General features: G+C 40.9%; 4 protein-coding genes across 6 annotated transcripts in view; 2 read left to right on the top strand and 2 right to left on the bottom strand.

The window, feature by feature from the left end:
- Positions 1-20554, bottom strand: part of LOC112557483 (solute carrier family 52, riboflavin transporter, member 3-B-like) — a 28015-nt gene extending 7461 nt beyond the window's left edge. Inside the window, exons 1-5 of one of the 3 annotated variants that reach the window (XM_025227373.1) lie at positions 20122-20554; positions 18536-18746; positions 17233-18138; positions 16730-16960; positions 16286-16495 (exon numbers count right to left, since the gene is read on the bottom strand). In XM_025227373.1, coding sequence (XP_025083158.1) covers positions 16301-16495; positions 16730-16960; positions 17233-18138; positions 18536-18688 — 1485 coding nt within the window. In that variant the 5' untranslated portion in view covers positions 18689-18746; positions 20122-20554 and the 3' untranslated portion in view covers positions 16286-16300. The other 2 variants (XM_025227375.1, XM_025227374.1) reach the window with 2 other exon arrangements.
- On the top strand, positions 7366-14204 carry LOC112557482 (solute carrier family 52, riboflavin transporter, member 3-B-like). The gene is made up of 6 exons (XM_025227372.1): positions 7366-7428; positions 8087-8504; positions 10345-10529; positions 10847-11737; positions 11931-12161; positions 12808-14204. Exons 3-6 carry the CDS (start codon positions 10359-10361, stop codon positions 13000-13002), a joined length of 1488 nt encoding a protein of 495 aa, XP_025083157.1. The 5' UTR covers positions 7366-7428; positions 8087-8504; positions 10345-10358; the 3' UTR covers positions 13003-14204.
- A 132-nt stretch (positions 20555-20686) lies between the features above and the next one.
- On the bottom strand, positions 20687-35175 carry LOC112556047 (ubiquitin carboxyl-terminal hydrolase 1-like). Its single transcript, XM_025224659.1, is given in 13 exon segments — positions 20687-23711; positions 23934-24038; positions 24470-24656; positions 25453-25520; positions 25522-25694; positions 26087-27739; positions 29744-29930; positions 30610-30713; positions 30924-30974; positions 32936-33075; positions 33877-33992; positions 34227-34417; positions 35043-35175. Coding segments are annotated over 12 exon segments (3423 nt in total). The 5' UTR covers positions 34367-34417; positions 35043-35175; the 3' UTR covers positions 20687-23212.
- Positions 35176-37668: 2493 nt separating this feature from the next.
- LOC112556043 (diacylglycerol kinase beta-like) lies at positions 37669-101442 on the top strand. Its single transcript, XM_025224658.1, has 29 exons — positions 37669-38107; positions 38207-38340; positions 66393-67024; positions 75594-75800; positions 76141-76217; positions 76580-76982; positions 80208-80366; positions 80880-81071; positions 81786-81835; positions 82275-82349; positions 82724-82843; positions 83219-83336; positions 84036-84124; positions 86613-86729; positions 87081-87179; positions 87302-87372; positions 87501-87612; positions 87962-88059; positions 88176-88250; positions 88435-88520; positions 88862-88951; positions 89191-89357; positions 89568-89632; positions 90086-90176; positions 90331-90541; positions 90871-90991; positions 91406-91466; positions 92152-92250; positions 92625-101442. The coding sequence occupies exons 4-28, from the start codon at positions 75737-75739 to the stop codon at positions 92239-92241; spliced, it is 2901 nt and encodes a 966-aa protein (XP_025080443.1). The 5' UTR covers positions 37669-38107; positions 38207-38340; positions 66393-67024; positions 75594-75736; the 3' UTR covers positions 92242-92250; positions 92625-101442.
- Positions 101443-101999: the final 557 nt, after the last annotated feature.

Genomic DNA, 101999 nt, shown 5'->3' with positions numbered 1-101999 from the left:
ACGTGTTATTACACACATGCACCTTCCAAATGACGAGTTATGTAACACAGCGTCACTTATATAACACAACCTAGAGACTTTAATGAGTTTTATCTGTGGAGGCAAAAACAAACTGACGTCAGAACTAAACGCACAACTTTCTTACAAACGATTGACGTCACTTGTGTTTATGCGGATGCTGACCGCTGCCATCTTCACTCTAACTCCTTCAGCTCCGAGGAGATGTCCCAAAGTGTTTCTTTACAAATTGATTGTACTCATGTAAACTGCACCTGGATTACCTTCAGTTCGTTTCTTACAGTCAGCGTGTCACTGACGTTCGATCTTGGAAAGCGGTCTGTGAAAAATGGTGAATGTAAGTTTCAAGTAAGATTTGTGTCATTACACGCGACTTCACGTTCTGATGATCAATAATTGACTGGGCTGACGTGAGTATACTGACACCTTTACAAGTGTTTTGTTAACGTAAACAAAACAGATAGAAAGTCTAGACACAATATCTACCAGTACAAGTATTAAAAAATTCATTGTTTATTTGTTTGTGAACTGATTTTTTTGATAATCTATTAAAAGCCTTATGGCAACCCTTTCAAATACAATATCATTTTATTATTATACATATTGTAAAAGCAGAGTAAATTTGAAATATGATGAGTATTTGATAATTACGTGTACAAAATGTGAAAGGAAGTATAATAGCTCCCATTTTTAAATTCGTTCACTGCTCTTCTACCGTCACCACACACCTACACTACTACCCTTTCAACTATTCTACCACCTACTTCTACTTACTACTAGCAAAGACTGTCTTATATTTTAATTATTCTACTTTTCTACTACTACTGTTAAGATGTCTAAAGTCAAAATAACACACAGCAACACAACAAAAACAAACCCGTTCTATCGAATTCCGTTCCATAAATTCGTTGTTCATAACTACCAGCACAGATATATATTAATTCTAAACTCTTGCTTCGTCAGATTTTCTTCCTAAATGATGATGATTCATATACCTCCTCTGACAGAAGAAGCACACAAATAAACTCAACAACCAACGCTGTTTACTCCTTGTCAAACCCAGCATCTGCATGTCTCATGCATTCAACTACGGTAAAAGCACCTGGAAGAAATCGTCCCTGTCGGGAATAAATATTAATATTACAAAAGACTGTGTTAATGTGCTGCTTCCGTCTTGACCTCGCGCAGACTTCCATCATCCACCCACAAACTGCCCAGCAACACGCCCATAGACCCGCTACCTGCTGGTTGCTCATCGCGGCCTGGGAACTGCTCATGCTCCTCATCCCGCCCCTCAACCTGCCCGTGATGTACACTTCTACGCCACGGACCAGCTGCAAAGCAGCCGCGCCAAGTACAATCTTCACCATGCTCCTGTCAGGTGCGTTGGTGTGTCACGTGACGCTCGTAACCTCTGTGGTTGACCCTTCTTCCAGCGTGAGCATGTCAAGGGAAGGAACCATGAAATGCGTAGTTATCCCTCTTGATTCGCTGCAGTCAAGTGTAAATTGCAGCATGCAGGAATTAGTCCCTATTATGTGTTTTAGTACCTACAATTTTATGACTACGTTGTGAGGTTTCACTATTTACTGCCTCCCCTATTTTACAGATGTGCTGTGCTGGCTTTTTGATCATCCCGCTAAGAATTGTGGGCTGAGGGACACCTCTCTGCCATACAAGACTTGTTTGCCATGGAATCGCAGTACCTGACGAACAGGTTCTGATCACAGTCAACCTTTACAGTAACCGTCGATGTCGATTGAATAGAAAGAAGTACATCAGCCGGGGCTCGGGTACGCGCGATGAGCAAAGGAATTCTAACGGACCAAGCTCCAGATGACGCACATACATAGACAGGTCTACTATCTATAAAGACAGACCTACAGACGACAGGAAGTAAAGACAGACTCTACGGACCCTGAAGACAGAGACTCTACAGACTACACGCCTAAAGAACGACTGTAGGACCTAACAGAGATCGTTTGACAAAGTAATGTTCGTTTAACTACAATGATAAGGGGCCTATCGTAAGGGTACTAGGTGCATATATCAGCTGTGTCCATGTAATCCATGACCACGATGACAAACATCCTACTTTCCATGGACACGCCATGATTACCCGTTCATACTCTTTCAAACAACACGTGACAAAGTGTATTCTACTCACAAGTAGTAAGATTTGGATGCGGACTAGATGATAAGTGCTTAACATTGCAGGTCAACTCCAAGTATGGAAAAGGAAAGGATTTTATTTGAAAGTTTTTTGTATATCTTTATTTTTCTATATTATTATATTTTTTGTTATTATTAATTTGTATTTTAATCTATGAAGGGAGTAAGTGGTGTGTTATAAGATCCGACCTCTGTTATGCCATCATGTTACAGGTACCGACAGGGCCAACCGAAACCAACGTTTTTCCTGTTCCTCATCTGGATAATCAGTCTTCCTCTGCCTGCCCGGGTACCGCTGCTGAGTGGGTAGTACGATACCGTGCGTGTGTGTGTTGGTCAGTCGATTTAGGAGAAACAGACAGGCGGGTAAACAGGAAAGTAAAGGTCACGGCAGTTATCTGCGGTACATTCGCCCTGATTTCATGTCCGTCCGTCCGTCTGTCTTCTGTCTGTCTGTCCAGTTGTTGTCTGTTCCTTTCATTTGTGTGTGTATGCTTGGTCTTACTGCCGTGTGTGTCCTTGTCATACAAACCAGGTGTCAAAGCACATACACATATATTTGTGAGATGGAAGACGAGTAGGATGGATGGACGGATGACAGATGGATAGATAGAGGAATATATCAGTAAAACGTGTCAACAAAAAAGAGTTAGTTTCAGTTCTAGAAGACCGTTAAGAGTCCCCCCCCCCCCAAAGACAACTCCACGCGCCACTTATGCCCTTTTACCAAAAGTGCTCACAGTGAAAAAAGCTACTTGAGTGACGACGTGTCACGTGCACCAAGGGAAGCGTGTGAAATACGGAGGGGAAAACTCTAAGAACTGCTGACTAAACTGCAGGTGAAGCGGAGTTCCATGACCCGGATGTTCCAGACCCTTAGTGTGTCGAGCTCCATCGGAACACTCCTCGGGTCTTCCACGAGTTCACTCGTCGATTATATCTGACCCATCTCCGCCATGCTTCTAGTCGCAGTGTAAGTTTCTCGTCAACTGTTATCAAAGCTTTTGTTTTGTTTGTGTTTGTTGTTTTTGTTGTTGTTTGTTTTGTTTGTTTTGTTTGTTTTTGGTTTTGTTTTGTTTTTGTTCGTTGTTGGTTGATTGTTGCTTTTATTTTTGCTTGTTGTTTTTTTAATTCATTACTCTGTCATGGACTTTTGAAACGAGGAGGATAGGATTTTTCGAGGGGTAAAGTCAGGGCGTATGAGACGGTGTCTCTCTAACGTCCTCTACGTCCTGTTGACTGATGTGCGTGGAACGCGTGTGCAGGCCAAGAATCCTGTTCGCGCCAGAAGCTGCGAGAAGTGGAGATTGCTGTCCTCAACAAGAGCACAGTCGTGCATCCGCATGATCCTGACACTGATCTCTGCACGGCTGCTGCACTTGCCCAAGCACATCCTCATCATCTACGGCTTCCTGCAGGATGACAGCGCGTAAGTATGTTTGCACCTGAGTTGTTGCTCTAGTGGCGGTGCCACGTGATGGTGCTCGTCAAACGGAGAGGCACAGGACTGTTACGAGGATTTTAGTCTTTATTCAGATTTCCTTCGGTACTGTAAAAGCTATCCACACTCACGGCCGTGGATTTATTTGGGTGCTCTAGGTGCAACATTGGGGTGTACAAGTTTTGTCGAGGAAGTTGTCGTCCTCAGCTAGTTTCGCCCAGCTCTCCACACTTCATTTTCACCACAAATCAACATTTCGCTATGGCAGTACGCGTTTGATGGGATCATTATCACACGAGTGGGGCTTCTAGTCAATGTTTAAATCAGTCTAGTAGTGTAGTCAGTATGTAAATGATCGCCACTTCACATTCAAAATTCAACAATCTCATTCAATCCATGATCCGTTCCTTCTCTCCATCGTTAAAACGTAGCCTCGTCTGTCTTGTAGAGAGCATTCTACATGGTCAACGAGACATTCAGCTCCTGTCTACGCTACCGGCGTCTCTAATGTTGTCGTCTACTTGATCTTCAACAGAACTTCCGCTCCAGTCTTCATCTCCTTCGTCAAGGTAAGTGGCTTCGTGTTGGTCCCAGGTAAGAACAGTCGTTGTCATGGTAAACTGATTTGTCTAGGTGATTGCTTATATGCCTGTCATTGCATTCTGATGGTGTTAATCTGTAACCGTGATGTTCAGCTGGTTCTTCTGGTTTTGAATACGTGCGCGTGCGCGGGGTTTGTTTCCAGAACAAACATCATTCGCTTTTCTCAAAGATGAATCAGCCGATCGCAGCGTCAATGATCCCCAGGGCGCCTCGTCCTTCGTCAAAGCATCGAAAGAAATATTCGTCAGGTCCCCCCGACGGCACAAGCTTTCGTTCTGTGGAGCAGGTACTCTTATCATTTTTAAATGTCGCTTTAAATGACAAAAAAGGTTTACAGCCGGCGTATATTGTTACTGGTTTGTCAAGTATCGAAAAATATTATTTTGATTCTTCCTAAAACACCAAGGTGGAAACTACGAAGGCTTCTAAGACTAAGATCAGGGTTATTTCACGAATTTCACGACAGAAGTAACGTTTGAAAAGCTTTCGGCCATTGTAATCCTTGTTTGAAACATTTTATTACATTGGTGTGTCTTGGCATCCCGTGCTCATAAGGGGTTAATCAAGTCAGACCTGGTTAAGGGTGAGGGTTGCGGTTAGACTTTAATCTTCCTGCCATTAAGTTTAGTACTTTTCTGTGCGAGAGACACGGTAAGAACTCACCTCCAAGCACCCTGTCGGCATCAGCTTTTCCCAAAGCCTTCCCCTCCACTAACGGGCCGGGACAATGGCTTCCCACCACCTAGAGATGGGAAGTCAGGAAATAATTATAATTGTTGTTGTGTTTGTTGTTGTTGTGTTTTTTGTTGTTGTTGTTGTTGTTGTTGTTGTTGTTGTTGTTGTTGTTGTTGTTGTTACAGACAGAGGGATCTTATCCTCCTTCGCAGCAGACGTTACAGACAGAGGGATCTTATCCTCCTTCGCAGCAGACGATTTATTAAGGCGTGTACCTGGACGATTCTTCGTGGTGTGAACTTGACTGAGGAGGATCGGCGAGCAACTGTTTAACTATGAAGAACCGGGCTCCCAGTCACGGTGCCGAGATAACTGCAGACTAGGTTGTTTAGTATGTACTATCAGTTGTTACACTAGGTTAAACGAGTTATCTATCATGTGCTAGCAAGTTGTCTACCGAGTCCCTCCACTGTTTGTGTGTTTTTAGCGTTTTCTGCCCAACGGGATGTGCGGGATGTAAAAGCTGACTTTTCGTGAAACAGAGTTTGAAAATGGTCTTCTGAAGTTAATAGTTGATGTTGGATATTATTTTTGTCTTTCGCTAACAATTGTCTTATGTGAAGAGACAAATAAATATTTTATTTTAAAAAAACTCAAACGTTCCTTTTCGTTGATGGCAAAAGTCGCATCTGAAGTTTAAGATTCGCTAATATTTACTTGTATACGATAATACTGCAACTGTCTTGCTCCAGTCTATTTGAGCTTGTGTGGCCCTACCAGCCGGGTAGGTTGGGGTCAGCTCGCTCTGCTCGGGTAGGTTGGGGTCAGCTCGCTCTGCATGGCCAGGTTGGGGTCAGCTCGCTCTGCTCGGGTAGTTTTCTCTCCGTTTGTCGTATCAGGCTGGAGGTTCAGTCGTTTCCCAGACTGCCTTTGTTGGTATCGAACTCGTGTCTGTGTGCTCTCTATAATAGAGTGCGCTATATCATTGCTCTCTATAATAAAAGAAGCAGTATTAGCAGCAGAAGTAGTGGCAGCAGTAGCAGTAGTAGCAGTGTAATGTGTGTGGGAGGGTGTGCCGCTTGTTTTTGTTTTTTTGTTTTTTTACGATAACGTCACTCAGAGACTCCACGAGCACAAACTGTAAATAATAATGCTAAGGTCAGGGTGAGATTTTATCTTCTGCTTGTGTGTTTTGTTCTTGAGTATTGCCCCCCTTGTTTGCCTCGGGAAACCTTACGGCTATGTGCTGTTCAGACAATAATTTATTGTCCTCACCAGACTTGTTAGAAGAGAGTAAATTATTCACGTGAAAACCTGCTCAGGTGAGTCATACTCAGTTTTGTTTCTTGAATCTTTGATTCTGTAAGTAATGACTGAAAATAAATTATTAATAAATAATTAAGCTAAATTACTATTAGATTTTAATGTTTGTACTTTGTGGCGTTTTTGAAGTCTAGCTTAATTTGTTTTCCTCGCCTTTTCTTTCCGTTTTTGTTTAAAAGAAAAATAAAACGAACAAAAAAATTACCAAGGCCGGGCCCCCTTCACAGCCACGGTACACTATCCTTCCCTGCCCATCCTTCTCGTCAGGTGTTGACGTGCACACCTTAAAAATGTGTTTAGCAAACACTTGTTGAAGATACCATTCGTCAGCAGCGTCACAAGGCATAAATCACATCAACATTGTGATCCTCTTCCTTGTGTGGCCAAGGGTACATGAAGGGTACATGTTTCATCAGGCGGCGTCTGTACTTTAGACTTCATACTCCTATCACTAGGCGTGGGAGGTATTTGTTTTTCTCCTGGTCGTCGTAGACAGTCCCATACCAGCTCGAACGCCTCCAGTCCACCGCTGACGGCCAATGGCTACCCGGATCAACAGGTCAAAGGTGACCGTGACGTGCGGTGACGCTCGTGGTCTGTTTACCTCGCGTCTTGCCTTCGCAGCTTTCACTCCCACATGTATGTAAACATAGCTTCCGGATGCGTTTGAGCATGCGCCAGTAGTGACATGTCATGTTTTGTATGTGACGTACATGTTTCTATGTGACGTCACACGTTGGTCGCATTAGTTCTGAACTGCCTGTGACACGCAACACAGTTGCATCGTGTCAATCAGGCTTTAGCGAGGTATGGAAGCTATGTAGGCTTGGTCCTTAAATAGGGAAACAACGCTTTGCTATTTATTGTACGAAGCCCTCACTGCCACGTTATGGGGCGAGTGTGCCTGGCAAGTGTTTTCAGCAAATCAACAACTATATTTACCTCAGATCACTTTTGCTGATGAAACTGTTCACAGCTTTTTGACAAAAATCTTCGCACGTTAAAGACTATTTTCTCTTCAGCTGTATGATAATTTATAACCAACCATACTTTATGTGTGTTGCTTACTAAAGAAGAAGGATTAGATCCGCTGTGACCCTTGTGACCTGTGTGTCAGGATGGCCCGCCAGAGGCTCGATCACCATAAAACAAACGAAATCGTCTTTCGGATGAACAGCACGTCGTCTGACTACTTCGTAAGCATTGACGGCTTTTCCCTTCCTTTTTGTTTTGTTCAACCAGTGATTATTTTGTTATAATACCGCGAACTTCTTTTAAGAATACTGCGAATAAGCAATTATTTAGTCGAGTTGTTGCTCCTAATTGAACCTCAATCTGTAACGAAATACCTATAGGTATACAATATGTTCATAAGCGTGAGCTGTGAACGAAGGTCTCCTGTGAACACTGATGTCTGTGTCTCGCGTGACCGTTTGCGGGGCGGTTTGGCGGGTGTAAATCTTCTGTCACAACAAGGGTCGTTGAGCGTCTTCTTCCCTCTACCCCTCCGACCCATTTCGTAAATAAAAAAAAACTTTGTTTTATTGGCAGAATAAAAAGAAGGGGAAAGTTAAAACAAATAAAAATGCCTGGCTGTCATGCTCACATAAAGTGCCTCAAGGTCATAACGAAGACCTGTATAGTTGTATACTTACTCCGTGTGCTGTGTCTGTATTGTTTTTCGTTGGTTATGTTTTGGTATGTCGTAACATGTGTTATAAATGCGTTGTCAAGTGAAATGCCAAGTTATAACATGAAGTGAGTCTGATGACATGAAGCGCTATCAATACCTGTCTGTTTAGACGATTGTTGACTTGTCCAACCCTCAACAATATTTCGACTTATTTGTTTCAGAGGCAAATCAACGAAGAGGGCTTCAGACAATTCAGAGAGTGTTCATAGCACCATCTTCTAAGGTGAAAGTGTATAGTCTGTAGACTGAGTTCACGTGGCCACCCGGACACAGCTACCCGCCCACCTACCCTACTTCTCAAACGTACGCACTCACCCTGAACCACGCTCCTCACTCATGCACGAACAGGTAAACGCTGCTCCACGCGTGACATCACCCAGACAAGTTCGTTTGCATGGCTGAAGGTCACTCTTTGACACGTTAAGTAACCAAAGGTCAATATAAAGGCCACAGTGGAAAAAATGAAAATCAGCGGTGACCCAGAAGCCTTGGTCCAAGGTTCATTCCACCCGAGACTAGCAAACGGGTGTAGGACAGCTGCTCATGTCCACCTCTCAACACCTTCCATTGCTTGACACAGTAAGTCTCAGTGTGTGTGTACGTTTACCGGGACTATTTCACAGGTGAAGAAATAGGTAACTATGTTCTTAGTGAATTTCTTATTGTTCTGAATTTAAAGTTCTTACGTTACCGAAAACATAATAACGTGTGAATTTAATAAGAACAGTAAAGCTTAATAATCTTCTCCGTGTAATTCTTAGACAAAAATTGTGACACTTAGTTATTTGCTCTGACTTTCAGTCTGAGCAAAGTCTGGTAGAGAGAATGGAAAGTAGAGTGACAATGACGATTCTTCATTAACGAGAGTGGTAGAGTAAGCAAGAAATGATCTTTTTTTTCATCAAGCCCTCTCCTTTGTGGGCAATAATAAGCTAAGTAGTTAACTAATTACTAAGAAAATAATTAATAATAAAACATAAGGGTGCAAGGTGAATGTGTACAGAAATAGTGGTTAGTACAGGTATTTACAAGGGTCCTGGGGTCAGAAAGTATGTCTTATGTTTTATGGTTTACCTCTGTTGGAGGAGGCTTCATTAAATTATCCTACATTGTGGTACACGTATTATAGTAGTTGTCCTCAAGATGGAGAGGGAGGCTATTCCACAGAGTATTTCAGACTTGATTTAAAAGGTCTATTGTAGGGCGTTATTTGATGAAAATAGCAAACAGACAGAGAGAGATGGGAGGGATTTTCAAGTGCGAAAGATGGTATTAAGGTGAAGCACAAGCTGTTTATCTGAGCTCGTGACACAACCAAACCTTTCTTTACTGCCTCGCTCTGTCGCTTCCCAGCTGAACTGTGCCAAGCTGTGCTCTAATTATTGCGGTGTCGTGACCTACAAAGGTCCAAAGATCTTATTTTTAGGGCTGACTCAAGGTGCTTACACACATGAAGCTGCTTACACATACTCATGAGCAGGCATAACCAAATGCCTCTTACAAATTCACTCACCATCATTCAGCTCACAACTACTTACTAGCCTAGCTCTCTCTCATGCACGTCCGCCCTCGCACGCACATAAAATGGAGAAAACTACCGACGGTCACATTCAGAAAAAGTATGTAGTGGCCGAGATACGAACCCATGACATGCGATTTCCGATTGTTGCTGTTGTGGTAACAAACACTTTAGCCATGAGCCACCGAACAAACCTTTTTTTTTTCCCTCTCTCTCTCCTAAGCCCAAGAGAAAGTAGGTCAGAAGATCCTAAAAATACATCGTTGTAAAGTTTAGGTAATATTTCTCGGCTGAATTCCATTCCCGACGATTGCTTTACCTGTATAAACGATCCACTAAAATGCTTAGTCACCTAAGTCTGTTACTTCATGTTTGGACAGTTAAATTGTCAGAAATCTTTGTCAACTATGTAAAGGTATTTTCAGTTCCAGAATAAACTTCTCTCGCTTTATCCATCGTTCCTCCTGGCTGCAGCAGGTAAATGGCATGAATCACACCTGTCAGTCACGCAGACCAACTCTTGTCGCGTTCGGGTTGATTTGGCAAGTGTGTCGGTTTGTCCTTTAAAGACCACGTGACAGGTAACTAAACTCTCGCACAGGCAGGTGAGGGAAGGGGAATGATTTCCAAGGGTTTTACTGGAGGAGAAGAATTACTGGCAATATGAACGCTTCTTTGCAGCTTGCAGAAAGTTTTAGCTAGTGGCAAGGGGTGAAGGGTAGGTAGACGGACAGAAATGCTAACAAAAAGTGTAGATCGACTTTAAGCATAGGTACCCGAGTACCTGGGTGGATGTTTGCGTGGCACCCAGGGTACCAGTGTAAATGAGTGACAAGCCGGACTGGCTCATTAGAAGAAATATTGTATTGCAGTTTTCTGTCCACTGTGCTCTGATTCCAGACACTTAAGCCGACATGTTGCAAAAAGTGTTGATGGACAGCAAGGTGCTGGTGCACCTGCTTGTATGCATCTTCGCCATCTCCTCCTGGGTGGACATCAATGGCATGTGGGTGGAGCTGCCCATCCTGGTCACCCACCTTCCTGAAAAATGGACTCTCCCATCTTACATCACTATTATTAGCCAGGTGAGTTGTCTATTTAGGTCGTCGTTACATAGGTCGTCGTTGTCGTCATCAACGTCATCAATCATCATCAATCGTCATCCTCCTCCTCGTTGTTATCATTATCATCGTCATCATCCCACTCCTTCCCCTTCTCCTCCTCCTCCTCATCATCATCCGCTTTTTCGTGCAGTTCTGCCTTTCGTAGACCACTAAATAGTTTTGAGTAGAAGCTTTTCAGTTCAACTACAAATGCCCCTGTGGGTCAGCTTTGGCCCCGTTAAAATTGACACTTCCATTGGTCAGGACAGCGTTAATCAATAAATCTTTCTTATCATCAGATTGCCAACATCGGACCTATCATTTTTGTGTTGATCTCCCTCTGCTTAAAGAGAACGCATGTCAAGAAACTTACCCTGGATAAAATCACTTCTTACATCATCATGATAGTCGGGGTGGCGTCCACCCTTCTGCTAGCTTTCTTCTGGGAGGAGACGATTTTCGTGGACGGTGCGGACAGAAGCTTCGCCCTACTGGCCCTGAGCTTCTTCCTCTCGTTCGTGGACTGCACCTCATCCGTGGCTTATGTTGCCTTCATGGCATCCCTCAAGCCGGTCTACCTGTCCAGCTTCTTCGTCGGCGAGGGTCTGAGCGGCCTGCTGCCCGCCCTCATGGCTCTGGGACAAGGGGCGGGGGAGATCAAGTGCGTCAACGCTAGCAGCACCAGCGAGAGGAACGTCAGCGGCAACGTCGTCAACGTGACGGACTACTACGTCTACCCTACGTACCTTCCACCCAGGTTCTCGGTGCAGCTCTTCTTCCTCCTTCTGTGTGGAATGATCTTTCTGTCCATGGTGGCCTTCTCCTTGCTCAACTTCTGGGGCTACTGCAAGGACCAGCTTGTGGCCGTATCCATGTACAACCTCGAGGACAGCGACAACCTCAGAGACAGCATCGATCTTGAGGACGAGGTCAAGGATGTGTCCTTTAGAAAAACGTCCTACTCTTATGAGATGACAGTCAGCTTGGAGGACGAGGTTGGTGTCAATAACAAGGACTTTCCGGCTTCTCAGGCAAGGGAAAAATTACCAAATCATGTCGAGAACAAAATTGTCAGTGACGACAGTGCAGAAGTTCAACACCAGAAGACCTCCAAGTTTGTCCTCTTCCTGCTGTTGCTTCAGATTGTGATCATCAACTTCCTCATCACAGCCTTCCTTCTTTCTATCCAGGTGAGTAAAAACGAAATAGTGTCAAAAGCTATCATTTTTTTTATCGTTCTTAACTTTTCATCATTTTTTTATCGTTCTTTACTTTTCATCATTTTTTTGCTTACTTTCTTTTGTCCTTTTATCAACCTCTCCATGATACTGTACAAAAACAAAAAAAAAAAATCTGCTTGTCTCCCGTTGACGTAACTTGCAGGTGTATTCCAGCCTGCCGTACGGGATAGACACGTACAATCTTGTTGTCACGTTGTCTAACATCGCCAACCCAGTTGCGTGCATCATCTCAGTCTTCCTGTCCATCACCTCGCCCTGGATCATCTCGCTCATGACGACTTGTGGCCTCGGATGCTCAGCATACATCATCGCCCTTGCTTGCCTGAGCCCCACACCCCCGCTAATAGGAACCAGTTCCGGGGGACCTGTTGCGGTAAATAAACAGATTTCTGAACAAGTGACGTTTTCTTACAATTTTCTTTGCATTTCATTTATGTCTCGTTTACTCTTACTTCAAAATTATTTTCGCTTACAAACCTGTTAGTTCAGACGCTGTTCTTGTTATTTGTGCTGTTATTCTCTCATTTTCTATATAAATGTTTCTTCGTTTGCAACCTTGGCCTCTGCTAATCTTTTTCTCTCTCTTGCAGAAGGCATCTACGGTGATACGTGTTACTACTGACACAACCCTTATTTTTTTTTCAGACAGCGGCCGGATGTGACATCAGTAAATCACTTGATTAGTCTACCCTGCCAGTCTCCCTTCGTTGATAACTTCTTTTCTTGCTCTTCGTCGTTACTGTTACCTCTGTGTCTTTCCTGCCTTCTGTACTTCATCCTCACCATTGCCCATCTTTTTGTTCCTTCGCATTAACCTAGCTTATATGTGAGTATATTTTACTGTATGAGCATGATTCTGCGCTGTATTAATTACCCATTGTTAGTAGTATTGACAGGTCTGGGTGATCCACGTGGCATTTTCATACGACAGATGGCTTGCTGTCTGTTCTGACATCTGTCACTACTTACAGATCCCTCTCTTACGGGTGGCGGTCTGACGTCACTGATTCATGTTTCAGGTGGCGGTGTGGGTAGGAGCCTCGTTCTTCCTCACCTACGCCAAGATCTCGGTGGCCGGCGTCATGCGCCAAGTAGGTCGTCACGCCCTGATAGTGTATGGCGCCCTCACACAGACCGGCGCACTCCTTGGCGCTGTGACCGGCTTTGTACTCGTGAACGAGGTCAAGGTCTTCAAGGATGCTTCCTGGTGCTGAGGGTGGAAACGACCTCACAGCAGGATTGACAATACTCAGGAAACCCACAGCTCGCATAGCTAATCTTCAAAGGATAGTTTTGCTTCTTGGCATTTTTAAGGATCTGACATGATTTTTTTTAACACCTATCCCTTCTAGGTAGTGTTTGTCCTCTGATCATCGATATTTTATTCTGTGTGACTGTCACAGTTACACTGTCAACACACGGCATGTCATTCTTTCATTCCACAAAACATCTGTTGACGTCAAGGATTGAAAACAATTGACTTCTTTCTTCAACACACAAACAACAACAAACAAATAAACACACTCGAAGATGCGACTGCTGGGAATACATCGCAGTGTTGACACAATACCTAAAACAAAGTGAGTATTAGTTCACCGATGAGTTCAATAAACTAACAAGAAGGTTGTTCTGGCCAAAATGTTTCCATTGTTTAACGACATGAGGCAGAGTTCAGTTCAGTGTCTGACTGCAAGTGTTTCTGGTGGATTACAAGTCCTGTGGATTGGCATGTTCGCTATCAGAAAAATCAAGCATAAAAATCAGACTCACAATCACAAATATGTATTATAAGCTCACTCTGTCACACACATCTATAAAAAACTGAATATTGTGTAAACGAAATAATTTGTATTTGTTGATTTCTCTCATTTCTGATTTGCTGGAACACCATTATGGGTGAACTGATTAACCACGTTTTGAATTTCCTTCTGGAAATACACAATAAAGATTTTGCAGTATAAAAACATTGTTAAGATTAATTCTACTTTAAAATAATGATCATGTATTGAAAGAAAAAGTGATAACATCAGCGCAAACACACAAAGCAAACGTGTACGCATGCGCGCACACACACAAGTAAATGTGTACACTCGCCAACTCTCTCTCTCTCTAGATATCTCGCCTCTTGAGCACACTCCACACGGGTTGGAAGCAAAACAAGGATCCAAGCTACTGATCTTTCATATCACTTTGGCGTTTAAACCCAGAGACGTTCCGGTTCGATTGCCGTGTGGTGCAAACTAATTTCCTTCAGTTGACCCAGCTGTGGAGGTGCCTGAGGTACCTCACTGTCCAAAGAAATACCATTCAGATCCATGTCCTCACAATGTCAGTCAAACTGTGGCTCTTACCACATGGGACATCACAGTGACACCGCACTTTTATACCAAACTTACAGTTATGAACTCATGCGTAAAACCGTCTCAATGGTAGTCTCATTTATATAAAAATATCACAGTATTTTATGTTAAAACATACTTTCTCAATACGTTGTTCAACCAGCTTCTGCTTTGCAAAGACTAGTACAACAATCTGTGAAAAATGTCCATTTTTCCGTCCTCTGTTGATTGTTTTTTTTTTATATTATTATTATTATCCTCTCTTGTTTCTTGTTTTCTGTCTCCCCCTATCTCTCAGATTTCTTTCTTTGAGTTTTTTTAGAAGTACTTTATAAGATTATTCTTGAACCAGGCCAGCCTGACATGTACTTTACAAGCCTATTGAAATGTGTACCACTCGGTCATAAACCAGCCACATAGTGTACAAGAGGTCATGTCAGTATAAAGATTGCCTCTCTCCCGATCATTGAAAAAGTTCTCGACTAACCATACAAGTGCCTTTTGAGACTTGGAGGTCAGGTCAAGATGACTAAAGTGGGAGTCAGACGATTTGACGACTAATCCTGCCGTGTGCCATTCAAACTTTTGTGGAAGTTGGATATAAACTCTCCAGACGCAAATTTTTTGTTACACGCACAATAATAATATTCAGAATCAAAAGTGTATGAAATCCTTGTTGCAAACAGCCAGAATAATTCTTGATCACCATACACATTTGATTTTGTCACGCCGTGTGACACTGGCATAAGTCGCATCGTGTAAGAGTGGTATAACAACGCAGTAAAGTCGGAAAAACAAAGAAAGGAAAAAAGAAAACCACAACTCATCGAAAAAACACCAGGGGTAGGGGAGGTATAGATAGTTGAAAACATCTATAGTCTCAAAACTCGGGGTCACGTGCCGCAGTTTTATTTTAACCTCTTTCGTGCTATTTTCTGCTCAAGGGAGCGAATGCAACGAGAAATAGGATAGGAAATGTTAAAGAATGTGTTGGAACGAATGAGTAGTGCAGTATTCATCTTAGGGAGCGTGAAAATCGAGCCTTATCACCTCGCCTAGTCGGGGTAAAGATTTTTTCCATGACCAGTTTATACGACGTGGTAGAACATGTAGAAAAGTCTGGGCAACCGCAGGCGAAACTCGAAGTTGAATAAATGTATGAGCTTTTTTGTAGCAGCATAAATCTGTATCAGGTGCATCATAATTCACCTAAATTCTGAGGGACAAGCAAGGAACGTCCATTACGTGATAGAAAGAAGGACACATATGATCACGTGACTGGACAACTATCCTTTGCGTGTCCTGCATGGCAATTTTGGAGAGTTTTACACCCCAAGCCGAGGGCAGACCACTTCCAGTTTTATGTAGACTGTCGACTCGACTAGAAACTCTATAATTATAAACATATATTTTACGGACTCCAAGTTGTTTATCTATGCTTTTCATGGCAGCCAAACATATTTTTCCCGCACTTCATTACGAAAAGGTGGATTGTAGTGACTCAGAGGACAGGAGTGCCAGGCAGGTTGTACATGTTACAAAAGTGTTAAGACACTGCGGCGAAACTACAGCTTGACCAAGTATAACAGGTTAATTTTTAAGTATATAATTTTGTATGGCCCGCGAAGGATGTTATAAATATCCAAATGGTCCTTGGAGAAGAATAGGTTCTCCACCCCTGGCGAAGATGTTTTTGATCGAATCGACTAATGTTGGAATTGGAAAATAATCAAATCGACAGGCCCCACGAGAGTGTTGTGCTACTGACTGTGTGTACGCCAGTGCGTTCAAGCGTCTTACACCTTAAACACTATTCACAATCAACAGACATTATTAATTATAAACAACTTTCAATAAGTGTTCTCTGGACCCTTACGATAGGACGGTCTTAGCCAGAACTTTGATGTCAATAGACTGAGGAGTGAGAATGACTGAACAAACCAGACTTGGTAATTTGATGTACTTCACTATCGGTGGGTAGTCTGGTGATGTAGAGTTAGCACCTGTCACTAAAACAATGAGGACTGGCTATCCTGGGTTCAGATCTCGCGGGCGCGCTCTTTTTTTCAATTATAGAAACCACACAAAAGTCGTTATAAATGCTTATAGCCTACTATCCAGCATGTCCACTCAATGTTATTGGGGTTTTTGGGGTTTGTTTTTTTTTTTTCGTTTAGCACCACGAAGCGTCGTTAAAGACTTTGACTTGGTTGACAAGAACAAACCCGGTCAGGGCGCCGAGGAGAGACCCAACCTGAGTCGCACTTCCATACCATATAAGGGCACGACGGCCCACGTGACGCATGACTCCAGCCACTGAGATCTTTGCGTACGTCAGGAAAAAGGAGACTGCAATCCAAAGCAAAACCTGGAATACAAACAAACGGTCAAAGATTTATCTTTCGGAGATGTGCCCTATAGCCTATAATTTAAGTAAATAAAAATGTGGGTGCGATGTAAAAATAAGCCATCCGTCAAACTAGCAGTGCACTTAAATAAAAAATAAATAAATAAAAAAATGTCCATTGTAGACTAAAGATTTATCTCAGCAACATAGTTCCATCTATTTCTCAAACTAAGGAATTTGAAATGAGAGACTGACTATGACAGGACCGCCGGCAGTGCTGGCTACAAGAGGTGGCGCAGGACTCAGGGAGGCGCAGAGGACGACATAGACAGTGCACACCAGGCCCAGCCCCGTCAGCACTGAGATGCCCACACAGGAGGTGACTGGGAGGAAGATGGCCACTGCACATGCTAGTGGGTTAGCGATGTTGGTTAACGTGACCACCAGGTTGTAGATTGAGATTCCGTACGGAAGACTAGAGTAGACCTGCAAGGCAGTTAGCCTGACATTAGCACGATGTTAGTCAATGTTAACTGTAAGGGTAAATTCTGAATGATATATATTGCGCCTTAGCGACCATGATGACGACTCGAAGAGAAAACACTGCATGGCCAAGAGCCCTGAAATGAATTATTCTGGAAATGGATTGGAAATGTTGTAATTAATTATAATTAAGTAAACCCGCTTAACTGAAACTAGTTTTGTACTTGGACTAGCCCCCAAATGTCGCCTGAAATACAATAACCGAGCAAACAAACCTGTATAGAGAGAAGAAAGCTAGTGATGAAGAAGTTGATGACGACAACCTGAACCAGCAGCAAGCTTATCTCCCTTGTCGGCGCTTTCGTCTTGTCGCCAAACAGAGGAGTGCATTCGTCGATTCCATCCTTCACCGACACTGGGGGTGGATAACTGTATCCTGACGACAGCTGCAACAAGGCATCGTCATTTTTTGGACCGTCGGAGCCGCATTTCAACGACGGTGTGGAACTCAGCAAAGGACTTTGAACTGTGTCAGTTGTGTCACCTGACTCGAAGTCGTTTGCTGATTGGTCTGACGGACATATAACTTGGTTGTAGTCTTCAAAAGAGCGTGAGTTCGTGAACTGGTCCTTGCAGTAGCCCCAGAAGTTGAGCAAGGAGAATGCCACCATGGACAGAAAGATCATTCCACACAGAAGAAGGAAGAAGAGCTGCACCGAGAACCTGGGTGGCAGGTACGTAGGGTAGACGTAGTAGTCCGTCACGTTGACGACGTTGCCGCTGACGTTCCTCTCGCTGGTGCTGCTAGCGTTGACGCACTTGATCTCCCCCACCCCTTGTCCCAGAGCCATGAGGGCGGGCAGCAGGCCGCTCAGACCCTCCCCGACGAAGAAGCTGGACAGGTAGACCGGCTGGAGGGATGCCATGAAGGCAACATAAGCCACGGATGAGGTGCAGTCCATCAGAGAGAGAAAAAAACTCAGAGTCAGCAAGGCCAGGCTGCGCTCAGCGCCTGCCACGTGCTGCGTACTCCGCCAGAAGAACGACAGCAGAAGCGTTGATGTCAGTCCCACCAGCATGATGATGTAGGATGTGATCTTGTCCAAAGTCGGCCTTTTTACTGGTCTGCCGCTGATTCGGTAGGTTATCGCCAGGAAGACAAGCGGTCCGATGTTGGCTACCTGCGGGACATGAATAGGACAAAACAAAATCCACATACACACCGACACCCACGCAGACATCCAATAAAACAAGTCAACAAGTATTTCACTAAGGTGCTTTGATTAGGACAAGTGTAGGGACAGGCAAGCATCCCATAACCAAATCCACTAGTTCCTTAAAGTCTGTAACAGCTGGAATAGCATTTAAAGTTAACTATACGTGGAAGACAAAATGGCTACCCAATCATAAGTTATAATTAATTAACCATTCAGTATCAGCATATTGGTTACTTCAGTGACTTAACCATTTTATCCCGGCATTAGTTATGCCAGTTCATTAAATCAATGCAATATCATTATGTCTTCCACTGTTCTTGTTGTCAATGTTGCTGACTCAGAAATAAAAGATAACACACACCTGACCCAGAACAGTAATGTAGGATGGCAGAGTCCACTGTTCGGGAAGGTGTGAGACCAGAATGGGCAGCTCCACCCACATGCCGTTGATGTCCACCCATGAGGACACGGCAAAGACACAAACCAGAACGTGCACCAAAAGCTTGCTCTCCATCTGGATGCGGCTGCTGATGTTCGGCGGAAGTTGCAGTTCCCGTGCCGCTCGCAGCGTTCTTAAAAGATAAACATCACACAACGTACAACATTATACATATAATAATATATTATAAGAAAATACTTCGTTTAAACTGAATGTGGAAACGAGGCTACGCCTGACAGGCTGTGCTGCTTTGTTCTCCTGCGATTTTTCTATTTTCTTGTACTACGTCTTTGCTTATTCGTATCCATAGATTTCTTTTAGTTACAAGTTGTTTTTGTTTCTCTTAAATTTACATTTGTTACTGTATTTAACGCTTGTAATTACCTTGCTTTCTGTTTCTGTGGATTTTACTGTAACGGTTCCGCCATTACTTTAGACCTCATTCTTACTGTTCCTTTTTTTTTTTTTTGAAAACTCCTTGCTTGCTGGCTGCCCTGTATGCCTTCTTCACAAACTCAAGAAAGTACAGAACTCTGCTGCATGTCTACTGCTTACAGCCAGGAAATGGGACCACGCCGCCATCCTTCGTTGTGTACACTGGCTTCCCATCCGTTCTGGCATCCAGTATAAAATGTCAGTGCTGTGTTTTAATTTCTTTGCTGGCACCTGCCCTGATTATTTCTCTGAACTGCTTTTCCCTTAGCAGTGTGAGTATGCGCTTTACAAATTTTTTTTTATTATTGTGTACTGTTGTCATGAATGCTACTTTATACGTCGTTGATGGAGACGAGTTTTCGTCGCTCTCTCTCTCCCAACACCTCTCTTGTCACTGAGATTCTAGAATTTTCTCATTTTAAGGAGATAAATGACGAACAAAGTCGAAAACTTTGAGGGAAGGGTGGGTGGGAGAGTGAGAGAACAATAGATTCTCTATTCCACAAACGTCTCCTCGGGTTCATAGAGTGTGACCTTTGACCTCTTTCATCTAGGGCTGCAGATATGGATCGGAGGTGTGCCTGACTCTTGTGTTGCTCCATCTCCGACTCACAGGAACACCTTGCGGCGCACTTTAGTAGAAACTGTAACAGCCTCGTATTTGCTGATTTCTGATGTTTGTATCTACTTGAAGTTAGACGTTGTATTAGCCTAGGGTGGCCGCTGAAAGTAAGACCATGGCTACCGCCAACATCTCTTGTTGATCAACGGCTGCCAACTGTGACGTCAGCGCTAACCCCATTCCCCATCACTGACCTACACATACTATACATAGCTCCATTCAACAGCGAGTGTGGATCCTTCTTCCTTTTTCACTGTTGTTTACAGTTGCTGTAGTTTGTGTGAGACAAGCGATGAGTTAATGTACTTCCTCATAGCTTCTATAATCGTCAAACTCAAGCACGAGCCGATATAGTCGCCCATCGCTCTCGTCGCGGAAGGAAGCAAAAACCACTCGCGCGTGACTATCACATGCACACATTTCAAACCGGTTTCAGTTCTCTGGAACTCACCTGGCACCTGGCTTGTCCCGTTACGGCGCAGTTGTCATGACGTCGACACCAAACATGGCTGCCCACCTCTCTAGGCTGCGAAGTCAGACTGCGTGTCGCCAGCTACTGCAGCTGCTTTTTTCGTGATCAGCTGTCAGCATTCCCTTGCATCAGACCCGTCCTTACACTCCCGTAACGCAATGCGATGTACTGTACGCCGACATCCTGCCGAGTCACGCACTAAGCTGGGGCCTACGTGACCTTTCACCCACGTCCCGTGCTTGACCTAGTTCGCTCGCGGCCGCAATGAGGGCGGACAGCCCGCACAGCTGTGTCGCCTGGGATACCTCACGATTCCTAACTTCCTATTTGTTTAGTTTGACAACGGTTGTAGTTCGCTGTTGTTAAGAATACAGTGCAGTAGGTCATCCGTCTGTGTACAGTTAATGTATGTCAGGAGCAGCATAGCGATGGAGCAATAGATGGTGCGATAATCACAAATTAAAAACAGTTTCAATATTAATTAAATCCAGCATTTAGGATTAACACTCTCACACACATACACAAACGAGAGTAATACATTCTATTGATATAAACACCTGTAATTTACTGTTTTATAAACACCTTTTAAAATCTAACCATAATGACACAAAGTGCCAAGATATGGCAGTTATGTGAGGAATTCATGTGTTCTCAATCAAACTTTTATTAAAATAAACTACTGAATATGTGCAAACCGTAGAAAAGACATTCTGAAAACAGATTTTGGCCATGCTTTTGATGGTCGGACATTTATCCATCAAATATATTTTGTTAGAAATATTCCACAGCAAAATTAAGTTTCTATGCTGAAAGATCAGGTATCTAATAGCAGTCAAAAACCTCCAACAGGTACATAATCTGCTAGCAGTGCTGGTTCCTATATTCAGATAACGATATGCTACACAATACTTGTTTATTCGTAAAACAAATAATAACTGATGTTTCTTAGGTGAAGGAGAGATCATTGTGTTAGAACTGGCATCCGGCCAATGCTACAAGCCTCAGATGAGTATCCTAGGTTGAGATAGCCTTACATAAGGAACAATGGGACTAAAATTTAAAAACTTGTGCAAGCTGTTTGATAAAGCAAAGAATGTGGGACAGAACAAGAAGTATAACAGGCTAGGATAATGAACTTGTCACAGCTGTTGTTACTGCTAACCTGTACCTTCTATAACTGGACTGAGATCCGTACTCTTCACATCAAATTATGCAGTCATAAATAAAAGGAAGGAGAATGGGTCACAGGCCAAAATATCCATGTACTCTGAAAATATCGTACAAATATGTGTGCTGTTATGTCCAGTAAAGTATGGCTATGTTTTTCTAATGTCATGTTTTATGGTACTGTAATGTTAGATGAAAATCTTAGTATCATGTGAAGTAGTTGCTCATGGCAGTGTGGAAGGTGAATACACCTGTTACCAGTTATATGGAGATAAAAATCATACCAGTTACAGAGAACATTTTAACTTCAAGCTTGCAAAAAAGTGGACAGGCTGCCCAACGAAACCTTTTAACAAGTGCACAAACGTAAAACCTTAACTCAAGAGATTTTTTTTTACTCCCATGTTTTTCTTGTGATTGACCCCTCACTTTTCAGATGTACCTGTTTTGGATGGGCAAAAAAGCAATGTTTAGTTCTGTAATGTTTGTTGATCCTCATGAAATAAAATTTGGTAAAAAAAAAATCTAAGAAAAATTTCAATCTACAGTAAGAAAACACATTAAAAACACATGCAGAAACATATGCACATCTGTCTGCAAAATCAACCCAGGATGGAAAGGATTGGTATCTGTGGATTCTGTTGTGGCCTGAAACACGTGTTAATGATGGTAACACCAGTTTATACATGATTTTTGTCAATAGCCTCTTGGGGAGCCAGTGCCTAAGAACGTGACACAGGGTTCATGCATCTAATGCCTTTTTGTATCCATTCGATGAGTAGGAGGAGGAAAGTTTATTTTTGTTGCCAACGACAAAAGTCACCTCGACCTTATTTGCTTCCGCAAAGTTCTAGATCTGCTGAAACACAAGGCAAATGAATGCAAGAACAGCAGGAATATTTTATAGCCACCATGCAATTGGCTAACACTTCTGCTGGTATATTCATTTGTGTTGGTTCTTGGAGCAAGTTGTATTCATGTGTATTCCACTGATGTAGCATTGGGAAATCCACAGGCTTGTAGATTTATCCACCAGTGTTCCTAATTAAAAAAGTGCACAAGATTAGCCACTGCTGCATCTCATCTAGTACACTCCCCCTATCCCTAATATCAGTGTCAGCCTGACAGGCAAGCTGGCGATCAGAGTCAAGCCAGTGCCAGTTAAAGGAGTGATGATGATGATATAAGATAGACCACCAAAACAACCAAAACAACTCTCATTCCCCAAAAACAAAGTTTTCATACAGATCCCTACAATAATGTACAGCAGACTACGATATATGAGCCTACATTCATTACTCGCATGTATTTTGTCTGACAGCATAAAATATGATCAACATGATAACCAGAGTTCAAAACCTTCTAAAACTTTTTTATGGGATAGAATAACAAATCTGAGCCATATTTTTTAAAATTATAAGCCAAGATGTGAAGGATACATTTTATTTTTTATCTAAACAGCAATTAAAAGAATATCAAAAGGCTGCAATCAGTAAGTCTGTCACACTGTTGGAGTCAACCAGTCAAAATACTTCGTACTGAATGCTTCCAACTGATGTATCTGCCCCATAGGCACACATCAACTAAACTTTACAAAACAATTCCTGAGATTTCGACAACAGTTCGCTTCCCTCTGACTTGCTTTCACTTTCTCTCTATGTGTGGATCCAGTTCTGAAGAAGTCTGTTTGACACCCACAAGGTATCCATTTGAATAACCATTTCTATCACTCTGTGTGTCAGCCTCCCTGTGGCTCACTTCTTACTCTTCTTCAGTTAAGCAGTCCTTTTTTTTCCACCTGTGTAAACGTTCCATTTGTTCATCTTACTCATTTTCTTTTCTACTCTGTCCAAATATCTATATCATTTATTTTTACTTTTCTCCATTTTTGTTCATTTCTCACTTACTTTCCCTTCCTTTTTGTACATTCATTCCTACTTGACTCACTTCCCTTCCATGTATCTAAACGGTGATAAAAAAGGACATACGGAGTACCACGCAAAGAACTTTCTTTATCCATCAATCTCCCATTGAACTCCTTTTCTGACAGAATATGGATGGTTTCATCATCACACTCCAGCCAATGGTACTCCAGTGAACCACTGGACTCTGCATCATTTGCCAATAAATCTTGTGCATTTCCCTTGTCACATGGTGTGGCTGTCTGCTTCTCTCCCTTGAAGGAAGAATCCCAGGAGTCAGAAGGATCCCCCATTCCACATGTGACTTCATGCTCATCAACTGACCTGTTGTTCGTGGCAGGACTGGTGTTAAGATAATTTGTAAGTGTGTCGTAAGCCAGTGGTGATCCATCCTCATTTGGACGGGCCTTGATATAAGACAGGTAGTGGCCAGAAGTAATAGTAGAACCAGCGTGCATTATGATGGCATACAGGGTGTACCTATGCAGAAAAAAAACGTTCCAGAAATAACTGAATTATATATTTCAGTATTCTTGCAAAACTACTTGGTGATTTATTAAAGTATTAAAATTTCTAACATGATGAAAAGATACATCGCAATAAATCAACAAACAAAACACCTTACATCACATGACAAACTTAATTCATACACCATGTTAGCCTCTACACAGTATTGATCAACATGGAACCCTTGAGTTCTACCTGTGATCCGGCCTTGAACAAAACTTGGGGCACTTGTAGTTCAAACAAGAGAGTTGAAGTGGCACTGTTACATGGTCATTTATCTTTGATAAGCATCCAAACATTCTGAAAACAAAGGTGTCACAGGTCACATACCAAAGTTGACTATTTGTGTTTTTTAAGTCCTACTCTGCTAATTTACCAAGTCAAACTTTCTCTCAATGCAAAACACGTTCTTCCTTGTACTTCAAAACTGGATCTTCACAACCAATAAACCCTCTTTTTAGAACACTCTACCATTAGGTGTGACCCTTTGTGAAGCAAAGAATATGGCACATTTCTTTATCTTTTTACTCCCCCATCCTTTCTAAAAGCAATCCCAGTGTCCTATATCATACGGTCTAACAGTTACCTTGTTTGGAACAACAATTACTTCTCTACATTTGTCTCTTTTCATATCAAAACTGAGGATACATCACGATGAATTGCCTGTAAAAGAAAAGCAGCACTTTTTTATGACTTGCATTTAATGATTGTGTTATAGTGGCCTGTCTCACCCTGTTGATGCACTGAAACGCTTCAGATGAACTGTCAGAATATTTGGTAGAGCTTCATAGTGGAGCGAGCGTTCAGCCTCCACATAATGTAGACAGTGGTCACAAAAGTACTTGTTGTCATCTCGAAGGTGTTCAACATCTGTGAATGCATGCATCAGGCTAAGCAGAGAGGAATCTCTTTCTTCATCTAAAAATAAAACACCACAGGGAGAAAAATGTGATAACATATAAGAAGAATTACAACAATTATTTAAAATTGAAAACAAACAAGAGGCTGTGCACCTGTTAAAGTGAAAACTGTTGGAAAGGGTTAATTTTTGTTTACTTTTGGTCGACACTCATAAAATTAGTCAGACACTTGAAGGCCACATGCTGTTTGGATGTGGCTGTCACCAGCTGGCCATGTATAGCCGGACATGTCCCTGAAGAAAGCTAGCTGGGTGAAAGTCAGAGTGCCTAATGTGGCTCAAAATCTCTTTGACACAACAGTAAGAGGCTGATAAGGTACAAAGGTGCCAAGAACAGTTCGCACAGGTCTTAGGAGGGAGAGGTGCATGAATAGATAAGGTCAATGAGTCACGAAATAAAAGGAAAAGAGAACACAGCAGTCAAAAGAGACATAGAACAAGACTGAACAATAAGCAGGAGAAATGTAACAGTACCTGGTTAGTCCACTCAGTAAAGGCATTCTGTGTGTGTGCGTGCGCATGAGTATGTGGAAGAACAAAAGTTTTGCAAGCCATCACCTTTTGTCTCCACACTACTCTTTTACATATACAAATATTGAAATCTTCAATAAATCACTGTTTATATCATTGCTGACTACCGGTAGTTCTTTCTTAGAACTACTACAATACAGCCTTGATAATATTTAAAAAAAAAAAAAAAACAGACACATCTTGAACTCACATCAGAGGAGGTTAAAATTGAAGAACCTTTAAATTACATCACAGGAACCCAAACAATGTTAGGCAACATTTTACCTGATTCTGAATCTGTATCAGTGCTGCACTCCCTTTTCAGTGGCACACTAACATCCTGGAAGGACCTTACGTTCTGTGCATCTCTCACACTCCAGGCACTTGGTACGCATCATCATGGTCCCTTGGAAAAGCTTCTCTATGATGTTGAAGCGCTGAGCTCTTTGGCGAGCTAGGTAGGTGGCAGCGAACTGAGCGTTGACCGATTTGTCTGGACTGTTGCACACCATGTCACATTTCTCAACCTTGATTAACAGCCAAAAAAGTGCGACTTGATGCTTTATCAAAAAATGTTCATTTTTCTGTCTTTATATCCTTATCAAAAGCAATATCTAGAAGTGAAAAAACAAAATAGCAAATAATCTTGCGTTTATAAGAAAAAGTCAAGAACTCCAGAGGAAGTTCGTTTCCAGATTAAAAGAAATAAAAAATAGAAAAAAAGTTTTTTCATTACTTAATTATGAAAAAGTTGTCTAGAAAATAATGTCCATATTGTAAATGTTCATTTGCCATTTGTCATTCCAGACCACAATTTCAGAATGTCAAACTTAAGTTCAATTTAACTTCAAAATAATTTTTTCCACAATAAATCACTTTCTTTCCTTTACTTCTTTGAAAGAGAGAAAGATTTATTTACCTTGATGCACACTGATTTTAGTGGGACTGACTTGAAAGACCCCATGGTTCCTAAGCTTACATCGTCGTCTTCATTATCACTGTCTACACTGTTGGAGGTCACGTTGTTTGCTTCATTTTTGACAAAGGTCATTCGTCGACAGGCAGGCGAAGGTGCCTGAAGCACTTTCAATGCTGCAGATGCAGAAATAGAAGGGCTGTTGCACACATGGTCACATTTCTCCAGCTTTATCATAAGTTTGCCAGGCTGCAGCAATGCTGCACTCTTCGCTTTACAGACATCTTGGCTGACATTGCTAGCAACTGGTGAACTCAGCTTACTCTTGTCCCAGGTGAAAGATTCTGCTGCAGGTTTTCCTAAGCAACTCTTTGGTGTGTCTGAAATGGTGTTCCTTGATAATGAAAGCAAAACACTGTTCATGTGGCTAGGTGATCCAGAGCCACACTTGGAGTTGGTATGCAAAACTTGCTGTTTAGCTGGTGTCTGCTTGTCGTCTACTGATTTGGTAGTTCTCTCTGCACACTCTGCAGTCGATGTGCTTTCTTGAATGTTCTCTTTTGCCATCAGCTGTATAGGACAAGCAGTTTTATTAGGTCCTTGTGCAACATCTTCATTCCCAGATTCTAGAGAATTTGTCTTAGGGGATAATCCTTCCTTGTCTAAGATTGATGTGCCAGCACCTTCTGTCTCATCTTCACTGTCACAAGTTCCCCCTTGCAATCCCCCTTTGGCAGCATACCTTGAAATCATATTTGAACAGCTACCATTATGTTTCCGTGGAGATGTTCTTAGGTTGCCAGCATCTGTTTTGAAGTCTATGTCTATTTTATTCTCATTAAACGGCATACTTCCTGCAAAGCTTCTGCGTGCAACACCACCTCTCATACCAAGTCGCTTTTTTTCAAACATCGACAAAATAGTTGGCTGAATTTTTTTTTCACAAGCCACCGCAATGTTTTTCTTACATTTTTCTGAGGAGGATTCATTGTCCACAGCTGGTTCGCAGTTCTGTGTTCTAGGTTTCTGGCAAACTTTTGAGGAATCACAGCTGTTAAACTGACATTTAGCATGCATATTAGTCACCGACAGTCGAGGAGACGAACGGGTCTTGCTGGGACTTTGATTGGACACAGCTGCCTTACAATCCTTGTCTATGCATTCCACCTTCTTCCCCATAGCAGGATACCCTGATGAAGTCACAGTGTCGCAGGAATCCACCTCATCCTCATCTAACCCTTCTTTAACACAGAGACCTTTCCCCACTTTCCGACGCTTTGGTTGTGGACAGTTACAAGGTGACTTGGCATTCTCTTTTATTCTCTCTGGGTTACAAGACCCATTACCAATGAGCTGGTCAACAGGTTGCTTTGATGATTGTGTATCTGCTTCGACTCCATTGTTCCATCTCATGCTCGTTTCCCTCTCAAAACTTTCATCTATAGAGTCACAATTTGCATCTCTCTCCTTCAATGCCAACTCCTGACCTGTATTACTTGCAAAGTTCACCTCACTGCGTGATGTCCCTTTTGAGTCTATCAAACTGTCTTCTTGCTTGACTATTGCTTCCTGATGACCTGTTCCACCGACTTTTTCCCCTTTCAAGAAACTTTTCCATGATTGAATTCTGCACCTTACACAGAAACAGAATCTTCTTTATTACGTCTGGAAACATTCGCTATTTTGTACATATATTTCTAAAATAATTGTTATAAGAACTTTGCATGCTAAATCTTCAATTTTTTTCTCAGACAGTGACATTTCCTGATAATTAGTAGCCATTAGTGGTCACAATATAAAAGTGTCTGCAAAATGCTTTCCAAGGGGGCCTACACAATTTTGAAGTTATTAAAATATATAATTTTTATCACAACAGTATTTCTTTTTTTTACCTAAATCTGGCAATACTATTTTTAAAAACAAATTTTCATATTATCAAAGGTAGCATCAAAGCTCTGTGGTTAAACCAAAATATGACAGCTGGAAAACATCTAACAAGTTCTAAACTTAATTTCATCCTAAACTAAAAAATGTTCAGAATGAGATAAAAGCTTATTTTTTTAAAACTGTTATTCACATTGTGAATGATTTATTAAAAGTTTTTTAGATATACATCAAAAGCAGGGCTTTAATCCACAATGCCAGCAGATGACTAGATGATGAGTTCAACACAAGAACTGTGCTACAATGGCTACTTTAATTTAAGAACAGAGTGTACAAATGTGACACTTAATGCCAACTGGGATATCCTGCTATGTGGCATTGTGGTAACTTTAAATATGCTTCCCTCTTTTCCATATTCTAGGGGCACCGATTCTTAACCGATTAAACGCTTACCCCTAGGGATAAGGCAAGGGTTATGCAGGGTACACCACAATTTAAATAATTATTGTTTCAATATGAAAATAGGTACTTTTATGCACAAACTTACTCACAAGGGCTACTGGCAGACATACTTTCCCCCTTTATGGATGCAGACGTGAAAAAGGTTGAGAATCGCTGTTCTAGGGTAGCCTACACTAGTAATGACAAGGGGATGACAAGTCTGTGCCAGCAGCAAGGAATTATAAGCCTGTTCCATAGATGGCACAGAAATTTTCCCCAGACTGAAGACTTTCAGAGAATGCATGCCACCAAAGCATATGCGCATATAAAATAGGCACATCACTTTTTCCGTGCACATAGCACCATCTACTGTTAGTCTTTATTCATTCATAGTTTCACAATACCATAATAACACATTTAATGTTCATTTAACACCTTTGCTAGCACTATTATTACTTTGATTCCTTGATACGTTTCCACTGGTCTCCCTTTCCGGTGATGATCACAGCAGACTTTTGAGGGAATTTGTCCTTAGGAGTGTGAATATGTGTTTTACAAATTTTGCAATTATAATTATTTTTTCTATTCTGAATCTATTGTTGTATAAGAAGTGTATGCAAATTGTTTCTGTATCATGGCAGTCTCTGTGCTGATTCTACCAGTTTAGGATTTTGTTGGTTATGCTTATTTCTTGGCAGCATACATTAATTGTTCTTTTTTCTTCACAGTCTGTGTTGAGTGTCCTACTGCTGGCTGGGGTTAAGTTTGGTTCTTGGCTGGCTGAAACTTCATCCAATCACTTAGCATTCCGCTTGAACATTCTGTCAACAAGTGTCCTACTTGTCTTGAGCTAAATATATCTCTTAAAGTGTGCTATTAAGTTCACTGTGCACAGATGACATAGCTGAATATTTTTTTCACCTGAGTGCTGAAAATAAGATGGTCAGAAATGTCATTTGTGAGCACTGAATCGGAAAAGATTTTTAATCTTTTGTGATTTCTAATTCCACTACAAATATTTAATGATGATCCCCAGTTCTTAGAAATAATGAGGGGAAAAAAATACTTGTTGCATACGCACAATCAATCTTTGCTACCAACATCAATAATAATTCTTACAAAGCCAAGTGTCAAATTTTCTTTTTGTAATATTCTCTTCAAGAAATCCTTTCCACTCCAATTTATTGGCAGCATGATCAATTTTCAAAGCTGCAGAAAGGTTTCCATAATTGTCTTAGTGCACTTTTAGTGCTGACTCAGCAAAAAGCACCAATTCTCCTCTCCTTACCTCCATCATCTCCTACACATTTATGCAAATTTCCAAAAAAGCATTACCTGTCTGACACGTTGCTCTTTCTCAGCTGAAACTGCAGACATTTTGAGCAGTGATGGATCCACAGCCAGTATGGCTGTGTAAGCATCATGAAGTTCTTTCTCGGCATTTTCCAGGTAGCATAGAAGACAGCGAAGCAGTTCTTGAGCATCATGCTGCATGTTTCCCTCAAACATGGGGTTGAAATACCTAAGCAATGAAAAGTGCAGAAAAGAAATGATTCCCCTTATCTTTTATCTGCATGTGTTATGCTTTTTGACTTCTTACACCAAAAGCATAAAGGTTAATATTTAATGTAAGTTGATAAAGAGAAACAGCTCACCATAATGTCTTAGAGCAGACCAGCACATCAATGGTGGAAAATAACTTTACTATTTCCCGAATAAAGAAGTGAGCATGATTTACTATTATCAGCACATTATAAATGCCGTTTCACATTTCAAATATTGCTTTTTCATCAAGATCCTAAATAAATTAAAAATTTATTTTTGGCCTTCAGTTAATAATAAAATTAGCTTCTGTATTATTGACTGATCACAAAAAATAAATATCAATAAAGTATTATTGCCCATTATCCATTTCAAAAAACAGTTAAAACCTTGTTTTATGCATGAGACTATGATACCAACATCTAACGATGTGTAATGGCAGAATATCCATTTCCATAAGTCTGGTTTGTTACATGTTGAATGCAATGAGAGCTATGATCTAGGCTTTTAAGCTTTCAGATTCCTGTCATCAAAACATTTGTGTCTTGAGACTACCTTAGTAAATTCTTGAGATAATTTTGATTTCTCTTACTTAATTTATGCATGCTTCTATGCAATGATGACATGAACATCCAACAATTATAATGGGATGAATATACCTGATGTCATCTAGAATCTTATTTGGCTTCACAGACATGCTTGTCACGTCTGGACTGGCTAACTGGTGGAACATTTGTTCCTTTTTCTCCATCATTTTGTATGTCTGAAAACAAAAATAATCCACAAGCAGCCAGGTGAATGAAATGAATAGTTTAAGCATGTAATGTCAGAGTTTAATTATCCTTCTCCAGTTTCTAATAATTCTAATATATACTTCGTCTATTACATTTATTGCATATTATCATGTGAGAGTGTAGCAAATTTCTACTATTCTTTATGCAGGACTCATATTTTAAGAAAACATGAGACTGACCTTGTAGATGCTCTTTACCAGTTCCCATGACAACATAACCTCTGGTTTCACCTGATACGACAATAGCAAAATCATATTATGGTCCAATCTAACCTTTATTATATGCGTCAAAAAAAGTTTTGCATATTCCTATAATGTGAAACCCAACATTCCACTTCTAACATCATCTAATAAATACAAAATCCTATGAGTAGGAATTTTTATCTTACTTTGATCTTATGTTCCAAACATCTAATATATCACATAAAAGTTAATATAATAATATAATTAATAATCAATAAATCTTAAGGTTAGACAAATACAGTTTACTTCAAGTCAGAGAAAATGCAATTATGCAGTTTCCCTCCAAATATGACGTAAATCCATTTAGAAATAAAAAAGTGTGTTAGCGTTACTAAGACATGTCCCTTAAAGGGATTCTAAAGGCAAAATAAAACTGCTTAGAATCGCATAAAGAGTAGGATAAATTTGAATCTCATCTATTTATATGAGTGTTCATGTAGAAAACGTTGAAGGTTTTTAGTAGAATGTTGTGTTTAATAACAGAAATGACACGGGACTTTTTTTTAGCTTCCATGAAGTCTCGTTCTCCATCACGTGACCCTATGACGTGTGGTTTCCATAGTGAGAACCATGCCTCAACAATGTGCTGCACCCGATTGCCATGAAAAGATGGGAAAAGATTCAAAATTTTCTTTTCATCACCTTCCGAAACATAGCCTTCCAAGCCTTACACACAGAGGTTGTCATACGAATAAAAAGACATCAAATCTTCGCAATGACCACAGACACTTCCTGTCAGAGACTGACGTCACAAGGAGACTGATGTCACAAGGAGACTCCTCTGCTTGATCATCTCGGGAAGCTATCGTGGTTACTGGGCGGAAGGACACAAGGGTCAATTTCACTGGATTTTTTCAATTTTTATAAACATCGGCAACCGAAATAGTGCTAATAAGTGGTAATTAAGTGAGAAACGAATCCTTTATTTCTCCTGTATTGTTCTTGTGCCCTGTTATTGTAACTAAATATATTTTTGAAACCTTTGACCGTCGCCACAGCCTTATCACAAGCCTTGAGTATCCCTTTAATGGGCTTAGCAGAGGACTGTTTTAACACCATCCCAACTTTGTTTCCTAAAGCCATCAAAAGTTAAGCATAGCCAGTCTAAATAAAAATAAAAAAAACACGTATTAAATTTGTGTAACAAGAAAATTTGTATGTACTATTTTAATCATAACATTCTCTAGAATGCTTATGACATAATCTGCCAAACATGACATTCCATGCAAATCTGACACATTTTTGTATCCTCATTTTTTTTTAATGAACTGTCTAAAAAAAATGTTATATAATGATAACATGGTATTTTGTAATGAGCATCAGCTGGTAGGAAACAATTGAACAGGAAAAGAACTGAGTACATCATTTAATTATATATGTTCTTTCATCCTCTCTGATTTTGACTAATTTTCATTATTTCTGGTAACTCACTTTAAAACTCTATAACTCAGAAGCTATCACAGATATTTGCATCTACATATATATCACTATTCTCAGTACTCTTTTAGAAAAACCCTAAACAGTTTGAACTTAAGTCCATTTGAAATTTTAGCTGTCGCCACAAACTCTAAAGGACAATTTAGGTCGATTTATGGTGTTTTGTTGATATATGCATTATCAAATTAAAAAGAATTTATTTTAACATTATTAGGCAATCTCATATTCTCGGTCTCACAAAGGACTACAACTGCAAAAGTGGGAAAATGAGATGTACAGTTCAGGAATTTCTTCAATAAGAAGAGATTAAACTTAAAAGCGACTCAAAAGGCTACGATAGATGACATAATGATGTTCCTATAGAACAAGAAAATGTTACAGTGCATAGTAACAATATCCAGCTATGTATATCTCTAAAGAGCCCATTACAGAACAAGTGTTGCAAACAATCCCAAGATTGTTAATAAATTTGTAAAGAATAAAACTACTATGCATGCCAAATATCCACTAACCTCTGAACCATTTTTGGAAGATGCTGCGACTCTAACTTTTTCTAGGTATACTATATGTCGGTACAGTTCCCCCAGGCCTTCCAGGAAACAAGGAGTGTATCGCAAAACTTCTAGTACACTGTTGAGAAAGCAGGTGTTTCCTGTATGATCAGAAATAAAAATCTATTTAAAAATGCGGCATAATAGTTATTTTTATTCAATTAAAAGACTAAGTTAAGAAGATAAGTGGTGCTAGCTCATGATTGGAATCCCACACGCACACATATGCACACACAAGTGAAGTCTGACCATTGTCCTTTTCTCTGTCATTTGTTCATCAACTGCCTAGCATGGTAGTAATATTTAGTGCTTACATATGCTGCCCTATGCTCCTCAAGGAGTAACAAGGAATAAACTAAACTAACATATGCTGTTGTTTTGCCATTACCAAGCTGAATTATAAAATGTGGTTAACTGAGCTTCACTCACTTCCATGTAGGAGTATAAGTATGTGCTATACAAATTTTATGGTATTATTATTTTAAATCTCCTGAACAAGACATTTTTAATAACTGTTAATAACCATTCCCACACTGTTCTGTGCATGTATTGTACCTTTACAGTAAATAAAAGAATAAACACATAATATATACTGTACTGTAGAGTAATACAGTACTTGTAATAGAACAATAAACCAACAAAATCTCTGTCTATGCCACACATAATGTAAAAAGATTGTATAGTAATGCATTTTTATACACTTTGGGCTTTTCTGATCTAAAAATTCATAAAATATATATATTTTCCACTGATTGAATTTTGACAAAAAATCCTCGAAGAAGCGTATATCCGCGAAGCATTTTTCCCATTAATTTCTCATAAAAACCCGCAAAATAGTGAAGCCGCAAAAAGGTGGCGAAGGATTACTGTATTTTGACAACAAGCTCATCACAAAATCTCACCCAGATTTTCTAGGGAAGCAACTGGGGGTACACCATAGCTGTCACAAGGAAGGTCACTTTGAGACAAATCCAAAACAGGAGGAGGGCAGTCTTCAGCTGTGGGCTCAGTTTTTGGCCTGTTAAAGGCAAAAAATTAAAAAATGCATGCATGTAAACATGTGTTTGTAGAAAATCAGCATACACCTGCTTTTTTATCTTCCTCTCATTCTTTATCTCTCACACACGTGTGTGCACACACACACACACAAAGGATGGTCGAATGCATAGGTGGATAGTATGTGTGTTAAATACAAAAATAGAAAGTTAAGAACTCTCAAGACCAATATTATATATATTCAAAATAAATTCACCGAACAATAGGTCCCTGTGGTGCAGCACCTGCTGCTTCCAAAGAAGGTGGCTCTTCCAGTGGTGCACTTTCTCCTTTTCGAGAAGACTTTAGAGACAGCTTGGAGCGCTTACGTGGAGGGTCTTCATCCGCAACAACCATTGTTTACTCTTTTTGGGGGTGAAATAGGATGGATTTAAGTTTTTTCAGCAACTGAAACAGATTTTAGACACCCACCTCTTTAAAAAAAAATTAAATGGTAGCATGTGGTGTGATTGATAACTGCATTAACAGCAGAAATAAAGTTGGCATGAAATCAAACGCTTTTTGTATACATATAATACTTCTAGTCCAACTCTTTGGTCTCGAATTCTCATTTCTAAAGAAATGCATGTCGTATTAGTAAGAGAACATTTCCTTTCACACGAAAATAACGAACATGCTTATACTGGTTTCAAATCATTTCATGTGGAATCTGATTTTTTTCTTAGTTACTTAGTAATTACTTCTTATGATCAAGGTAAGTGACTGAAAATCAGTTTACAATAAGCACAAAAATTTTAGCCCTAAATTTGGCCACAAGATCAATATCTAATGAAATCAATAAAAAGTCTTCACTTAAGCAGTTTTTGCCTCTTAATTTTGGTCTTTTGATTTGAATTCATCTAATGAACAGGCTCATGACAGTAAGACAGTAAGATGAAGAAAACTACAGATCATACATCCCGCCTCGCAACCCAGCAGCCTGATTTCTCCCAATGTTCATTTCCGTCTACACTGATTACTCAAGCTCCTTAAGCTCGCTGTCTTCCACGCTTGATCCAAGCAAACAACTCACATCCGAGAATTTTTTGGTTTCTTTCACAAAACGACGCCTGTTGATTTACCGGAACGTTGATTTTGTCTCTTGGATTTCTCCAGTCAACATTTTCTGCGAAAGAAACATATTTAGCGTCGCTAGTCGAGTTAGTTTCGTATTCTGTTGACACAGACACAGACATAAGTCAAATATTTTTACGAAACAGTATTATATATATATTTTGGGGGGTAGAAATGCCTTCTTAAGTGCAAAACTGCAAGACTTTGGCCTAGTCGGAAAAATAGCATTGTCCAATTTTGTTTAGCTCAGGCATGTGAAACACGCGGCCCGCGGGCCACATGCGGCCCTTAGCAAGCACACCTGCGGCCCGCCCAAGGACAGCGAATTCTGTTATATAGGTATTTTCAACCTTACTGGAAAGATGAAAAATTTCAGGAAGTTTTCCACAAGGATTATGACAGTGTTCGGTTCTAGCTATGCGTGAACAGATATATTTTCCTTCATGAAATCATCAAACACTTCTCAGGGAACAAGACTGATCATGGACGTGTAATACAAGTTGGTGGACTGATCAACATATCTTATCTCTGACGAAAGTCGGAACAGCACTTACAGACGTTTCAGCCAGACATACCAAAAAATTGTCATTAAAACGAGGTGTTAAACCTGAGGACAAAACACAATTAGTTGTAAATACAGGCAGTCCTCGACTTACGACGTTGTTCCGTTCCTACGTAGCGTCGTAAACCTGATTTCACTGTAAGTCGGAACATACGTACATACTGTACGTAAATAACATACTGTAAGCACTTAGCCTATCCTAACATCTCTCCTAACAGTAATTATAAAAAACACATATAAAATACGTTTAATAATGAAATGAAACAAGAAGTTCGCGTTGCGACGTTTACGACGCAAAACCAACTAAGTCGAAACAAGGCTTTATACAGTAAATGGTAGATGTAACCACCAAACATCGTAACTCGGGGCTGACATAACCCGAGGACTGCATGTAAATGTTCATTTTGAACTGTGGTAATTTAATTTGTACAAAGTATATTTATTGCTGTTGCAGACAAGTCTATGTTACCATTTAAAATTCCTTTTTATTTTTATTTCTACTTCATTACTTTGTACTCACGAATGCGGCTAGCCGCTATGCCATTTATATCCGCAATATATATATATATGTTTCTAAGCTTAAGTAATGAAAATATTCTATAATAATTTTTATTAAATGACTTCAGTTAGTTGTTGGGCGTGGTTTAGCTTAGACAAGTGATCTTTAACTCTAGAAGTGCTTTACAAGAAATAAATGTAATTTGTACCAAGTGAGAATAGAAATCCAGCAATAACGCTTTTGATGTAGCCCAGTTTACAAATGATTCAGCCCACAGGAAAAAAAAAAAAAAAAGAAGAAGAAGAAATGTTTTAACGAATGACATTCGCAAGATTATATCTTCGACATCACTGATGAAAGAAACATGTTAATTTTTCGATCTTTTAACTCTTTATTTCGTCTCTGGCTTCAATACCACTTACAGAATACAGACATGATATCGTACTCGTCCGTGATATAAATCAGTGTCATTTAATTAGAAGGCATATTTAATAAGAAACGATTGACCGTGTGCGTCGTAAGACAGGATAACAATCAGAAAGAAGAATATAAAGGGTAAAAAACGAATAAATTAAACAGTGACATAACTTGGATGAAGTGAAATTAAACAAATGGTGACCAATTTCGGGTAGGAGGACAAAAAGATACAGCAAAATTTGAAGCAGAAAGGGAACAAATAATTAAGTGCATTATATAGACAATTATAAATAATGTTAATTGTAAATCCCAATAGCACAGCCAGCAGGTAAGCTCATTGTACTGTACACGTTGCAATATTGACCCACAAGACATCATATGCAGGATCAATGATATAATACAAACACTGCGAAGTTCTCTAGTTGCGATTACAGCAGATTGAACGGCGTGGAATTGTTTCAGAAAATCTTCGTAAAATTAAAAGGGAACGTACCTAAACACACGAGAATAATTTGACAGGTTTAAAAAAATGGTCCGGGAGTTGTTTTAGAACACTCTATTCTTCACCATTGTGGAGTTATCCATTACCGACAGCTGCGTGAAATAGGGGAAGTACACCACGTCGTACGGCTATCGAACTACAAATTTGTATTATATACACATCCATATGATCAAACAGACTCGCCTCTATGCCTCAGACGGCAACTTTTTTTTTTTTAACCACGTACTCGCCTTTGCAGCGCGATTTTCTGTGTGAACCGCTGGATAAGCGACATAAATCGAAAGCTGTTGCATGAAGGGACAGCAATCTCCGATAATATAGCGCAGTCACCATTGAGTGACCTCCCCTGCATCAATTTGCAATTAAATTGCACATGGCACTGACAGTCGCTGTAAGTGTATCAGTAAATGTTGGAGAGAATATTCAAGACCAGTTTGTAAACACTAAACTGTAGATGTATACACAAAGATGTGATGCTTCAACTTACCAGTGATTACACGTCAATCTGACTGTCCCATCAGCTCTTTAAAAAAAAAACAGACAACAAACCCACTAAAGCTGGCTGAAAACACACATCTCTCTTCTATCATTTTTCTCATAACAATTTGTTTCTCGGCCTACACAATAAAAATCACTTTTTTTTTTTTTTTTTGGCGTGTGTTTATTGTGAGAGCTCTCACAGCCGATGTGTGTTGCAGGACATAAAAGTTGGAAGTCATCACTGACGATCGAGCGTGATAAGGCAAACAAGCACTAACACTCACTCACGTTGGGATGAACTTACTCGCGATAAGATGTGATGGTGTAATGGTCAAAATGTTACGATTCTGCACAATATTGGTCGTGGTGACGTCGGCTGAGCCTAAACTCAAGTTCCCCGGAGGCATGCACGAGAAACGGACTATAGAAATCGATTCAGCCGACAGTGCGTGGGCGTCTAGAGCTCTCATATCTTGGAGAAAAGGAAGTTGAAATGAGAAGAAACGAGCTCCGCTATTCGCGAACTCGCAGTGGGACTAGACGATGAGCGAACCAGGAAAATAGGTGAGAGCCGCATAACTATGTCATTTATGTCACTATTCGTAGTCCTGTGAGTTGCGGTTGTGCTTACTCGTGTGTCTGTGACATTCCATATGTGGATAGGCTGGATACTTGCACTGACTGCAGATCGGCAGCGTTTTGGCTGTCATTGGCGGTGCAGAATCTGAGAGTGTAGTCTGCAGAGCCCTCTGGTACTCTATGTTCGCTTCTTCTGATAGCTATGCGTACGTCTGACTGTAAGTAGGTATTTTTGCCTTTGTTTTTTATCCTCAGACTATTATTTTTCTAACGCTGTTAAAGGTATACAATGTTCACATTTCTCTAGCTTTTATGTGTCGGCATTTTTCTGCTGGTATATTTTTTACGTGGTGTTATTTACTGTGTCAGCTTGGTTAGCAACTCGTTGTTAATAATAACATAAATCGTCGCTGGTAGTGATCGAGAGGGAGAACGATATTTGTATCTGTATGCAATATACCACAACCAGCAATCATTTTGATTATGAAAGCTCAGTTATTTATCACTCTTACTTTTGTTTCTTTGCATGGTAACATGGAATACATTTAAAAAAAAAAAAACTTGTGGGTATTACCCTAGCAGAGGGTTCTTACCCCTGTTTATTTCTGATCTTCCTGTTTCTCTCCTTCCCCGCCACCCATTTACCACCGCTGCACCATATCTGTTATCTTTTTATTTTACCCTGGCTATGTTGTAAACATTGATCAATGTCATATTTGTCGCATTTAGCTACAAGCAGGCCGACATATATTGCCAGTAAGAGAACAAAAAGCTAAATTCCTTCTCTATAACACTCAAGTGTAAGTATTAATATGGATATCAAAATTATAAATGTGGAAAGAGAAATATGATGATTACTGTATGTGATATAAAAGTGGAACAGGATGAGGGAAGTGAAAAATATATATGCTTTAGACAAATTTCATTAAGGGAAGTTTTTTTATACATTATTATGGTAGTTTATGTAATTTGAGAATCCAGTTTGAAAGATTCAGTCAGATTGACTGAAATTACTTTTATGATCAATAGTCAAAGGACAACACTAAGCAACTAAAAGTATTTATTATATAAAGCCAAGAAGAGAAGGGTTCAACCAGTATTGAGTGCAGTTGATCTGAAAAGACTTTCTCAGACTTGGCTTGAGCTCCAATCAGCATGCCTAATTATTATTATAACTGCTACCATATTTTGTTCTGCTAACATCTTCTCTTTATTTTTGCCAGTTTTAAGTTCTGTTATTTTAGTTGCATTATCATAAACATTTCCCGTCTTTCTTTTCTTTCATTCACTGTTTTTGCATCTCTTCCAGCTGCTGCTTATGCAATCTGAGACATTATATTTATGTCACATGGTACACACCTGATACCTAAATTTAGAATAGATTTTAACAGGCTGTGCCTTGTTTCATAACCTCTTTCAGGACTTGTGCTCATATCTTACTGGGATAATGTTCTATAAGGAATACCAGAAAATTATCATGCATGTTTTGATTTTATTATTTAAAACTATTAGATAAATAGAATTCTTTGCAGGGGTTAACAAAAAAGAAAACACTGGTTTAATCTTTTATCTTTCAGTTATATGTTTTGTGCTGATACTTAAGTCTAAATCCTTTCTTTAAAAGCTAAGGTTATTGCCTACAAATCAGCTAACAGTCCATGCTTTATTCCTTGTCATTGGAAACTTTATAATTCACAATATTTACACAGCAGTAGATGATCTTGAACTCTAATATTTTTCAGCGACTTTATCACACAGTTGAAATTTTATCTGCTGCATCTGATTAGTGTTTATTTTTAGTATGTACCCAACTTTCTTTTAATCTCTCATTCATTCACGCACTCTCTCGCGCACACATACACTCTTATGCATAATGCAAAATTTATGTTACATAACATTACAGCTTCTGTTAACATCAGTGAACATCATGAAAATTATGTGACAGTCACTAGCAGTCACAATGTCTAACAAGCAATCATACACAATATTCTTGGTATTTGTGTGTGTGTGCCCCCATGCCCTACTTGTATGTTTAAACACCAAGGCCTGTATCTTTAGTACATTACTGTAAAATAGTGTTGGGTTGTGTTTAAGAAACAACTAGACTTTTGTTAATTGCCACAATGAACAGAGATAAGTATGTTCCTTAGATAAGAAGAAGTGGTTTGAGTGTAAGAAAAGAATGATGAAACTTGTTAGAGGGGAAAATATGTCATTGTTCATAAAATCTTGAGTTAGATGTGAGGTACATTATTATTATTATTATTATTATTATTATTATTATTATTATTATTATTATTATTATTATTATTATTATTATTCCATTCTGTGAACGGTTGATAAACAAGTCCAAGCATTGCTTTTACTTGATGGAAAACTATGCTGGGATTCAATTAAAAGCGCATCTGGCTTTATATACTGTATAGTCAACATATTATTATTGATGGTGGATGGGCTGCTGCTAATGATGATGATGATGATAAACTTCTTCCCTTTTTTTTCTAGTGGGGAGAGAGGAAAAAGGGATCCAGCAGCTAAAGCTATGAACTTATTATTACAGTAAAGTTAAAACAGCTAGGCATATGAAGAGGGGAAGGGTTTGGGGGAAAAGAGCCCACCTACAAGGTGTCGATAAAGCAAATATATATATATTTCTTGAATGTCTGCCTCACAAAAATACGAGGAAATAGTTGAGGGTAAAAAGTGTCAAAACTGTATTTTTTGGTACTTGCAAGGAACTTTTTATGTCACAAAACTAACAGAAGCACAATGTCAACTGGTACCAGATTTGACAGAAAAAAATGGAAGGTTATTAGATACAGTGGAAAGTAGCAGAGTAAAGGATGCACTTTTTGTGTATGCTTTCATGTATTAATTTCGTGGACAATGCATTTCAGCAGAATTAACAAAGGAAAGCAGCTTCCACCCTACTCAAATAAGAATTTCCCTAACCCAACCACACAAAGGAGAAAAAGCCAGATAGTGAAAGCAACTAATTATAGTAATTATTGGGATTTACTTGTATGTCAAGCAGTGGCTACTCAAGTTTTCTGATTATTCTGCATCCGTTCTTTTGCTTGTGAAGGAAGGATGCAGCATAGATGAAGGCGTTTTACTCTTAGCTGCTGCATAGCATGTTCACTTACTGGATGCTCTTGCATAAAAAAGAAAACTGCAAGATGTTTTACGCTATGCGCCGTTTCAAACCAGCGAGACATAAACACTCTGCAGCAAGCAGACTAGCTTTGGACCCCATCTTTCATGGCCAAAGCATGAGTGCCTTCATTGCCCGAGTGAAGAACGACAGATCGTGTAAGAATCGACATAGAGAATAAACGTATGTCCTGTGACTAACACACGCCTTCGTGCATGTTAGTAGGCTCACGTTCACATGAACACGATCTGACTTTTAAAAAAAAAATCTGTATCCGTATGAGAATACATGTCCTCAAATCTTAATTTAGTTCTGTGCAGCTTAAATGAGATCTCGTGTCATCCTTTGTAGTACTCATCGTTTATCCCTCTTTAACACCATAACGAAAACCCTTTTATTTCTAGGTAGGAAAATGCTATGAGTTCATATCCTTTATCCTTTCGCTCGTTTGTTGTTTGATTGGCGATAGTGCTTCCACCTAGCTGTGATTTTGCACTATAAATGGGAAAAGTTGATAAAGGGTGGGGTGAATGTCGGAGTACTGGGAGGAAAAATCTCTTAGTAAACAGATCACCTCCACTTTCACTTCCAGCAAAAACCTTTGTCCGCAGTTTAGAGGCGCCACCGTCGAGAAGAGATATTCCAAGATGCTCGAGCAGTTAAGATATTGTAATCATTTCCCCTACATGCCCAAGCCCACTGCTTTAATTATAATAATGATTATAAGCTTAACTCGAAGCATCCGGCTTGAACAAGCGCGGCTAGATGTCGCTCGGCTCCACGTGGCAAAGTCGTACGTCAAAGTAACGTCGTCCGGTGGACCACGTTCATTGACTGCTGACAGTCTTGCCAGATGCACTGTGTTTGCCAGATTATGCTCTGAACAGCGGAGACGTTTGCTAGGTGCACTTACGTCAACTTAGTAATGGTTGACAATTATCTGGGACTCCTTACGTCCGCTGCATTACGTTCAGGAGCCTGCCTGGTGTACTGTGTCTACTTGATTACTCTTAGAATCGGTTGCAAAGGCTGTTGGGTGATCTATATCCGCTAAATTACTCTTAGTAATGGTTGTAATGTGTGTCGGACGTTGCAGAGGTCTGACGGACTGGAGATGAATTTCGACACTTCTGTTGTATAGTTAGCTTAGGTCGCAGATGTACCGTACACACATTTCTCAATAAGTATCATCTTTAGACCAGTTTGTCGTAGTGGGTCATCATGGAAACTTTTGGAAACCACTCGCAAAAAGCCAAGAAAACATTGTGCCGTTGACCTGGGGATGTGGGGTTTGAACCCTCAGTCTATGTGCCTCCTCTAATGCTACTCAGATTAAGTTTCGTTTCTTGCATCCCAGTTGTTATTTGTTCTTTTTCTCTACCACAGTAATATGTTTTATGTAATAACCATACACTGTGACAATGTTTACAGGCTCCATAATACAATTAGTCAAAGTTGGTCTATGTGATCTCCTTTCTCCATCCCCACCTCCCTACATACACGAGCGCACATGCACGCAGAGAGAGAACGCACCAGGCATCATCACAAAGCTCGACAAAAAGTCACATGCTAAGTGTTTGTACTTGAATTACTGTAAGGTTTCCATGCCTTCAAGCGGCTTGCCTTCGAACTGATCACTTCCGCGATTCGGATGACATCGTATTAACGCCCACGACAGTGCAAAGGTCAAGAAAGTTGTTCAGGCTGTTTAAAGTATTTTCTGAAATTCGTTGCAGATCACTGGTTAAGCCTGATCTTCGAGAAATCTCTACCTGTACAGGGCACCAGTAGAGGCAATGCACTACCACCCCTCCCATACAACACCCCATACACCACTCACGTCAGGTTTTTAAAAAAAAAACTTATTTATGTTTGACACGTCCTTGTTTGTCACCCACCGCTTGTTGAACGAGGACACCCGCCTAAGGATACGCTAGAACGTCGGGTAGAAGTCACGTGTGAAAGAGGGAGTAGTTTCTGCAGTAGCCTTGGCCGAGTGAGGGGGGTGTTCGTGTAAGTCACGATTTTTCCTTACTAATGTAAAACGAGAGAGAAGATGTTGCTCACTTTTTTAACCTCGCTGGTGAGAAAAGAAGAGATGGGATAGACGACTACCTGTATTCATTACCTTAGAAACATAACGTGCGGTTGTCCGAGGGGTAAGCGCGAGTTCAAGAGATTTTCTGGTTCAGTAATGTAGGGTTTGGTCTGTCTTCATCATAAACTTATCTGTTAGTCCTTTCTCTAGATGTCTCGATAGATAAATATATGAACCGCTTGTAGCTTTCTGTATCTCTTTCCTATCTCAAAGATCATCATAACCATTACCTCCGCCGATGATGCCGAGGAAACGTCTGTAGAAATTTTCCAGGGGGACAAGGAATTGTGAGGGAAACGAGAGAAGTAATTTTTGCCAGGCGGACACCAGTTTGACCGAAAACATCTTGATGAACGTGCAGCTCAGTTGGTGGATTATTTCAAGGATTATGATTAATTCTCTAAAGACTTGGGATGCACGGTGACGTCCTTGGTACAGATTTCCGCCAATGGACGCCGACTTCTCCCAACTTCCCTATCTCGAGAGCAGCACGAGCTGTGCGGATTCTCAAGTGGTGCTGGGGCAGGCCGCGAGTTTCGGGACGACTGGCAAACAGGAAAAGGGTGGGCGAGGCTGAGACGTCATCGTCTACCCAGGGATCAGGGTGCATTCTGTGCGAGAAGTGGTCGCCCATGTCTGGTAGAGGGCGCGACATGGTCATCTCCCAGCCCTACCTTATCATCAGCATTCCAACTCAAAATACCTATTTCCCGTAGCATTTGGCTCTTTGTCTGGCAACATTAATCGCGACATTTCTTTTATATCAACCATTACCGCTGTCTGCAGTCTTCAGTCCAGTGACAAATAACACGACATTCATGTTGTGAGATACTTTATATGAATATTGAATTCAATGAATTCTTCCAAAAAAAAGAAACGAGATTACTTATATCGATGAAGAGTTCACACGTTTGACATATCGTCAGACACGCTACTGTGAAGAGGACGGAGGGTCCCCCTCTCCCAACCTGAGCCTGTTAGAGGTGGTGCGGTTCGGTTTCCTGCGACAGTCTTTGGCATTTTTATCTTGTGGATTCGCGGACGGAACACTGCAGGGGCGGAGACTAAGGGACTTCAAATGACAAATGTTCTGCTTACGGAACTTTAGTAGTACTTCGTGACATCAGCATTAGCCAGAAATATTTTTTTTCATTTTGCAAAGTCACTGTCCCTGTTGAGAAAGAGTGGGTAGGAGTGGTCTTGTTAGTTGGTTCCTCTTTAATGTTTTTTTTTTTTTTTTTTTTTGGATTTTATTTTTTGCCTAGCACGATTATTTGTTCTTTTATAGCTCATATGTTATTTATTTGTTTTCCTGTTCCTCGTATGCTATCCGTGTTTTGTTCTTGTCCTTAAGCGCTTAGAATATGCTCCTTAGTAGTGTGAGTATGCGCTTTACAAATTTTATTATTTATTATACCTGCGTGTATTTGTGTGTTGATTCCTAAGTCTTTGACAACAGGCATAGCTAGTTTTTTGTATTTGTTGTTGTTTTTTGCGGTCACCGGAGAGTTTTAGCTCAGTGGTCACTGACAAAAAAGCAGTTTCGTCGTGAGCATCACTGGGCAGTTGAACCTGGCTGATGAGAGAGTCTTCGTGAGGTGGATGCTGTTCGCAGCTTCTCAAATCTTGCTTGCGATACGGGCCGCATGCTTCCTGTTTGTTTGAGATAAGCTTGTCATATGTCCATCAGCTTAAGGATAATTGCTGACGAGGGCCATGAGTCGGAGCTATTCCTGACGTCAGAGTAGTTTCTAGGCCAGCCTGCTGCTGTTGCTGGTGCGAGAGATGTATTTATACCACTGCTACAACAGTCCAGGAATAGACGAGGGCTTTTGAGGTTGTTCCGTGACGAGTCTCATGTGGTGTGTCATTGGCATTAGTACCAGGTGAGTGAACGCACGCACGCGCGCACACACATGCACACGAATAATCTTTCAAGATACGGGATTATTTTATCCTCTGTCCTAAGGAAAAGCTTGAGTTGATGAACTCATTGTACGAATGCTTGCAGTGCTGTTTGATTTCTTTTTAAGATTTGAGAGAAGTTTCATTCCTTGTCCCTAAATATTAAAGAGAAGATCAGGGAAGGCAGTGATATCCACCACAGCCTTCTGTTACTCATCGTTTGTGCGGTGTGTGTCTGAACTGAATTATGACATAAACGAGGGTTGTTGTTTTTTTCTAGGGGGAGAGATCCGTCTGGATGTATAATACTATATATAAACATTGATATCTCGAAGAATATAATCTTAATTTTAATCATAAAAATTAGTTTCGCAAGGATCGTTTTGATGCATTTTAAATTTATGTTTGTTGGAGTAATTACGGAATTATGTGCCTGTCGCAACGCGGTTTCGTGTCCACTTAGAGCTGTCAAGAAGGTTGTTTTCCACAGATAGTAAAGACTATCAGGTACATGTGATTTGTCTTTGCATGTTTTACATTGATTTGGGCGTTGTACTCCTGTCACACCACGCATTTTTGTACTTTGTGTGCATGTTCTGCGTATTTTATTGCATGTATTTGCATGTTCGTGCGGTTCCTACTTTGGGATGCGGTCACTTTTTTTTTTCTTACCTTTTGGTGGGGGGTATAGCAACAGCTGGTTTCTGTGGTCAGCTGGCTTATCGTTTCACAGTGGAGGCAGTAACAGGTCTGGCCATCTGTTCCCCATGTTTGAAGGGAAACTGCTTCCATCAGATGATGATCTTACACAAATGTGTCCGGGTGGTATTAGTATGAAGATTAATAAAAACGGTTTTTGTGTACAGCGATTACTGCTGCCAGCATCTTTCAGGTTTGGAGAGGGGAGAGCTGTGTTGACGCCATGCTTCCGAGTGCCTCCATGCCGTGACGTCAGAGAACACTTGGTCGACTGTCGGGCGCTGACGTCACGAGAGCCCCGAATGAGCGGAAAAACTAGGCTAAGGTCTCGGAGCAAGTCATTCATGGATGGCGCTAGCAGCAAACAGTGGAGGTGCGTGAATGTTGAGTAAACACGATGTAAAAAGTGGAGCGCTAATGTAAATCGTACGGCGAGTTTACTGTTACGTGCAAACAGATAACGTCACCTATTTGCTGGACGATAAACGCACCGGCGCGCGCGCAAACTTTCAGCTGTGGTGATGACGAACTTTCAAGAAGGGAGGTTAGAGGGAGGAGGAGAGGAAGGTGTGTGTTGTGGGGAGGGAGGAGGAGGAGGAAGAGAACAATGGCCAGACCATGCAGCACACGTGATCAAGCTGTTATTACTGTTGTAAGAAGATGGAAGCTGCTGTCAATAGCGGCAGCAGATGTACATCATTGTGGCGTTGGCGTCTGGTTGTAGAGGCAGTAGTTGTCTTGACTGACAGTCCTCGCTCCCCGCCAGACCCCAGGTCATTAGGATTGGAAGTGCAAATGCAGTTTGGCATCGGTGTCAGCAAGGAGAACTCCTTCGCAAGAGGTGGTGAACTTGTAAGGCACAGTGTGGACGAGCATGCCGAGACAAATGACAAATCTTTATTTACGAGGGTAACAGAATTAGCAAAGTTATGCTTTTTCACACATAGCCCTCGATCTAAGTAAGGGAAATAAACACTACTTCACTATAAAACAAATGCATTAAAGAGAGAAAATTAGAATATGTATAAAGATCAGGGCTGTCTAATCTGACGGGAATTTTTGACTAGGGAATAAGTAACAGAGGGTTATGTACATTTTTTTATTGTTAGTAACGGGTCTTTACGTTGAATGGAATGTCTCTACAAGCAATCAAAGGTTTTGAAATAGATGTCTTAGAAGTCATGCATTGAATTAGTATAGACTGGATTCTATTACAGGTGTAAAGGCAAGGTGTTCCATTTCAGGTTCGTCTTGAATAAGTCGATTCTTGGTGTAGGAGTATTGAATTTGAGGCAACCTTTTAATAGTTTGGTAGAAAATTAAGTAGAAAGCCTAGGGTACATTAGCCTCAATATCATGAGCATGATCTTGTTATACTGCTTATTAGTGGAAGGACCCCCTGGTGACGAGAAATAATCAGTATGTAGTTTTGGTTTAAGTAGCACCGTTTGATTCTCTTCTTTGAGCACTCACAAGAGGCCTCATAAAAGGACCTCATGCAGAGTCCCACAGAGTGGGGTATAATCACTGGTCAACTGAATATAGGCTGTGTAGAACAATAGAGTGGAGAACAGTGGGGTTCACGACCACGGGAAGTAGGATTATGGGTAGTATGAAAAGCCGTGCAGGAAATAGGCGACTCTTTTTTTCTCATTACTTTTTTTTTATTAGTAGCTTTTGATGTCTTCAAAGAACAAAGGGAGAGTGAATCAAGACAGCTCGTCCACGAGCCTCGCCTACACCTTACGATAGACACCAGCCGGGTACGTGTTCCTGGTCTAGGAAACAGGGTTGGTGGGGTAGAGCACGCCACATTGTCATGGGTTGAGGTCTCGTGTGTTGTTGTCACAATGCTCCTTCACATTACTGTTTTAATCGCTCATAAAACTTAAAAATGTAAGGAAAAAAACCCAGTGTGGTCTCTTTAATGGCCAGCGTTGCCTTTGTTCGTTTTAAAATAGACCGGGAAATAATGCTTTGGACGTGAGTTGGAGAATGAATAGACGAAGGAGGATGTGTGTGATAATGTAGGAAAGAAAAGACGTGTTCTTACTCCCCCCTCCACACACACACACAATAAACAAAAAATTCACCTCTATATTTAGATGGAAGCACTTGCCCTCAAAACATTATTAACAGCGAGATGGGGCATGATCATGGTTGTCTCCAGTTGCTTCCCATCATAAGACATTTCTGTGTGTAGATGTAGAGCACTTCAGGTCAGAGCTAACCCTGAGGTAACCTTACTTTTGCTTCGTATCAACAGCCCCTGGAGGCTGCAAGGCCGGCCGCATGGCTCCAGTGACGTGCGATCATGTCTGCAGTGACGTGCGATCATGACTGCAGTGACGTGCGATCATGTCCGCTGCTGGAGCGTGTACAGACGAAACGTTGACACCGTCAGCAGTTGTTTGGAGCGCGACGACAAGAAGCAGATTGCCCCGCCACCCTACCACCCACGCTTACTTTCTCATACCCTTCAAATCGATGGCAACCGTCAAGTCGGACCTTTAGCATAAGTAGCCAAACACCATTAAAGGTGGTACGTGACGTCACTAGTCTTGCCCAAGATCAACAGTCATTACAAGAAGCGATTGTGATAGTAACGGACCTGCTGCCGAACAAGAGTGAAAGGGAGCGTTTCACTTTTTTTGTTTATTTGAAATGCAAATGCTCTTTACAATCAACGCGATCCCCGCTCGTCGATCTAACAACAACGGCGAGTCTGTCGTTGGTGCGTCACTGACACGAGTGGGACCAACGGCGTGGTAAAGAAAAACAAGCTGTAGGACAGCTGGCGAAGTTGACAGTAATGAATACGGTTAAGTGGGTTCATATGGCGAGCAAAGCAAGTCTACCCGGTGCCCTCGACTAGCGAGCGAGCGCGGGATGACGGCTTGGAACGTAGACTCGCTCTGTGCTGGCGGTGACGTTGTCGTTGTCCAGTCCAGGAAGTTCCACGCGTGCTCGCCTACGTCAGACCAGCCTTGACGTCACTGGCCTCGGTCTGGGCTGAATGTGGAAGCAGCACATCCTTATTGATCCGGTCCCGCTAATCGAGCACTTAGACGGCGGCGGTGCCAGCGTCTGTCCGAGCGACAGCCGGAGCAGCAGGGCCGCCGTCGTCACCGCCACCGCGCCGCCTGCCGCGGAAGGCGGCGGCAGCTGTATATTCCCACCTCCTCTTTTTCCCCACCCGTTCATCTCCCTACCCCCCACACCCCGCTGACAGCAGCCGTCGGACACCCATTCGTTTGTCGCTAGCTTCTCATCCAAACCTCGCCGCCGCTGCTGCGACAGCGCAGATTGTTGTAGCTGGCCTCGCTTGGCAGTGCAGGCGACGACGTCAGTGGGGCACGGATAAAGAAACTCCCACCCCATCCACCTCCTACCCCTCCCTTAGCTCGTCGTGTCCTTGGAGGCGCGTCCGCCGAGCTGTTTGCGATTCTTCTGGTGTGTGTAAGAGAGAATGGGGTATGGGGTAGTAGGGGTTGTTTGTTCCTCCTCGATCCTCCCTGACATTGTGTGTCCTGCTCCTCTCTACGTCCGGAGCATGGATTACATAAGTTATATTTGTCGTGCTGCGCTGCGAACCGTCATCACACAGCCCACTCTCCGCCATATGGCGAAGCACGCTTTAAACACCGCCGTGCGCACATCTTGATGTGTGTGTGTGCGCGTGCTGCTGCTGCTGATGATGTATGGCAGTCGCCGCATCGCCCGAGGTTTCTCGTGCGGCGCTCGGTACCGTCACGCGCGAGAACGGGCAGTGGAAGGTAGGTGGTGACGTAAGCTCCTACAGTCTGTGACGTAGCTCGCTTGCTTGGCTCGCGCGTCAGCAGTGTAGGTGTCCCCTTCTATTCCCCCTCCTCAGGCACGTCAGGAGGTAGCGTGCCCGTCAGTAAGCCCTGTGACCTCCAAACAGAATCCCACCTCGTCAAACAAGGAAGCGAGATGTGAGGGGGGAGATGGGATGGAGAGGGGGAGCCGAGAGCTACGCGAGACGTAGTTAGCGGTTATACCTATTCCCACGCACGAATGCGCACGCGCTTGTACAGTCAGTCGTCAGCACGGAATCCTCCTTGTACCGGGAAGAGCAGACGAGTCGATGTCATGGCTTGCAGGGTATCGCACACAACATGGCGACGTGCTCGGAAACATGTCGGATCGGGCAGTTTACAACGGCTTTTTTTTTTAAATCACTGTTTTATCCTTTTTATATTTCACTGATCGTTTCCAATTTCGCTGAAAAGGTATGTCTTCGTTATACCCTCAGCCTTACTCTCCACCTCTTATCCCCCATGGCAGCCTACCTCCCCCTCTTGTTCCGGTCCGAAGATCGTCATTTGTCTACTCTAACCCCCTTTCCGACCTCCAAATCTCATTAGAGAACCAGGATCAACAAACATTTGCCAGTCAAAAAGTTCAAAATGGAGGTGGTTCGATATAAACTAGCGGCACATAGTTTGAAAATACTTGTGAAGAACACCGGCACACAAATCTTTATTTCTTGATTGAATAGTGAGAGCGAACATATGGCACAACGAGCACGCGCGCTTGCAAGCTGTGGCACATACAAATGTTTGAAATGAATTCGCATGCCTGACAAGTCACCTGGGGTCGTGTTTCCTTCGAGATGGCAGTGTCCTCCAGTGCCTTGGTAGGTCATCGTGCATGGCCTCACCTAATAATGTTATCTATATAATGTTACCTTTGCCGGTGTGGTGTTATTAGTCCAGCTCTGGGGGAGATGTTTGGACCTGCTTGCACCAGGAACCTTCTGTCACTCGAGTGGTTGCCGCGATCGCCTTCCTCTGATCAGACCCTCGTCTCTCATCGACGCAGGGTCAGGAACTCTGTTATCAGTGTCCTTCTGCCATCCGAATCTGAAACTACCCTGCGCCCTCTGGGGCTTACCCCACCTCACTTTTTTTTTTTTTTTTTTTTTTTGCGAGAACAGAGAATACCCTTCGTGGGTATGTGATGGGTGGCAGCGGAAGTGGAACGTGCGCGCGTGCATTATTCTGTGTCTGCATAAATCTCATCACCTACTGCGCGCCGGGGATGCGCTGGTTAATAAGAGATGAGTGGTGGCGCGCCGCTTGGCTGGCTCTGGCAGGAGACATGGACTCTATGGATCGTGATGAACCCGTCCCACTGCCGGCTACTGAACATTAACTTTCGATCTGTCTGTAGACGATGGGGGCAGCTGCGCACCGAAGCACCTGCTGGCTCTACTACTAGTCTGCAAGGAATAGCCTGTCTTCTTTTTTCTGTCCCAGGTTTTGCCCCCGTCGCCAGGTACCCAGATGCCGAGGGATTTGGCAACTGCTTATACGTGGCTGCTATCTTTAGTTCGGATTACCTACGGAGGATTGATCGACCTGAGTGCAACAATATTCTTCGTACATATCATATACCGGCTGTGAGGAGCTGTTTTCGTCCGTTTACTCTTGATTACTCCCCTCTCCTCCCCGTCCCTCATCCGTCCGCTCACTCTTCCATCGAGCCCCTATCATCCGTGGATGGTGAGTATGGCAACCACATTAGCTCCCGTCTGCCCGACTGCACATGGCGGTCCTCCTAGAGAGAGGAGTATTGATGCCCGACCGAAGCTTCGAGATGAGGTTGTGAGGTTCTGAAGGATCTGTGTGAGGTCAACAAGCTATCTCACACACTCGCCCTTCTCGTGCGACCTTCCCTTCTCCTCTCTTCTCCCCCATCCCACAGCTCTCCACCCTCAACCCCTCTTTTGCTCATTTTCTGCTTTTATCCAGCTTAACAAATTCGTGACGTGTTTTGCTTATCGATTTCGCCGTGTTTATTGAAGCCATTTAGAGCTTGGTTGGTAGGTAAAAGGATATCTGACAACTGATTACATTTGTGCAAACTGCTTGTGCAACGGGGGAGAGGGGAGCACGCCGGGTGCCGCCATTTTAGTCCGGAGGTTTACACAGTGCGGCGACGGTGTTATAAACAGGGGGGTTTGTTGATTTTTTTTTTTCGTTCCGGATAAAATACCTGGCAACATTTGCAGATGTGTGGATGAAGATAACCGCGTGACTTCAGGGGGCAGTAATATCATCTCCCCATGTTGTTTTAGGTTTACAGGCTGTACATGCAGAATCACAAATCTGAGTAGGTGTCGGTGCCTTGGATGTGCAGACCTTTTAGGAGTTCTCAGACACCGGCAGTAACATTCAGACCCTAAATTGTGTGGAGGCTGTATACTGTATTTTGTGAAGGCTTAAAAAGTGAGATAAGTCTTTTGGCAAGTGATAGGGGAATACTTCTAGTTGGCAAATTGCTAAGATTGGTCAGAGGTAGAGAAAGAGATGGAGACGAAAAAAAAAAAATCCAAAATTTTACTGACATGCTGTTCAGTCATTTTCTTAGTTTTTCATGATCCATGCATGTTGAGTCCGTCATAAGAAATGTTTTTGTTTTGTTTTTTTTTCATTGAAGGTGTGCACAGGAGAAGTGTACAGAAAGCAGGTGGCAGAACAGATCTCGCCAGGAAAGCTGGGAACGATTTGTGGCTCTCGTTACAATAATACACGGGCTTACAATAATACAGGGGCTCACAAGACATCTTCTTTCCCTGAAAACACGGGAGAGAGGGAGATTCAAAGGCCCTCGGTGCGTCATTTAAGAAGACGTGGAAGAGCGAACGCAAAGAGAATAATTATAAGAAACATCCTCTGTAAACAAAATCCTTCCGTGAAAGTCGGTATTGCGACTGAGTGAATAAGCAGGAGTGTGAACTTTGAACCTGCTGCTGCCAGAGACGTCTGCGTGATGTTCTGCGTCACTCCCACAATCCCCTTCGCGTGCTCCTTTCCTTTCATCTACCTGCAGCAGGTAGAAGATGCAATCATATGTTAGTTGTATGTGTCATAACCTCGCGCCTTGGACCTCAGTGCGCGTGCGTCTTAGAACTCATTCCGTTATAATGGTTGGTGTTTATCTGAAATAGTTATAAATAGTTGAGATGTTCTAATTTTAGATAAAAATATAATTAAGTTTCAAACGCAGTTGATATTCTCATTTTTAGAGAAAATTCTTTAGAAGAACTTTTCTATTCAAGTTTTGTGTTCATGTTACACAGTTTAGCCATTATTTATCCCTTTTTGTTCCGTCATGCGCGTGAGTTTGCCTAACAGGAACCAGAACAAACAATGTTGTTTATCTTGTTTAAAAAATAAACGATATTGTTTGTCTCGTTGGAAGAATAAGCAGTATAGTTTGACTACTTATGCAGGTTTTGTTTTGTCCTAACTCTTGCTTATTATTGAACTGCCAGTCACCTTTGTGTGGCCGAGGTCTCGGATCGTGTGTTTCGGCTGTAGTTATACAATATCTTTGTTCAGTCGCCCAAAACAACAAAAGCATTTAGAGAAAGAAGAGTTGAAGAAATCAATACCTACATGCTGATATCGAGGCTGACATTTCCCCGCTTCTCTGCACATTTTTATGGAGCGGATTGTTTTTCTTTTCTTTTTTCTTCCTTTTTTTTATCAAGTCCTCGGATTCTATTTTAGGTTGTTCGCTGGAATACAAAAAGTTGTGACTTTTCCCACAGTTCTAATACGAACTCGTAAAGAGCTTTTTACAGTGGGGTTGACGGCTGCTCCAAGCATCGCCTTAGTTGTTCAGCTCTGTCTTTATTTGTTGGGAGACATTGTGATGTGAGTTGGTTTGTAGGTAAAGCACCGGACCATTAAATCTTAAAGTTTGATGAACTATTCTGTGGTGGTCCAGACCAGTTAGTTAATTTAGCAGAGGACCATGTGACTGCATAACGAAAGAAGTGAGAGGGCATAATAATCATTGTTTATTTGGCACGTGTGAGTACACCTGTAAATAAACTGTCGCCCTTTTCCATCTAAACCTATTAGGGATGAGTACTGTCCTATGTTGTCACCAGTTCCCTGTCTTACCATCATAAGAGCTCATAGTTTGAATGAAGCATATGGGGTTTTTTTGTTTGTTTGTTTTGGGAGTGTTTGTTTGCTTTTGTTGTTGGTTTGGTCTGTTAATTTGTGTTTTTTGTTTGTGTTTCTCCCTTCTTTCCCCCCTCCCTCATACACACTTTTTGTCGTCAGCCACAGAAAGTGGTCTTATACCACAAAGAAAAAAGGAGAAAGAAGAAAGGACCATAGTAGGTGTAGTCGGGAGCCTCGCCGAAAAGTATCTAAAGGTTCGATAACAGGAAGAAAACGGAAGAAATAAAGCCACGTGCATCAATGGAAAAGAAAGTTCTGTTTTATTTTTGGATGGTTCGGAGCCGTTTCAAGCGCGTGCATCAAAGAAAGGCATGCTTTGGGCTTAATCGGGGCTGTGGAGACGATGTGTTGAACTCACCAGAGCAGCCATTGTACATACAGCCAGTGTGCTGGGGGACACGTGCCGCCAGTCATAGACCCTGGTGTGGGAGGATACTCTGGGTACAAGCACCTCTCAGAGACCGAAAGAAAGAAGCTCGGTTGAAGAGGGGAAGAGGTTGGGTCTCCAAATTGTTGTGGGAAGCAAGATCATCAGTGGCAAGTGTTTCCCACCCACTTGAGGTTGTCAAGAACAGGTGGATTCATATACGGGGTAAGAGGATGAGCATATAGTGTACAGCAAGCTAAAACTCCAGCCTTCATACCTCAGATGGTTCGCAAGTGTGTTCAAATGACATTAGCCAGATGGGTGGTTAGACGAGGCTGATTTGTCAGATTAGATGAGAGGAATAGCTAATCAAAATTGGTTGGTCAGATTAGAGTAGCAAAATAAGAATGGTCTTAAACAAGCAAATGTGATTGAAGGTTTGAGCAAGTCTGGCAGAACTGTATGTAAAGATCGCAGGATGATAGTAGTATTGGGACAAACATTCACGACACTGGAACTTGGGTCAACTTGTTTACCATTACATCATCGGGAGATGGACTAACCCTTTACTAATCTCGCCCATGAATTATTAACAGATTTTTGGGCCGTTAAAGCACAACTTAGTGATTAAATGTTTTATTCCTGCACATGGACTGCCTCAGTCTTAAGTATAGTAAATTGTAAAATATATGTTTTCTTCCCAGTCCTACTTTTTCCTCCGTCAACCGCCGGAACTTTCCGACCTCTCTAAAATAAGTGAAAGAACTAGGTTGGAGAGTATTCGTGCCTATCATTGATACTTGATTGAAAGTCGGACATTTTCTTATTGCATTCATATATATTTCATATTGCATTCCATTCTTACTCCAGTCAAGCGTGACCGTATGTTGAGCGACAACTCTCGCGTGTATTACTCACTGCCAGTGAGGGTCACATTGTCCCAGGTGTGAATGCAAGAATGGATGCGAGGAAGTGCGAGATAATTTTCAAAAAAAGAAAGACAGATAACTCTGTGCATGCCTCCTCCTCCCACCGCCTCCAACTTTCTCCTCCTTCCCACGTCAGCCACGGGAACTGTGCGACCTCATGAAAATACCTGCGGGCTTCCAGCGCCCTCGCCGTCCTACCTCTGGTAATAGCCGCTGCTGAGATCATGGATTATCTTTGGAAAGACAGTGTTCTTGTTTGTTTGTTTTTGTTTTGTTTTGTTTTTGTAGATCATGGCGCGCATTTTGTGAAGGCGGTGCATCAATAATGCACGCGCAAAGTAGGTACACGTGTTTAACTCTCGGCCTGCCCGTGTCTAGAGGACCGAGCGGAATTAAAAGTTGCAGAAACAAAGGGTTGCGAGAGAGCCGTGAGGGTGGAGGGAGGTTGGCTGGGGGTAGGGTGGAGGGAGGACAGTGACGTCAGAATACCATCCAGATGGGGTAAATCTTTGCCATCAATGCCGGGTGGTACTTTCAGGCCGTTCTCCCGGCTCTTTGATCTCGCCGCCGATAATGTTTCCAGCTTTTGAACAATTTTTCTCTCCATTCTGCAGCGATGTTCAATTTGTTTATTTCCCCATTCACCAGTCTGGCTGCGCACGTGTGTGTGTGTGTGAGAGAGACGGAAAGAAAAGACAGAAAAAGTTTAAGAAAACGACCTAGATAATCTTAGGTAACGGCCTATTAAGGTGGTGGGAAAACAGTTGCTGTCGCTCATTATCACACCAGTACTGTCACAACGACCATCATTATCTGAAGCTGGGATTTTTTTTTTTTTTTTTTTTGTAACGGTTATTATTGCGCGGCTGTCGTCAGGAATCATCGACTAAAGACCTAAGAAGCGTGTGTCGCACGGAAATGTCAGTCATCGTCAGGTTACGAGAAGGGGGTATAAGGAAAAGGAAAGAAAAACGGAAGAAAGAAAGAAGAGGATACAAAGAGACTGGTTTGCGGTCTAGCTGCTGATGTCAACTGTTGTCAGTTCATTTCTCATTGTGTTGTTGTTCCATCTTAATGCTGTTATAATCTCTTATCTCACGCTCCACGCTTCCTTCTGTTTGTTTTTGCGCCATTACCCAGTACATTCCATCTTGGCTAAGTAAAAACAACAACAACAAAGCGCATTGTACATGCACCTGCCCCTGTTGCTCTCGTGACCTCTTGGGTTTAAAACTTTTCACTGCGCGAGACACGAGATGAAGAGGGTTAAACAAATATAACCTTTTTGTCAAGTGGGGGTTGCTGGGATTCTTCAGTTCGTACCATCTTCATACCATCCTTGTTGGAGTAAGAGTTCGCGGTGATGGTGTAGTGGCAACGTGGTTGTGAGGAAGTAACCCGGATGAACATACACACTTCCAGTTCGCTCGGAAACAAGATTCGAAAGTGAGGAATTGAGGGGAAGGGGACAGAAAATTGAATGTCGGAGTAGAAGTAGGAGATACAAATAGAAAAGTCGACATTAACTGGGTCAGTGTGCAACAACGGTCATCTTTGAGGTCACCCTGTAGCTGACATCCAGCTTTTTCTGCTCCAAACCCTGTTTTTAAATTGTTAAAACCGACAAGGTGGCAGATTCCAGTAGACAGATGGAGTCACAGCAGCAGTCGTCGAATTCGCCCCTGACCTTCATCTGTGAAATCTGTGAAGTCACGGCGGAGGGTATTGATTCCACACTAGTGGCGGGGTGGGCTTTGAAAGATAGTGCTGGGTGGGTGGATTGCTACCCTTCCCCCTCCCCATCATCCGTCACCCCACATTCAACCGACTTGTCCCCTTTAAGTGGTACAGCGTCAGCAGGGTGTCGACCTACATCTCCTCATGTTAATGCCGCCAGCAATTTGACTTATTATAGCCGCGAAATTATTTAGTGACGGTTAATGGCGGAGGGCGTTCCGCACATTATGGGCTATAATTGGTTCTCTCTGTTTCATAACCTTTCCGCAGAGTCCCGTTGCCTGCCCGGCTCACTGCCATATATTTCAGGCTCGTCTACACCGCCATTTCTCGGATTGCGTGTGTTTGGATGATCGGATGGTATTCGGGGTGAGTGAACGTGTGCCCCCCTGTCCCAGTATACACCCATCTCTGCCTGTCCCGATGGAAGGTGGAGGATCTTACGGTGGTCATATGCTACAGAGCAGATGTCTCGTGTGGCTCGTGAGCAACAAATCGTCTTCCTGTCCACCCTACAGATGGATATCCTCATTTATCAGAGGTTAAAAGATGGGAGAGGGGTTAGATCTGACGTCCATATGGAACGAGACTTGCACGATGAGACATCAGTCCCTTAGCCTTGATTGGCCGTCCGGGTAGCTGACCCATCACCACCAACTGTCGTCCACTTCTTCACTTCTTCGCCTATCTCTGGTTTGAAAGTTGGCTGCCTATCTTCCTGTCTGCTTTTACTTCCCTGTGCAGGATCATCTTTGCCTGTCCTGAAAATCTCAAGATGTGCCCATACCACTTTACTTTCCGTTTTTTCACTGTGGATAGGAGGTTGTCATAGAGGTCAGCATCATTTCAGTCTGTACCCCTTCACTAGTGATATAATCCTTTTGGTAGACTTCAAAGATCTTTCCGTACATCTCGTCGCCGTGGACTGTATTCTCTCTTGCAAGGGTGTTGGCATTGTCTAGCATGGATCGGGAAATAAATTCACTTCTCGAACGTGATCGTTCACTCCCCTTTGACCTCTCGTATTTCGAAAGGGAATGAGCTTAATTCTAATTTCTGTCTTTAGGGTGTTCTGCACCTTGTCACGATGCACCAGTTGCACTGAGAACAGAAGGGAGAGAACACGTCCCAGACACAAAGCCCACGTAGCCACTGTGGCTGACATGCGCAGGACAGAGAAGCTTATTCAGGCACGTCCGGTGCTTCGTGACCCCCGACAGCACGTGCCGTGCGTGCGCCCCACCCCTCTGCACTGTGCTCACGCCCGGGGTCAGCGAGTGCAGCCCTGCCTGCGGCCCCGTCTGACGTCAGGACAGGGTTACCAGGACGATGCCCAGGAAAACGTCTGGCACTGTGGTGCACAGGAGGTCACAACGATGACTAGAGCTACCCTGAACTCTGCCGGACCTACCCCGATTCGTTTACCACCACCCTGTTTCTCTCCTCTCTTCTCGTCAAAGAACTTTAAAGGCAAATTCGACACCAGACATGAATAAAGCTCAAGCATGCAAACTGACACTGACAGAGGTGCTACTTTTAATTTTTAAATAGTGATTGAACTTCAGGAATTATTTTGTGTCGTGGAATAACATAAAATTATAACCTTTGACGTCATCGAGTATCAAAGCCGTTGCGATATCCTCGAGCTCATACTAAGCAGGTGTTGCCATAGCAACAAGTCGACTTTTATGACGAGACAGGAAATGAAGTGTTGACTTTTTTTCAGAACGCAGATGAGAAGTGCTTTTTCCCAACGCTTCTCGGGAACGGATTCGAGTTCTTTGATCATTGCTTGAGAATTAATGTCTAATAGGAGCTAAACCCAGGCGTGATGAGATAATATTTGCACTCGATGTAACCTTTAAAGCTCTCAGCAAGATGATGGCAAAGTCAAATCTGAAGAAAAAAAAAAAGTTCGCCAAGGTTTATGTGAGGCGATTGTAAGATAATCACACGGAACTGAGGATTATGGGAAGCAAGGACATGGCCACAGGAAGGCCGTACTTCCATTACCGAGCAGGACAAAAAGCCGGAAGTGACGTTCTCAGAGCGGTGAAGATCTTAACGGTCTCAAGAAAATGAGAAGGCAGCGAGCGAGCGCGAGGAAGGAAGACGCAGGTGGCATCGTTGTGTGGGAAAGGTATCACATCGCAATTTGTCCTTCCGTCCCCTACTCCCCCCCTCCCTTCTCACTCCACGCAGGTGACGTATGTGTCGCCTGTAAGTGTCTAATCTCCCCTCGACGCCCGAGGGCTATGTGTGCACACCTCAAGATGTCAGCAAATGTGCTGCTGCTGCTTCTGCGCACCTTGCAACACTCAGGTGTCGGCGATGGCGGTCGCCGTGACGTAGCCGTAGTTGCTGGCACGGCGTAAAACACAGCAATCAAAACCCTCGGTGATTACGGAGCTGCTCGGTTTTCCTCACGCAATTAGTTCTTGGTGTGAACTGTTGTCCTCTGGGCGCTACGTGCAGAGATTCCTGTCAGCATCAGATGCATGCGTGGAAACAACAAATGATGATGATTAGGAGGAGAAAGAAGACTAAAAGGGAGAGAAAAAAAAAATGAACACTTTGCATGTTTCGATACAGCTGAGCATTGACCGTCAAGATCTGTTTTCCGCGATGCATCATCAAAGACTGAATAGAAATAAATGTCGGTATACGTTATTAAAAATGTATAATCATGTGTTTGTCCAACTATATGTATGCGTGTACAGACAGGTGGGTGTTTGTGAATTTTAAAAGCGTATATATGTATAGGGTGTTTGTGTAAATACAGTTGCACTGCGTGTCTGCGCCTGTGTGTAGAAAGAGGTAAGGTGGTTTATATACACAGTTATCATAGTTCCAACATATTTCAATATTGCGTGTGATTTGAGTTCAGTCATGGCCAAATGTTTGTACACCGTTCCCACCCACCTACGCAATACACACTTCCATTTTTTTAAGCTTGACCTTAAGAGCTGAAGTTCACGCGGATTAGAGAGAGTAACGTCGGGTTACGTGCGGCGTAGAGTAACGTAGAGACTCGGGTTACGAACCTCACACCTTCGCACGGTGGTGGCTAACGATCCAGCCGTGTGTTACACACTAGTTGCCGACTTCGTCAAGTGAGCCAGGCTGTGGCCAGTTTCCCGCCCTCGCTGCACTGTGCCCGCCTGCAGTCTCCACTAGCATCGCGGCAGTCGGAGGGGTGCCGTCACGAAGGGAGGCGAGGCGGATGTCGACGTGGTTGTCTGGTGCAGTCCGAGCCAGCTGGTTAGCTCCACGTCACGCACGCCGCCGACAGACAGCCAGGCAGGCGCCAGTGCAGCGCCAGAAAACGGACAGCATGGGGCCAGCTGCATGCGGGGTCGCTAGGCGCTAAGGCTTCTGCCGATCCCTCGACTGGCGAACGTGAATCTCTTAACCATCCTGTTAGCGAAACTCTGTGACGTGCAGAAGATACGTCACATGGTTCCTCAGCTCCTATATTTCTTGGGCTACGCTTTTTGTGCTTGATAGCAGCCATAGTGAAGGGCTGAAGGAGCTGGAGGCTACAGAGCCTAAGAGGCGGAGGCAGGGCTGGTGGAATTGATGTTCGTCTCTTACGAAAGGTACGCGAGGCAAAAGTATGGCTGCAAATGTGACATGGTGCTGGCAGAGCGGGGTGGTGTTGATAATTAAGGATAAGTGATACTTGAGAAGAGTGCAGGTCTCTCTTTACTCTCTCCGTGTGTGAGAGAGGTGGAGAGAAGAAGTAGGAGGAAACAAAATGAGTTATTGAAGCACCACTGTTTTTTGATGCAAAAAGCCGAACTTGCTCGGCTTTGAGACGAACCAACGCTGAACCCGTCCATCCTTCCATTGGTCTGTCAGTTTGTGTGTCAAAACGATCCCTTTGGTCGAGTTTTTGGATTTCAGCTTTGAAGAATTAAGTTGGAAACGAGAACTTTCTCGAGCGAAGCTTGAGCCCATGTTTGTTCACCCTCACTCTTCTCGTTTTCCACCCGGTGGTTACCGCTCCAATTTCAGTTTTGTTCTCGTTCATTACCTGCGACCTTCCAAACCTTTACCCACCCGCGCGACAGCCCAAAACGATCGGAAGACTTCACTGCTGTAACCGCCTACCCGCTACGATGACGTCATGACACGTGACGTCCCTCGCTCGGCGTTCGCACCTCTCCCCTCCTCCCTCTCCCCTCCCTCCCTCTCTGGGCGGAGTTGCACCTCAGGCAATCGTTAGCTGCAGTCTGATCCTCGGGTCGGACGCAGGCTAAACGATGAGACAGCAAATACCATCATCAGTGGTTCCAGCCCGAGCCAACACCGAGCATCCAAGGTTCGCCGATCCTCCAATCCTGTCCGTGGTTCAGGTTCGCCGATCCTCTAATCAAGCCAGCATTTGGCAGGCGGTTCTATTTTTACGGCAAATGAGTTGGCACGCACGAACGAGTCGATGGCTTTGCGTTGAAGAAAAATACAACTGGGTCTGTTTTCTTTTTATTAGTGTTTCCTAATTATTTTCTTCCTTGAAATTAAAAAGAGGTGCCTGAGCATGAAAACTCCGGAGAGGAAATAGAGGATGTGTTTGAAGACAAGCCGCTGCGTGGCGCGGTCTGATGACAAGTCGTTATACCATGGCGCCAGGGACTATTTCTCACGCCGCCAGTGCACGTGTTTGTCTGTAAAACATCCACAGTGTTTTTGAAATTGTTTTGCGGACGAACTGGAAACGTATAACAATTTTGATATATGTGACGTGCACTCCCGTGACGTTTTTTTTGTTGTTGTTTTTTGTTTTGTTTTGTTTTTGGTTTTTTGTTTGTTTGTTTGGGATTTTTTTGTTTGTTTGTTTGTTGTTGTTTTTTGTTTGTTTTTTTTTTATTTTTTTGGGGGGTTATGTTCTCTCTCTTCTGTGTGTCTGAAAGTAGATTTTTTAAATATTTTCTTGATTTCTTGTTCTCTCTCTAAAAATGTATGTCGAGCTACCTGTGCTTTACCCTGGATTTCTTTGTTACACCTCTATCCACCCCTTTCTTGGTGTTTAAAGTTATCTGGCACGTCACTAAACCAAACCTTACAAGTATTTCAGTGTTATTAAACTATAATGGCATCCAAGAGCGCAACATTTCTTAAAAGGAGAACAAAGAAGGGAGCGGAAACATAGAACAGAATATTCCAGACAAACGATTTCAGTGTATACCAAAACTCCAGCCAGCTTTCCTCTCGTTGTAATCACACAATGGTAGACAACCAGCATGCACTGCGCGTTCTGACATTCTCACGAGCGTGGAGCTATGATATGGCTATGCAAAGATAGTGGTGTTTGATAGTGGAGGAGAGGGGTTGAGGGGGGCGAGGCGGGTATTTGTGGCCACCCTGCTGCGGTGCCGGAGCGCCAGGTATTTCAGGCTCCAGCCATCGACGTGGGCTATTTTGGCCGCTGTCGCTTATAGCGTCAATAATGTTAATGAGCAGGGATGCTGTGCACGGAGCTATCCTGACAAATTCCTTGTACAACAGGTCGATCGCCCGGTGCTGACAGTTATGCATAGCATCAGGCACGGCCATCTTTTTACAAACCCGCACGCATGCGCCAGCCGAGTTTTTTTCTCCTCCGACCTTTCCCCCTCCCCTGGCTAAAATAGAGAGACAATAGCTATTCTTGGTGTTCGAGGGTGGTATAAAAAGTAAAACGTGGGGTTTTTTTTCACTTCGCCTTACGGAAGAGGAAGAAGTTGCTATACTTATATAACAATAAGGTGTGACAGAGAGAGAGAAGGAGAAATATGTCCAAAAGCGGTCGTTATTACAGGATCTGACGTCTTGCGTTTCTTTATTTGTTGTCCTTCATGTTCTGCTGTATCTTACGTAGTATACTTCTTACCTAGTTCTTTTTTTTTTCCTGTCAGTCTGCTGTTTTTATACTTTTTTTCTGTTCTTTATTTGCTGTTTTTTTTTGTTTTGTTTGGGTTTTTTTTTTTTTTTTTTTGTTTTTGTTTTTTTTTTTTTGTGAGCTGTGGCAGTTTTTGGCGCAGTGACTACCACAGCGAGACCACGACGGTGACAATCGGGTGTCGTGGGTTCTGATGTGACAGTTATGGTGTGTGTGTGTCGGGGAGAGGGGACTTTGTATGTTGCTTACAGTGATGACATACCGAACTCTTTAAGTAATTTATGTTTGATAAATATATATTATTAATAAATAATATCAACATCACCATCGTCAGTAGTAGTAGTAATTATAGTGTAAGGGCTAATTATAAGTAATATTGGTTTTTTTCTAAACTTAGCATCTTGATATTGTCAGGTCTGTGATTAAATGGCAAATAAGTCATGTGACTAAGACAGGCTTTGTGTATACATTGTCTACAGCCCTTTATACGCATACAATAAAAATAGTTACTGTTCACACATCGCTGAAAACTCCGGCGTGAAAGGACTCGTCAAAGAAAACGCAATTTTGTCATTTGTATTTCAAACTGGAAACGATTAGTTGTTGGTGTTTTACACCGCCTCAGCAGCTAAGGCAATAGGCTATAGGATTTTTTCAGCGCTTGGAAAGCTTTCTCGCCCGGAGAGATTTCATTTTAGCCAACGAGAGGATCTGAACCTCCAGCTCACGCACGGTCTTCACTGTCCTGGAGACCATTGCTATATCAAGTCCCCAAAGTGGAAAACAAATTATTGCAGTGACATTTCACACTACGCTTCCCGTCTATTTAAAGTGAGGTGAAATAGTGGATCAGTTATACGGGAATGCTTCAGTGTTCAGAGGTTAGGAATTCATTTCAACTGGATGATAAAGGATTCCATTGCTTATAATGGTCGTAAAGTGCAGTGAATTGTAAGTGGTTTACTGTGTCTGTGACACGGCATGTGGAAGACAAAACCCAGTCTTCTCTTTCTGCCGCTTTATACCTTTCGTTTTTACAAAGGAATTTTCTTGTTGCATGTTAGTCCTAGCCTCGAACCGGGAACCTTCCCCCAAGCGCTCAGTGAGGTAGAGCGAGAACTTGAACTAGATGTCATTATCAGCTAAACTCACCCAAGTTGATATAAGTAATTAGAATGTACCCTCTCATCAGAGGGAACACCTGTTCTGAGTTTGTAGAAGGACAGAGTGTCATCTGTATGACCGTTAGGTCTCACAATGTGCTGGAAGCTCGTATTGTTCCCACACACACACCTAACTCCAACTTCCCGCCTTGGTTGTCAAGGTACAATGTATTTTTATTCCTTTCACCCTCCAGGGATGTAGAGAATATCAATACATGTCATGAAAAAGGAGAACTCCCAACAAAACCTACTCACGACATCCATACACATGGTCAGACAACTCACGTCCGCCTAATGCTAATACTCGCCAGGCTTATCATCTGTCTCTTTTTTTTTGTTTTCTCGCTCTCACCACCAATACAGTGAAGGTTGGCTGTCCTAGGTTCAGCTCTTGTCTCGGGCTAGCTGTTCTTTTTCTGCATGTGGCATCTGGGCTGTTTCCTTGTTACGGAGGCAAAGAGTCAGACATTCGTATTTTAACTCAACATCTCTAACAAACTCCCGACCGAAAGAAGTCGCTATTTTTAACATTCCGGCTGTTAATGAAATAATTAGGAGGACCCTGGATGACCATCCTTGATGGTGTCGGAGATGATGTAATGGTAAAAAGTCTGAGATGGGTCGCAGTGGACATAACCTCATTACTGAATGCCGTTCTATAAATAGAAGTCTACAAAAAAAAATATAATTTCTACCACATTCCCTCTACGCACGTGGCACATAAAAATCCCCTTTATCTTCTGCTTTATCATTTGTCAGCAATTTAATGCAAAGTCATTATCGCTCATTAGAGATGGTTACAGGACGACAGTTGGCACGTAGGCGCTGCCTGAGTGTTGAGGAGGAGGATGGTTCATCGGTTAAAAACATGTCCTGTTACGAGCTCCCGCCCCCTGCTGCCTCCCTTTCATGTGAGGCGTAGGAAATAGGACTAAAAGACAGAAACGGCCTAAAACGACAGAAACGGCCATCCGTGCTGACGTCAAATGACACCCAAAAATAAACATTTGTTCCCGGGGGGCTCCGGAGCTTGCTGCACGCGGCAAAGGCTGCGACTGTTGTGCCGTGCTCACGTGACGTCCTCAGAGACTGCGCATGTCTGTTTGACTGTTCCGGTTCTGAGTAAGCGAGCGGAGCAAGTAATTGTAATTATTTATTTGTGTTATACACCAGTCTTACATAACCCCTGTTGTGAAAAGTAGTCATACTTGGGGACATTTTGGTGTTTGTAGATTCTGACGATGAATGGTGAGAATGGGTTCTTGTCCTCTCATGGTTATTGCAAACTCCAACCTACACACTTTAGGGAAGACAGAAAGACGGTTTTTTTGTTTATTTTTTCGGCCATTGGCCATGATGGCTTTCGACAGAGTTTGGCGCGAAGGGCAGTAAAGTTTATCTTTCTAATCTCTCTCCCTCTCTGTCACACACACACACAAAACCATCAATAGTTATTATAATAATCATCATGTCTATCATATCTTCTAATATCAAAGCGAAGTTTGTGTCACTTCCTTTCTCTTCCATTCTTTTTCGTCTCATTCGTTCATTTCCAACAGTAGTTCTTATCATTGTACTCATATTATAATGTCCACAATCATAGTCAAGTCTCTTCCATCTGTTTCTCTTTCTCTGTGTCTCACACTTAGTCTCTAAGTTTGTATTTTCTCTTTGTTTTTTTATTATCATCCTTTGTCAACAAGATCTTTGCCACCATCAGCTTGATGTGTGTATTTATATAAGTAGCTGACTTTTGTTTAGCAGTAACGGACGTAAGCAGGCAAACATAAACAGCCCTTCCTATTTAGAAAACAAATTCTTGGAACTTACATGCATTGAAATATCTCAACATGCCATATACTTCTTCGGCTAAGGACAGGGAAGAAAAGGAGTCGGAGTGAGAGAAAATCAAATATACGATTCTTACAATTCTTTTAGAGACACATTCTAACTTTTTATATATTTTGTATCCAATTTTCTCGTTCCCGCATTCGTGCAAGAAAATGAACAAAAAAAAGGAGAGAGGGAGAGAGAATGTGAAAGTCTGATCACTTTTCTGTCTTTTGTTCCTCTCTGCTCCCTGTTCTGTCCGACTCTTGGGTGGAGCATACACTCTCGTTACCCCGTCATGTCCACATCCTTAATACTGCAGTCGTCTTTGTCATCGTCATCATTCATCGTTGGCTTTAACTAATAACATCCCCCCCCCCTCTCACACACATGAAATAAAAAAAGAAAGGAAAGAAAGTGAAGGAAGGGAGTAGCCGTGTAGATGCCAGGCAGTGTTTGATCCTGCTCGTGTTTGAACAGCCTCTTGTTATTCTCATCCAGAGACGGGCCGCACTGGCATTTTCCGATGCGACGCCATGGCAGAGGCCACACCCAGAGGACGCGGATTGGCAAGGCGGTTATCAGGCCCTCATCGATGTTTGCCGACTAGAGGCGCAGCCAGGGCCAGCCAGCCGGTAGGTGCCGCGGTGGCTTAGTCGGCACGACAGCCCAAAGTGTCCCCGTGCGGACGTCAGCAACTAGCAGCAGCTTCTGTCAAGCGTGTGGTGGTGGTAGTGGTGGTGGTGGTGGTGTTACTGCTGCTGCCGTCACACCCGTTGCGGCGACAGCGTGGGTGTGCAGGGGCGGGAGGGAGGAGGAGGAGAACTGCTGTGGCGACGACGACGACGACGAGGAGGACGACGACAGCTGTAGTGAAGGCGGTGGATGCTGGCGACCTCCGGTGCAGGGCATGATGGCCCGGTGCAGACTGTGACGAGACTTTTGCGCGGCCACCGCGTCAGGACCTACAGCGACGACGGCGGTGACGCCACCAGGCCCAGCCCGCGCGCTCCCTGCCTGTGTCGCGTGGACATTGCTGACGTCACTGGTGTCGCCAAGTGGAAGGCGGTGAAGGGCGAGCCTTTCGTTTTCTCGTCGACTTTTGGGACCTCGCCAGACAGTCACGCCCATTGGTGAGCAGGATTTCTCTCTTTTTGTAATTGTATTTAAAACATGGGCTGCTTAATTTACTGAGATGTGTGCCCTGCCCTCCTCCACCATTTTGCAGGAAACAGAGCCGTGTTTGTTGTGTTATATTCAGTGTGTGGTCTCCGTTTCCTGCTATTATTATTATTAGTCAAGGGTTATAAAGTTTAAAGTTGGCGTTCAAAGTTTTAGCCACTGAAGAGTTTACTGACTTATGAAAGGAAGTTGACTTTCAGCTCGTTGAACCTGAAGTATTTACACGGAATTGTATGTAGGCATTATTATTAAACATTGCCATGATGACAGAACATCGGAGGCAGCTTTGTACACGTTTTACACGTATGAATCGACATTAAGGCAAGTTTTTTACAGAAATTATTTTTTTTTTTTTAACGAATCCTTTTCCAAAGTTTTTTACATACTGTTACGTACGTGTGTACCTGTGTGTGTGCGGCGCGCGCTTACGAAGAACGAGTGCGTGGATCTGGATGGTTGGTTGGAAAAGAAAGACGTAATGAACTGTGAACTAGTTGACTGGTTGATTGCACTGTGTGAAAAGAAAATTGGTTCGTGCCTTTTGGCTCATTAATCTGAGATCACTGCCTCGCGGCTTGCTCGGAGCTGTGACTGCAAAACTCTTCCTACTCCTCCAGTAGAGTTTACGGTTCGGACACATTAAAATTAAAAACAAAAACGGCTTGGAAAACCTTTTCTTTTTTTCGAAAACACCGGTTTGCAAAACCAGTTTGCCATATGTCAACTGAATTTGGAGACCGTCGTAAGCGCAAACGTTCAAATAGGATGTTTTGATGGGGAAAACCGCTCGAGAATAGCCTCCATTTTTAATTACAATGTCGGAGATAATGTTGACATATTATTTATGTAATATAGTTTTTAAATAATGAAACAAAAGACAGAAGATGATGGATCAGACCGACGGCAGAACAAAGAATTGAGCGTTCAGAAGAATACATTTTGGAAACCTTATGTTTACTTTTTTAAACACTTCTACCCCTCCCCCACATTGTAGATGCTCTGGTTTTATTTTTCTTGCTGTAACTGGCGCTCGTAGGAGTGTGTATTAAGTTGTGTAATATAATGTTTGCCGCACACCATGTTTGTACACGGCTTTCGGCCATTGTCTCGGACACCCAAGTACCGAAAAATATTAGTAACATCATTTCAAATTTTGCGATTTTAAGTAAATATCACTGTTGTGAACTAAACAAGTATTCAGAAGAGAAAATAGGAGAAATTGATGCAGCTCTGATCCTAATTAAGCTATAGAAATGGTTTTGGTATCAATGTATTCAGATTGTTTAGCTTTTTTTTAATTAGAAAATTTATTCGTTTTGTTCGTTTAGCAACAGCATACTGCTACGTACTTTTCCGTTTTTACTTCGTCTTGTTTCGCCGCATATTTTGCTAGTTAGTTATTTTGTTAATAGGTATGTGGTAGAAAACACTCTACATCTTCTGATACCAGTATGAATCTAGTGTGTACTGAGTGTCCATAATAAATTTCTGTCCAAACAACCACATTCTATTTTGGCGCATTTTTACAAACAGGCTTGAGGGGGCCAGCTCGCCGCATTTTCTGCTAGTGTTTGTTATACTGTTGGTTCCTATTGTACCCTCCTGTACTTTTAAATTTTAAATATACTTATAACCTTAGTGATATGGGCAGGAGTGAGATTTTCTTTTTCTCTTGAGTCTGCACTACCTGTCTATGATGTGTTTCACAGATACTACCTGAGATTAGGCAAACATTTTATACCAATGTACTATAATTTTTAAACAATATTTTGATTTTTTTAAGTCCTCGATGACATTAATGCGTGGTGAAGCAAGTAGTTTTTGCTGAAATGAAGACCTGATTGTATCAGGAGAGCTAAGGAGGGACGGTACGAGAGAATTAAACTCAAAATCTCACATAACGTTTTAGACACGATGAACCACTCAACGTTCACTACCCCTATAACCAGTAAGACTATGGAACTCGTTACCTATTCGCCAAAGACGAAACTAAGCCCCTTAAACATGTGCTTTGTCATCGCAAGAGCTCGGCGACTCAATCAAGTGTGGGCGTCCACACCAGTTCCTAATTTATAATTGACATTTCAGAGAACTGTGTCACTATGACAAATGTACATTTGAACTTCATTTGCTCTTTGCGGTGGTCGGGGTGGGGGACTGCGGAAATGATTAAGATTGGTGTCAGCATTTTATCGACAAGATGCAGGCAGCCACAACCCAAACCTACAACTTGTTTCCTTCACTGTGTCCTCATCTTCGCAAGAAATGTTCGCAGAGTCAAGTATTGAAATCGTGGTTGTTAATTAATGTTAATTAATGCGCGTGCCTTTGCCTGACTTCATGTTGGCCAAAAGTGTAGAAACTCTACGCCGATGTAGTCTCCCATGTGTGGCAAGCAATTCACCAACAACCAATTTTAAACATTTTCTGTTATATATGTGTTCACCTCTTTCCGTGAAAAAAACTTATTTATTCAGGCGGCAACAGAAAAAACTACTCTCAAACACTCAGCCACTTTTCTGCAGATGGCCCTGAATGACAAATTTTAATTTTTGACATTTTATTTTACTCATTCACCTCGTGAGGGGTATGGAGAAATGTCACTCACACAAAACTTGAATACACGTGCAGAGGTAGAAGATAAATAAAAGTAAATACAAGAAACTTTCGCAAAGCTGACTCAAGTCCCGACACCACACCTTCGCTGTGTGTACAGAGCAGTTCCATAATATTATCAAAACCAAGGGGTAGGGCAGCCAGCCCCGGGTCTCTCAGTACACCAGCATAAAAAGCCACTTCGTTACTGCCAAAATAGTTACCTTTGTCTTGTTCACCGCGGTGAACATTGAAGCAAAGAAATATATATATTCCTACCCACGGTTTTCTTCCTTCCCACTTTGTACACATGCAAATGTACACAGAAGCAAGGTCGTCTTTTGTTCCTTGCTTGAGACAGAGTAAAGGGGCGCGATCACGAATTTGTATTACTGGACTGCTGGCAGACGATTTTCTAGTTAACGAGTAAAACGAGGCAGGTGTGTACAAAGCTTCCGGTTGACTCACACTCATTGTTAAGGCTCGCCGAGACTAACAGAGAGAACTTCGTGAGAGGCTAACCGTTGGTTTCGGCAGACAGACAGCAGTCCACCTATACACGTCCGTGGTGCGACAGATTCCTGTTGACAACGCAGCAAGAATCGGCAAACCAATCTCATGTAGACAGAAACACTCCCATCTGAATGTACATATAATGTTTCAGTGAAATCAGAGTAGTTGAGCCCCTAGCCGTTTGCTGCTCTGCCCCTCGCCCAATGAATACACTGCGATTGTACAGGTGTTCTGTCTTCCGGTCACTCTTGGAGCTTTCTTGGCACACTGGCAGGACGTGGGTACGAAGATAAATCTGTGTTTCGTGAGGTCGTGGAGTTTATTTTCAGTAACTCAGAATGCGACAAAACAGCAGAAGGTGCTAGGAGAGAACCCTTGGCTATACCCACCACTCTGGAGCATCCTTGACGGAAAGGCCATCAGTGAGACTGATCACGTGGCCTGTGATGGAGGTGGGGACGTGGTGATGAGTGTGACAGAGGGTGTTGGAATTCGCTGCTCTGTGTGTGTATGTGTGTGTATGTGTGTGTGTGCATCTCAAGGCCGATCCGCATCGTGCCACCAAACACTTCCTCCTTGTCCGCGTCCACGCCCCCGCGGAAAACGGCCATCACCACTTCCCCTGCCGCCACCGGTGTCGGCGCTACGACCTATTCTTAGCGACAGTTAGGGCGTCGTTGTTGTGTAGCTGATCTGTAGGTGGAACATTGTTGATGATGATGTCAGAGCAGGCAGCAATGATGTTGTCTGGGGGCGAGGGTTTCTACTCATCGCTGTCTAAAATGTTCTTTTCCCCCAATTTGTCCGTTTCTTTCATCGTTTCCTCTAAGACGATTCTGGTCATTGCAGCCGTCATTTCCTACTGAGGAATGCTGAATAATAAAAAGGTGAGATTGGCTTTTCGCAATTGCTCGCATGATATTGATGACGATGGTGTAAACTTTTTGTAATCAAAGTTTGATGTCGGTGTCACTGCCAACGAAGGTTGATGACAAGAAGTCCGCCAGTCCCCGCTGTAAGCAGGACGTCCGGAGATGGCGCATGAAGCGAGCGTGCTTGAGAAATCCTCTCAACAGTCTTGTGATTTTGCCGAGTGCTAATCTTATTAATAAATCAGAAGGGGTCCATGTCTGTCGTTTCCACTCAGCCCTCTTGCTAATCCACACCGTGCGTCAGATCCTCGCTAGAATAATCGTTCTCTGTGTGCCGTGCTGAGTTTAGATGTTTATTTTATTCGTTCTAAGATGTTGCTGGTGGTTCCAGCTACAGGAGGGGTGGAACTATACTCCACCTCCTTCCTCCCCACTCATTTGCTCCGCATTCAGTACACGGGGTGTCACTATAGCAAGTCGTCTACCCTCCTACCTCCACCTCTTTCTAACCTACACTCACCCGTCACACTCAACATCTTTAAGGCTACTAAGGTCACCCATGTCACTAACTCAAACAAGGTGGCAGATCGAGTTGACCATAAACATACACTAGAAGCGTTCGCGCGACAAATTACCCGGTGGACGCCGGGTACCTGGCTACCCTCCAAGGTGTTACTTTCTGTGCATTTACACTCAAGTTTTTATTGCCGCCATATGCTCGTGCACGATGTCGCGAGTGTTGTTGTCAGGTTGCTAGTCACAATTGTTCATGTAACACCATGTTTCTAGTGTCTGTAGTCAACACCATGTCCCTAGTCGCTCTCTTGGCCAGTCCGCTGTCTGGTGCTATCCGACCTTTTCGTTCCATTAGGCAGTTGGTTTTTTTAATGGTGAGGGTTAGAATGCACTCGCCAGTATTTGAGTATGTTCCCAACCGTTCTGCTTTGAGCAGATAATATTTGCATGGTTGTTATGTCGGGTGTAGGAAAGTTGATATGGCGAGAGACTGTTATTGTGGTTTGTGGCGCTGTGTTGGGCGGGTGTTCTCACCTGGAGGTGTCACGTTGCCATTGTTTACTGCCTTCTCCTCACCTTGTCTCACGCTGTTGTTATTCGTCCATCCCCAGGGTGGCGATGGTGATCATATTAACGGTGACATTCTTTGGATATCGCTTTGTAATGATGTGAACAACCTTGGTTCGCTTTTATTAGCCCTATATTCTCCTTGAATGATGTGATGGTGCTGTCAGTCTCTCTCACTCCTCTCGCCATCTGCTCGGATGAGCTCATGTTTCCAATATTCAGTCGTATGATGGCATTAGACTGACTTGCATTACATTCTGTTGGGATTCATGTAAACAGAGCATAATGAGTGAACAGACAAACACATTCTGGTGTAATTTGTAATGGTGTTTTGTTGTGCGTGTGTGTTAAATAAAATGGCGGGGATGTAGACGGAATATGCGTTTGAATTCTGGAAACGAAGGTGAACGAGGGAAGTCGGACAAAGAGTTAAAAAATAGAACATAAGCCACAAGTGAAAGCTCGAGCCAAGTACTTGACCTGGTTGGAACTTTTGAACCCGAGAGAAGTGTTGTGGGTTAAGGGGTGTGGAAATGAGAAGAGGAGGGTAGTGAGTATATTTGCCAGTATCCATCTTCCAGGTCGCCATGTTTCCTCTACTTCTGAATCCAAACTTCTGTAGAAGCCATCGACTGAACGTTTACTTCCGGTGTCGAGTGTAAAGCGTGTCAAATCGGACAGAGAGGTGGATACAGAATGGATTACGGAAAGAATTAGAGAGGAAACTTGTCATTTTTAATGAAGTAGAAATGCAGGATGCGCTCGCAGAAAAAAAAACTCCACGCTGTCATTACCCAAGGAACCGTCCATTTCTCTAGTTTCCCGATGATTTACTTAATTTAACATTTAATTTAATTAGGTTATTTGAAAGGTTCTCTGCAATGCAGGGTTCACGATTATTGCTATGGAGCCAGTAGGACGTATTTACTGTGCCTGGATCGATGTATATAACAATAGCGATTAGGGTCAACATAGTTTATTATGAAAAATCGAAATTTCGACATATTTCCTTACTTTCCATTTTTTTCTAAATTCTTGTCGGTTTTTTTTTTTTTTTCTCTTCGGTATTTCGTTTTCTGTCCTTTATTTTCTTTCACCCTCTCTCTTTCTCGTGTCATGCTTCATGTCGTTAGTCTTCGCCGAGTGTTTATTTTCAAGTAAAAAAAGATCGTTTATCAAGGCATTTGTGTAGCCTCAGACAGCAAGCACATCGCAAACAGCAATGTTGATCCAGTGTTTGCACCGTCAATTGGGCAGGTCATAGGGCATGTTACAGAAAGGTCCCACCCAGATGCTGAGTGCAGAGCACCCCACGCATCCATACCTGGGTATCCACACCCGCGAAAGATGCGGCTGCAAGGCAGGCTAACGGAGGGTCTTGTGGCTGGGAGCTCAGAGCATGCGTCCAGTAAACTATACTGCTTCACTACACGCTTTGTGATCTGTTTTCTCTCTCTATCAGGCTGTTTCTAATAGTTTAGTGGAGGAATTCACGAGTGAGACGAGAACATGTCCAGATATCACAATATACTCTCGTCTGTTATCAATATCTTACTTAGGGGTATCGAGGGGAGTTAGTAGTGACCTTTCTCTCCACTCCTACCTGTTTTCTCAAACTCTGACCGCTGACTTCACCCTCTTTGCCGCTGGAGTGTTTAAAAAAAAATATGAAGTGTCTTTGCATTGGATAAATAAAAACATGTTATTCCAGATTATAAAAGTCTGTATTGTGAAGTTTGTCAACTTGTCGGACTACTCCTCTGTTTTTACAGTCTTCCTTCAGCATCGTGTTTCGCAGTTTTGATTATTCAAAGGTTTGCCATCAGTAATTAAATGGATTTTTTCCACAAGATTTTGAGGCCTACTGCTTAAAATCGCGGACAATGCTTGTCGACTAAAAATGGGAACAGAACTCAAAGAAACTTTCGTATATAAACTTGGATATCATTTTTATGACGATGGTTGAATGCGGAATCCAGGGAGGAAATTTAACAGCCAGTGTGAGAAGCCTTGTTGCTTGTTTTGTTTTTTTTAGGAGGGGGAGTTGTTAGTTGTTGTTGTTGTTATTGTTAAAGATAGAGCGCTCTTTCCATTATCATATCTAACATGTATGTATTATATTCGAAGCTGCATGAAAAAAAAATTTTTTTCTCCTTTTATTCCATTTATCATGATCAGAAAAAGTACCATTTGCAAAGTGTTGCTGCTGTTTGTGAAATACGAAGACATTTTTAGTTGAGTTCTTCCCTCACCGAAGGGGAAAGAGAAGTGTCCAGGTTTTCTAAAGATTTCCTCGCTTTGGGAGAGAAGCGCAGCCATGGCCGAGAGGCGATAAGTGATGCTCACCCTCCCACCTCCTTTTGTTTTTCTTTTAGAACGCGCACAAATGGTCGTTGTATCTCTCACTTCTCATGCCATAAGATTCCAGAATTGTTCTTTTGTAGAATATAATTTTCCCACTATCATTGTAGTCTCGACGAGAACCGTAACTCAGAATATCACGGTCCATGCAATTACCTTCAGACCACTCTTGTGTGAAATTAAAGTAGACAACATGGTTATTTTTCCTTTTTTTCCATTGAGTTTTTTTTCCAGCCGTAGTGTACTAAACAAAGGATTTAGGTTGGAAATAGAAGGGGTTGGATAGATAAGAGAGTGAGAGAGAAAGAGGAAGAGAACAGCCGTCTGAAGGAGTAGGACATGACGTCATCCCGCTCCTGGAGGAGATCGCGGTGAGCAAAATCGAAACGTTCGCCGATCGCTGGGCTCCGCGCTGTAGATGGCAGAAAGAAGGCGAAAGATGGCAGAATACAAATATTGGTCACAACAAGTGAATTGTGCGTTCTGGGTACAATTGATGGTTTGCACAGCGGGTTGTCATGGAAACAAGCGATTGTCGTGACGTAGCTGGGCTCTGGTCCGGAGCACACGTGGACCGCTCCAGCCAGCCAGCCAGCCAGCCAGGCTAGGCCTGGGTTTCCAGACACACTGTCGTCTGCCAGCGACAGTTGGGTTTAGGACGAAAAGGGATTTTCTGTTCATCTGTTGGAATTTCCTGTTTAAAGGGTTGCTGAATCCTGGTCAGTTGAGTCTGTTGGTGTGTGTGAGAGAGAGAGCGGCTGGTGGAGGGGCAACCACCTTTGAGAGCACGTGCACATATGTGATAGTGAGTAATACGAGAGAGTGTAAGAAATTATATTGTATATAATGTGCATATTGAGGAAACCGCTGTTAACAGAACTTGAAAAAAAAACAAAAAGTGTAAATTAGTGTAAAATTTGATAAACATCTGTAATTGGTTACATTAAATTTTTCACACTAATCAAAAAGGATAAGCTCTCATTGGGCCCAAGACTTCTTTGCTTAAGGTTAGATTGCAACGAGTGTTTGGTGGATTTGTAATACTTTTTATCTGCAGCAAGATAACCTGTATGTTAAATTTCTTTTCTTCTTCCAGTTCTTGATTATTTCTGCACACTCTCCATTTCGGAGAGTATTGTGTGGAGCAAAGTCTGGAACCTTTAGCAGCTGGAACTGCATCCCAAGAGCATCAGCAGTGTTACCCTGTCCTACTGAATCCCTGTAGGACTCCAGATAATCATGGCTCGCCAGTGGCAGAAACTAAGTCCTGCAGAATTCCACCAAATGCAGGAATACATCTCATGTAAACCACTCTTCTCTCTCTCTGTTTGTCTGTTGTCTGTCTGTCTGTCTCATGGGGCAAAAGTATACATATTCAAATCATATCATTTGTGTATGTGTGTGAAAGAGAACGAGTGTATGTATCAGTCAGCAAGTCAGCCTGTTCTGTGTTTTATTTCTGTAAGTATACTGTGTTTTTGACTGTTAATGCAGCATATGAACATGAAAAGTGTGTATTTTGGAGTAAGCAGTCTTTGCATGTGTAAAACAAGATTGCCATATTGTAACTGATCTTGCAGACATATTATCATTCACATTAACAGTCATATAAATTCTTTCTGTTTTTTTTTTTTCTTTTGCAGATTCCTCAAAGAAAGTTAAAGATGTCTTAGAAGAATTTAACAGAGATGGAGCATTATCAAAGTACAATCCGGAGGAGGTACGCTGACCACAACATATTGTGATAATGTGTATATTATCATACATTACTGCTGAATCTTTCTAAGTAGTTTCACTAGTGAAATTTTAAATGTTAATTTAAATATTTTTTTGCTTCATCACAAGTCTATATGTCTCAAAAAACATGGGGAATAATTTTTTTTAAAAAAACACATGAAGAAATAAAGAAACCAAGTCATATTTAAATGTTTACAAAGACTGATTTCACCATTTTCAGAGTACTTTCTTTTTGTCTATTGAGTTTGTAATTATAAATTTAAATTGTAAAGAGACATGAACCTACTTTTGTTGTAAATTATCCTAAAATTGAACAACCAACCTAGTTTTGCACTCATTCTGCAGCCTATCGACTATCCTGGGTTTAAACTATTCATGGAACTTTACCTGGAAGCAACAATTCCTGAGGATCTTTGCCAGCACCTCTTCTGCTCGTTCATGAAGAAGGGCAACAATGCTGGAGCCCAGGGAGCTGCAGTTACAGGTGTCAGCACAGTCGCCGGGACCACGGGTAAGGATTTCCATGTGAAGGATGTGGCTGTGGTGGCCTCACAGACTATCTGTGCCCCAATCACCAATTTGACCTCTGAGATGCACTATGAGAAAGATGTCTCTTCATCACAGTCTTCTTCTCGACCTCACTCCAGCCTGGCAGAGAAAATCCATGGCTTGACAGAGAAGCTGCAACATGGTTTGGGTCATGTCAGACATGACAGTGGTGGTGATCCTGGCAGGCGCAGTCGTGCAGGTAGAGTGGACTGTGCCCCATTTTTGGAGTGATTCCCATTCCTGTGACAAGGTTGACCCTCCCTCCATGCATTCTTGTGGCAAGAGTGAACTATCTTTGGCATTGTGTTTTTCTTTTGTTGCAGATCTGCATGAACATCTTGTTACTTTTTGATTGATTGCCTTTTTCTTGTGTATTTTATGGTGGCTGCTGATGTACTGAATTTTTTTTGTAAGCTTGCATGTCTGTTGTTTGTTTTGTTAAACATTTCCAGGTGACATTGTCTTCCTAGCTGCTGGCTGGATAACTAATTCTAACTCATTGGCCATCCAGCTAGCAGAGTCTCTATGCATTTGGTCTCAGACTGCTGTTAATAAACTGTGAAAGCCAGCTTTTTCTTTTTTTTTTTTTTTTTTAACTAGAAAAATAGCAGTGATTCTTCGTGAACAGCAGAAAACTTCTGTCCTTTAGATGCAATGGTCAGCCAGTTTCAGTACATTATCCTTTGTTTTTCCCAGTTTGCTACAGATGAAGGCATTGTCCACACTTTCGTGCATACCCAAAATTACTTGTCTTAAAATAGAATCATTTCTTTAGCTTAAAAAAAGCTTCCACTCTATTTCTGTCATTTAAATAGCTGGAAATGAACATAGTATTTTTCTCTGAATTGAGAAGGTGAACTCCAAGCTGGCTATTGATTTCTGGCTTATCAGGTTCAGCTTGTGGTGTTGATAATGCACACAATTTAGTCTCATGACATTCCCTAGAGCAAGGGAAGTGTAGACTAGACTGTAAACTGCTGCCTGTCCTAGAGGAGACAGTGAGCTGCATTCAGACCTCAGCACATTTACTCCTACCTTTTTTTTGGTTAATGGTGACCATGTGCATTACTCTTAGGGCCATCACATCTGATTTGCAAAGAATGAGATTTGACCAGGGCAATGTATTTAAAATTTTTCTTTTTTCATTTTATCCCTCCTCAATTTCTTTATCTTTCTGTGACAGTAATATAGTTTTATAGTTTGAAAGAATGCTACGTTGAATAGTGCCTTAAAAAGCTGCAGCACTTTTTTATTTGTTACTTTTACTGTTGTAATTCTGGAGTTTGTTTCCCTTTAAATAAATGAGAATTCTTAATCAGGATTATTTTTCTGAGTAGGAAATTAGCACTGGAGTTCTGCTAAAGGGACTCACAGCATTCAAATATTAAAAAGTAGATTTTATGGTAAGAAAAATATTTTATAGTAATTTATTTTGACACCAGTATTTGCGTTGTCCATTTCTAAACTCCCCTTGCAAGCAGATTAATGTTCTCTATTTTCATTTCATTTTGGTGTCTGAACATTAATGCAAATGGCTAACACCCCCTCTCCCACTTCATAAGCACTTTTATGATATCATGATGAAGAAAATAGCAATCTCAGATACCATAAAAGAGAGCCTGATGTGTGTCCTGTAGCATCATGTGATAACAAAGGAATAAATAGAAATCTCAAATACTATGTAGCAGGTGGGTTACAGAAATGTTCTGAAATATTTGTTGTATGTTCTTATTTTCTTTTTTTTTCCTCCATTCTTTACTTTGTATGCATTTGAAAGGTGTAATCTAGTTCTCTCTACAGTGGAAAATAAGTTCATAGAAAAGATCAAAAGGTTCTTCATGCATGACTGTAGCAAAATTTTTTAGCTTAATTAATTTTTCTAGAATATTGTTTTAATTTTTTTCTCAATTTTTTTTTAGCCACATAAAAAAAGCTTTAGGCATTAGTTCATATGGAGCCTTCTTTGTTTATTGCATTTATTATGGTGCATTGAGAAAGTTGCTAATGTGTTATAAGTTATTTGTAAATTTAAACTCTTATAATGTATGCACAAAATATAAATGAGTTCACTTGTATCTTCATTCTTTTGAATCTTTATCATACATATACATCGTCATCCACCACATTCACATTGACAAGACACGTACACACTTTTCTTTTGTTGAAGTGCTGTTGTAATGGAATTTCCAAGACAAAATGAGTGATTTCTTCAGAAGATGATTGGGTTTAGTTCCTTATTTTAAAAATTCCACAGATTTGAGCTACAGACTGAGGACATTTTGCTTAGAGGTTAGAGATGTCCTGTGTCAGCGTATACAAACAAGGTCTAAAGCTTTAGCCCATTGTGATACATGGATATGCTCCTATCATTATAGTTATTATTATGTACTATAGCCTGCCAATAGAAGAGATAGGTTCTTATACTTATCAGACATTAGATTATATTATATAGACATGTTTTTGTGCACAGATGAGAATATTGATGTTGAAGTCCTGTGCCTTAGAAATGCTTGAAGATTTATTTTCTAAGATACAGGATGCGGTATATCTTATAATGAATAAAATGCAGTCATTTGAAGACACTAGTCCTTGAGATAATGACCACAAGGGTCATTCCATTAGCCATGCTATTGCCAAGCTGAGAGCTGTAAGGGTGTAATGGTGTAGCCTGTGGAGAGTTTGAGTGGATGGTGTGTACAGCATGAGAGAAAGTGCACATCTGTCTTAAAAAAATACACATGCTGTGCTTTTGCAGGGAAGTTACCATAAACTAATTAGCACTATGTGTTTTATTAACACTCTGATGAAAATGTTGCTTACTTTTATTTGGTTGTAGCCAAACGGCTTTTACTTTTTTTGGGAGAGAAGATTATATTTATTGTTCTTAAATTTTCAGCTTAATTTGTTTTAGAGAAAAATCATGTTTTTAAATGAATCTGTTAACATTCATAATGTTTAAAGGGATTGTCATTGTTGGAATGTATCATATTTTTGTGTTAGTCAAAGATAGCAAAACTGCATGACTCCATTTTGAATGGAGTTTTAGACAGGGCTAAATGTGTTCATGTATTCTGCATGATGGTTATCATTATTTCTGTGTATTTATTGTTGCTAATCATATCGATTCTTTTAGAACAATCAAGTTTATACAAGATTTGATAATTCCTAATCCATTATAAATTTATCTGTTGCTTAATACTTTTTAAATGGAAAGAGAACGAAAAACTTTTCTGAATCATTTGAGAAAAAAATATAATGGTATGAAGTGTGCATATTGTAAATATATTACAAAGTATATTTTAAAAATCAAGTAAACAAACATTTTTGATTAGAGGATAAAAATATAAAAAAATCTAATTTGTTTTTCAAAAAACTAGATGCCAATTCGGTTTTAATAAAACTAGATGCCAATTTGTGTTGACAGGATCAGCATCTGCTGCCACACACCCATCACTGGCTGTGGGGATGGCTTCTTCCATTGATAAAGGGTCTGGAGGTGATGAAGCCATGCCACCTGATGTCTCCAACCACTCGCGTTCTTCATCAAAAAAATCTAACCACAGCATCCACAGTGTCCACAATGGTATTGCAGGTCCTTTTCCCTTTTATGATTTCTTGTAAAAAAATTGTGTTCTCTGTCAGTCATGTGTAACAGTATACTTATGAAAGCTTTTTGATAGACAAAAGAGTTATGGGGCTTTTTTAAAGAGTCAAAATTATGTGTTTTTTTTTTAGATATGCTGGGCACAAGATGTTAGCAGCTTCTTAAAAAAATTCTTTTTTTATAGGTAACAATGTCTACCATGTAGGATCACATACTCAGAAGACCATGGCTATCTCAATTTTTTAGTCCCTTTTCTGTTGTATGCCTTTATATAACTAAAAGTTAAGGTTGAAGAAATAACGTATTGTCTGTTTTATAATCACATTGTGCTTTTTTTTTTCCAAATCTAGCATTTTATCAGGTCATACAATTTTAGCTTCTTCCTTGATTAAGAAAGAGTTTGAATTCTGTATGTCTTGGCAGGTTCTTCAGTAGATTTTATAGATGTTTTCTAGACACTGCAGTGTAATGTTTCCTGCTGTTGTTCATTAGGTCCACTGCTAGAGAGCACAGACCCATGGATGCGGCAGTCCAATTCATCACTTTTGCGCACCAATCTTGACCTGAAAGCTATTCGGAACCGTTCTTTGAGCTTGGAGATCAGAACCGGTCATATTTACATAAAGGATCTTGTTTGTTACCTCTCTCTGCTGGAAGCAGGACGCCCAGAGGACAAACTAGAGTGTAAGAGAGCAACCAAGGCAACTCTGCTTAGTTAGGCTATAGAGTATGTTATGAACAGTTGAAGATCATTTCTATCTTGATAGCAAGAGCGTTTTCAAAAAACACATCCGAAACAAACCTACCTTGATACATTCTGTTTATTTTGCACTATTTAAAACAGAGACTGTACCCTCCGAGTCATTTAATCTGTTCTTGAGACAGGCACTTAAATTTATGCCAGTATCTTACTTTTCTTCTGGGTCCCTCTTCTACGGCATTTACTTATGTGATTGGCTTAAATAAAAACTCTCCCTGAAAGGCTGGCAGTTCTTCTGAGCTCTTGTATCTTACTTTCAGACAGTTTTTGTTGAGTAACAAACTCAAGTTGGAGTCTTTTCAGTATGAATTGTTGTATACCCATGTCATCATTTCCTTTTTATTGACATTTCATTTAGATTGGATGATAAATATCTAGGACACTAATAGGATAGCTTGTGAAAATATTCAAAGATACTCATGCTCCATATCTGATCATCAGTAGATCAAGCCGATCAGCTCTGATGTTTCAAGCTGGGATGGATAGTTCAAAACATTTGAAAGCTCTCTAGGACCCTGCAGAATATAGCAGCATATTATGTACAAGATTGTGTGAGAGGGAGGGGGAAGAGAGAGAAGATCCGTGAAGAAAGAAAGAAGAAATTTATAATGTTATGCTAACGAAAGCGTTTGTTTCAGTCATGTTCCGCCTTTATGACACTGATGGTAATGGGCTTCTAGACTCTAATGTAAGTACCAAGATACAATGAAACTAAAGAAGTAAAGATATCACCAGAAAATAAATATTATGTACTGTTTTATTTTGTGCAATGAACGAAAAGTGTCACTGAATTTAGACTGAAAAATTGTATCATTTTTGTTTGGCCTTATGACTTTTATTTAACAACTTTACATTTGGTAATCAGTTGTTAATTTTCCATTTTTTTATCTCCCCCTCCAAGATCGATTCAGGAGGGAAATCCCTGCCTAATGTAGAATATTTGTCTGCCTAGGATAGTTTCCTCAGCTCAGTTACTAGTGGGTTTTTTTTTATTAATTGGCCTGTGCAGAATGTTATGTGAAGTCTGATGTCATTAGATGTTTGAAAGCATAATTATACTATTCTGTCATCTTTGTCGCCCTGCTTCCCTAACCTGTTGAATTGTATGTTTGTATACTATGTTGCAGGAGCTCGACTGTATTGTCAACCAAATGATGTCTGTGGCAGAATATCTTGGATGGGATGTATCAGAATTGAAGCCCGTTAGTTTTGATCTCTTTTTCTATACTTTTTCATTTTGGGGTTTTTTTTTTTTTTGTATGAGGGGGAGTTTTATATTCATGCTGATTAAACGTTTTATCCGAAATCATTTCACAGTAGCCCATCAGTAGCTGTCTGTAAAATTGTTATTCTTTGGTTGTTATATATTCATGCCAGTGAAGCATAGTGCCCGACACCTTTACACAGTCTGTTAAAAGTGAACTTACTATAACTTACATCTACTTTTTATTAATGCCAGTGGCAGTAAATACATATCAGCTGTGTTTCTGGTTTGTAAGCTAGATAAATCTGACAGCAGAGAAAAGTGAATGTTTTCCATCACTGGATGGTTTAAATATGCATGAATATCTTTCAGATCCTGCAAGACATGATGATAGAGATTGACTATGACTCGGATGGAACTGTGTCTCTTGAGGAATGGAAGAAAGGAGGAATGACCACAATCCCCTTGTTGGTGCTGTTAGGGCTTGACAGTGTGAGTGGTATTTCAGATTATAACAGATATACCAAGAGTACTTATATCTGTGCATAAACATTTTCTGAATTAACAGTCATAACCACTGAGGCCGGGGTTCTTACCCCTAATTTTGGCAGAGTATGTGTGTTGTGGGATGTGCATTTTCAAAATATCATAGTAAAAATAACTTATGAATGTATTGAGATATATATTATTTTCTCATAAGTGCATGTGAACTGCCATGTCACCGATCACATTTCTCTTCTATAAACATCTCTTTACTACTTGCAAGACATCTGAGAAATATCTATGGCAATGTAGTACATCACCAATGAAGTTTACTGCCATTTGATCTACTGCTGAATTACTAAAGCCACCAAAACATTATTTCAGAATGTGCAAGATGATGGAACTCATGTATGGCGTTTGAAGCATTTCAATAGACCTGCCTACTGTAACTTGTGTCTCAACATGCTGGTAGGCCTCGGCAAACAAGGACTTTGCTGCACGTGTGAGTAACTTTTACATACTGCCCATAACTCCGTAATCTTCATTCAAGAAAAAGAGTCTTGAAAATTATAGTCTTATGAAACAGTCTCAGTGGGTTTTTAAAAAGTTTTTGTTTTACTTTATTTAATACATGTACAAGGTTTGTTAAATGTCAGCTAGTTTGTGTTGAGGGATTGTAATCTTGGTTTTGTTTTTGTACGTGCAAAGTCAGATGCTGTTTATTTGTAAAAAAAAAAATAGATTGAAAAGTATTCTTCAAATTTTAGAAGGAAATGTGAAAATGCTAGATTTTATTGTTAATTTTGGATTGGTTTTTGGCTTTTTATTTTTTTTTTGTTGTTGTTGAGGATATTGCTGTTCATTTTGCCATGTTTATTTATTATACTGCGTACATGTTGTCCAAGTAGCAGACATTTTCCACTTATCCTTCAAGCCTGTTCACCTCAGATGATCCAACAAATAGAATTTCCAGCACTTGATTAAAATTATTCTCCATGTACAATGCCACCCACCCCAACTGTTAATTCCTTTGATGTCATCAGTTCTTGGTTTATCAAACACATAAAGAAAGAAGTATTTTGTTTGGCTTCTGATGAAAAATATAGAGACATAGATTTTATGTAACATTTATCTTTCTGATGTTTTCCTTCTTCCAGTTTTGAGTAGCACATGGTTATTTCATCACTCTTTGATGTTGCAGTTTGTAAATACACTGTACATGAAAGGTGTGTTCAAAGAGCACCTGCTTCATGTATTACCACTTATGTCAAATCAAAAAAAGTGTCTCAGGTGAGTGAGGTGAGAAATCTTTAACACATTTTTCAAAACCAATGTGTTGCACAGTCCACCCACTGCACAGTCTTGTTCTTGCTATTGTAAGTTATGTCTTTACCCCTGCTATGCATGATATATGTAGATTATATCTTGGAAGGGCACCATTCTTATTTGCACAGCTGTTATAAAGTACTTCTCTGACAAAGGTAGCAGCAACAAATGGGCACTAGTGAGACAGGATAGAGAGGGGACTGAGATGAGTAGAGAGTGAACCAGTATTCTACTCCAAGTAAGCTAATGGGATGTGTGTGTCTTTGTTTGTAGAGGGTAGGAGTTGAACAGCTCCCAGGACTCTCCCTTTCTCACCAGGCATAATAGCCAGCCTTGAACTGCCCACCCATGGCTACTGGCGACTGGACCTATTATTATGAAGTTGCCTCAGTTGCCACTTAGGGAGACCATGACCAGACAGGGTGGGGTGGGGACCATGGGGGCTGAGAAAGGTCGTGAGGAGACCATAGGAAAATGGGGTGGATGGTTCTGGAATGTTTGTCAAAGTAGTGTAGCTTTACAGTTGAGAGATGCTTTTTGATTGTGGACGTGAGAGGGGAGACACTGCAGGCCAGCTGCCGAGTGAGACTGAATAAAATCTATGGTTATGAGGCAGTTTCGATGTTTGTTGTGTTCTTATACGACTATCCCACCCCTACATAGCCATCAGGGACTGACGTGTTGTTGGTTACGTGTGTATCAAGACAGGGGAGTTCATGTTGTGACAGGATGTCTTCTGAGGCAGAAAGATTAGCAGATTCTTAAGCTGTGACTGTGCATTCAGTCATACACACTTATATAGGATTATGAATCCAGTTAAAAAAGAAGTGTGCATATTGTGCAATAGGATCGTGCATGGCATAAGATAAGGCTACAGGACAGTTCAATGGCAAATGGAAATTTGAAGCAGTTCACACTGTGGGACAGAACAATGGACAACAAGGACAGAAGACAATGACAATGACACAGATGGCAATGATCAACTTTATTTGTCCTAGTGGGCAATTTGAATATGGAAAGGTGCAGTTAAACCTGTCTGAACCTATACAATATGGGTGAAGTGTTACTCGGTCAAGTACAATCAAGCCTCTGAGATAAACTCTTTACTGTTGTCAGGGTTGTTTGGTGCATGCATGTTGGTGAAATCTCTGCTTCATGCAGTATGTCGTTGGTAGCTTGATTCAGTGCAGGTCGACGTAGTTTTGAATTCAGTCTTAAATTTTCCTTGTTATAGACTGGATGTGATCACAGTGTTAGTTTTTCACAATTTTTTTTTATATATCCACACAAGTTTAATTGGCTAGACTATCAACAGGTTGTGTAACACTTAGTGACTGTTTGATTCTCCTTACTCTTAAAATTGCATCTTGTTTTTATCCTGAGAGCTGGTTAATGTTAAAATGAAAAGATGAGATGTTACATTATGGTTATCTTTGGGAATATTTTGGGTGGGATAGTAGAGAGGAAGAAGTAAAATCACAGAGAAACCTGGTAGAATCTCTGGTGACTAGCCTTGTAAACATCTTCAAAATAAGAGAAATTTTTTGTTGGGAATCCATGACTTAACAGTCCTTCAACTTGGTAACTGCATCTACCATCTGCTTTATTTTTTAGACCCAAATATTAAACATTTGTTGGCCTGCATAGGAAATAAAAAGAAAATATTAAAACCAAACTATTATAAAATGGAAGAAGATGTATTAGAAGACTCACAGAAGAGAAGGATCTTAAGAGCTAATTTTAATGTAATTACAAAATCTTTGCTCTTACAGTTTGTTATTACTGAGAATTAGACATTTTGGTGCTTTTAGTTGCATGTGTGTATACCAGTTGCCCCCCTTTCATTGCCAAGCCTTCCTTTGGTGCACACATATAATATTTTATTTGTATGTCTTGTACTTCCTTTACAAGGATAGCATGCATATATATATATAGCATTGAGAGTTATACTGCTGATGTTTTACCAAAATCAAATCCAGCTAAGTTCGTAAGAGACAAGAGCTGGTAAATAAGAATAATAAGGACAATCAGTGAAAGCCAGGGTGTCCACCAACAAACTGAAAACGAATGACACCAAAACTGAGTTCATTCCAATAGCCTCAATAGCAGTCTAAAAATATTTAGAGTCATCCCTCATCAAGAGTTGAAATAATTTGTTCATAACCAAAATGACATTTTAAGAAATGTTAACAGTGTGATCTGTACTTACCCTGGTAAAGTTTTATTGTAGTTAAGAATGCATGCTATTCATCTACAGTGAGAATCCTTTTTCCCACGTGAATAAAGTTGATAAAATAGAGGGAAAACTTTTATAATGAAGCAAGAAAGTTATACAGTGAAAGAATACACAAGGTAGAACTTTATGCAAGTGAAAATGCTTCTTTCTTAGGTGATTTCTTTCTGGTCTTTTGGTTTGTAAGATATCAAAGAGTTAACATTGGTTTTGTCAAAGGTAATGAACCACCATTGGGTGGAGGGTAACTGCACTGGTAAATGTGACAAGTGCCGTAAGTCCATCAAGTCATACAACGGAGTGACTGGTCTGCACTGTCGCTGGTGCCATCAAACGGTTAGTAGCCAGAAAATCTTATCAAACACAAGTACAGATGGTCATGTAACTGAGCATTATATTTCCACTATTAGCCAAGATTATAATATTGTTGATTTAATCAAGCAAATTATCCAGTTTTGTTGTTTGCCAGTTACGGAGTTGGAAAAGCACTTCAAGAAGTCAGTTAGGTGGCATAACCTATGGCCATGTAATGTGTGAAGTATTTAAAGAGAATCAGCTAGAAAATATTTAGTTTTAACTAGATACATGGGATTTCATACTTGCAGTAAAGAAAAGAAAGATTGAGATTAACTCAAAGTGAGATAGATCACAAATTGTTTACATGTCTGCATGTTTACAATATTACAGCTCCACAACAGATGCGCATCACAACAAAAGCCAGAATGTGACTTGGGACCATACCGTGACCATGTGCTACCACCTATAGCAGTCTGTCCAGCTGTTCTGGTGAGGGTTCCTTGTGTTCAGCCACATTATCCTGTGCATCACAACACACAACATATGAACACACAAACATAAAGAAATGCCGCTTCTAGTAGTTTGCTGTGGACCAATTGTTGCACTTGCAGCTATTGGGAAAATTTTCTGCACAAAAACTATTTGCTGTTGTAAGAAAAGAACTGATGCATTCAAAATCAGAGTGAGATTGCTGTATAACGACATTCCTTGAAATTTATTTCTCTTGATGTCACAAATGAGTTAATAAATTGTGAAATAAATTGTGAAACAGTAAAGGACGGTGTATCATATATTTGTCTTTGCATATAGGATCGACCCCGAGGACAGAAAAACAGTGAAAATAGGGGTGCTGAAGGGAGGAGACATCACCAGTGACATATCACCTTCTCTTGCCACACCAGTGGAAGAGACATTTGGGAATGTGAGCCTAGTTTTTTTTTTTTTTTTTTTTTTTACTTTTTTCCCTCTCTTCCAAACCCAGTTCCCTTCACTTTTCAAGGTTCTGTCTTTTCAGCGCTTTGGGCATGGTGCATACTTATTGCATTTTAATATCAACATGTCAAATGTCAACTTGTATGCCCCACTTAGTGATAACAGAACAGTCATTGGTCCAATGATCTGGTCATTTCCTGATTAATAGAAGCTCAGATATTTTGGCTTCAGCATAAGGTGTTTGAAAAAACAAAAACTTTTAATGTGTGGGATTCCTTCTTTGTGCAAGTGATATGAGATTGTGTGCATGACCTCTAATCACATTGCTTTACCCCCAGGTCCAAGGAGGCAGCTCATTTCAGATCACTCCACTGGAAGGCACACATCCTCTTCTTATTCTCATCAACCCTAAGAGTGGTGGGAAACAAGGGGCCAGGTATTTAACATAAGTACACTTCTACGTCACAGTCTGTTAAGCACCTTGGCAAGGCATGAGGCCTGAGTGTTACTTTTGCTTTGATTTCCAACAAGTAGCAATTTTCTTTATTTCAGGCTCCTCCGCAAGTTTCAGTATCTGCTAAACCCTCGACAGGTGTTCAACATGATCAAAGAAGGACCTATGGTTGGGTAAGCAAACTGCTTTATTGTGTACTTTTTTTTTAAGAATACGTTTGGAAGAAGAACAACCAGTGCTTCCTTTCTGAGATCTACTATTGTTTTAACAATCATCAATATACCTGTATGTATACAATCAATGTACATAGTTAATCATTGTCAAAGATCTGCATTTATTGTTTGGTTGTTGGAATAGACTGCAGTTTTTTGCGGATGCTCCCAATGCTCGTGTCCTTGTCTGTGGAGGTGATGGAACTGTAGGCTGGCTTTTAGACACTATGGGTATGTTTGTATGTATTTTATATTTGTGTGTTGTTTAGACATAAAACATTTTCTAGTTCTGTACTTTTTATTTCCCAGCCCAAAATTCCTTACTAATTTATTTATGGATGAAAAAAATTGAAAACAATCTCTCACACACACATGCACAAAAAATCATTTTCTTTGCAAAAATCAAGTTAGAGCTGAATACTACACCTAGTTACTTTGCTGTCTACATAAAGCAGGATGGTCTATTTCACATGCATGATTTCTTAGTTGCAATTAATTCTTTTCAATACTATATATATATACTCAAACATGGAGAAAGAGAGCTATAAAATAAAGTTTTTTAATGGTTTCAGATAAAGTAAACTTTAAGCAGCGACCTCCTGTGTCGGTCTTACCGCTGGGTACAGGCAATGATCTGGCACGCTGTCTCTGCTGGGGAGGTGGTATGTATTATGTTGCTGCATACTGCTGTCTCTTAAGGAGACTTCTTAATTGAATGAAGCATGATTGCTGCTACGAATAGAGCAAAAATCTAAGAAGTAGAAAATAAGTGAATAATTATTTTTCAATTTGAAAACAAATTTGTGAAACTAAACTGTGAAATAGGTAAGAGTAACTGCAGAGATTATAAACTTTTGATCACAGAATGCATTCTGAAGCTGTTTTGCTTTGTGATGGACAGGTTATGAAGGTGAGAACCTACTGAAAATTCTGCAGAAGATAGAACGCAGCACGGTCGTAATGATGGACCGCTGGCAGATTGAATTCAGTAAGCCTGAGGGGGAAGATGAGCAAGATGGAGATCCCATACCTTACAACATTATCAACAACTATTTCTCCATTGGCGTGGTAATTTGTGCAGTTACTGGCTTAGAGATAAAATGGCAAGTCCTAGCTTTCTGAAATTATAAAATTCCTGCCTCCCATAAAAAGCTCTAACAGGTGCAGTGCTATAACGTTTATTCATATTTCCATTCCAGAGGTAGCATAAAAGTCTTTTGTAAATAAATAGGACAACAAATGCTAAAGAAGAATCTTAATTTTTTTTTTTTTTCTCAGGATGCATCTATCTGCCATCGATTTCACGTCATGCGAGAAAAACATCCAGAAAAGTTCAACAGCCGGTAGGTTCTTGTTGCCTATCATTGTGTACTGTGATATGAATAGAGGGATATCTATTATTTGAATGTTTAAGATGCATATTGCTGTAATAACACTTTTAGCAAACACATTGCATGTTACAAAGCAGTTTTTTTTTAAAGCTGTAGTTTATATTTTCGGTCTAAGCTGTCATGACCACAAGTAATTTTTAGGAAATAGAGGCAGTAAGCCTTGACAGATGGTCTTACCTCTGTTGCGCCAAATGAGTATCATCACGTTTGAATCCTTGGAGCAGTGGTCCCTAGGTAGTCTCTGTGCAGCAAAATATGAAAATATGCTCAGAAATAATCAGTGACTTGTACATAAACAATTTGAAACAGGTAATTATAAGATGAAGCTGGGTTAGTGTGGATCAAGGAAATCCTTTTGCCAAAATGAGTGGATGAAAACAGGTCTGAATAGATTTGTATTTTCAGAATGAAGAACAAGCTGTGGTATTTTGAGTTTGGCACTGAAGCTCAATTCTCCTCAGCTTGTAAGAATCTACATGAACACATAGACATAATGGTAAGTACTGTTGATATGCATTGGGTCAGTTGGGGGATGTGTGGATGTGTGCATCTGTGTACTTGTACACACCTACTCCATCGCCTTATTTCCAATTTGGTCCAAGACCACTAAAGCTAAACAACTGAACTTAGTTTTCTTCTGCTTTTGTCAGTGTGATGGAGCCTCTCTTGACCTTGCCAATGGACCACGACTTGAGGGCATTGCCCTTCTCAACATCCCTAGCATCTATGGCGGCACCAACTTGTGGGGAGAAAACCCTAGTCAGAAAAAACGGCGGAAGGCGCAGAAGGCCAAGAAAGACAAAGACAAAGAGTTTTCTACGTCAAGCATGTCATCCGCAGAGCTTGCCATTGCTGTTCAAGGTGAAAGAATGCTGTTGATTTTGTTGAAGATTATTGGTCACATGCTAATAAACCCTGACATGCTTAGAGAGGCATCGATACTCTTGTGTATGTGTGCCCACGTGCATGCACATGCATCCTAGCAGTTCTTATGTAACTTTTATCAGCTCATTTCTTTTTTTACATTGTTCTGAAAGGGCAGGTGGATGTCCATATATATTGTTCATGTGTATGACCTTTTGGGCAAATATCTTACATTTGGTTGGTGTGGCTCTGTGTGGCAGCTTATCTTGACACTGTTGTGAAGGTATTGGTTGCTATGCAATATAAATGGTTCTATCTTTTGACAGATGTTGGAGACTCAATGATTGAAGTTGTTGGTCTGGAGAATATAATGCATGTAGGACAAGTATATGCAGGACTGCGTGGCTCTGGAAAAAGACTGGCTCAGTGTTCTCAGGTTGTCATCAGGTGGGTGCATCATTATTGCTGGCATTAATCCTGATGCTTGAGATTATTAGGGAAATGGTGGTCTCTAATGCTTCCATGTTCAATAGGGATGAATAAACTAAAATGGTTCTTGTTCATCACAGTAATAAGAAACATCACAACATTTTGAGCTTTTTAAGAATTGTAGCTGAAAATGCATTGATGGAGATCTGAAACTCCAGGTTCCATATGTCTGTTGAAAATAGCACAAATTGCAAAATACATCAGTTTTGAGTGCTTCATCTTGTGATAATGAAATTTTGACTCCACCTAGACTAAGACTAATTTTAATGACGTTAAAGGATCCTTTTGTTACTCTGGAACAAATTGCGATATGAATCTGCATGTCATTATAGCAAGACTTGTGAATAACATCACTGATGATATGTTTATCAGAACAAGAAAAAGATTCCCAATGCAGATAGATGGGGAGCCCTGGATGCAGCCTCCTTGTACAGTAAGCATTGCGAGCTGCTATTATATATGTGACCTGCCACCATGTAATGAGTTAAGTCGCACAGAGCAGTTTTGTAGCAGAGGCTCAGAAAGGTGATTTCCGACTTAAGACTCATTCTGTGGTGGCGGATCATATATAGACATTGCTATTCATGAAATAAGGATAAAGACATTTCAATTTGTGAAATAAGGACATAGATATCTTGTTATCGTACATCAGAGAAGTAGGTCTGTAGGCTGCTTTTGAGCAGAGAGCAAACAAGGAACTACAGAAATGTCCTGTTGGCCATTCTCAGAATCTAAACACTGAACACAAGGAATCCATGTTCATATCACCATTTGAAAGAATAAACAAGACAGTTCCATAAATATAGAATTTTGATGCAGATTTTTTTTTAAGTCACAATGCAGAGGCTGAGTACATCATCATCCTGCTCTTTTCAATAATGATTAACCAACAAGCCTCATTTCTGATTTAGAAGGAACAGTAATATTGATGATTTTGATATGTTGGTTTGAATCCATAAAGAAATAGGTGACAAAATTATTAAATAGCAATTAGCAAAACTGCTGACAGCTGTTTTCTTATTATCACATAAAGTGCTGTCTGGTAATAAACTGGTATTTTCATAATATGCCTGTCATAATTATATGCATGTTCAGATGTTTATATCCTGTATTTTCAGATTTTCATTCAACACAAAAACAAAGTGCCCATGTTGATGGCCCCACCATCCAACAAGAAGTCTCGGTTGGCCAAGCTTTTCAAGAGATAGTTACCATGTGTATGTTCCCATATGATGTTAAGTAAATTTGGCAAACTTAAAATAGTTACTTGCTCAAGCTTTGTAACGATAGAATTTTCTGTGTATATTTAGAAGGTCTGATGTATAACATGTAAAGTTATATGCTGAAAATGTTATTTTTGTATTTATGTAGGTGTACTTCAAAATGTTTAATTTTGATCAATATAGCTTATCCACGTTTTTGGTATGTAAAGGACATGTTTTCTTTATGAAGCTTACTCCTGGAAGTAATAAATCTATGAACAGAATATATGTGGATCCAAAATAGGATAAAAATTGGCATTTAGTTCAAAGAAGTTGATTTTTTTTTTTTTTTTTTTTGATTAATTTTGGTGATTTATTTTGTTTTTCAGGTAGGATGAAGAAATGATATGATGAGACACAGGGAGCACATTGTTACCTGCTGTCTTGTTACAAGACTCCCAGATGCTCCCATACGCATGTGCACTTGTTCATATGTTCACACATGCCAAGACTTTCACTCACCATCCAGAGTTTTGAAACAGAACCAACACCCTGTTCTCATAGACTATAAACATTCGATCTGCTCCATCAGACAGAGGAGTTTCAGCTGTGACCTCCAGAGGCAAATGTGAAATTTACTGGTCTTTCTTTTGCAAGCTTGAAAAAAAGTTGATGAAATCCTACAGAGAAATCAGAGGCAAAGTCACAACATTTGCTGCATCCTACTAAGCTGTCTATTGTGGACTTCACTCTCAATGATGTATTGGTGCTTAGGGTATTGGTGTTGGCAGAATGGGTCAGGTGCGATTCTAAGATAACCATTTGACATCTAGTTTTCTGTTGTTTTTTTTAAGACCAGCTAGCACAACATAGATAGTGTGAAATTGTTTTGAGTAAAGCTGCCAGACTCTACCTCATCCCTCTACTTGTTTTAAGGGAAGGGTTGTTTGGGTTTGTTTAGAGAAAAAGATTTTTTGGTATCTTAAGGTAGCTGTAAAGCTGTTAGAAGCAAAGATAACCCACAATGACATTTCAGTTGGATATTACCCCTACTACTGCTTTTCAAAGCACAAGTTGAGGCATAAGCAGTTTGTGTTCAGCAAAAATTGCTCTTCGGACAGAGATGCACCACGGCAATACCAGAAAGTCTTCTATGTGCTATGTATAGTCTGCTGTCTCTTGAGTGATCCCGCTGATGTCAGTGGCTTTGACATTGACAGGATATTGAATAATCAGCTACTACTTCTGTATCAGTAAGACAGCAGATGACAAGAGTTTGTGTGAGCCGATGGAAAACAAACTATATACTCTATTAGATCATGCATCTTTGAGTCAGAAGGTTGACGAGTGGAGACCATACCTAAAGAATAAGATGAGTGATTTACCCACAGTCTATGAGCCGATTGCAGTCTTTTAGGATTTTATTTCATTCACTTCTTCCAAGTAAAATCTAAATTTATTAGAAACAAAATGGAATTCGGATGATGGAATACACACAAGTCGTGGAAATTATGCTAATGTAAATATTTGGGGTTTTTTTTTTTCAACCTTGGCAGCCTGTGTGTTCCCGTTTTCTGTGATGATGTACCTTCGAGGAAGAACTCTCATTATCTCTTTTAACTTATAAACTTTGTTGTTTCATTTTTATTTATTTTGCAAAAGCCTGCAGATAATAGGAGTCTACCAACAGTTTGCATCAACAACACATCAAATAAGTGAACATTAGTTTTGTCAGCCATCAGTGGCAACACAGGGAAGTGAAGGAAGAAACAAAAAAGAAATTGTCCAGAAAATGATCTAGTGAATGGTGAAGGAAAAGTATCTTAACTTCAGAAAAGTGACATTACTTTTACAAGTACATGGTTGTCTGTGTATTACATGGGTACAGTTGATGGGAAGGATTATTCTCCTCTCATTATGGTGTTGAACATACATGTTCTGCTGTTGTTAACATTTGGGATTTCACTTTGGAATTGTGTATTACTACCTTAGGAACACAAGGAGAAAGACAAGAAAATGGGGAAAAGTGTCTGCCGACAGGTGTATAGAGCAAATGGAAATAAGAACCTGTAGTGTTGTAAATGTGTAAACAGTCGGCTTTGTAGTGCCTCACATCCCACAGATAAAAAGCTGCCACGAAGAGGTCAAGAATGCAACAATCAACTGAGATCAATCATATACTAGGTCATGTGTCTTCATTGGAAAAGTTTCAGCTCAACTAAAAAGCAAAAATCAAAAAGCTTATTGAGCTCACTGCCATATTTTGGGTTGTTTTCTGATGTCACCACTGATTGTTGCATTTCTGTTCATCTCTCAGATTCATGGAAAAACATCCTTTCAACAAAAACAAGAACTAGAATCAAAAACATTTTTAGGCAAAGTTTTCTTCTGAGACTAATGAGGAGGAAATTTCAAGGAAAGTAACTGCACTTAAATAGAAAACATCTAAAGATGACCAAAAAAAATTGTAAGCTCAATATCCTGTGGTTTATGTAAAGGCTATTGCTGGAAACTTCTCATCTTTAGGCTATTCAGGTTTCCATTTGGCAACTCCCAGAGAACTGCATTTGTAAATTGTTTTGAAGCCACATGAAGGATGTCTTTTTCCTCTCTGTGCAGGGCACTGCAAGTTCATAAAGTAATAGAAGCAAATGTGTTAAAAGGTATAGCATGCTGTGAAAGAATATATGTTTCAAGACAAATCAAACTGGGATGGTACCTACAGAACAGCAGACTTTTCACAGAGTGCATGTTCTTTGACAAGGTTCGTGCCTTGAATTGATTGGGTGAGTTATATCTCTGACCCATCAAACTTCTGATGAAACTGTATTTGATGAGGAAATCTGAAACCACCTGGTTAACATACTTTCAAAAGCAGCACAAGATTCTGCTTGCAAAGTACTTTTACAAAAAGATAAAACATCAAATATTGTTGTCATTGTTTTCCACTCACTGTTCGGACAGTGTATGTTTTCACCATCAAATAATGGCATGGCAGAAAAACTGTGCTAGCATCAACCTTTCTTAGGTCTGGGCCCACTTTTCAGACGTGCTGTTGTGCTGGCAAACAACCTGCCTTAGGTGTGACCTACACCTTTCAGACTTTTCCTGGCAAACAATCTGCCTTAGGTGTGAGCATACCTACTAGACTTGTGCGATGGCCATAAGTCAAACCAGCTCAAATTTCTTCAGGTCAACTTTGATTCTTATAACCTTGAACATTTGCAGCTCTAGTGTAAAGTTTTTTATGGCCTCACTGGATGTTTGTTGTTTAGATGACATGTTTATATATTATCCCTTCTTGGTGTCATTCCTCTTGTTCTCAAGAAATATGTGGTGTTGGTGACAGCTGCCTTCAACTTGTTTATCTACCTTGTCTTGTTATCTGACCTTTCATGTATTGTTTCTTTACAGCATCTTGTTATCTCATCTCCTGCATCATCACTAGTGTCTTTTTGTCAAACATTTCCTGTTCAGGGTTCGGGAAAGGCTTTCATCTTATGTAAGTGAATTGCCCACGCCCACTCGTTGTCTGTTGCCTCGTGTTTATTGTTTATTTCCTCACCCCCACCCAGTTTATATGTGATTACAGTGGTTCTAATGGGGTTTTTTCATTCTGAAGAGAAATGACTTCATAAATGAAAAGGTACTATACCTATTGCTTTTCAAGTAAACTGTCAAATTAGGTGAGCCTGTGTGTATCATTGTATAAAAAGTCAGTACATTAATTTTTTATACATTGTACAAATATAAATACATGAGTAAATTTGCAACTGTAAAACCATGATGTAAATGTCAGAATATTAATATTATTTCATTTATATATCATGGGCAGTCTTTAATGGAGAAAGAATACAGCTGTGTTACCTGACTTGGAAACATTTTGTTGGATCAAGCACAGGAAAGCATGCCTGGGACCATTTATATGAGATGCAGCTGAAAATGGTTCAGCTGGTAGATTATGTGATATGATTTGTTAGGTCTTCACAATTTATTCAAGATGCAGCGCATCATATAGTCTATTTTTATGTGACAGTACAAATTATTTTTGACTCAACTAGGAGAGAGAATAGCATTGGATAAATTTATCATTGTCAGGTTATAGAGATCGAAAGATTATTCCTCTTACCCAAAGCCTTTGCATATATACACATGCTTGCCCGCATGCACACACACACATATAACACAATGAGTAGATGTCTGTTGTACGCTTAATCTTTTGTTTTACGTTCCTGCGTCACAATAGCAGTTATGCTTGGCACAGGTTATATGTCATAGAAAATAACTGGGCAGCATAAAATGAAAGAGATGTTTTGGGACAAAACCTTTAGGTCGAGTAATTTATGAAATGGAAAAACAATTATTTTTTCAGATGGGAAGTGTCCTTTCTTGCTTGCACCATATGTCTGGCATCCTGACTACTGTCATTCCGTTTGACAGGGTGACAAGGGAGCTTTAATTTCCATGGAACTGACAGCATGTTGTCCTTTATTGTACTCCATGACATTTTTGAATAATTAAGTACTGGTTTCTGTGTTCTGTGTGCTAAAGGCTGCATATCTGTGTTTGCCAGTACTTTATTTGTCCATATGCAAACTTGCAAACAGCTAGTCACGCAAAAAAAAAATTTTTAAACTCTTGGATTCATGGAGCAGAATCAGAATCTTCCAAACTTCCAAGTGCTACCTTTGCTAGAGTGTACTGCAGGCCTAGAAGATGTTTCAGGACTGACCAATAGTAGATGCTTTCATGAGTGTAAAAGCTCTGATTTAGACCATTCTTGGTAAATTTTTTATTATTATGTTTCAGTTTTATTTCAGCTTTCATTTTAATAAGGCTTTTTGTTTTTCTCACAGTTAAATTCAGTGTAACAGTTTTTGAAACACAAGCTGTTCAAGAAACAATCTGTAGCAGTCTGTGGCAGTAAGCTGATCAGTTCTAAGACCACTGTTATGTTGAAATAAGCTTTATATAAAAATATAGATATACATCTTTACAGCATGCACCATCTGTGTGTCCAAAAGTCAAGAGAGAAAAGTTGGAAGTTACAAAATTGAAAAGAAATAAAATTCAGCAGTGTATTTTCCATGTAATCACATGGTGCCAAAGAATGAAATAGTGTTAGCAGCACATCAAAAAGCTTTTGTAAGATGTTGGCGAAGGGAAGATCATACCTGTGCAGGAAAGTTTATTTACATGATTGTGAAAACTTAATCTAAAATAGGAATGTTTAACACATAAATAGCATAACATTATTAGGCAGTTTCTTAATTTGCCTTGACAGTGCAATAGTGAACGGGGAAAGTATTGTTTGTAATCTCACAGGTCTACTCGGTGCACTTCAGCACTTATGCTGGTACCATGGTCATATGGTCTTCCTCCATGTCAAAATTTTCTGTTGAAGTGCTTGTTTATTTGTTGTTCTGCCTAGTACTCAAAAATTTGGTTTCCTGCTTATTGCAGGCAGTAGACTGAATCTGGATCATTTCTGTGAAGTGAGATTTCTTTTGTATGCTAATGCTAAATTTTCTCTTTATTTTTGCAAATATGTAGAATACAGAGAACATGCAAAGCTCAGCATTCAGATACCCTGAGAGCTATTTTAAGCTGATAAGGATATGGGTCAGGAGTGTACAGTGGTTATGTGTTACGTAATCTGGCTTGTTGAAACCTATCTTGCAGTCTCATCTGTAATCATAACCATAAACATTAATTGTTTCTTCCTTTTTCTTCCTCTTTGATGCAGAATTAGGCTGAGCATTTTACTTAACTTCATGAAGGATTTAATGAGAGTTCTGGCTGACATCTTTCAGGCTATGGGGACTTGAAAGGTGTGATTGCAGTAACTTGCATTTACAGACAATCTGAACGTATTGCTTAAAGCACATGCAAATTCTAGGATTGTTTTCCATTCTGAAAGGTTGAAGCCTGAATATTTATTTCCCCAAAAAAAGTATTGTTTGTTGATGACAAATTTAGTGGCAATAATTTAAAAGAAAAAATTGAAAAAGTAGCGTCTGTGGTGTTGACTGCTATTTAAAGAAATGACACAGGTCGGGGCCCCAAAGGACATGGAGGTGTCAACTTGCCTATTTACCTTCCGCTGGAAACTGGATTTACCAGAAAGGTAAAGGCTCGATGCGCTGTGTCCAAGATAAAGTGAACCAAATAGTCAGCGCACAAGACCACCATACAGTGGGATTCTTTACCTGCTTTCATCATACCAGTTTATGGTCAAAAAGGTTTTTTTTTCCCTTTTAATACAAAAATCTGCATTGCCATAAAAATAATCTTGAATATTATGGATTAGAGTGGGGCACCAAAATAACTGGCATGAAGCAAGATCTTGATTGATAGATGACAGAGCTGTAACTGGCACAATGCACCAAGGCAGAAAAAAAGCAGGCTTAACTTGCCAACAGGAAACCAATGAAACAGCAAAAATGATAGTATGTTGTCAGACATGTATGAAATACATGTAATCACTGAAAACTAACTCATAAAATAGCCATTGTCTTATCACAGTTCATTGGTGCAAAAACTGCATCATATGCTTACTGTGGAAAAAAAGCTTTATACATCAGATGGTTTTAGGCTAAGACCATTTGGTGAACAGTGTAATATATTTCCTAGCCATTGCCAAAAAGAAAAGGGGGGTTAGCTTTGATGTGCTCATTCTGTGATATCATTGTTGATAAATAACATGTAGATGATATAATTTTTATTGACAGTAATAATGACTCTTAAGACTTTTATCCAATTTCTGTGTAGTCAAGTCTTTGAATAAGTCACCTAGTAGCAATAGGAGTGGTAAAGACATTTTTTTCAGTCAGTGATTGTTGTATCCCTAACCAAATAAAATATCAGCAATGCTCTTGGTGAAAAGAAAGAGTTAGAGCTTTAACTCCACAGTCTAAACCAGGAACATGCTAGGAGATGATTGGCATGAAGTCAAACAAGTTGCTAGTTTCTGGCTGCATGAGTAAGGAAAGTCAAGTATATGTGTATTTGCTTGCCACACCTAAATTGTGTTTGATTATCACTGGATGGTAGATAAATTTTATAGAAAAGTATGTGCAGACAAATCGAGGTAGCCGTATGAAATCATTATTTCCCTCTGTTCACACTGAAACCTTCCTAAAAGTTATTAATATTTCTTTGTTGCCTAAATTTAAATGTGCTGTGACCTGTAACATTGGCTACAGCTGAACAGTTGATAAGAGGCGGAAAACGAAAGAGTAGAGGGTGGGAAATGCTACAAAATGTCATAGGGATTAAAAAACTTACACACATAACAAAACATGATGCATTGCAGTCTTTATCCTTGCATTTCTGGATCAGTCAGTGTTTCCAGCTAGTACTTCTGTTAAGTCTGTCCCCTTTCTAACCTGCAAAGATTACTGTGTAGATAAATGTATTGAAACTCTACAGTAGGGAAGAGTCGCATATAAATGTATTGAAACCATACAATAGGGAAGAGTCCCATATGTACATTCATTCACATGCTTACACACAGAGGGAACAAGTGTGCATTTTACATCTGTTTTAAAGGCTTAAACTTTTTTGATGCTATCACCATTGCTGTGAATTTACAACAGAAAGCTGTATTTCACTAGTTTCACTCAATTGACTTGTTGCTGTGCTTTTGCTTTTGATGTGGCATTCAGCCCTAGAAATCAGTTGATCCTTTCTTGCAGGCAGCCTGCATGCATTCCTGGATCCCTTGCACAGTATTTTTATAAACCAGATATTTATGTTTGGTGCAGTGGTACCAGCCAACAGTAGTGCCATTTACTGGATAGAGTTTGACTTCAAGGTCCCCTCAAAATAGAAAGACATTTTTTAAGTACTAGAGGTTGTAGTACATGTATTTTGCTAACTCAGTAATGCTGACAATTGTCACATTTTTAGTACATTTTGTATTATGCGCTTCTACTATTCTTTTTTTCCTTCTTCCATTTCTCTGTTGCAGAGAATATTTTGATTAAAGATTGGCACTTATTCCCTATGAGGAAGTTCAATTAAAAGCCTTGCTAGAAGTTTTTAGTAAGAAATAACCGTGGGTGTAGATGTAACTTACAGTACTTGGAAAGATGATTTTTTTTAATATATTTTGTAGCAATGCTGTAGCCTAAAGTCTCCTGTTAAGATCGCAAAGTGCAGACTGCATTATACTCAAATTAATTTGTAGGTACATTTATGTAACATTAATGGTACACTGGCAGTACATTTAATTCAGTTCATCCCAAAACTGGTGTCAAGGCATGTTCTTGTACACCAGTCCTAGGGGAGCTCTGATGGAGCACTTCAGAGGTAAACATGCCAGAGAGGGTCATCCACCACCCTCTAATCCCAGTGAATAGCCTGTCCACTCTTCCACATTAGTCACCCAGCCTTTCTTCTTTTTGGCACAGCGCTGTCTTTGATAGTCATGAGCAGTGACTTCTGGGGACCCACCAGGCCTCTGACTAGGTTGCATGTATTAATAGTATGTCAGTGGTGTACTGATGGCACAGGGATGATTTATGATAATACACTGATGTTACCTTGATCACAAGAGCTGTTGAGCACTGGTGGTCACCTCAAGTATGTGTTCCTGTGCAGCATCCACACATGGTAGGAGGCGGTACAAACGTGTACATTGACATGTTTATTTAATGCTCATCGATTTGTTGACACCATTGCATTTATCACTTGTTGATCATATTCATTTTGTCAAAGTGTTGTCTTCCTCACATAACAGTCTGCACAACTTGGCTGTAGGCTCAGTTTGTTGCTTTCTGTATATCTTACATTAATGTGATGGTTTTGCATCCCTGCAGGACAGGAATTGTTAGAAATAGGCCACTGGCATCTCCTGCATAATGTCATTCTGTGTGTACAAGCGGTCTTCTTTGTTATCGTCATTGTTGTAACTTTTCTGTATATGGGCTGCTGGGGAGTCAACTCGGAGAATTCCACGACTAATGATTATGTCTGAACTTAAAGTAAATTTGATTGAAGTGGTTGTACATGTACATAGGGTTTAATGAATGGTGTCATTAGCAGATTATACGGGATGAGGGGAGGTTGTGATGTCCAAGAGGGTTGGAAGGGAGATAATTGTGCAACAGGATTTTGTGGTAGAGTGGTTTAGCTATGACATTGCAGAGATAACTGAGAGGAAGGGCATCGGGTTTCAGAAATAAAACTAGTTATTTCAAATGATTTGCGTGTTTCTGTACTAACAGTTTCAGCTTATTATCACTTATTCCAAACTGTTTGTAGTGTGTTTGCAGTCAATGATTGTAACATAATCTGTGTTATCGTGTTCACAAGAGGTTTTGAGTTAGCGCACATTAGTATCAATATATAAATGCCATACATTTAGGAAAAATTGGTGAGAACTTTTCTTTTTGCAACAGTTTTGAGTGACTAATGAATGTTTATTAGTTTTGCTATAGTCAAGGGCTTTTTTATTCATCCTTGTCTCCACTTTTTCATGTTGTGCTCATTCCAGTTGTTGTTGTAAATACGACAGATCCAGCTTTTGTTGGCACAATTTACAACTGCATTGTGCTGTGGAAGAACTTTTTTAAAACCTTTGGGAGGTGTTTTTTTTTTTTTTGGGGGGGGGGGCGGGGGAATCGCTTGATAATATGCCTTGCAGTAGTGCATGCTTGTAACCGCCTTGTTTAAAGATTATTTTGCTAGTAAAAACTGTAAGGTTTTGAAAATATTTTTCAAGATGTTACTAATACATACTAAGTGCTTGATCATCATCT

Source organism: Pomacea canaliculata, linkage group LG2 (assembly GCF_003073045.1).
Source record: "Pomacea canaliculata isolate SZHN2017 linkage group LG2, ASM307304v1, whole genome shotgun sequence".
NCBI classification, from domain to species: Eukaryota; Metazoa; Mollusca; class Gastropoda; order Architaenioglossa; family Ampullariidae; genus Pomacea; species Pomacea canaliculata.
This window is presented reverse-complemented; position numbering and strand designations above follow the sequence as displayed.

Excerpts from the sequence above, each read along its gene's own strand:
- LOC112557482 (XM_025227372.1), top strand. The coding sequence starts at position 10,359 with ATGTTGCAAAAAGTGTTGATGGACAGCAAGGTGCTGGTGCACCTGCTT. Across the intron at positions 10,530-10,846 it reads ACATCACTATTATTAGCCAG|ATTGCCAACATCGGACCTAT; the intron begins GTGAGTTGTCTA and ends TCTTATCATCAG. Across the intron at positions 11,738-11,930 it reads CCTTCCTTCTTTCTATCCAG|GTGTATTCCAGCCTGCCGTA; the intron begins GTGAGTAAAAAC and ends CGTAACTTGCAG.
- LOC112556043 (XM_025224658.1), top strand. The coding sequence starts at position 75,737 with ATGGCTCGCCAGTGGCAGAAACTAAGTCCTGCAGAATTCCACCAAATG. Across the intron at positions 86,730-87,080 it reads GTCGCTGGTGCCATCAAACG|CTCCACAACAGATGCGCATC; the intron begins GTTAGTAGCCAG and ends ACAATATTACAG. Across the intron at positions 88,521-88,861 it reads CTGGCTTTTAGACACTATGG|ATAAAGTAAACTTTAAGCAG; the intron begins GTATGTTTGTAT and ends TAATGGTTTCAG.